The sequence below is a fragment of the Schistocerca americana genome, chromosome 5 (genome assembly GCF_021461395.2).
Source record: "Schistocerca americana isolate TAMUIC-IGC-003095 chromosome 5, iqSchAmer2.1, whole genome shotgun sequence".
NCBI classification, from domain to species: domain Eukaryota; kingdom Metazoa; phylum Arthropoda; class Insecta; order Orthoptera; family Acrididae; genus Schistocerca; species Schistocerca americana.
Window position 1 is genome coordinate 453,756,246 of NC_060123.1, and position 144,179 is coordinate 453,900,424.

Consider the following 144,179-nt stretch of genomic DNA (forward strand, 5'->3'; position numbering starts at 1 on the left):
ATTAATATGTTTGGTCCATATTCTTGTGTGTGGTTTGAGGTTTACGGGCGATAAATAGCGTGGTCATCAGCGCCCAAAAGGTCCATTGACTCCAATATGTTTTACACGTGGATTTCTATAGCTTTTCACTCAAGTCACTGGAATGTGCTGGACGCACTTAGCACAGATGATCTTTCATTTTACGCGCTCATTTTTCGCACGTAGCTTTGTGGCACTTTACACAGTTTCCGCTGGTATGGCACTTCCTCCGCTTTCTACGTGATTTTAGTCCCGTATCATCTTCCTTTGCCTGATGTTCTTGCTCTCTAGCTCGCTTGACTTATTTCACCAACTGGAGTATGAACTACTTCCTTTCCATTTTCTTCTTCGGCACTATGTTGTAGACAACGATGCATTTATTGTCGCCATTTCCGAGATGTTGTAGGAGACATGTATTGGCCATCTACTACATGCAACCTTTGTAGTATATTTGCTGGTCATTTGATCAACCACGTCCACCCTGTACTTTGTTACATTGTGGATTGTTATGGTTTCAGTTTGTTCTTCCCTTCCTTGCTTATTGCTACATCATCATGCAATGTACTCAGAAGAATGACATTTTTATTCTTCCGCCTTTCGTATCGAGTCATGGTGCAGTCTGTGTTGCTACTTTGGTGCAGGATAGCGGTGGAGTGTATTTCAGCATTGGGCTTCGTTAATTCATCGTGGATATTTCGATGGATCTTGTTCATCGTAAGATCTAAGAAGTTTTCTTGTCTTTGAGTTTCTTAGCAAATTACAGATACGTAAAGAAGTTGTCTGTTTTCATATTTATTCCTCTACTTGCGTCCTCTTTGCCGACGTATGGAAAAGCAGCGTTACGTCGACAGCCAAACAGAATTTCAGATAGTATTTGTCTCGTCTGTTGGACATGAACTGAGTGAATCTGTATCTTGTTATGTTTGGTAATAGTTGCTCGTCAGTGGTTATATTTTCTCCAGGACGGTAAGAAGGAATACTTTTTCAATGAACTTTCGCAAAATTTTTGATACAAGAGCGAATTTTTTGGACGCCAGGAGTTCAACTCGGCTTGATTTTTCATCGAAACGGAGAAATCTGAGACGCTCCTGAAACCTATGCCTTGACACAATGGTCTTGATAAATGAGTGTTACGAGTAATCATTTACACAATAACTTTTGTACAAATGATACCACGAGCGTACATGATTGCTATTGGTATCTCTAGTTCCTCAGGTGAGACAGTCTAGTCGTTGTTTTTTTGGTGCTTCCGAGCGTTTAATTCACGAGACTACACTGCTTCGTCAAAAGTAAGACGGAAGGCAGTGGTGACGCAGTCACCTAGTCGATGGCAGGCATAAGCACTGGGACCTGTGCTTCAGAACATTCACGGCAGACCTACTTCCTGAAGATGACAAATTGGCAGTCTCCAACAACCTTTCTAGCCTACCAACCATCTTTGTAGACGCTTCCAACTGTGCCTCTACAGGAGTACATGTTCCAGTTGTTTTACGCACGATCAAAATTTTCTTTTACTGCAGCGTGCCCTCAGTCGGATGCGTAACAGACGTGTATACCGCTGTTGAAAATCGCTGAATCGGTTCACAAACAAAATGTTGTAAAAGGGAGAGATATGGTCAGAGTTTTTCATAATATTCCACAAGCCTAAATCACGTACTATGAGATCTGGCGACCTTTTTATGTAATGGTGGAATGTGAAACCAGTAGGCCTCTTCCAGCTGGCAGTTCATATGTAAGAAACGATCTCGTATGTGGCATTGCGATGTTACTCCGTCATGTTGAAACTTGAAATTGTGGGCATGTTGTCGCATTTCTGTAATGGGCGAGCGAGCTAGCTGCCAGAGAGATTTCCACCAGAAGCCACATTAAGCAGCAACTTAGAATTGGCGCCAAGGTGAGCTTATATATTAGGACCAAACGTTCTTTCATGTGGAAGATGCATGGGGTGGACATAAATATGGAAACACCGAAACTTAACATATTACCATGCTTGATCCAAACCCGTTATCTTTCAGAAGAGCTTATTGTCATCCCGTAAAGGATGAACACAGGTCTTGTGTGGTTTTTAAGTAAATGTTATACCCTTGTCCTCGAAAAATAGAGGCAAGTTCACGTAACGATGATGAAGATGGATGGCGATTACATGCCCTGCCCTTCTTTCCAAAGTGGGTTACAAAGGCTCAATAATAATGAGATCACGTGACTATGGTGGTCAGGGAAGACACATGCTCGTGGTAACGAAGCCACTCCTGAAGTATGCGAGTTTTGTGAATAGATTCCCTGTTGTCTTGAAACACAGCATAACTATTAGGGAACAAACATTCTGCAGTGTTGTGGATTTGATCAGCCAAAATGGTGACATGACCAGTCAAAATGGTCACATAATCCTTGGTAGCGATTCGACCATACACAGTAACCTATGATTTTCAGGGAAGATGTGACACTTCATCCCCGTGCTCACAAAGCCAGTCCTGAACTATGTGAGTCGTCTCAACAGAGGCCCTATTGTCTTGGAACACAGCCTAACGATTAGGGAACAAACATTGTAACATGGTGTGGACATGATCAGCCAAAATAGTCACATAATCCTTGGTAGTTAGTGTGAAATAAGACTAGTCCGACCATATGACTTCCTTCCGTTGCTACAAAGTCCAAGTTTCATTGTTTCAGCACCACGTTTTCATGTTACGGGAATTTCCATCACTGATGAGTAGTTTTCGAATTCCAGCTTGCCCCTGGAATTCCCTACTTATGGGCCTCCCTTCCTATAGTTTTGGTACTGACAGGGTTCGGGAGTGTGACATTCAGTTCTGCTGTGACTTCTGCTGCTGTCGTCCATTTTTCGTCACAGCCCTCTTCAATGACCGTCTGTCAAGATCACACAACACGCTCTTTCGTCCGTTTTGTGACTTATCGGATGGTGGTTTTCCGCTTTCGGTGTATGTGCCATAAATCTTCGATAAGTTGTCAATCGAAACACAAATAGGAGCAGCTATCTGGGGTACAGAAGAACCCACTATACGAACACGAACAAGTTGTCCACTTTCGGATTCACTTAGCTCCGACAGAAGGCAGTCACGGCTGTACAGAACACTGTTCTGACGACAACCGACACTTGCAACTTATTGAGGACTTTGGACAATAGCCGTTCGTGGTCAAATACAATAGGGCATCCTGCGGACAAAGCTACCATCTGCATCTATGTTCAAGCACGCATTTCCCGCACTGTTTCTCGTAATTTCACCCAGCCCCTGTATAGTATTGTGAAACCGGTTGACTACTTTTGAGGTAGCCGGTATGTTGACATAACTTCCACGGAGTACACTTTCAGACGTTAAGCGTCAGGAGGAAATGGAAGTGCCGTGTGGCTAGGGCTCCCGTCGGGTAGACCGTTCGCCTGATGCAAGTCCTTCGAGTTGACACCATTTCGGCGACTTGCGTGTCGATGGGGATGAAATTATAATGACAAGGACAACACAACACTCAGTCCCTGCGCGGATAAAATCTCCGACCCAGCCGGGAATCGAACCCGTACCGTTAGGTGTGGCACTCCGTTGCGCTGACCATTCAGCTACCATGGTCGGACGTCAGAAGGGAAGAGAGCGTAAACAGTTTGGGTGATGACTAAAACTACTGTTTCGACAGAGCAGAATTTTTCTAACTCCACATAATCGCGTATAAAACTTTTTTATTTTATTTTCCGCTGATGTGTATTTTCTGCTCTGAATTATATGTTGTTGCGAGAGAGATCTTTGGCATACGGCTTCATCGAGAGCAGCTATCTTCAATAGGAGCGGCGAGGCTCTACAGACGAACACGAAATTATGCAAATTGTACGTAATTACGGGGAGCGCAATTTGTGGTTTATACGCAACTGAGAGGGAAATAACGTCGGCGTAGCATTAATTGGACCAAGTAAACAGATACCTTTGGCAGAACGTTTTGCAGTGCCCGCTAATTGGTTTCGTCTCGGTGGTTTAACGACGGCGCCGGCATCTATCGGCCGAAGTTGGGTCATAAAAGAGATTCAACTGGTCAGTTCGTCAAAGCATTCGAGCCGGGGCCTTCGAAACATAGATCACTTTCACAGGGAAAAGAAGGGCGGAATCGTGGTACATCGAAGGTTTTTTTCTCCTTTTAAGTAAAATCTAAAACATTCTAAACAACCAAAACCAAAAATTCTTCTCGTTTCAAAATTTCGCCATCCGCGTGTGGTGTGTTCGGTCCCCAAATAATTATTGAAGTAATTGCCATTGTTTCCGCTGGACTGATTCTTCTTTTTCTTAGTTCATTGTTATTCTCGTTAAATACTGATTCAATTTTCGCCTTTCTCACTTTCGTACATTTTTGATAATTTTTCGTTTTGTCTAGTGAATAACTGCACATCGTACGACGTTGGTACCACACTGGCCTTTTTTTCTATCATTTCCTCCTTCACTATAATAAATATCCCTTTTACTAACCAAATAAGTTTTAACATTAGGTCGCGCTATTTCCTGTCACTCCCACTGATTTTTCCTGTGGCAAATGTCTAATTAGCCCCATCTATTTTAGAATTTTTTTTATATTGTCTTATTTTTCAGTGAGAAAAAACTTTGTTCCAGGGCTTCTACAGACTATACTATTTCGAAATTTCGTTCTAGCAATGCCTTAGATTTTCCAAAGCACTACTTTTCCACCAATATTGGATGCCGCTCTGAGCATTCATACAAAGATCGTAAAGCATAGCGAAATATAACAGTCATTTAGGGACAGCAGTTTCAACTTGTCTCCTCTGTAATGCACGCGCAGAGTTCGTAAGAGCTTTTACTGGAAGTGAACATTAAACAGTGTGTTCTTTTTGTGACTTAACTATCATTGCGGACTACATGAATATATGAATGTACCAATACGTAAAAGTTTTTGTATACTCACTACGACAATCTAAGATCCATGGAATTCATCAGAGCCGTCCAAAACCTCCGAGTATTCTTAAGAGAAAGAAGTTTTACGGTAATTGATCATGTATTTACAGTAGCAACAACATGCAGACAACAGTTCGAATACGGAGCATTGGCCAATAAGTAAAGATACTGCTTCAAGCGATACAGAAGAGTAAGTTAACGAAATACAAGAAACTTGTAAAACTAATTAAATTCTAATAACCTCATTTTACGCACACACATGATGCATACTCACGCACACGTCTTCAGATGCGCTCCTTGGTACTGAAAGTTGGCCGTATTTTTAGAAACCTCCGATGTAACCTCACATTTCAGTAACTGCAAAATAATTAAACTTTTTACAGGTAAATGAATAGCAAAATTCACATGGATCTGAGCTCAAAGTCTGTAGAAATTTGATAAGCACTATTTCAAACAAGAAAAAGAAACAATTTATAAGAATACCCTAGTCATCGGCAAACACGTGAAGCCATTCGGTGTAATCTGTGAAAGGCATTGCGCGCGACACGCAAACGGTAAACAGCGAGTGAGGACACCTGGGCCTGTTACAGAAATACTGAGACAATTAACTGTTTTTAGAGTAAAGAGGGCATCAGAGAGGTGTCATTATTGAAGAAAAAAAATTATCTAATGAGTTATATTTTAAGAGAACGTTGAACATACTGAAGTAAGTAGTGGTAAGGCTATATGACAACAATCGCTAGCAAAAACACAAATAGTAAATTATAATTTGTTGCTCAAGTAGAATAATTCAAATGGTTCAATTGGCTCTGAGCACCATGGGACTTAACTGCTGAGGTCATCAGTCCCGTAGAACTTAGAACTATTTAAACCTAACTAACCTAAGGACATCACACACATCCATGACCAAGGCAGGATTCGAACCTGCGACCGTAGCGATCGAGCGGCTCCATACGTAGAATAATTTTAGGTCTATCTTTTCATCTGAACATTTAGCTACGAATCGACTTCAAGCACAAACAGACGCACCCAGACAGAGCTGTAACAAAGCACACTGTACGTATGTGTTGCAGAATACTTCTTCAGAGTACAAGATACGCCGTAACACTATTCAAGATAAGGAATCGAGAATTTGTATAAAGAAGATTCTAATCTGCATGTAGAAGATTCAGTCACTAACATGTCACTGGAATCAGAAGATATATTATGAACAGATGTAAAATCCGTTACGCAAATAAGAATTTAAAAATCAACACTTAAAATTCCAACAATATTAAAAGCACAAGAGAAGTCACATGCTTGTCTGACCACGCCAAGATTGTAACAGACAGGAACAATATGAACAGTTATAAAGAAAGGGCGCGTTTCACAATGTTCTGCGCCTGACCTCGTTATCAACGTGAGTGCAAAGCTGTCCCCTGACCGCAATCGAAATATGAAATTAAAGTCTATAAATGAATTACATAATTTGAGTAAGGAATTGCTGCAGAGACCATGATTTACATGGTGCACTTTGTCTCTCCACTTCCCTAGCTGCTCCAGAATTTGGTACTTTTTCTGCACAGCTTTGTCAGGAAGCAGCGAATATCCACGTGCGTTCTTGAGCAGATTACCTGAGAATATTGGTATATTGAGCAAGCACTGAAGGAAACAAAAGAAAAATTTGGAGTAGGTATTAAAATCCATGGAGAAGAAATAAAAACTTTTAGGATCGCCGATGACATTGTAATTCTGTCAGAGACAGCAAAGGACTTGGAAGAGCAGTTGAACGGAATGGACAGTGTCTTGAAAGGAGGGTATAAGATGAACATCAACAAAAGCAAAACGAGGATAATGGAATGTGAGGGAATGAAGTCGGGTGATGCTGAAGGAATTAGATTAGGAAATGAGACACTCAAAGTAGTAAAGGAGTTTTGCTATTTGGGGAGCAAAATAACTGATGATGGTCGAAGTATACAGTTTAAAAAATGTAGACTGGCAATGGCAAGGAAAGCGTTTCTGGAGAAGAGAAATTTGTTAACATCGAGTATAGATTTAAGTGTCAGGAAGTCGTTTCTGAAAGCATTTGTATGGAGTGTAGCCATGTACAGAAGTGAAACATGGACGATAACTAGTTTGGACAAGAAGAGAATAGAAGCTTTCGAAATGTGGTGCTACAGAAGAATGCTGAAGATTAGATGGGTAGATCATATGACTAATGAGGAGGTATTGAATAGGATTGGGAAGAAGAGAAGTTTGTAGCATAACTTGACTAGAAGATGGGATCGGTTGGCAGGACATGTTCTGAGACATCAAGGGAACACCAATTTATTGTTAGAGGGCAGCGTGGAGCGTAAAAATCGTAGAGGGAGACCGAGAGATAAATACACTAAACAGATACAGAAGGATGTGCGTTGCAGTAGGTACTGGGAGATGAGATAGAGTAGCATGGAGAGCTGCATCAAATCAGTCTCAGGACTGAAGACCACAACAACAACAACATTGGTATGTCGTGCGACAAAAATAACAAGTCGCATTAACGACAGAAGTTCAATTTCCTTCATAATTAGATTATCTGAAACTCCTGTATGAGAAAGAGAAAACTTTCTTCTACTTTTATTCCGCAATAAAGCAGTGCTTTCGCTGTAAAAATTGGCCATTACCTATGACAGTCGTAAAATTCCTACTGACACTAAAGACCCTTAATTTTACAATAAATACAGATTGCAGCTCCAGAATTATGTTTTCAAAGAGAGCGAAGTATTTTTACCGAAAGGCACGGCTCTAAGCCTCTGTGATTCTGTTGCGTGCCCCCAGCACTGGAACGTCACGGCCTGTGCCAGCGGCAGCTTAATCACGTTAGGCAGCGCGATACGCCGCCACGGCACCCGGGAACTCGTTACCGTCAAATTGGGAGCTCCCCGTGACGTGACGAGACGTCACAGTCGGCTGTGCCAGTGCTCCCACGTGCCGCTTTATGCACTGTGCGGTAACCCACTAACGCTGCCTGTGCGTACTATACACAGCGAAAGACGCCGTTCTGCCGACCTCAAACGCTAAGAATCAATTCCTGCCCCTGGGACAGAGCGAAGCGGTGATCTCGTCAAACAATCAGTATCACTATTGCATTCTGTATTTAGACCAAAGATGCTGGCTGTGTTTATTACTATAGGTCGATTTCGGGGTGATTGCTATCTTCGGGTTATCTGTGAAAAGTACATTGTTTGGTATAATATTTCAAACCTTTTAAGTTGATAATTTAATGTATTATTTTTCGTCGTCAACGAAATGAGCCTAGCACCACATGAACACCAAACATTTGAATAATAGCATAAACCTGATCAGAACGAAAATATGATCTAGAGAATAGCAAAGAAGCAAACAGCCTGTAACCATGTAACATAACTGATTCATATGTCACTGCAGCTGTCACGACACGTCGTTTTGAAATTCGACAATTTCCATAATTCGACAACTAAATAAATAACTGCTACAGCAAAAAATTTTACATCTGCTATAGCTCCAATAGCATCAAAGGAGCAGACTTATACAGTTGTGTGACAGCAGCTGAGACATCGATGTCATATGGATATCAAGACCAACCTGAGGTAAGCAGCAAGAAATTTTATATATTGTTCAAAATGGCTCTGAGCACTATGGGACTTAACTGCTAAGGTCATCAGTCCCCTAGAACTTAGAACTACTTAAACCTAACTAACCTAAGAACATCACAAACATCCATGCCCGAGGCAGGAATCGAACCTGCGACCGTAGCGGTCGCGCGGTTCCAGTCGGTAGCGCCTAGAACCGCTCGGCCACTCCGGCCGTCCTTAAATATTGTGCCAAACTATATACTTTTGACAGATAACCTGAATATGGCAACCGCGTGGATATGGGCCTATAGCTATAAATAATATAATTACACACAGCAGAGTCTTGGGCCTCACAAAATAATATAATAATGTCCTTATATTTCCTGCGCATAGATGGACAAACAAAAAAGGACAAATACTTGTCGAAACGTGCCAAAATTGTAATTTTAAAATCATGTGAACAGATTTTAAAAAGAGTCCTTCTAAACAAAAAATTTGGCAGGCATCCAATACATTTATTGGGGAGTTTCAAATCAGTGCTGTAGCAATTTCATACCCTAACTACAAAGAAATTTTAAATGGTCACGTTACGAAAGTGGCTAATATTGATTCTGACCATTATTAAACGCGAATAGAAGTAAAACTTCAACCTCATACACCTACCTACATGGATAATCTGCAAATCACATTTAAGTGCTTGAGCATTGTCCTGCAAAGTGATGGTCAGGTTGAATTGCCCCCTTTGTTTATTGATTGGATAGCCACTGAATTGCTATTTATTTATTTAATGGGATAGTAATAATAACTAAAAGGTGGCAATTTTATTTAAGCGTTGATTTTACTCTTTCGATTGTTGCGAGTCAGCGATAGTGCAATGCTGCTCGCTTTGGAAAATACATATTTTATAAGAATTACATGGTCCAGGAAACACTTTTGCGATCACGGTTGCGATTTAGACGGTATTCGCGTAACTGTACTGATTAAAAGTTATCGTTTCCGAAAGACGCAGGTTCGATTAAAGCTGTGTGCACTTTTGCGCGTATAATGAAAATATTCATAACACGTCGCGTAACAAAAAGAAACATGCGAATCACAACCGTGGGCAGACGACGAAAATATATGATAACATAAATGTTCTTCGTTGTTATTCAGGACAGGCTCAGATTAGACCTTGCAATTTTTAGTTATAGGAAATCACAAAGCGTTACACCTTCGAGATATTTGTTTTCAATAAATTGTATTTACCTTCTCTCTCTCTCCTTTTTACAGCCTTTATACCTTCACATCGATTAAGGAACTTTTCCTTCTCTACCGACCAGTACGAGAACAAAATTCAGACTCAACAAAATGCCTTACATCGAATTATTACATGCTTAACCCTTAACAATCATATATAGTTTCGTAGTACAAACAATGCTAATTTATTCCGTGCACTGGAAATTCTTTGATACACTGAGCACAAAAATGAAAATAATAAAATTATAATTACATTTTTAATATCATGAATACTTCTTTAAATCATGAAAATAAGGTTTGACATCGTCGTAATATTAATTTTTATCGTTGTAGCACTACATTGCCCCCTTTGGATGTGCAGTCACACTTGTTTCGCTGGACATCCAAGCAGGCTTATTTTCCTTGTCTGTTCTGTTTAAAGTTCACTGTGTTCTTTCACTTGGAAGCATGTGCTTTATTTACTTTTAAGTCTCAGGGATTTTGAGTTACGCTCCCCCATTCGGGCAAAAGACAATGGGAAAAACCCCGGAAAAAAACCACGGCGGAGCGAGCACATCTTCCATACCCTCTTTTTTAATTTTCAACATTTGAATATTCACTTCGTATGACATTTAATAATGGCACAATTTCGTGATAGTGCTGCTAGTGACGACGGCTGGCGACTTGGTGTACTGCAACACCGATGTCTCGCCCCATCGGGTAAGTCTGCGATGGACTGCGATGACGTGGCAGGGTGCGGCAAGGGATGACGGATGATGTCGCTGCGGTATGCTGCCCTCACCGACTCGTGTGCTCAGCATCCCAGCATACAGGCACATGAAATTCAAACAGCAGTATCAGTTCCTTAAATTACATCAAATTTCATGCACTCTTTCACTCAACAAGAAGAATGTGGTTTTTTTTGGTGAGGTGTTCGACTGTTTGTGAGTTTCTTTATCATGATGCAAGTCCATTAGTCCTTTCAACGTAACTATCTGCAATTAAAGATTCATGTAATTACGTTCCAACATTGATACAGTTCTCCAACGGGTTTAATGATATAGTCAGTAGCAGTTCCCAACACTGTTACGACTCACCACTGTTGCTGACTGATCGATAAAAACACTTGCTCATGAGTTTTAGTTTGCCTGGAATGTTAAGTCCACGCATGTGGTACCAATAACACTCTGAATACTTGGCATTACTAAACACTCGTAGCACAAACTTTGAAAACGAAATCATGGTAACACAACGCAGTCATTGAGAGTCCACTTTTGTGTTAAATTCCACTCTTTCGCCAGTGAAATAAAGTTCGTACACGTAGAGGATAATGTTCACTGGAAGTCTTTGTTCAGAGGTCATCTGTGACACGTTCACTCCACCACGTAGTCACTTGATCACAGTTATCAAGTCTGACAAGGTAAAGTCCTTGTGCTACCCATTAGAATGTCTTTACACAGTCTAGTTCTATAATGATAAATAACTGAATGATTGTATATATCAATGCAGTACATAATTGTAGTCATTTACAATGTAAAAGCACATCCTAAGTCATATATTTTCTTGAAAAGGTGCTCCTGGACTTACAAAGAATTGTGCAGTGATAAATACAAGTCTGTATATGTTTGTCTGTGCAATGATCTGTTCAGTCATCGACAACATCTTGTTCGACCTGGTTTATAGCTCATGCAAGTCCGAGCACTAACTTACGGTGGAAAATATGTTAAACCTGTATGTAACTCGCGTAAACTTTACATGTTGTAAGTGTATCCTGTACACAGTCTGAAAGAAGAAAAAAGGACATAACCTGCTCACCCTAGTGAGTACAAAATAGTTAACAATCAACAAAATGAAACGTTTATTTTCTAAAGTCACTACATCCTACTGTTGTGTGAAATACGCAGTTCTGTTCACTGTTCGTAGTTTCACACGCATAAGTTCCTGAAAGTTTACTAATTCTCAACAAGTTTGTATTATGTTTGATTAAGTGTCTTAGGTTGGAATCATCTTGAAGCAATTCTTCTCCTCCTTGCTGCAGCTCGGCGTCCTCTTCTCCGTCGAACTGGAGCTGAAATTTTCTTACAACTAATTGGTATTCTGAGATTCTCTTCCTCCAAGCAGTACTGATGTTTCCAGTGTTGTATGTTCCTATTCTCCCACACGCCACATCGCCGTGTGTCCTTGAAATACTTATACACTAGTCCTTTAATTCATAATTGTCACTTAGCCTACTCGCACAGTACTTGAGTCTTTGATGTTTGACTTCACCTCATTACGACACACGTAAAATGTCATCTACTGTACTTAAGATACATATCTTTTCAAGTTTTCTGATTGTATAGTTATTTCTGTCTATTTGAGTTGGGATGGACCAAGAAATAACTATTTTTATGTGGTGTACCTAAGATCACAAATGGTCCTGAATATAACGGAAACCACTTCTTTATTTTTTTCTTTAATAATGACGACTTCGGATAATTCCTTACTAACACCATATCTCCCACATTAAATTGTTGAGTATTCTGTAGCCAACCTTACGCTTCCATCGGATTTCATTACAGGTAAAAGTGGGTTACGATATGGTGATAACGAGGTCTCAATAATCCCCCATTCCAGAATTCGTCTAATTACTTTTGTTACTGCTTCCCTTTCCGCGCTAGGTATTGAGTACATTTGATGACAGTAAATTTCATGGGGAAACACTAGCATGTCGTACACGTAACCTTTAATTAGTCCAGGTTCTTTCAAAAATACTTTACGATAATTGGTAAGGGTGTCTAATAATTGCTTTCGTTGCAGACTCTCAAGACCAGAGGATTGTTGTACTTTTTCTACTATTTCAGAGAGGTGGATATTCTCCTCGTCCTTCACATCTTCCATGACCGGGAAGGTACGGCAATTGAAACTATCTTGAAGCCGCCATAAATGTGCGCAAATCGGTTCTATCTTTAAAATTTGACAATATTTGCCATGCAATTCTTTGGTCTTTACCAAGTCTAACCTGACTCTCGTGTCACCGAAACACATGCTGCATTCACCCTTTGCGAGATCGATTATAGTTTCTGTCTCTCGCAAAATATCTAATCCGAGGAGACAGTTCACGGCTAAATTCTTTACAATAAGGAAGGTGCACTCTTTGGCTCCCATTCCAAAATTAATACAAATCCGTGTGTGTTCCCGAACTAGTTGGGCTTTCTGACTAATGGCTCCTGTAACTCGACAATTAATGACTGTGAAAACCGGAATCTTTCTAATCTTTAAGTGAAGAAAGAACGATTCATTCAGCACAGAAACAGATGCTCCAGTATCTAAAATCACCGTAGTTTGAATACCATAAATATCACAAACTATAGCTGCTTGTACAACTTCCCGTTCAAACAAATTACACTTCTTCCGAAAATCTTGACATAATTCCTCTCGTATATCGACTCCGTCATTATATCTTAACATATGCATAGTTGAACTCCGTTTCTCAGCAACATCAACGGAATTATTCCTACACACTGCATCTTTTGCGTCGTCCGACCCGATCGCTGTTGATTCTATGGGACACACGTTCTCATTGTTACTACAGCTGGTTGTTTGTACGTTTGGTTGCTCGTTATTACTAACATCATTCATGCAAGTGCCCCCTAGACACCCTGCGACTGACACACGGGAGCAGAATGTCGTCGCATCTAGTTTGACTGACTGGTACTGGTTGATGGTTGCGGTTCACTTACCTCAATGATCTTGATATTTTGATTCGGTGGTTGCCGTGGCTGCGCATTCATATGCTGCTGCATGTTATTTGACATATTTGTATCGTATGAGAGTTGTACATGATTGTTGTTATGATATTGCGGTGGCTTAGGCTGCTGCTATTGCTGTTGTGCATAATTCTGTGTTGACCAGTTATGTGGTGGTTGCATGTTTTGCTGATTATTTGAAAAATTACCGTTATTGTAATTGGCGTTAGCTCTAAAATTTCCTTTCCGTTTCTTTGAAAAGTTTCCGTTATTGTTTTGTCCGCTATTGTTCTGTGGATGATAATTGTGATTCGGTGCCTTACTGTACTGTCCATTTGTGTTCATCTTGTGGTTCTGCCATCCTGATTAATTCGGACTATTCCAACGATTTTGATTCCCATAGTATGTATTTCTATTACTATTGTTCTTGTGGTTTCGCTCATTGCCATTACCATTGCCATTATTTGACGAATTATTCCCATAATGATGTCTGTCCTCTTCGATAACCAAATCTAAAGAGTCCAGTACAGATAGAAAATGTTCCACGTTGTCTTCAGAAATGTGAAACAATTTCTCCTTTAGATTACGCGGTAGCTTCTCCTTTAATATCTTTAAAACATCACACTCAGGAATTGGTGTGGATAAATATTTCACTTTGTCCAGATACTTTTCGAAATTTTTCCGCAAAGTACCGCCTTTTCTATTAAATGGCTCAGGACTATAAACAACTTTTCTTAATCGTTCTTGTACCCCACGCGACCAATACTTGTTTAGAAAAATTGTTCAAATTCATCGAAGGAGCTTCATTGTTCAGCTTTCTGTGTGGCGAACAACGCTGGCTGACCTTGAATATGGGTAATGGTAAAGACAATTTTCTCCCTTTCGTTCCAACTTTTTGGCATTATTCCGCGGATCCCTTTGATAAACACAATTGGATGGGGTCCGTTCTTACCATTGGTAAACTTCTGAAACTGTGAATTCTTCACTAAAGCATCCTGAGTCACCAATGATTGTGTATGGTCCTCATAAACGGATGTTACTCCACGTGTTGGATTGAAATTATTGCCCGTCTGCCCCCTACTTTCAGTTAAAGGCGTTTCATAATGATCAGGGTGCGTTTCTGCGATACTAACACACTCCGGTGAACTGTTATGAGATGTTTGCATATGTGTTTCATTAAGCACTTTCTGCATATTTTGTAATTCAGTCTGGAGTTCATGAATCTTTGTATTGTAACATCACAGGTAGTTCCTTCTGTATAACAGTACTAATTTGTTTGTCTTTGTCATTTAACCATGTGTTGAATGTGGTCACAACGCGTTCTTCGTGTTCTTTGCATTTTTGTTCTATTACGTTTTGATTATCAACCGTAAGGATTTCTACACGTGTGCTTATGTTGCGTATTTCTGCTTCCAAAGAGGTGTGTGTTTGTTGTAGTTTGTCCACATCTTGGGTTACTTGCTTTACATTCTGTGGTAAGTCATGGTATGTTTGTTGCATATTTGAAATGTTGTTCTGTATAGCAGACAACTGGGCATCTATTTGCTGTCGCAGCTGGCGATCGTGTTCTCTTAACCGGTTTTCAAGCTTTTGATCTATCTCTTTTGAGAACTGTGAGAAGCTTAACTGTGTACGCTCGTCTAATTGACTGATGCGTTCATCCAAGGTCCTAATCCGTTCATCTACTCTGCTAATATTATTATTAATCTCAGTTGCAAGCTGTTTATCAGTTTCTTGTTCGCGCTGTATCTGTGATCCTGTATTTTACAAATTTGTTCCGTTTTCATCATTAAGAGAGAAAATGGATCCATTACTGTTTGTGTTGGCTCTACCAGTGGTAAATCGACTGTAACTGGTGTTTCTTGTGGTTCTGCTTCAGTATGCACTTGAACTACCGTCTGTATTCTGCCTGAGTGTTCTACAGCAGATGGATCACCGACTTTAATATTAGTGTCCTGTTCTGTATCCTCTGTCTGATCTGAAAAAAATATTATCACTTTCTACATCACTAGTTGTTATTCCTTCCTCCTCTGAATGTTCTACAGTTACTTCCTGCTGTGTAGCTTTTCTTACACGTCGCACTGTTTTCACCATGTTTGCAAATGTTTGGGTGCAAGTCTAATCGGGAATACGTCACATGCAACACATCAATTATTCCGTCACACAAATCAAATAATAATTACTACACTGCACCAGATTGGAATCAGTACTATAAATGTTCACTTTCATTTGATTAAAATTCAGTTCCAATCTCGTTCAGTTAACCTCTACTGAAAACACTTGATGCTGTATTTTACTGATCCTTTTCGCAGTTATTTAAATATAATTGACTTTTATAGCTTCCTAAGAGGACACACTCACAAAATCAATTTTTTTTTTGTTTCGTTAGTAAGATACAGCACCATGTTGAAGAAGATGTATTGCCTACCTTACGCAGTGCTTCGTTCTGCTGCCGCTGGGATGGAATGGTACAGCAAAAATATCGTGCTTAGGGTCGTCATAGATTTCCGCTCATTACAGCATGAAACAAATAGAAAAAAACACACATTAGCACACACATATAAGCTAGTCCTGTCACGGTCGCCACTGAATTGCCCCATCTGTTTATTGATTGAATAGCCACTGAACTGCTATTTATTTATTTAATGGGATAATAATAATTATTGAAAGGTGGCAATTTTATTTAAGCATTGATTTTACTCTTCCGATTGTTGCGAGTCAGCGATAGTGCAATGCTGCTCGCTTTGGAAAATACACATTTTATAAGAATTATTTGGTCCTGGAAACACTTTTGCGATCACGGTTGCGATTTAGACGGTATTCGCGTAATTGTACTGATTAAACGTTATCGTTTCCGAAAGACGCAGGTTCGATTAAAGCTGTGTGCACTTTTGCGCGTATAATGAAAATACTCATAACACGTCGCGTAACAAAAAGAAACATGCGAATCACAATCGTGGTCAAACGAAGAAAATATATGATAACATAAATGTTCTTCGCTGTTATTCAGGACAGGCTCAGATTAGACCTTGCAATTTTTAGTTATAGGAAATCACAAAGCGTTACACCTTCGAGATATTTGTTTTGAATAAATTGTATTTACCTTCTCTCTCTCTCCTTTTCACTGCCTTTATACCTTCACATCGATTAAGGAACTTTTCCTTCTCTACCGACCAGTACGAGAACAAAATTCAGACTCAACAAAATGTCTTACATCTAATTATTACATGCTTAACCCTTAACAATCATATATAGTTTCGTAGTACAAACAATGCTAATTTCTTCCGTGCACTGGAAATTCTTTGATACACTGAGCACAAAAGTGAAAATAATAAAATTATAATTATATTTTTAATATCATGAATACTTCTTTAAATCATGAAAATAAGGTTTGATATCGTTAAATTTCATCGTTGTAGCACTACAAGGTCCTGCAGAAAGTGTTACCACTTCCGTCTCTAAGGTGGTGGTAGGTTGTGATCCAAAAATGAACAACACAGAGACAGAAGTAATGACACTTCCTGCAGGACCTCATTATCAGTTTCAGGACAATGCTCAAGCACTTACAGTGCAAACTGTTACTGTTTTGTTTTACTGGTGGGGCTGCTAAGTGCTATAACACCTACTGCACTCCCCTGTGTTAAGCCCTCGTGAGTTCAACTCGATTTCTAAATTGAAGGAAAGACTTCACGGCATTCGCTTCAGAACTGCTACAAATTCGTCGGGCAATAGACAGCGCCGCTCGAATTGTCAACACAACTGGCACTGCTAAGAGTATCCTACGACTTCCACATCGCTGGCAACGGGTTATACACAATGCTGGTGACTATTTAGAAGCTCTGTAAAAATTGAAACATGTATTTATTTTGTACGAGCTCTAATAAATAGTTACCACTATTAAAGTTCCAACCCTCGTATATACTGAGCAAGCAGTGAAGGAACGAAAAGAAAAATTTTGAACAGGAATTAAAATCCACGTGGAAGAAATAAAAAAAAGAATTAGGTTTGCGGATGGCACTGTAGTTCTGTCAGAGACAGCAAAGGACCTGGAAGAGCAGCTGAATGGAGTGGACAGTGTCTTGAAAGGAGGATATAAGATGAAAATCAACAAAAGCAAAACGAGGATCATACAATGTAGTCGAATTAAATCAGGTGATGCTGAGGGAATTAGGTTAGGAAATTAGACACGTAAAGTAATAAATGAGTTTTGCTATTTGGGGAGGAAAATAACTGATGATGGTCGAAGTAGAGAGGATATAAAATGTGGACTGGCTATGGCAAGGAAATCGTTTTTGCAGAAGAGAAGTTTGTTAATATCAAGTATAGATTTAAGTGTCAGGAAGTCTTTTCTAAAAGTATTTGTATGGAGTGTTGCTATGTGTGGACGTGAAACATGGACGATAAATAGTTTAGACAAGAAGAGAACAGAAGCTTTCGAAATGTGGTGCTACACGAGAATGCTGAAGATTAGATGGGTAGATCATGCAACTAATTAGTAGGTACCGAACTGAACTGGGGAGGAAAGGAATTCGTGGCACAACTTGACGGTTGTTAGGGATCGGTTGTTTGGACATGTTCTGAGTCATCAAGGTATTACCAGTTTAGTATTGGAGGGCAGCGTGGAGGGTTAAAACCGTAGAGGAAGCTCAAGAGATGAATACACTAAGCAATTCAGAAGGATGTAGGTTTCAGTAGGTACTTGGAGATGAAGAAGCTTGCGCAGGATAGGGTAGCATGGAGAGCTGCCTCAAACCAGTCTCTGGACTGAAGACCACATCAATAACAAATATGCACAGGTTGCGTAGTGGAGCTAGCTTGCATCCGCTGCGTCGGCAGCGTCCTACTGGCCAGTCTTAAGCAGCGTGCGCACATACGGCCACTTATTCATGACATGCGTTCGCCGAAGATAAGGATCATAAACTCTTTCACGGTTCCACTACCAATACGGCTCTTCGTTGCTTGTCTAGGACAAGATTTTTGTTTTATCTTTAAATATTGCGGTCTAGGTGCAGCCCCGAAAGTTGTAATAAGTTAAGAGTAATGAGTTACTTACAGCTCCTAAACTTGTCGCCATTCATTTTGTTGTTTTTGTTGCATTTTAAAGAATGTTTTACCACCTTCTGATGCTATGTAGGTGCATACCCCTAATCTGCTTTAATTTCTATTTTTTTACCCCTGTAGAAATTTACAAGTGCCTCAAAAAGCGAAACACATCAACAAAACTTCTGCAGTCATTGAAATTTAGACTGTTCCTTCCCACTGATAATTTTTATTAGGATCTGATAATAGTGAACAATTATGAAAGTGACCAATTCATGAACTTTATTACCTGACGCGAATGATTTTATATCGCTTAACAGGATGCAGTAAATGCTATTATCAACCTGATGAAAATCAGTGGATGGAAACTGGTTGTTAAATAAACAAATTTTATCAGATACTCTTATCGGTAATCAAAAGGTTCAAATGGCTGTGAGCACTATGAGGTCATCAGTCCCCTAAACTTAGGACTAATTAGACCTAACTGACCTAAGGACATCACACACATTCATGGTTCAAAAAATGGTTCAAACGGCTCTGAGCACTATGGGACTTAACTGCTGTGGTCATCAGTCCACACACATTCATGCCCGAGGCAGGATTCGAACTTGCTGTAAGGTGGCATGGTCTCCTAACCTTCATTTCTTACACATTCCGTCCTCACAATCGTATTCTGCATATCGAGACGCTTCATTAGAACCCAAACTCGATAAGGTAGAGTAAATTTTGTATGAATTCATGTAAGCGATATGCAAATCTAATAAGTAAATCGCAAGTGTGCACTGAGGTTGAAAAGTCCAGACTGGCGTACACAACATGATGGCCACAGGAAGTTTCGTTCTAGGGAGGCGGCTGTCACGCTGGGAGGTCTGTCCCTTCAGTGGGGTTGGTGTAGCAGGTGCTCGGTTCTGGACTGAAGTGCCTAGAACCGCGGCGTCTCTTGATGGTAATCATGACGTTCATCGATTTATCCTCTAGTTATGCGTTCCTGTTAGGATAATAGTGAATTAGGAATGTGTCCACCTTTTTCTGCAAGTACACATACCATTGTTTTGACACCCAAACGTGTCTGGCCACAGTGATGGCGTCCTCAGAGTTTTTCTTCTTTTTATTTTCTTTTGTTATACATTGTATAAGTCCTGTGGCTGCCAACCGAATTTACAGTGTATAAACTCACATGCAATCTAGACTTCATGAAGTGGTATAGCGTAAGTTTATATATTATGAAAAACAAGTATGCAGATAAATTATTACCTCAGAAATGAATATAAGTTGCTGAAACCAGCAATTTAAATAGCGTACAAATTAGGCTAACACTGTTTCGTATCCCGCCTGGAAGGCGGCTCGTGGGTCTGCTCCTGTAATTTAGAGGGTAGGCCGAATGTAGGAAGCTAGGAGGAGCAGGTGAGGTAGAACTCTCGGTACTGCAAGTAAAGTAAAAGCGGTTTTACTATATCTCAACACAATAATAAACGTGAATACATAATTTTGGCACTGATGAGCACGTAGGTGCGAAACCGGATGTATCAAAGCTAACAGCAGTTACAAAGGCAAAATCTGGTTTGACTACGATGAGCACGTAGCTGCAAAGCCTTATGTATCAAAGCTAACAGCATATCCACAGGCAAAATCTGTAGTGGCTCGCCCACTATGAAAATGAAACAATGTTGGTTGGTCGTCTGCTCGTGATTAAACGGGTTGAATCTAGAGCGGCGCTCGTAGAGCTGCACAGCGCCGCCTGGAGGGCGCGGTCGTCGTTGTGGATCGTCCGCTCTCGTATTGCCAACCTAAGAACTTGTACCTTGTAGCTATCGATACCACCAACTGCACTTAACGAATTATTTTATAGCCATTTATAAGTTCGCTTATTTGTCTTTAAAAATATATTAATTCCTAAACAACAGCAGAAGATACTGAAGAAACTCCCAGAAGTTTGATCGGAATGTCCATTGTGTGAGAATACGTTGAAGATGAAGATGACGTGGTCTCACAACCCAGACCAGGGTCAGCCACGGCGTGCAAAATTTGATGCGTGGAGCGTGTGCACGCCGTGTGAGGGCCACAGATTCGGCTTTGCTCGGCCCATCTGGAAGTACCCGGGATAGCGGGACATTTCTTTGAGTATTGCGGTGTGACGAATTTCGGTTGGCGCAACTCTCTTCAGATCGGCAGAATCCTTTTGTCAGCGGTGTTTACTCTTTGCTATTTGTTCTGGGTATGAAGGACAGTCACAATTCCAGCGGCAACTGCATAAAAATGGGCACTCTAGCGATCTATGGTGACAAGCCTCTAACAAAAGAGAGGGACGAGAGCTCTCAATATCTGTCATAGAGTCACATCGGTGACGGGTGCTGTAGGATATGGCAAGAAACGAATTTACAATACCATGCAGAAAGAATTTAAAGGTTTAGTTGACAGCGAAAGAACAAAAATCTACAACGATTAACAGGTGCGTTTCATTGTTCTGTACATCAAGAAGCACTTTGCACTAAATTTGCAGGCTTGGAGCTAATGAAGAAATTGGTGGTACGAATAATAATTTATATGAAGTCGCACACATTATTGTACTTTGTGTGGGTGGTCCATTGATAGTGACCGGGCCAAATATCTCACGATATAAGCGTCAAACGAAAGAACTACAATTAACGAAACTCGTCTAGCTTGCAGGAGAAAACAAGATGGCGCTATGATTGGCACGCTAGATGCCGCTGCCATACGTCAAACGGATACCAACTGCGTTTTTTTTAAATAGGAACCCCCATTTTTATTACATAATCGCGCACTACGTAAAGAAATATGAATGTTTTCGTTGGACCACTTTTTTCGCTTTGCGATAGATGGCGCTGTAATAGTCACAACGTAAAAGTACTGGTATCACGTAACATTCCGCCAATGCGGACGGAATTTGCTTCGTGATACATTACCCGTGTTAAAATAGACCATTTACCAATTGCGGAGAAGGTCGATATCGTGTTGATGTATGGCTATTGTGATCAAAATGGCCAACGGCCGTATGCTACGTATGCTGATCGGCATCAGGATCAATCTAGATATAGTAGAAGTCAGTGAAGTGAAGTGGAAGGAAGACAAGGATTTCTGGTCAGATGAGTATCGGGTAATATCAACGGCACCAGAAAATGGTATAACAGGTGTAGGATTCGTTATGAATAGGAAGGTAGTGCAGAGAGTGTGTTACTGTGAGCAGTTCAGTGACCGGGTTCTTCTAATCAGAATCGACAGCAGACCAACACCGACAACGATAGTTCAGGTATACATGCCGACGTCGCAAGCTGAAGATGAACAGACAGAGAAAGTGTGTGAGGATAGTGAAAGGGTAATGCAATATGTAAAGGGGGACGAAAATCCAATAGTCATGGGCAACTGGAATGCAGTTGTAGGAGAAGGAGTAGAAGAAAAGGTTACAGGAGAATACGGGCTTGGGACAAGGAATGAAAGAGGAGAAAGACAAATTGAGTTCTGTAACAAGTTTCAGCTAGTAATAGCGAATACCCTGTTCAATAATCACAAGAGGAGGAGGTATACTTGGAAAAGGCCGGGAGATACGGGAAGATTTCAATTAGATTATATCATGGTCAGACAGAGATTCCGACATCAGATACTGGATTGTAAGGCGTACCCAGGAGCAGATATAGACTCAGATCACAATATAGTAGTGATGAAGAGTCGGCTGAAGTTCAAGACATTAGTCAGGAAGAATCAATACGCAAAGAAGTGGGATACGGAAGTACTAAGAAATGACGAGATACGTTTGAAGTTCTCTAACGCTATAGATACAGCAATAAGGAATAGCGCAGTAGGCAGTACAGTTGCAGAGGAATGGACATCTCTAAATGGACCATCACAGAATTTGGGAAGGAAAACATAGGTACAAAGAAGGTAGCTGCGAAGAAACCATGGGTAACACAAGAAATACTTCAGTTGATTGATGAAAGGAGGAAGTACAAACATGTTCCGGGAAAATCAGGAATACAGAAATACAAGTCGCTGAGGAATGAAATAAATAGGAAGTGTAGGGAAGCTAAGACGAAATGGCTGCAGGAAAAATGTGAAGACATCGAAAAAGATATGATTGTCGCAAGGACAGACTCAGCATACAAGAAAGTCAAAACAACCTTTGGTGACATTAAAAGCAACGGTGGTAACATTAAGAGTGCAACGGGAATTCCACTGTTAAATGCAGAGGAGAGAGGATATAGGTGGAAAGAATACGCTGAAAGCCTCTATGAGGGTGAAGATTTGTCTGATGTGATAGAAGAAGAAACAGGAGTCGATTTAGAAGAGATAGGGTATCCAGTATTAGAATCGGAATTTAAAAGAGCTTTGGATGACTTACGGTCAAATAAGGCAGAAGGGATAGATAACATTCCATCAGAATTTCTAAAATCATTGGAGGAAGTGGCAACAAATCGACTATTCACGTTGGTGTGTAGAATATATGAGTCTGGCGATATACCATCATCCACACGATTCTGAAGACGGCAAGAGCTGATAAGTGCGAGAATTATCGCACAATCAGATTAACAGCTCATGCATCGAAGCTGCTTACCAGATTAATATACAGAAGAATGGAAAAGAAAATTGAGAATGCACTAGGTGACGATCAGTTTGGCTTTAGGAAAAGTAAAGGGGCGAGAGAGGCAATTCTGACGTTATGGCTAGTAATGGAAGCAAGGCTAAAGAAAAATCAAGACACTTTCATAGGATTTGTCGACCTGGAAAAAGCGTTCGACAATATAAAATGGTGCAAGCTGTTCGAGATTCTGAAAAAAGTGGGGGTAAGCTATAGGGAGAGACGGGTCACATACAATATGTACAACAACCAAGAGGGAATAATAAGAGTGGACGATCAAGAACGAAGTGCTTGTATTAAGAAGGGTGTAAGACAAGGCTGTAGCCTTTCGCCCCTACTCTTCAATCTGTACATCGAGGAAGCAATGATGCAAATAAAAGAAAGGTTCAGGAGTCGAATTAAAATACAAGGTGAAAGGATATCAATGCTACGATTCGCTGATGACATTGATGTCCTGAGTGAAAGTGAAGAAGAACTAAATGATCTGCTGAACGGAATGAACAGTCTAATGAGTAGTCAGTAAAATAACCAATGACGGTTGGAGGAAGGAGGACATCAAAAGCAGACTCGATATGCCAAAAAAGGCATTTCTGGCCAAGAGAAGTCTACTAATATCAAATACCGGCCATAATTTGAGGAAGAAATTTCTGAGGATGTACATCTGGAGTACAGCATTGTATGGTAGTGAAACATGGACTGTGGGAAAACCGGAACAGAAGAGAATCGAAGCATTTGAGATGTGGTGCTATAGACGAATATTGAAAATTAGGTGGACTGATAAGGTAAGGAATGAGGAGGTTCTACGCAGAATCGGAGAGGAGAGGAATATGTGGGAAACACTGATAAGGAGAAGGGACAGGATGATAGAACATCTGCTAAGACAAGAGGGAATGACTTCCGTGGTACTAGAGGGAGCTGTAGAGGGCAAAAACTGTAGAGGAAGACAGAGATTGGAATACGTCAAGCAAATAGTTGAGGACGTAGGTTGCAAGTGCTACTCTGAGATGAAGAGGTTAGCACAGGAAAGGAATTCGTGGCGGGCCGCATCAGACCAGTCAGTAGACGACCAAAAAAAAAAAAAAAAAAAAAAAAAAAAAAAAATCCTGGACGACATCATCCAAGTGTCCGGACCGTTCGCCGGATAGTTACATTATTTAAGGGAACAGAAACTGTTCAGCCACATGTGAAACGTCAACCACGACCTGCAACAAATAATGATGCCCAAGTAGATGTTGTACCTACTATCGCGGCTAATCCGCACATCAGTAGCAGAGAAATTGCGCGAGAATCGGGAATCTCAAAAAAGTCGGTGTTGAGAATGCTACATCAACGTCGATTGCACCCGTACCATATTTCTACGCACCAGGAATTGCATGGCGACGACTTTGAACATCGTGTACAGTTCTGTCACTGGGCACAAGAGAAATTACGGGACGATGACAGATTTTTTGCACGTTCTATTTAGCTGCGAAGCGTTAGTCACCAACAGCGGTAACGTAAACCGGCATAATATGCACCATTGACCAACGGAAAATCCACGATGGCTGCGACAAGTGGAACATCAGCGACCTTGGCGGGTTCATGTTTGGTGCAGCATTATGGGAGGAAGGATAATTGGCCCCCATTTTATCGATGGCAATACAAATGGTGCTATGTATGCTGATTTCCTACGTAATGTACTACCGATGTTACTACAAGATGTTTCACTGCATGACAGAATGGCGATGTACTTCAAACATGATGGATGACCTTCACATAATTCGCGTTGGGTTGAAGCGGTATTGAATAGCATATTTCATGACAGGTGGATTGGTCGTCGAAGCAGCATACCATGGCCCGCACGTTCACCGGATCTGACGTCACCGGATTTCTTTCTGTGGGAAAAGTTTAAGGATATTTGCTATCGTGATCCACCGACAACGCCTGACAACATGCATCAGCACATTGTCAAAGCATGTGCGAACATTACGGAAGGCGAACCACTCGCTGTTGAGAGGAATGTCGTTACACGTATTGCCAAATGCATTGAGGTTGACGGACATCATACTGAGCATTTATTGCATTAATGTGATATTTACAGGTAATCACACTGTAACAGCATGCATTCTCAGAAATGATACGTTCACAAAGGTACATGTATCACATTGGAACAACCGAAATATAATTTTCAAACGTACCTCCGTTCTGTATTTTAATTTAAAAATACCTACTTGTTACTAACTGTTTGTCTAAAATTGTCAGCCATATGTTTGTGACTACTACAGCGCCAACTATCACAAAGCGAAAAATGTAGTCCAACTAATACATTCATATTTCTTTACGTACTATACGAATATGTAATAAAAATGGGGGTTCCTATTTAAAAAAAACGCAGTTTATATCCGTTTGACCTATGGCAGCGCCATCTAGCGGGCCAACCAGAGCGCCATCTGGTTTTCCCCTTCAAGCTAGACAGCTTTCGCTCGTTGTAGTTTTATCGTTTGACGCTTATTTCGTGGGATATTTGGCCCAGTCATGATCAGTGGACCACCCTGTATATTACAACAGTTAAATATTACTGCAAATACGTTGGCACAGTCAGGGGGCATGCCTATAACTATTTTTCCTTTTGAAATTCGCTATTGGTGAGTTTATGAAGGCAAAAGGAGTGCAGAAACGAAAATTGGGACATCCGGCATGGATTGCAGACCACGTATTTTAAGTGAACTTGCCTGCGCACTGCCCACAATAAGACGCTGCAAAGCGAGAAACAACTGGTCTCTGATATGTTGGAAATGCATTAAAAACAAAACTGGCGATGTAGAAGCGGCACAATTTGACGAACAGAGTTCATTTCCGTAAGCTCACTGACGTTAAAGGAAACGCGAATTTTGAAGATTTCGTTGTAGCATTGTAACAGTTGCAATGGTAGTTTTCTAAACGTTTAGAAGGCTATGCCTATCCTACATTTGTTTTCGAGCAGTTTTGGAGGCCTCTTGCCATTTCAGTTGAGAACGCCCCGTGCGTGACCAGATGTAACTGATACACCTGCAAGGTAATTGCCTTTCGGGCAAATCCTTTTGTCTTTAAAACTATCGACGGCATCGACGACATCTTCAATGCTTTCCTTAGGTAGAATTCCCACGTCTCTGCCGTGAGGTTCCTTAATATTACAACATTTCGACCAACATACGTGTGTGTGAAAGACTTTTTTCAACTACGAAACTAAGTAAGTCAGTATTATGTGGCAACCAGAATATAAGTCACGATTACTTGGCAACCTGAGTGCCAAAAGTCTGTGAAATTGTCTGTGTCAGATCGTATGTCAAAAGTTTTTACCTAAAATTTTATTACATCTTCAGCGCGCCAAAAATAATTAAATATTACTTAAAATTTCTTGTGGTTTTGATCTTTGTGGTTGATAAATGTGGAATATAAAACCACGTCGTATGCATTGCGACTGTATTGCCATTTATATACTTCGCGTTCGCAGTTGGTCCCCAGTCCGTCCTTTTCTTGTTCCTAACGCTCAGATAGTTTGTTGTGACGGTGGGAGAAAGTGCCAGCCAGGCTTAGCGCTATGGCGCTCGTGCAAGGGTAAGGCTCGTGGACCGAATTTTTGGCTACCCCTGATATAGACCATCTTACGTTCAACGACAACACCCAGGAAAAAATGCAAACTTGGGAAACTTTTTCCTAGCTGGGGGATCAACAAATAATTCTGACAGTTTTCGACTACAGTGTTTTATATTTGTAGGGAACCAAAATAAAGTGTCCCGACAGAGTATAATAAATACACCCACTAACGAAGCAGGAGATATCCTAAAACATGGCACAGTGAAACTGTGCTACTTGCACGGCAGATCGCGCTGCGCCAGTTAGTTCTCGTATGGAGCCAAAACACGTTTGGAGTGTTGTGCTGCACTGCAGAGGAAAATACGCGGTCTGTATCATAGTACCTTGTGCACGGGCAACGGTTTTTCCGTGCCACGTACAGAAGTGGCGAATTCAGTGTGGCAATTCGGAACACGAATTGGCAGCCCTCTGTCGGCAGTAACGCTCAAGTCGTCCCAGCGTACGCGCTGGGTCAGCCCTCGTTATCACCAGCGGCCCTCTGCGTGCCCAGTCGCGACCTAAGGACCAGGCCGCCCTCCTCCATTATGACTTCAGCAGGCGGGACTTCTAGGTGAAGCTTCCCGCTTAGCGGCCGCGGCTTTGGGGCCATTTACATGCAAAGGTGTGGCCACGGTCGCCGTGCGTCTTTATTACCGCCCTCACACACACACACACACACACACACACACACATACACACAGACATACATGTGCCAACCTCTGTAACGTCCTCGGAAATTGCCACCGGGCATCGTAGGGTTTAGTACTTTATCCTCGTACCTGCCTGAATCACGCGAGGATACTGAAAAGCATTTAAGGAATAGCGCAGTGCCTCATGCTATAATAAATGTACATTTCCTTTGATAATGTTTCGTATGAATGGAATAAAAATACTAAAAGATAGAAACCTGCAGCACCAAAATATAATTAATGTAGAGAAATGAAATTTCTGGAATACATTGTTCTAGGTAACATATTTAAGTGATTAAAATTGTAGGATCAGGTTAAAATAAGCGAGAGGTAAGCCATTGCAAATGCGGTGTAATCGCTGGACTGTTGAAAGCAAGCATGCAAACCTTCACGCAGTTTGTTGCACATGTGTCGGATGTCCCTATGTGTGATGATGTTCCACGCCTTTTGCACTTGGTTGGTCAATACAGGGAACGGCTAATGGTGACGACGCTGGAGTTGTCATCCGATGATGTCCGACATGCGTTCGATTGGAGACGGATAAGGCGATCGAGCAGGCTAAGGAAGACGTCGACACTCCTTGGGCTACAATAGAGGTATGCAGGTGAGCGTTATCCAGATACCCCCCGGAATGATGGAAGCACGACAGGTCGAATCTCCAGCTTGAGATACGAATTTTCAGTCAGGATGCGAGCTCCAGCTGTCATACGAAATCGAACACTGGATGTAGATCCAGTGTTGTCTAGCACGCAGACAGTATGGCTGCAGGCCCTCAACTGGACTGCTTCTAACAGACACACGGCCATCCCTGGCACCGAGGCAGAAGAAACTTTCATCCCAAAATTCAACAGACCACCTGCGCTCATTAGAGGGCATCTGAAGTCACAAACGGCCATGGTTTGGAGTTAGTGGAAAGCAAGCAACAGGGTGTCTGACTCCGAGTGGCCAATTGCTGCTCAAATTGCTGCTGCATATACGGTACGCCATAGTCACACGCCGAACACGATGGTCTTCCTTCTCACTGACCGCCCAGACCCCAGTCTTCTTGCACCTGTACATTCACGCCGCCACCACTGCCAGTAATCATTGTAGTATCGCAAAAGGAACTTCCAGCTTCTCGTAGCCCTTTTACACGTTGAGACTCAGTGCGGTGCTGATAACGAGGAAAACTGAATAAACATCATCTTTTAAGTGGGGGAATTGGTAAATAAGTTTCCTCTGTCGACTGTGGTCAGAGTTGTGTGCGAAAGGAAAAAAACAGAGAATGAGACATTAAAGATAAGACATATCTTTATTTTTCTACGTAATTTCCAAGTACAATGAGACATTTGTCATACCGCTTTATACGCTTCAAAAAGCCTTCCGGGAAAAAAATCTGGGCTTTGCATACCGAAGAGGCGTTGAGCGGCTTGTTTGACGTCAGCATGGCTGAAAAAGCGCCTTCCGCCGAGAGTCTTCTTCAAAGCAGGAAACAGATGAAAATCACTTTGTGCGAGATCCGGAGTGTAAGGCGCTCCCAACCAAGAGTTGCAATATGGATTTGTGTTGCCGTCGCCGTGTGTGGTCTCGCATTGTCATCCAACTTCAAAACTCCAGATCTGAGAAGGCCAGGCCGCTTTTTCCGAAGCACCTGTTTCAATTTCGGCAGAGTGGCACAGTACGGCACTGCATTGATGGTTGCATCCTCCAGAAAGTCCAGCAGCAATACTACTTTGATGTCCCACAAAACGGTGAGTAGCACTTTATCTGCAGACGGAGTGCTTTTGAACGTCTTTCGGACAGGCGATGACGGATGTTTCCACTCTATGGATGCGGCCTTCAATTTGGGCTGCCGGCCGTGGTGGCCGTGCGGTTCTACGCGCTTCATTCCGGAACCGCGGGACTGCTACGGTCGCAGGTTCGAATCCTGCCTCGGGTATGGATGTGTGTGATGTCCTTAGGTTAGTTATGTTTAAGTAGTTCTACCTTCTAGTGGACTGATGACCTAAGATGTTAAGTCCCATAGTGCTCAGAGCCATTTTCAATTCGGGCGTGTAATGGTGGACCCACGTTTCATACCCCGTCACAATCAAAAACAGAAGGTCAATGCCAAATTAATGGTAACGCACGAGGTGTTCCAGGCTGAACGCCATGCATTGTTCCATGTGTGTCGGGGTCAGTTGGCGGGGAACCCATCGTGCTAACACCTTACTGTATCGAAGAATGTCGTGGGTGATCTTGTGAGCTCGCTCATGTCCGGTTCCAAGTTTTGCCGCTACTCCATCGATGGTGATACGCTGGTTCGCTTTAGTCATGTCATCCAGCTTCCTGACACTTGCATCTGTAGTAGCCGTGCACGTCCGTCCAGGTCTAGTTATGTCCTGCACTCACTGACGTCCATCACTGAATTGCTGGCACCATATCCTCACCATTCGCCTCGACTTCACACCTGATCCATACACCTCAACAAGGCGGTTATGAATTGCTCTGCCTGATACTCCACGTGCCCATTCATAGCGGGTAACGGCTCTCACTTCCGCCTTTGACCACGACTCCAAAACGCACCTTCTCTCCATAGCTCCGGGAAAAGACTGAGCGGCTGGCCCCGTCTTTACACAGGCCCTGAGACAGCGCCATCGCTTGATCGCGGTCGACCTCTACCCAATGGTGTGTCGGTGTCTTGCACGTGCGCGTTCACCTGCCGTGTCGTCTTTCGCGCATATCACACAACTCTGCCCACAGTCGACAGGGAAAATGTATTTTCCAACTCACCTTCGTAGATGTAGAAACATGCCCATCAACTTTTCTTTATGTCGCACAACTCCTTCTTAGCGTCGTGATTTTCTTTCCCGTCACTGTGGTTTATGACTCTCGTTACGGCTGGAGCAATGAACTGACGTCCGTCGCAAATTGCCGCAAAAGGGACCGAATTCTACGTGTTCACAGCGATCGTACATTATCATCATCATTATTCACGAATGTTTGCACATAACTAAGGAATAAGTGCTTTTCATACTGGAAGCGACACCCACAAATTTACTGAAAACAATTCCTTTTCCTACCTTCGCTGTATTATGATCGCACGATCAGGTGGTTTTGGCACCGCGTCATTTTCAAGTGTTTACGTATATCCTCGAAATTTCACACAAATATGCAGTGTCCCAGGAGGAATAGTCAGTATTCAGGGATATGACAGGAACGATCATTCGAAGCAGAAATGTTTTGTGCGCGAGGAGCGATGTTTCCACATCACGTACAGAAGGGGCGCCAGCAGGGTGGTAGTTAGGAAAACGAGCTGGCAGTCCTGTGTCGGCAGTGGCGCACGAGTAGTCCGGGGCCGGTGATCACATTTTAACCTATCATTAGTTACAGATCCTTCATGGACTCAGATGCTAATATGAACCTGAAGACGGGAAGTATGTGCTGAAAACAGGTAGTGCTTTCCTTTTTAGGCAAAAATAGTTTTTACACTGGAGCGGATTTTATTATTGGCAACGAATGACAGTTTCCGATGTCCCGTCAAGAGAAAAATGTGACAGAGCAAAAATGTCTAGTAAACATGGGGGAATAAAATTGACACCTTGTTCATCTTCGCTACTGTGGAACACATTGCCGCTACTGAACAACTGCTTATGGCTCTTAAGGTCTGTGATTTAGAGCTCATGTTAACTCGGCATTTTTTTTCTTCTTTTAGCCCGTAGTGCCTTCCCACAAAATACGGAAAGCCAAGAGCTTGCAGCAGAATAGATTTGTTTCTTCGCATGAAGATGAAGGCCGACCGTAGTGGCCGTGCGGTTCTAGGCGCTACAGTCTGGAAACGAGCGACCGCTACGGTCGCAGGTTCGAATCCTGCCTCGGGCATGGATGTGTGTGATGTCCTTAGGTTACTTAGGTTTAAGTAGTTCTAAGTTCTAGGCGACTGATGACCTCAGAAGTTAAGTCGCATAGTGCTCAGAGCCATTTGAACCATTTGAAGATGAAGAAGTTTTTCTTAATTTGTTTACAATGACCGTACTTGTCATCTGCCTGAATGCTGACCATTCCTCCCAGAACACTTTGTGTAAATGCTAGCGTATTGGTAGTAGTATTTAAATCTTTCAAAGGTAGGGAACGTTCTTCTCATTACAGACTACTACTCAAGCAGTTGTATTTTTAAGACTACTGCTACAGCAGTTATACATTTAAACGACACACATGTAAAGTATACATCCACACAGGATGACTAAAAATATAATGACGTAGTGAGCATTTCACACAGCCCGCTTCAGATGGTCGATTGTTTGTCATTTTTGTTCGCCTTTGGAAGACAAAGGGTAGTGGTAGTATGTGATAAAAGAGTAAGTGGAAATAAGGCCACATGGCAAAATTCTCAACAGGGGCTAGCGGTTTCCAAGTGAGCTCCGTAAGGGATGTGTCGTTAGCAGAAATAGGTCAGGATCGTTCCGAATGTGTGGAGCGGAGGCACTGAGCGGAACAGACAGCATTAAGACTCGACTCCCGGGATCCCCCCTCTAACAACCCTACCACAACAAAGGTCAAAATTTAATAATGATCGTGGTGTTGCTCACGCTGCTAAATACTGCATTTTCGGGCAACAACAAAGTAATTATGTGGCAGGTGTCATTACAGTACAGTAAATGAAGTCATTTCATGTAATAACGAATAAACTAGGCACTCATCTTCTCGTGTTTCCCACACTGGTCTCGTTGTAAAATCATGGCTCAGTCGTCGAAAATCTAGGTGGTGATGATTCCGAGTTGGGATGCAAAGGGGCCTTGGTTTTATTCTGCGATATTCAAAAGTTTTGTAGATGCGCTTCACAAACCATTCTTGAAGATTACACTTTTGCAAGACAATGGTGATGTAAAAAAGTAATCAGCACTCCGAATTTAAGTTACACTTCTTTTTTTATTACTTTTGCTGCAACATGACGTAGCACACAAAACATCGCTTCACAATACAAAACATACTTGAAAACATCTTTATCACTGTTAAAGTTCACATTTTATAAACTGGCTACAATATGCGTCTTTCCAACACGACGTCCAAGACTTGACATTCTCAAGGTCCGACTCTCTAACAACTCTAATAGTCGCTTACGCGCCCAAAAATCAAGAGTTACAAGTACGTCAAAGATCATAGCGACAAAAGAAGGAATACACATAAGAATAATATCATTTGCAATATAAACATATCGATGTATCAATGTACCTCTACATTAATGAAATTAATTCTGAATGTTGTCTCAGAAATGTTAACTATTCTACAGAAACACAGTAGAATATTGATGGTATCGAGAGGTTCAGGTGAGGTGCCTTAATGGTTACGTAATTTAAGTACCATTACCCATCCCCCCCCCTCCCCCCCGGCCCTCCTCACTGCCGCACGAACCCCGATATCTCTTACCGTAAGCCGGCAGCTGTGGCCGAGTGGTTCTAGACGCTTCAGTCCGGAACCACGCTGCAGCTACGGTCGGAGGTTCGAATCCTGCATGGATGTGTGTGACGTCCTTAGGTTAGTTAGATTTAAGTAGTTCTAACTCTAGGGGAGTAATGACCTCAGATGTTAAGTTCCATAGCGCTTAGAGCCATTTGAACCATTTGATATTACAGTAACCTCGCGACTGCGCACCCATTGAGTCCTCAGTAAAGGGTTCTGCGGTTCGACGGCTGTAAAGGAACACCAGTTGGACACGAATCTCACACTTGGCCTAAAGATGATGAGCAAGAAACTGATTGAAACGTTGGATTCGGATCGTACCCCTACAAGACTTCACTAATGAATATCTCCGAGAAAGCCTGGATTCCCATACTACTAATTTGTACAACACCATTTCCATCATATCAAGAGCAATCTGCCTTAACTAGTAAAGGAGTCTATTAACTCAACATCAAATTACCTAGTTGTGATCACCGTATCAGTGGTCTTATGCCTAGTGAATTTAGTTTTCATCCCAGCTCAGTCGTTGTCTCATGAGCGACTAGTTGTGGACTTTGTCACGTTTCGGTGCTTTCGGTCTGCCCAGAGAGGTGGGAAAGCGTCGGAGTTTGAAGGGAAATGGGGTGGGGCGTGGGGGGAGGGAACACGGCGAAGCAATACACGGCTGGCAGCTGAACAATCAGCCGGGTAACGCGCTTAGCCGCCACGTGCGGGCTTCCCTAACCGCCGCGCTCTAGGCTCTGAGCCACCCGCGCCCCAGCCCCGGCTGTTTGCCTTTGCACCGTTGCCGCTGCTCTCGATCGACTGCTCTCAGTCTACTTCTCTCTCTCTCGCCTCTGTCACACGTTCACTCTTCCCTTAATTTTCCAATCACTTTCACTCTCCCTCTCTTTTTGTTACTCCTGACTCAGTGCAAACTTTTTCCTGACTGGCAAGACAGCGATCTGTCACCATTTTGAGTCTGTGCTCTCTATGGTCTGTGCTACATTCGGAAAATACGGGATCGTAGATTAATGACAAAGAATCAAGATACAACGCCTTCATTATATACAGGGTGTCGTCACGCGCATTTTCTCTAGTGTTTCAGCAGATGTTTGCAATTTAGTTTTTACATTGTGTAGCTAGAATCAGCCAAAGCAGCTGCTGATGGCCACATCATTCAAGCCGTATTGTTTCTCATTGCAGACTAAACTATTTTTAAATTGCAAATTTTTGTTCCAATTCGATTCGTTATATCGGTATGCCGTAACAGATGCAGTAGAACTTGAAGAACACACATCCATCCAATAGCGACACGGTAGCGTTGGATACTTGGCTGTAGCAGTCAGCACGGGCCTCGTCAGTACAGTCGGTACTGGAGTGCTGAAATTTTTTCTAGTCGTATCCTCCCTGTTACTACGAATCGACAAAAAAGTTACCAGCGTAGATTAATGCGGGAGTGCTGTTTCTAATCAGCACGTAAAAATCCGTGTCAAAAATTATTTTGTCTGTAGCGTCAAAGAAACCGTCGCTTCTCGTCGACACTGGGCATCGCGTGAATGACGTAATGAGCAGTATTTGTGTGGGCTAACTCCGGCCACAGAAAGCAAAATCGAAATTACAGATATCTGCTGAAACACCATAGAAAGGGCGCCTGACGACTCTCACAAGAGATACCCTGTAGATTTCGGATTTTCTGCAACAAGAAAAAGTCATGAGAAAGGTCTGAAAATAGCTTTAACAGTTCAGTGCAAGATGTTACATTAAATGTAAAATATGATTCTTTAGTAAAGCACCGTTTCATAGGAAATTCCTGAAAGAATACTAAAATTACGCCAAAATAATAATAGTAACTCAACTGCTTCCAGAAATAGAAGACATATGGTGATGATCCAGCAGAAAATTTAAAACTTCTCTTGTTTCTCTGTCTTCTGCTAAGGTAGGTAGCCCGTTAACGACGAATTTCGCAGCCCTGTTCTAACGAATACGTTCGTTGTACTGTGGCGTCTTGCCACCGTTCGCAGCTCCCCCGTTGGTGGTTGGAGGCCTCCCTCGAGCGTGGGTGTGTGTGTTGTCCTTGGCGTAATTTAGATTAAGTAGTATGCAAGCCTAGGGACCGATGACCTCAGCAGTTTGGTCCCATAGGAACTTACCAAAAATTTCCAAATTTCCACACTGATTTCTTTGGTTATTTACGCGATGTTGCTTCCCTGTTAGCGCTGACAACTATGCCAAAAAAGCGCTCACCTCAGCCGTTAATTACAGGCCGTTGGCCTCTGCGTTATCTGTGGTGAAAGGTCATACCTGAAACTTTGAATTCTCGGCACACTCTTGGCACTGTGGATTTTGTAACATGAATTTCCCAACAATTTGCGAAATGGAATGTCGCACGCGTATAGGTCCAACTACCCTTCCGCGTTCAAAGTCTGTTAATTCCATCCGTATGGTCGTAATCACGTCACAAACCTTTTCACATGAATTACCTAAGTGGAAATGACAGCTCTGCCAATGCATCGCCTTTTTGTTCGTTGTGTACGTGATATTACCGCCTTCTGTATATGTACATATCACTACCCCGTGACTTTTGTCACCTCAGGGTATATAGTATTAAAAGTAGCAAGTCTGCAACCGCTGGTACACATAAAATCCGCAGCGCGTGGTAGCCGCGCGGTCAAAGCCCCCTTGTCACGATCCGTGCGGCTTCCCCCATCGGATGTTCGAGTCCTTCCTCGGGCACGGGTGTGTGTGTGTGTGTGTGTGTGTGTGTGTGTGTGTGTGTGTGTGTTGTCCACAACGTAAGTTACTTTAAGTTAGATTAAGTAGTGTGTAGGCTTAGGGACCGAGGGCCTTAGCAGTTTGGACCCATAATACCTTACCACATATTTCCCACATATTTCCAAAATTTTACATAAAATCCAATGGATTGAATGCGAAGATTTTTTGATAGTTAAGCTGGCACTAACATCAAAACTAGAAAGCACTTACAGCAACACGGCGACAGATAAAAATGCGTAAGATAAAACCACCTTTAATTCATATCTAATGACGAAAAGACAAAATGTTACTAATAAGGAAAATAATCTTGCGATTTAGCAGAAAGTGGAAAAGGATACCTACATGGATATCCTGGAAGAAATAGAAATTTCTACCCATGTGCACTAAAATGAGAAGCAAAACCATAAGGAACAGAAGAAGTTGGACAGTATCGTTCTTGTAAAAGCTCTTCAGATTATGTTCGATGTTTTGCAATTTAAATGGATCTACACTTTTACCTATCGTTACACAGTGTGTGCGTCTCGTATTGTAAACAGCAGAGCTGGCACAGTAGTTGTGGCTTTATGTTGCGTAAACATACTTTTTCCGTACAGAGATACATTTGCTGATTTTCCTGGTTTGCCATCATACGCTTTCCAGCCCTGGCAGTACTTCCATCGAGGTTCTCGGAGGGTCACCTGTCGTCTTTATAAACGCAGTGACGTTATGAAAAAATGTTTATAAAATGACGAGTTTCCATGCCACAATAAATTCTTATCGGTTTACAAGAGGCGTCACTTCGAATGAAAGACTGCTGGGGCAGAAGATACAATGTATCGAGGAGATATCTGATGACGGTGGAACCGAAGCGTACTATGAGTAGTGCAAAATTTAGAGATATTTTTGCCGACTAGGCCAGTTTCAATTATTAGTCAAACACAGTCAGCTACAGCGTGCCATTCTTTCAGTGGTACTTCAAAGACTGGAGGAAAAAATCAAGCGTTCGGTGTATGTATGGTGTGTTAACAGAACTTAATTTCACTCCTGAGTCGGAAATAATTGAGCCACTGGCGGGTGGTTGGCGTCGCGACCCGCAGGTCTGTTATCTGCACCTACCAGCTACTCTTCTCCTCAATGACGCATGAAACGTTTCCTCAACAGCGTGGTCACTGATTAAAGAAGGCATTACGTGTAGCCACTGTGGATATCACGCTGCCCTTCTTTGCTATTACATCCGCCAGTTCACTGACACGAATTGCCACATGGTCCAGCAGAATAAGTCACCCTTCCCTACACACTACAGGCGGAAGGTGGTGTCATAGACATCCTCCAGTGCTTTCTCTCTTGGCCATCTGGTGTGACGTTCCCCGGGAAATAGTGGCCCGGATAAGTGTACCAGACATTCATTTTTTCCGGACCTCGACTCAGAGTCGAATTTCCCTCTTTACGCGAGCGGTCGCTAAATCACTTTGGCTATCTGTGCTCGATGCACAGCCAGTCCCAAACTCTCTTATATCGTCGTTCTTGCGTTACAGCCTGTCCTCGTACACACTTCATGTAACGGCTGTACAGGACAGGGCATTTTAATTGAAAGTTACTGCCTGGTATCGGCATATAAGCACCACATTTCAGTGCCTGTGTTTTTAATAAGAACGATGCAGTGTTCTTTCGGACATAGATGCATGTTCGAAGAAACATGGCATCCTTCTTCCTAACAAGACAGGCACTGAATATCGCAATCGGTAACATTAAACTTAAGAAAAGTTCCATAAAACATAAATACAAATTCCTACTTGTTAGTAAAAAATGTTTAAATGTGAAGTTAATAGCGGGGCGCAATAATTTGGAGTGGTTAGCTCATAGTTACGCCAATCCAATGCCACAATGCAGAAATCGGCCTCTGTAGTATCACGTGTCCCTTCAAGTTTCCCCTTCATTATCACATCGGAAACAGTGGACCTAGGGATGTCTAAGAGTGAGGAAATCTCACGTACAGACGTATGTCACAAGTGACATCCAATCACCTGACCACGTTCGAAGTCCCAGAGTTCAGCGGAGCGCCTCATTCTGCTCTCTCACTAATGACTACTGAGGTCGCTGATATGGAGTACTTGGCAATAGGTGGCAGCACAATGCACCAAATATGAGAAACGTATGTTTTGGGGGATGTGCTTACAGTTTTGATCACATAGTGTATATGTACATCCTGTGGCGAAAATAATTTCAAGAGCCTGTATTGAATTTATAATAACATGGATCAAAACCAGCGACGAGCGACATTGCCGTCTTTACTCAAAAGTAACATTCAATAGTCCGGATGTGGATCTATTCTCGCTACAGTGATTAAGGATTTGCTGCCATTTTCATTCCCCTCCCGTTTTTTCTTTGAGATTGTGCAGGCCATCAGCACAAAATTTTTTTTCGCCGCAGCTGTGGAGTCTCAACATCGACATCACAGAGATTCAGTAGATTAATTCTTCTGCCAGCGAATCTCTATTGCTGGAGGAGATACAACAATAATAATAATAATTATTATTATTATTTTCAGAGAATCTTCGATTTTTGTTAGGAACACTCCTGGTATAAACTCCACAAACATTCATAATATTCTTGGCTTTTCACTTTCTGCTGCACAGTCACCCAGTATAGTACACATTCATTCAAGAGAGAATTAGTACATTATTTCAATTAACTTGGGGAAGGGATATTATACCTCTCACCCTAAAATTAGCGTAACTGCTTGGCAAGATTCATGATGGGTCTTCATTAAAGCGGAAAGGTATGAATCATAATTAAAGATATTAAGACAAACGCTACCGTAATCATATTGTAGTATAATGTTGCCCATTTGTGGAACAAAATCTTTATTGTGTCCTAACAAGAGACTCAAGTGTCATCGTTTCCTTATAACATTAACAACCCCGTGAAACTGTGTAGAATGAAAGTAGCTAGGTAATTTCGTTCCTTGAATGTTGCACGAAAAACCTTGTGTGAGTTTGTGCGCGTTATTGTAGAAAATAAAATAAGAGTTACTGAAATGCCGTTTTGAACTCTTCTACGTTATGAAAAATTGTCCAGTTGTGATCAAACAAAAAGAAGAAAACTTTCTTCCCCTTTGTTCGTCTTTTAGAGATCCTGAGTACGAAATGCTTTGATGATATGGATGCTAGTCATATAAACCTTGAAGAATAATATACATTATTATTACTATTATTATTATTGTTACTGAGTTTGAACTCATAAGTGGTTTCCATCTTAAAAACCGGCAGACAGCTAGAGCGTTCAAAATCAAGTGGGAAGAAACATCACTAGAACACTGTACGTATCCCAAATACCTAGGGGTCACCCTTGACCGTGCATTAACATATAAGAGGCACTGCCTAAATACCAAGCAAAAAGTGGGAGCCAGGAACAATATCATCACAAAGCTATCAGGCACAACGTGGGGAGCACACGCCAACGCTGTGAGAACCTCTCCCCTTGCATTGTGTTACTCTGCCGGAGAATATGCAAGCCCAATGTTGTTCAATTCTTGCCATGCCAAAACAGCAGATGTCGCTCTTAATTATACTTGTCGTATCATCACCGGGCGCCTGAAGCCTACTCCTCTGGATAAACTGTACAGCCTCGCAGGAATTGCTCCCTCCGACATCCGCCAATAGGTAGCATAAAAAAGTGAGAAGAAAAAGTCAGAAACTTCTGAAGCTCACCCCCTATACGGCTATCAACCAGCAAACCCACGACTAAAATTCAGAAAAAGCTTCCGCAAATCTACCGAGGCTCTTGTTGGGGCAGCGCAGCAATGCCGAATCGAACTATGGCGTACAGGGCTTACCAGCACTGTGCGATCACCAAGCGAAAGACCACCAGCCGGCTACACAGAGAATTGGAGTACATTGAGATCCCTTAACAGACTACGCTCGGGTGTCACGAAATGTAAGAGCAATTTGAGTAAATGGGGTTTCCTTGAGGAGCCGCCACTCTGTGAGTGTGGAACAACGCAGATGACCACACCTGCTTCAGTGTATCCAATGTCCAGCAACATCCACAACAGAAGACCTGCTACGTGCAACGCCAGATGCAATAGTGGTCGCTAAATTCTGGGCGGCAAAAGTGTAAATAATTGTCCTGTAAATATATATACACACACGAAATGTAAAATTTGTACATTATTTTACACATCGTAAATGCTTCTGACACGAATAAATAATAAATTACTGAGTTGTGACGACTGATTTTAACTTTCCCACTATCAACAACTTTTAGCTGGCGTCTCACCACGGGGCGCGGGCTACTCCCTTGAGCTGTTATCGCTGCCACGCTAGGCGGCGCTGACAGTTGACGGGTAGTACTCGCACAGTGTGGAGCGACGTACTCGGGGCGAGGATCGGCACGATGTCTTTCCCGGGTCGTCGTTCACTCTTCTTCGCCAGCAATGAGCAGAAGGCAAAGGTGCGGTTCGTTTACGTTGTGAGCTAGGCAAGCTGTTAAAGCAGATGATTGTGTTTGTGTCCATTGAGTCGTCATGTACGCCTTATTATTTGGCTCTGTGATTCTAGGGCTAATGTGTTGCCTGCCGGCTCTGTGTGATTTTGAAATAACTTGTGTTAATTTGCTAACCAGAGTTCTCCCTCAAAAATTATTATTTAACGTCCCCAGTTGTCACGCATAACTATACCAGGGGCCCACGTTTGATCCAGTTAAAGAAAAGTTTGTTTTAAAATTTTTATTCGAGTCAACAGCTGTTTCTAAATTTTAATATCTGTTTTCTCTCTAGTATCACTAGTATCCACCCCTTTAAGCATATTGTGAGCTCCAAAAAAATGGTTCAAATGGCTCTGAGCACTATGGGAGTCAACTGCTGAGGTCATCAGTCCCCTAGAACTTAGAACTAGTTAAACCGAACTAACCTAAGGACATCACATACATCCACCCCCGAGGCAGGATTCGAACCTGCGACCGTAGCGGTCTCGCGGTTCCAGACTGCAGCGCCAGAACCGCGCGGCCACTTCGGCCGGCTGTGAGCTCCAGTAAATGGTAAGACAGTAGCGTGTTAGTATTTATATTCCTTCCTGGAAGAAATTACAGCTCCCTTTCAATAGTTCTCTGTTTGCGAAGCTTATTTCCTAGGGTGTATTGACTTATTGGAAAGACTCCCTGTGTGCATTCATGGTTGAACGATGTAATGTAATCCAGCGTGACACTTATTTTTCTTGTCTGTTAACAGCTAAGTTTCTGTGAGAGTGTTCCGTGTTGTCGGCTTCTAGCCGGGTGGGCCTGGCTTACTTGCAGCCATGTGCGTGGCTCTCGAGCATTTCCTGACTCGGCTTGCTGTTTGTCTGTAGTCGCGTGTCCTGGCTGTCTGTGCTCAAGTTGAGTATCTTGCACTGTAAACTAAGTTTAGCTGTCGGCCAAGAGACCTTTGATTAACTGGCTTCGCAGAAGAAATTTTTAATGTTTAATATATACTGAATCCTTGTTCTAAGTTATATTGTAAATTTTTTGGTGTAAACCTTTTGGTGATCTTTGTTAATATTTACCTTTGTGAAGTCATCCTACTATCTTGGATTTGAATTCGCTTGAAGAACTTTGGCCAGAATTGATTTAATTATTTTATGATTGTAATTCAATGGATGCCTCAATCATCATTCGAACGTCTTCATGTTTGTAATAACAAATTAACTTCAATTTTCCTATCTGTTTTTCAACGGGATTCTGTTATCATAAAAAATATATTAAAATAAATATTGTTCTCCAAGGATAAATGATGTTACTTAAAGGGGCTTAGACCTTCCAGGTAATTTCCTTGATACGGGTAATTCCCGATTTCCGTAATTATTATTAAGATATTTTATGCGAGTGGGAGTAATACCCATCAAGTCGTGCAGCATTCAGCGTTAAACTTGTATGACACCGATGTAAAGAATAATTTCTGGAACGATACTGCTTTCTGAGGCTTACATTATGAAAACTTGTTCGTGAAATTAAAAGCGATCAGTGAAATATTCACCCAAATGAAAAAGTCAACGTTACCAATGATGAAATGCGATACGTATGTAACATTATATTTATGTTTTTCGTAAAGAACAAAAGGTATTGCCGGCATTGTGATTTATGTGGCATGATTGAAATAGACAGACCAAAATTAACAATTTTGTTAGTTATTGGAGGTTGGCGTCACATTCACAATGAGCGTTTTTGAGGGGTATGAATAGAACCTATTAACAAAAAATGAAAGCATATTTATGACAATCCGCATTTTATTCAGTGCTACAGGTTACACATATTGTTCCTGTTAGCGTTCGGCTGGCCAGTTTAAGCAATAAAGAGCTGGCAGTAGCGGTATTGTCCACTTTCTGGGAAATTCAGCTCTGCTCGATGCTATTGTGTTGTCAGTTGCCAATTAGAGACTTCCAGACTGTGCGGATTTCTGTGAAGCGGTGGGTGATCGCTTTGAGGATAAACTGCGGCCGAGAGATGCGTTATCCGGACAGTTCAGTGAGGATCGTTGTCAAGCACTGTTCTAGCGCGTTACTTGTTCCTACTGACAGAAACAAAGAATAACATGTATGGCAATATTCTTACGTCCGTAATGAGTTACTATGGTACGTTGAGATGCAAATGCAGTGTTTTCACTTTCGTTACCAAAAATATTGGCTGCAAATAAAATATTCCTGCATTTCGTACTGCTACTTTCTCATTTATACTGCAAGAGAAACGGTGAAACAATAGGTGCTACTATTACTTTCATGAATGGTTGAGATTGCGTTATCTTCATCTGTGCAACGGAATTTACCACTGACACTCTTCTCCTAGAGCTTCAGATAGCTTCCACACGTATTTCAGATTATTGGTACAATACATTTTGACAACTTGTTTATGTAACAAAATTGTTTCGTATAATTGTAACCTCGAAAGCATGTGTATACTCACTATTCAGGTTGCGGCTGTCTATTCCTCAATCGGCAAAAGTCTGAAGACTCATGATCGTCAGTGACCTTTTATTCTGCTCTTGTTAGGAAACAGACTACAGGGTACTGCAGGAGTGTCCATGAGTGCTGGTGTGTTTCCTCTGTTCCTACCACTGCAGTGAAAATATTTCCGCTAGGAAGATGATTATACAATCCCAGGTACATCGTAGACCCCCACCTGGGAACATCTTGTGGTAACACATTTTGGTGGAGGTACAGATCAACTACCTTCAAACGCTTGGATCTCTGATGTAGCCAGTGCGAGCGTTAGAGAATTCTTCCATACTCGCACAGTTAAGATAGAACCTGGTTTTCCGAATTTTTTTGTAGATTTTAGTTATAATTGTTACCAATTTTCAGAAAACATCCTTGATGTACACCTATGAGGTCTATTTCATAATGACTGACGAGGTAAGTGAACTACACAGACGACATCATGTGTCCGTTAGATCAGCTGTGGCTAATTTCTGTGAATAGGTTCCACGCTGTTACGATGAAACGTGCCCACATAATATATTTGGCTCAGACGTAAATCGTGACATGTTTGCAAAACAATATGAACAGTCGGAAGAGGATATGTTATTTTGTACAAGGTGATTATAGGACGTAATTATTCAAGGATTATGTTTCCATGTGTATAATGCAGGAAGTTCTAAGAGATTTTTTTGCGAATGACGCTGCTACATAGTATAGAGATGTTGCAACGGCAGAAAACTGTACCGAAATTCAGGAAGACATGTAGATGATCGATTCTTCTTCATCTACATGTCCATCCATACTCTGCAAACCATTGTGAAGTGCATGGAAGAAGGTACTTCCCATTGTACCAGTTATTAGTTTCCTGCCGTTCCATTCTCGTATTGAGCGCAGGGAATATTATTGTTCGAACGCCACTCTGCATTCTGTAACTAGCCTAAACTTGCCCTCACCGTAGTACGGAAGCTGTACGTACGGAGTTGTCGTATGTTCTTAGAGTCGTTATTTAAAGCCGGTACTTTAATTGTAAGTAGGCATTGTCGCGGTAGTTCGCGTGTATCTTCAAGCGTCTGCTAGTTCAATTCCTTCAGCATATCCATGACACTCCTCCGCGCATCAATAAAACTTGTGACCATTCGTGCTGCCCATCTCTGTATACGCTCAAAATCCCCCCTTACTCCTATGTGATAAAGGTCTCACACTCCTGAGCAGTGTTCTTGGATGTGTCGCCCGAATGTTTTGTGGATTGATTGCTTTTCCCTATGTTCTATCAATGAATCTAAGTCTGCCACGAGCCTTCTCTACGACTGAGCCTCACATCCCTACAACTTGCTATACCAAGACATTTGAACACGTTGACCGACTGCAGTGATACTCGTTCATATTGTAGTCATAGGATACAATGTTTTTCGTTTTGTGAAGTGAAGTTTTGAAGTTGTCAACTTTTAGGACACTTGCCCATATTTTTACTACTTTGAAATCTTATTAATATCCATATGAATATTTCTGCAGATCTTTTCAAACAGTACTTCACTGTGCAGGTAATTGCATGACCGGAGGAAGACCTCAGTTACCTTCAACATTGAGAGCAAGGTCATTAACGTACAACACGAACGGCGGTGGCGCCAACCAGTTTCTCTCGCGGCAACCTGAAGTTACATCTACAAGTGTCGATGACTTTCCATCCCTGATAACATGCTGCCTCCACCCTACCAATAAATCCTCCACACAGTCCCAAATTTCTTTCAGTATTAATCGTAGGTGTGGTACTGAGTGACAAATTTATGTTAATGCTACACAAGGTTTTACTTTCAGTAATAATCGTAGATGAAGTAATTAGTCAAATTCTCTCCAGAAATCAAGAATTACTGAATCTGTCTCACCGCCCTGATCTGTAGCTTGCAGTATGTCATGTGAAAAAAGGGCGAGTTGTGTTTCACATGAAGCTATTTTCGGAGTCCATGCTGAATGGGATGGAGGTGAATATTCTATTCTATATATCACATTACATTTCAGACCATAATATGCTCTAATATTCTACAAACCATGGATATCAGTGATATCACTCCTGATACCCTTCTTGTAAATGGGTGTGACCCGTGCTGCCTGCCATCTGCGGGGTAGAAATTATTGTTCGAGGAAGTGTGTGGTTAAAAAAGGGCCTGACTCACCTGCAAATTCGATGTAGAATCATGTAGGATTTCCATCGAGGCCAGGACATTTGTTAAATTTCAACGATTTCAGCTGTGTCTCAAGACTACTTTTACTAATATCGCTATCATTTTTCTATGCAGTGGAGTGAGAATTAAATTGTAGAAATATTCCTGGAATTTCATTTGTAAGAAAACATTTGAAAACATAGTTCAACACGCCTGTTTTTATTTTCTACAATCCGTTCCATTTGCTCTCTCGTTCACTACTATCTGGACACTAACGTTGGTGCCACAGGCCGCCTTTACGTATCACCACAATTTCTTTAGATTTTGTGACGCATCTTTCGATAATATTATACTACGGTAGCCGTCAAAGGCTTCAAGCGTTGCGCTGCGTTTCATTCACCACCACTGTATTTATAGCCTACTGATTTGTGTTGCTGATATACTACAGCTCTCTCTGTTTCTTCAGAAGTTTCTTTTCAGCGACCATATACCATGCGCGGTCATTCCCATCATGAGCTGTTCTAGTAAGTAGGCTACATATCTGGCAAGTATACTCACACCTATTCTTTAAGTCACAATCACACTTGCTCACCTGTTGCAGCGATTGACAGTTGACTCTCAGTATAAATAAATCAAATGTATTCCGCATAAATCGGCAGAATGTCCCATTATTGTGTGATTAATAATTAAATAATTTAATAATTAATTCAATAATTTATAATTCAATAATCTTGAACTGTCAAATCTACTAAATATCTGAGGCTATGGGTATGGAGCGGTTTAAAGTGTAAAACCACATGAAACTAATCTCAGGTAAGGCAAATGCTACACTGAGACTCATCGGAAGAATCCTCATGACGTTTAATTCATTCATAGAGGAAATGGCCTACAAAACCCTCTTTCGACCAATACTTTAATACTGCTCGTCAGTGTAAGATCCGTACCAGGTTGGAATGAAAGGTCAAATACGGAAGGTTAAGAGAAGAACAGCACGGGAATGTTCAGCGAATTCTAGAGGCAGAGACTACAAGAAAGGCGTTGTGTGTGCACCACGGTGCGGTTGATTGTTAACATGTCCAGAGCGTATTTTTCCGGAATTGTCAAGCTATATATAGCTCCCTTCTACGTATATCTCGCCGAAAGGCAATGAAGGTAAATTCATAGATATTCTAGGCAACTCTGAGGATTACCCAAATTCATTCTACCTGCGACCATCTGCGATTGAAACACGATGGCCCGGAAACGATAGTAGTAAGCAAACTACCCTCTACCACACACTATAATGTGGCTTTGGGAGGACGATATAGATTTATCGTTTCCTCCTTGCAGGATCGAATGGGAGAATAAGATCTAGTAACGAATGTCGGTGGTGTGTGGCGATGAGAGTTGACACTATATTGTTATGCCTTCCAGAAATGGGAAACGCAGAAATAGGAGATTCTTCATGCAGCGTGCGAAGAAATAGGAAAGGAAATGTCCCTCTTTCCCAATGCAAAATTGTATTATTCATACCGTCTTACGAAACAGAAAATATTTTTAAAAAGGTATCAACGATTATTATGATAACAATTTACCTCTTCGAGCATATTTCAGCCGTGAAAGAGGTAGTGAAAGGTAGTACCAGATGGCTGTGACTACAAGCGAAACTGCGGAGACCAAGTGACAGTTCAAGTTTCACTGGCAAAGAAGAAGTAGCCTATCCGCTCAGCCTCGGCTGCTAAACCTGCCAGTCTCATTTCCTCGTTCATGTAAAATCCGCTTAGAAGCGAAGCGTTAATATTCGAGAGGCCGCTGACGCCAGGATCGAGGGACGCAGCAGATCAGAATTTAGGATGAGTATCAGCTTCCACGCAGGAAGGGTGGTAGAAGTAGATGAAATTGCGAAAGAAAGATTTTGCCGAAGACAGTCTTCTTCGGTACGGTATTCCGTAAGGAGCAAGGCGCTAAGTCCTTGCTGATTAAATCGGACCTACTTCTCCTCTACACGAGGGCTACTTTATGTAATTAAATAGGTTACATTACCTGCGAAGATCTGTTCTTGGAATTTTTTGATAGCGGTAAATCGTCTCTCTCTCCAGAGTAAAATTTTCACTCTGCAGCGGAGTGTACGCTTGTATGAGGATTCCTGGCAGATTAAAACTGTGTGCCGGACCGGAACTCGAACTCGGGACCTTTGCCTTTCGCGGGCAAGTGCTTCACCGACTAAGCTGGCTAAGCACGACTCACGACCCGTCCCACGACCAGCACACACTTCGCTGCAGAAAGAATATTCATTTTGGAAACTGAAGGCTGTGGCTCCGCAATATCCTTTCTTCCAGAAGCGCTAGTTCTGCAAGGTTCGCAGGAGAGCTTGTGTGAAGTTTGGAAGGTAGGGGGCAAGGTACTGTTAGAATTGAAGGTGTGGGGACAGGTCGTGGGTCGTGGTTGGGTAGCTCAGTCGTGGGAACACTTGCCCAAGAAAGGCAAAGGTCCTGAGCTCGAGTCTCGGTCCGGTACACAGTTTTTTCTGCCAGGAACTTTCGTCTCCCTCTCTCTCTTTTAGCAAAACAACTTGGTAAGTAATATGTTGGCGCTTTTTTCCTCGGAGTGATGGTGCTATTTATGCTTTCGTTCAAACATTGGTTCATCTCAGATGCAACGCGTGGTTGCCCTAAACTGTCTGAAAAACGGATGAAGACGAGTACCGTGCAGAAGTGAAACGTCTGTTCGGCCGAGTCGCAACCTGTGTAGAAGTATATGACATCTGTATCCACAAGCAAGGCCATGTTGCAGAATCGATGAATTTTTACTTAATCGTAGGTATACAGTGGTTTCAGTGGTCCCCGAATAAAATTTATATTACAGCAGCAAAGGATGTTCTCTTTAAGAATTAAGAGTCTGCTCTGAAAGCAGTCAGGTCACCTGAATACGTATGTAACAAGAAGATTTTATGGCGGTACAGCTTTTTCGAATAATTTCCCGTAATAACAGGGACTCACATAAAGATATTCAGCCATGGCGCTCAAATCGATTGGACACTTCCATTCTGAGAGAATTCCGAGGGGCTGAGTAGAGAAATTAGCCGCGGGAGGTCGGGGCTGCGGGCTCCTTAGAGCCCACACAGAGGCATACCGACAATCCTTCTTTCCACGAACAATAGGCGACTGGAATAGAAGGGAGAACCGATAGAGGTACTCAAGGTACCCTCCGCCACACACCGTCAGGTGGCTTGTGGAGTATGGATGTAGATGTAGATGTAGACGAGTGCTAACGGAGACAGGGATAGGGTGTCTGCAACAGTGCTGTGAGCCCGGACGGGGCGTGGTGACCGGCCGATAGCGAGTCGCCGGCTGCTGCCTTGGTCGGCTACCATTGTCTTTCGCTCAGTTGGTTCATGGAGCTCTGAAGTGGTGGTCTCCTGTCTATTGATACCACTGTATACACTGCCTGACGGAACCAATTCTGGCCATTGAAAACAGTGAGCCTTGCAGCGCTTCGGACAAACTTGTGTGTAACGAATGTTCGCAAATGGCGAGTTAAATCACAAACTGGTTGTGGATGTCTGTAATGAACCGAGATTAATACTTGGAACTGTGTACGCTGATTAAAATTGCCGCAAGTGTAGTAGGCTCAAGTACGTTTGCATGTGGCTTTGTGGTATAGTTTGGTCAGCTGAATCACATGCGCTAGTCTGTTAAGATTCGCAACTGCGAACGCTCCCTTAGCGTGTCGTGCTTGCTGTAATTACGTGCACTGGACATGTTAGCGCAGACTGATAGTGACTTTGTACATTCAGGTTTCATTCTTGTCACACAACGAAGTTTAAACTTGTGTCAATAATCACACATCGCCCCTCTAGGCAATATAAGCTTTCGGTGTGGCCGAGTATTGCTCCTTAGTAACGTTGTAAGCTTGATCCGTTTTATTGCACTGCCTCACGGTTCCTATGGCAACGGCCTTGCCGCAGTGGATATACTGGTTCCCGTCGGATCACCGAAGTTAAGCGCTGTCGGGCGTGGCTGACACTTGGATGGGTGACCATCCGGGCCGCCATGCACTGTGGCCATTTTTCGGGGTGCACTCAGCCTCGTGATGCCAATTGAGGAGCTACTCGACCGAATAGTAGCGGCTCCGGTCACAGAAAACCATCATAACGACCGGGAGAGCGGTGTGCTGACCACACGCCCCTCCTATCCGCATCCACAGTGAGGATGACACGGCGGTCGGATGGTCCCGATGGGCCACTTGTGGCCTTATGACGGAGTGAGTGCCTCGGGTCCTATAACTGGTTGCCTTTCTCTCCATGTTCTTGCGTGAGTTAAAGTTGTTACGGCTGTACAAATGGTCTCGACCGATCAGTTGATGGAGGATGGAAATTGCCCAATGAAGTATCTGTATTTGTAAAAATAATGTGACAAAAGAGAATGAGTTAGCGCCTTGGCCTTGTATTATGAATAAGCTGCGTACAAAACAGCTGAGTTAAAATTATGTGTTTAAAGATTTCTGTTAAAGTGTCTCGCTTAATTTGTTTTCCATTTGACAACGGAATTGCATTTAAATGTGGGGCTAGCAGTAGTTTCTTACATTCTGTGTAAGTACACAAAATTAATTTAATCACCGTTTAATCTCTGTAAATTATTACTAGCCAGTTATTGAATGTGGGTTTTACGATATTTGCCTGTTGTGTCTCTTCATAAATAATTGTTCCTGAAGTGTAGTGGCTAACGACCTTATTTGTGCTGGTATTCTTGATGTCATAAATTTAATCAGTCATTTTCTTAACGTCAGAATTTGTTAGCCTTAAGTTTTGGAGCGACTTCAGGGAGTTGCTAGTAGTTCAATATGTTGATTGTTTTATTAATTCGCATGTAGAACAAATATCCAACTTAAAATATTATTACTCTGATTGTCTCGGGATTTGATAAAGCTACTTTTTTTTCAGAAAACTTTTATGTTATTTAAGGCGATCCTTATTTTTACCTTTATTTACATCATTATTATAAATATATTTTAGAGTGTTCAAGCTGAGTAAGGTCTTAAAAAAAATCTCCTTAAGAATTCATTATCATAAATACATGTAACTAGTAAAGGTTGCTACATCAAATTAAACTTGCCAATTGTTAAATAAATTTCATGTTAAAACTTTTAACTGTGAGTGGTGTTGCTGTTGTGCACTCTTGCTTTCCCTTCCACGCCACAGCCCTTTGTACAGGTCTTTATCCTTCCCCTGGTAAAATACTTTTCTGATCTCTCGTTTCCTGTAGCCTCAAAATCATTGTACGTGACCCTATTTACAACCGTCAATCAAAAAATCAATTCTTCGTCCTTTAATCGACATTAAACAGGACTAAATACCATTTGAGAATCATAGAAACGGGCAGAGCCCAAGTATGATCTGAAATGCAGTGAGCATTAAGGATTTACATGAATTTAATGAAATATGGTATTTTACATTGAAATCAAAGGCAAAAAGGTAAGCTAGGATTTGACTACTGGTTTCATAGATTAACAAAATAACAATATATTTAATAAAGGGTTGCAAAATGAGTATTTTCGACATTTATAAAGTTAGCAGAGAATTAAGAAAATCTGGATATGAGTTGTATCTGTTACTCACGCTTCCTTCAAATGATACTTTACAATCAATCAATCAGAGTACTGGGCATGCATCCCAAAGTAGCCCTTGCACAATATATCCTCAATTGTTTGTGAGATTTATTTCCATTTCTGACTTCGTCTATTGTTTTTCACCTCTAGAGATGCCTCTCGTGCCAAGGAAGTTATTCCGTGATGCCTTAACCAAGTCGTATCGTACTATCTCTTCTGCTAGTCAATGTTTTCCAGAGCCTACCGAAAACCTCCTCGTTCCTTACCTTATCATTCCACCCGATTTTCAACATGCCTCTGTAGCACGACGTCTCGAGCACATCGATACTCTTTTGTTCCGGATTTCGCACAGTCCATGATTCGCTACTATACAAGTCTGTCCTCTAAAAGTACTTTCCCAAAACTGACTTCTTCAATTTAAGGACTATGTTTGTTATTGGTAGAATTTTTTTGCCATATCTTGTCCTACGTTTTTTGTGTACTGCTTTCTTCGTCCATTTGTTAATTTGCTTACAAAGGAGCACAATTCCTTAACTTCTATTTCGTGATAACCAGTTTCGATGTTAAGCTTCTTTCTGTTCCCGTTTCTGCTACTCATTACTTTTGTCTTTCTAGGTTTACTCTCACTTCTTCACATTATGTACTCATTAGACTATTCATATCATTAAGAGAAGCCTGTAATCCTTCTTCGCTTTCCCCGTAATGTCATCAGGAAATATTATCACTGATATCCATTCGCCCTCTCTTGAACGTTACTCTAATTTCTCTCACTGTCTCTTCTATCTAGAGATTGAACCGTGGGAGGGAAAACTGCATCCATGTGTTACTCCCTGTTTAATCTGATCATTTTGTTTTTGGCCTTCCACTCTTAATGTTCCCTCTTGTTTCAAGCTGTTTCATATTACTTGTCTTTCCCTGTAGACTACTCTTAAGAGTGATAAAGAGTGAAAAAGAAAGATTAACTGTAACTTCTGCAGAAACAAGACTGCAGTTATTAGAGTCGACGGACATGAAAGGGAGGCAGTGCTTGGGAAGTTAGTGAGACAGGTCTAGTCTACTCCGATGTTATTCAATCTGCACACTGAGCAAACATTAACGGAACAAAGTTATATTTCAATGTATTTTAAATTTGTGGGGAAGAAATGGAAATTTTTAAGTTTGCGATGATATTTAATTTCTTTCACGTTCTTCAAAGAACATGGATTATCACCGGTAAGGATAATATCTAGAAGGAGATGACTTGGAAAATCGGTTGGACAGAATACACATCCTATAAGTTGAGTAGCTCGTAAAGGAAAACGTGGCTAACGGAGTGTAGTCGAATTAAATCAAACGATGCTGAGGGAATTGGAGTAGAAAATAAGTCACTAGAAACTGTCGATGAGTTTCGTTATTTGGGCGACAAAGTGCACTAAATCTCCAAAGAAACGGCTTTAGGCACGCGTATTCAAATATAGAGATATGTAAAGAGGCAGAATCGGTGCTGTGGTCGGCAATGCCTATACAAGACAACAAGTATCTGGTGCAGGTGTTAGATCGGTTGCCAGGTTATCAAGATTTAAGTAAGTTTGAACATGGTATTAACGTCTGTTCACCAGCGATGGGACAGAGCATCGCCGAGGTAGCGATGAAGTGGGGATTTTCCCTTACGACTATTTCACGGGTGTATCCTGAATATCAGGAATCCGCTAAAACTTCGTGGTTGCCAGTAAAAGATCCTGCAAGAAAGGGGCAAACGACGACTGAAGAGACTCGTTCGACGTGACAGAAGTGCAACCCTTTCGCAAATTGCTGCAGATTTCAGTGCTGGGTCCTCAATAAGTGTCAGCGTGCGAACGATTTAACCAAACATCTTCGATATGGGCTTTCGGAGCGGAAGGCCTACACGTGTACCCTTGATGACTGCACGACACAAACTTTTACGCCTTGCCTGAGCCCGTCAGCACCGACATTGGACAGTTGATGACTGGAAACATACTGCGTGGTCGGAGTAGTCTCGTTTCAAATTTTATCGAGCGGATGGACGTGTACGGGTATGGAGAAAATCTCTTGAATCCATGGACGCTGGATGTCAGCAGAGGACTGTTTAAGATGGCGGAGGCTCTGTAATAGTGTCGGACGTGTGCAGTTAGAATGGCATGGAACTCCTGATACGTCTAGATCTATGACTTGGACAGGTAGACACGTACGTAAGCATTCTGTCTGATCACCTGCATCCATTCATGTCCATTGTGCATTCCGACGGACTTAGGCAATTCAAGCAAGACAGTGCTGTACCCAACAAGTCCAGAACTGCCACAGAGTGGCTCCGGGAACACTTCCGCTGGCCACCAAACCACCCAGACATGAACATTACTGAGCAAATCTGTGTTGTGTTGCAACTTCTGTTCGGAAGAGATCACCAGACCCTCGTACTCTTACCGATTTACGGACAGACCTGCAGGTTTCATGGCGACAATTCCCTCCAGCACTACTCCAGACATTAGTCGAGTCCATGCCATGTCGTGTTGCGGTGCTTCTGCGTGCTCGCTGGGGCTCTACACGATATTAGCGAGGTGTACCAGTTTCTTTGGCTCTTCAGTTTAACTGGCTATACCCGAAGGGAAGCGGAATAAAATGCTGTCTGGCAAGAGCAGGGAAATAAACCTGAATAATGTGAACATTGCAACATGTAATATGTGTTAGGGATTCTTTTTTTAAACTCTTCGTCTGTTTTTGGCATTGAAATGTCAGAGAGAAACGTCAGCCATATACTGTGCTGGAAAGAAGAGACAAGGTTTGAAATGTGGCTCTGCAGCAGAATACAGAATGTTAGAGGGGTCAGCAGCTATTGGATAGGTACTCAGTTGTATCAGGACGAAAGGTACTTTGTGGCACAATTTGGGTAAAGGGAGTGATCAATTGATAGGACTTTTATCTGTGTTTAGCGCATAATCATTGGTGGAACGAAGAACGATCTGAGATCGCAAACTTGATTCAGTGACAAGTTTAGATCGTTGTGATAATCATCAGATGGATGTATTTCATTAAATTTAAGGCAAGAGATCAATCTAGTGTTGATCATAACCGTCGAAAGAGTTCACCGACTAAAACAAATTTACCATCATAGACTGATTTTGGTATCCCGATATTCATAAACAGCAATAATGCGTCTCAAGGAGGGGTACAGAATAAGTTGCAGTGCAAGTCTGAGATATTTAACAGTGAACTGACACTGGATGTTCCGGGACAGGAACCGGGCAAAAGTCCTGATATTCCTTTCGAGGAACATCCGTTGGGAACTGTTTGCTTGCCGTCAATCGCTATTAGCGAAGGCGGGTGCTGTGACCCGTCTGTAAGGCAGAAAGACAGCTACCACGCCGCGATGACCTTTCGTCCGGGATAGCACGTCACTAGCTTGCGACATACCCACTGGAAGGTCACTTCTCGCCAGCTTTATCGCGACCGCTAAATCCGTAACATCTGTAGGTAGACGCTTACCAATCGGTTCCCACAAGTTGATGCAAGTTAAGTTTATCGACCTCTCTCTGAACAGTTAGAGAGGTAAGTACATTATTCTGATAACAGTATCGGATTAGGCAAAATATCCTCCTACATCTACGGACACTAAACTACACGGTGAGAGACCTAAGACGGGCCACACTAAATTTGTGACTTGAACATGTGTAGGACAAATTGTAACGAGATAACAGCGCAGGAAACCACTGTCCCGTCGTCAGGACAAGAGGTCCCACAGACATGGTACCCAGAGTAGCGGGGAATGCTGAAGAATTCATCGAAAGAAGATCCTAAAACTACTTCTTTCGAGTGCGATTTTCATTTTCTTTGACGGATTTTAATGAACATCTGGTATCTGCACTTTCTACATCATTTCTCTGCGGCCTTCTACTATAGGTCTTTCCAGAAGTATACCGTTTGACATTGTAAGCTAGTTACTCTTTCCAGCGATTAATCGGCAGTAGTTTAATCGAAAATTAAGATAACTTTCCGCCTGCTTATGTGCCACAAGTTCAGTTTACTAGTGTTGAAGTCCAACTGCTAGTGCTTCTTAGATCTTTCTTGTGCACACCATAATCACCAGTGTCGACAAAGAGGGTCCGGCTTTATCCACCAGGTGCATCGTAAAGGCTGAGTAAACCCCATTGTGAACGTCATCAGCTAATCCAGTCTGAAAGCTGATACAATAATCCGTAAGCTCTTATTATGTTCGGTAGGCAGTAGTAAGTGAGTGTATCGAAGGCCTTTCGGCATCAGCCAATGCTCCATTATCTGCAGCCTTGCGTATCGCTAGACGAAAGGAGCAGTCTGAGATTTATGAGGAGATCTAGTTCGTCCTCGCAGAGGACATTTTCGATCCACAGATAAAGTCATAGTATATGTGCCTAAAAATGTTCATCATATTAACAATAGATTGCAGTTATCGATATAGGCCTATACTGCATCTGTCTGTACGACGATACGAGTAGAACGCGGCGTTTTTCCAATCGCTTAAAGCGTTTCATTGCACCAGTGACCTACTATGGACTGCAATGCCATTGGTTCAGTTGTCTCTAAGCTCTATGGGACTTAACATCTAAGGTCATCAGTCCCCTAGACTTAGAACTACTTAAACCTAACTGACCTACGGACATCACACACATCCATGCCCGAGGCAGGATTCGAACCTGCGATCATAGCAGCAGCTTGGTTCCAAACTGAAGCGTCTAGAACCGCTCGTCCACAGCGGCAGGCACTATGGACTTCAATCAGGAGTACAAATTATGATATTCGTCAAATTGCAGCAACCAGAAGGTATTTGGAATAAAATAACAAAATAAAGTTGCTGCCCTGTTTACTTACATATATAGAAATACTGCATTATATAAACACATATTTCGGTACATCTTTGCAACCAAAGACCTCTAATGTGTTTTGCGACGTATTCCTAAATAATAATTTCTTTTGGCAACATTGTTATTTTACGCATTATGTGGACTTGTGGAGTCTACACTTCCAGTTTGCTCGCTTCATTGATTCCAAAGTACATGTGACGTTTTATGTGATGCAACACAACAGAAAAGGGAGCCAGTGACAACTGGAGGTGTCAATTCATTTCCAAATGTATTTTTGCAATAAAAGTGTCCATAAATCTACATTTACTAAAATAGTATTTTGGTTTTATCTTGTGATACTAGACAGAATCGTAGGTTAAGCCAACACTTCATCGGAAGCAAGTCATATTTTTAAAGTAGTCGTAGTACTTTACCACATAAACTCACGGCACGTAGATTTACACATTCTTCTTTCTCATGAAGTGGTGAAATTCCGATAGAAGGCTTCAAAATGTTGTTAGTAGACGGGGAGACGAAGAATGAACGAACACTCGTTTGAGATCTTAAAGAGGAAAGCAACTTTCACTGCTGTGTCAGTTACAAGTAACATACGAAGGTTGTCAAGAAAGTAAGTTCCGATCGGTCGTGGAATGGAAATCACTGGGAAAATCCAGTAGTGCTTTGCACAGATGAGTTGGGCAGTGTCTCTAGTATGCCAGTCGATCGTGTCGCGTCGCTCTTTTCAGTTTTGATAGAACAATGAGCACGTAAAGATGGGTATGGAATAGAGTCTCCCGGCAAATATGAGGGCGTGGTTACGGATTTCGCCTGTGTGATCCAGCCAACATAACAGAACCGTCGAGCAGTTCCTTCTTCATGCTCATTCTCGGCCGCACACTGCAGGGGCAATGAAGACACTCCTGCAGCGTTTCGGATGAGAAGTGTTTGATCACCCACAATACAGTCCGTAATTGGCTCCCCCTGAGTCTCATCTCTGCTCACAAGGACCGCTGGCTATGAAGACAACATTTTTCCAGACGACGAGCTGCAGACCAGTGCAGATAATTGGCCGAAAGCACAGGCGGCTCCTTTCTGTGACGAGGACATTGAAAAGTTGATGCAACACTACCACAAAATTCGAAGTTGGAGTGTCCACTAAGTAGAGAAGTAGATCAAAGGTGTACCTAACCGTTGCAAATAAAACTTCGCTGGTTTTCACTGTAGTTTCCATTCCGCGACCAATCGGAACTTACTTTCTGGACAACCCTCGTAGCTCGACGAAACGTGGACCATACAAGAAAAGAACTGCTCGATTGTAGTACAGAAGATAAATGAAAGAAATTCGCAGTGAGACTAACAGACGTGACACTTTTATAGAAGGACAATAATGGCATTAAACTCCCCCGTGGTCTACAAAACGCAGTACATTGTTTTTAACAGGTTATATGATCACCACAGAACTGAACCACGTGCTCTGGAACGCGTTCTCATGCCGGCTGCAAGGTAGGCAGTTCCAGCGCTCCAAATGCTGAGCCCAGCGGTTCACAACTGCTGGGTGGTCGTAGGTGCATGTGGATGTGCTGCAATACGACTCCTCACCACATTTAACACGTGCTCGACGAGATAAAAGTCGGACGGAATGGGCAGGCCAGTCCGTTTGCCGAATATCCTCTCGTTACAAGACACAGTCCAGCAACACTGTTTGATGCGGTCGCGCATTGCCATCCGTGAAAATGAAGTCAGTTTCGGAAGCACGCCAGAAAAGACGCAGATAGAGCAGCAGTGACAGAATAACATTTACCAGTGAGTGTACCGATTTCAAAGATTTGGAGATAAGTAAGCTACGACGACTTTATGCTTCTCCAACTGGTCCTCCAAAAGGATCACGTTCGATAGTGTTCCTGGGTGCTTTATGTGTTCCCACATCTCAACGTATGAGGATACGTCCAGAATCACAACTGACACTGAATCTGCTCTCATCTTAGAAATGCACACGAACCCACTCCTCGTAGGTCCAGTCTTTATGCACTTGGTGCCACCGGAGTCGTTTACATTGATGTGACGGAACACAATGTTGTCGGCGAAAGGGACTATCCCCATGCAGTCTCAATGCCAGTATGCAAGGTGAGATTACGTGCTTTGCTGTCCTCTTAAGTCTGGTTGTAATTAAACCCGTTTTCGACGTGTGTCCTTCTTGAGTGTCGCACAATAAAGGATGATCTGCTTCTGAAGTTGGCCGTGCACTATCACGTCCTTTCTTTCGAGCAGCAGTGTCTATTGTTCGGAACACTCTTCAAGACCTCGAAACGATGCTGACAGTAATAATAAACTCATGGATTACACTCGTTGAAGCGCCCGCTAAACCCGCTGGGCAGAACAGGTAATTAGGATTGTGGAAAGGGCTAAATAAGTTTGTGGTCAGTTTCACCTTCTAATTGTAATTTATTGTAATTTAATTACACATTTACAACCAAAGCGGCACATAGTCGAACCTCTACCAAATGCAACTCTTTCACGGCTGCAAGCCTCCAAACAAGAAATCTTAACAAATCAACAAGATTAAAATCCAATTAAAATAACCATAAAATAATGAAAAATAGGACATCTATTACAGCTAGGTGGAAAGCCGCAAAGCAGAGCAGACAGAACAAACATATGTAAGGTGCAACGCAAATGGCTGAAGGCCACAATAAGTTTCAAAATTTTAAAATATATTACCATAATCTTTTAAAGGCAGAAGGCCGCAATGTTTAAGCTTGAAAAATAATTTTAAGGATAAGGTTGCAAGACTAAAAGCCGACAGTTAAATTTGCAAAATTAAAAAAAATAACCATAAGTCTGAAAACAGATAATTAAACACCGGCTAAAATCGTTGTTAGTGGAAATAACGCCAAGTACACACACAACCTGACAAACACTTGCACGAAGACCTATACAACAGTAACTAAGCACGCACGAAGACAAATCGGGAGTCGATGCACACACACACAGCCGACTCATGAACAATCAGCGAGCCAAAACGCGTCGTCCAGTAGCACGACCGTCCGACGATCCACCAAGACCGCGGGCCGGCTCAAGTGATGCGTGGCGGCAATGGTCGGGCGAGGCGTGTCAACGCAGACCTCATCCCACTGCACTAGTGCCACATTGCAACTCTCCGACTGACAGGTGTGGTCTGCGCTCCAGACGCGTTCCAACTCACTGCAGACCCGAACTCGCTATCCGATCTTTCCAGCCGACAGACAACGACCGGGAAGTAATAGCAGTCAAGAAAAGATACCACGAGAGGGGATACATCGATACGCGCTGCTACCGCCGCTCACAGTCAGGCAAAGCACCAACTCAGTGACAGTAGAAATTTAAATTAACGTAGTGAGGTAGAAGTACGTTAAAACAGGGTGTAAAATACATGATGACGGGAACACGAGCCACGCACAGCTCACTCGTCAGAGTACGTCCTTCTTCCAGTTTCCCGATGATACTTTCCCATGTGACCCTCCAAATGTTGTCTGTGCGCCAAGTTGTAAAGGAAAATACCACCACAGAGCACCGTCACTTCTCACTGATTGGCACACAGCGTCTTCCCCGTTTATTGAACTGGCCTGTGTTGCTGTGCCAGCCCCTAGTTATGATGTGCAGGTGCTTTCATTAATTTCCAAAGAGTAAGTTGTATGTTATGTCACTTAATTTCTCTCGACTTCAGTTTTATAGAGCAATGTGTAATGCTAAGGGTATATAGTGAGAAATGAAGCACGTATATTAATTCACACAGGATAGTGACGGATCATGGTAGCGTTGAAATGACGAGATGGATTCCACAACACCAGAACATTCATCGCACCGTACAAAACGACCGAATGTCGCCCCCCCCCCCCCCCTGGGGTGGGAATGGGGTGGGGGGAACCGCGTTAATTCGACGTTCCGCCGAACAGAGGCACGTGGCGTTTCGACGATGGTGGAATTCTTCGGAATAACAAAGCCGGAAATGAAACAGCGACAAGAGGGGATGCTGCGTGACGAGCCGGCATCCGGCTGGCGCGTTTAATCAGCCGCGAGCTTATCACGAAATTATAACAGCGGTGGCGCGGATTTGCAGCGGCGGGCGCTGGCAATGTAAGAGATTTAATTAAATTGCCACCGGGGTGTGGGCCGCCATTACGCGGGCAGGTCGCGGCGGCGGTGGCGGCGGCGGCGGTGGCGGCGTCCGCTAATCCTGCCATTAATAACGCGCGCGGAACCAAACGTGCCACCTGCCGCCAACACAAGAGATGCCCCTGCCGCCGCGCCTAAACCTCTCCCGCACCACACGTGTATGACAGCGGAGCTGCAGTCTCGCGAACCCTCATCGCAGAGACCTCCAGCAAAGTTCAACATGTAGCGAGAGAGTAGCACAGAGCATCACTCACTATTCAGAAACTGGTACCTCAGCTTCGTATCAATTTTTACTAGTAACAATTAACAGAAGAAATATTTCTTGAAAATTTGCTGGACGATAACAGAAAACGCAAAAGAATATTCACGAAAACAAGGGAGTTGCTTCCTTTCTCTCTTCCATTGAACATGTTACCTACTTCCATAACTGGAAAGGCATGTTTATTTTTTGAGTCACTAGTCTTCTGACTGGACTGGTGAGGCCCACCAATTCCTCTCCCGTGACTGCCTCTTCGTCTCAGAGTAGCACTTATAACTTATTTCCTAAATTATTTGGTGAATGTATTTCTCTTCCCCTATACAGCTTTGGTCCTCTAGAACTCCCTCTAGTACCATGGAAGACATTCCCTGATGTCTGAACATACATCCTATCATCCTGCCCCTTCTGATTACGAGTGTTTTCCACACATTCTTTTCCTCTCCGATTCTGCGCAGAACCTCCTCATGCCTTATCTTATGCCCACCTAATTTCCAACGTTCGTCTGTAGCAGCACATCTCAAACGCTTCGATTCTCTTCTGTTCTGGTTTTCCCACATAACATACAATTCTGTGCTCCAAGCGTACATCTTCATAAATTTCTTCCTCAAACTAAGGCCTATGGCTGATACTAGTAGAGTACTCTTGGCGAGGAATATCGTTTTTGCCAGTGCTATTCTGCTGTTGATGTCCTCCTTGCTCCGTCAGTTACTGGTTATTTCGCTGCCTAGATAGAAGCACTACTTTAACTTCATCTACTTTGTGACCATCAATCCTGATTGTAAGTTTATCGCTGTTCTCATTCCTGTAACTTCTCATTTCTTTCGTTCTTCTTCGATTTGCACTCAATACATATACTGTACTAATTACAATGTTCATTCCACTCAGCAGATCTTGTAACGTTTCTTCACTTGGTAGCATGGAACATAAAAAGGAAAAAAATGGTCTACTAAACGTGGGCTCCAAATACTTTAAGAGCTAATGGGACTCGTTGAATTGTAGAGATGTTTTCCACAGTATCGAAGATAAACAACTATTCATAACTCTTAAGCTAAGTATTTTAGAGTCCATGTTTACTAAACTTTTTTTCTTAGTACTATCGTTCGTATCACATGCGAAAGTATACCTCTTGTGCTGCCACAAATAGGAAAATCAACTGACACGAAATGGCTTTATTGGCCAGTTAACCTCTTGTGAGGTTGTTCGACATGATGGTGCATTTAGTTCTATTTGACGCCACTTTAGCGATTTGTGCGTCGGTGAAGACGAGGTAGAAAGATGACAAAAACACTCAGTTTCCGAGCGAAGAAAATCTGTGACCCGGCCAGGTATCGAACTAGTTATCCCCATGTTCTAGTAGCAGCGACGCTTACCACTAGCCGTGTACAAACGACGCAGGGCGTAACAGCCTGGTGCAAGTCTTTCAAAGGGATGCCCCTTCGGTGACGAGGATGGCCCTGAGCCTACGGCACGCAGCATATCCAGATGGTCACCCACCCACCTCCTAACCGCGCCTAACGTCAACTTTAGTGATAGGGCGGGAACCGGGACATCCAATATGGCAAGGATTTTTGTAAACTGATGTAAGCGACTTTGAAATTGGGCATATTGCAGTGACCCATCACAAGTCAGCTTCACGAAAATGGCAGAGCTGGTAGTCTCTTTGTCTTGTGAACGTCTGTGAAATCCACAGACTGGACGGTGAAACCGTGAGTGGCTGTCCACAACAGAACGTGGCAGTTGCTGGCTTGCCTTCTCTGTACATCAATACATACAGACTGCTGTCTGCGGCAGATCTGACAACAAACTATAACTCTGGTGCAAGCACAAGCGTCAAGGGTGTGTCGTGCACGGTATGTCTTCAGGATATGTCATTCACAATACATGGTTAATACGGGGCTCCCAAGTCATACATGTTCCCATGAAATTCCAACGACAATGCCTCTTACAAATGCGCTAGGTGTGGGATCATTGAGAGAGCTGCGTGGATCGACGGAAACGTGGCGCCTGGTCACATCAATCGTTCCTTGTTAAACGAAGCCAATGATCCTGTCCGGATATTCCGTTATTGATGCTCACGGCTGCTCGAAATATGGACCGCGCCAAAGACGTTTGCCTACAGGGTTAGTTTATGTTATAGAGGATATTACCCTAAGCTACCAAGGCATTGTTTTAATAACTAAAGACATAGTGGCAGGTGTGCTCTACCAAAAATTATCGCGGAGCACCTGCATCTCTTCACGCCTGATGTTATTCCCAACTCTGATAGCCTGTTCCTGCTGGATACTTGTCCATCTTACTAGACTAGAATCACGACACAGTGGCTTGAAAAACTTGCTAGTGAATTCATGTTGATGTCTTGGCCACTAAATTGGACTGGGCTGAACCCGACTGAACAAATAAGGAAAGATATAGCGAGCTAGCTGCGCACCCACAACCCAAGCCTCGCAGTTTACCGGAATTACACTATCTCTGTCTGGAATGTCATCAACAAAGAGAAAGGGGGGGGATGCAAAGCGATAAACATGAAGAAATTGAAAACGGTCGGAAAGACTGATTTGTCAGACCCAAATGTCAAATCATATTAGGATGAAATTAAAAGCAAGGGCGTCAGAATTCAAATTGGAATGGAAGATGCACTTTAAAACTCGGAGAAAGGATCGTGTAAGCGACAAGTCTAAATGGTTCAAATGGCTCTGAGCACTATGGGACTTAACATCTGTGGTCATCAGTCCCCTAGAACTTAGAACTACTTAAGCCTGACTAACCTAAGTACATCACACACATCCATGCCCGAGGCAGGATTCGAACCTGCGACCGGAGCGGTCACGCGGTTCCAGACTGAAGCGCTTAGAACCGCACGGCCACACCGGCCGGCTGACAAGTCTACATCGAGGGCATCTACAAGACGAAGTAACCCTATGGTGACTGAACTGGTACCGATTTGGAAGACAATGGTTATCCACTGAAAGTATTTGGAATACATCGGTGGAAACGAGACAGAACGGAAGCATAACATTCCATTGTAATCTCCAAAATCATTTGTGGGACAGGTAAACAAAAGGATTATTCAGGTGTACAATCTAAGAAATAATATTGGCCTTTCGGAAGAGTGTCACGCATACAATACCGAAGATAACTGAGGCAGAAAAATCGAAAAATTTCGAACAGTCAGCTTAAAAGCTCACACGTTTAAGTCGTCAACATTAATATGCAATGGAATGGAAAAGATAATTGAGGACCTATTAGATGACCGTAAGTCTGGCTTTAGGTCCAGTGAAGAGGCTTCTGTCACCATTCCTTTCTTTATATAAGCTTATAATAAAACATTACAATAGCTCCTGTATGATAGTACGAGCATGACGACTCGTGAAGTATACGATACCCGTTCACTTCTAAGGATGTTCGAGAAAATTTAGACCTCGTGTACGGCAACCACAGTAAGCAGTGACCTGTAGACAAGTATCTTAAACTGCTGATAACACACGTAACTGCTTTAACAGTGATACATAACTGATCAGAAAGATTCATTTTTTTTTCATGTCTCTGCCATTAGTCTTCAACTTCTTCCGTGCTTTATTTAGAGTAAACCTAGATCCATTCTCAGTTACGTGTTGCACATATTCATATTTATGTCTTTCCCCCGAATATTTGCTCTAGAGTCTAGACGGTTGCCTCTAGGGCCATGGCAGTTGTTCCTCTCACTTCTTCTAGACGGTATTTTCCATCTTAATTTCCAGCAAGGCTTTACAAGATCTAATCACAGTCTTTTGGATTCTCTAAAATGGAAGTAAATTAAGGTATGACGGCTGAAGCAAAGAGGACATAATACGCAGGAAAATATTCGAGGAAAAACTGCACTTCTCACCAAAGGAAGTGTCCTATGGCGAAACGTACATTTCACTTAAAAAGAAACGTTTGAAAGTATCTGTTTCTCGCATTAAGACTTTGAAGCTTGTCGACTTCTTTTGACTAGGAATTCTCTCTTTCCCTTTAATAGACTGTTTCTGATAGACTGTTTCTAGTATCCTCCTTACTTCGCTGGTCGTGTTCATTCTCTTCCAATGTAAGAGAATTCCTTGACTTTGTGGTTACGTGATCCCCAATTTTTATGCTCTTTTCAGCGCACGTCGCGTTTCTGCTGCTCCTCAGTTCTTTGTTATCGTTCGCTTTCATCAACAACTTACACTCTCTGGTAGAAAGTTTCCGGACATTCTTCTGATGGCCGGGGTGGCCGAGCGGTTCTAGGCGCTACAGCCTGGAACCGCGTGACCGCTACGGTCGCAGGTTCGAATCCTTCCTCGGGCATGGATGTGTGTGATGTCCTTAGGTTAGTTAGGTTTAAGTAGTTCTAAGTTCTAGGGGACTGATGACCTCAGAAGTTAAGTCCGATAGTGCTCAGAATATTTGAACCATTTTTTCCGGACATCACTATATTAGGCATAATTGACCAATATATGTCACGAGAGGTGGACCCACTGATCTCAAAGTAGGTGCGGAGGATTGTCTTTTCAGTAGCGAAATGTAACAGTAGAATGAGCACGTCAGCAGCTCAATGACTAGCAAGTGGTGTGGCCACTGGATGCCAGCTGAGTAAACAAATCCGCCATGGACATCCCAACATTTGTAAGACTGGTCGGCCGCTGTGGCCGAGCGGAACCGCGCTGCTACTACGGTCGCAGGCTCGAATCCTGCTGCGGGCATGGATGTGTGTAATGTCCTTAGGTTAGTTAGGTTTAAGTAGTCCTAAGTCTAGGGGACTCATGATCTCAGATGTTAAGTCCCATAGTGCTTAGAGTCACTTGTAAAGCTGTCCAAGTCGACTATTGATGAAGCGGCTGTAAAGTAGGAGCACGAAGCCACAACTACAGTACTCATGCACTGACGGATGGGAACCGTTGAGCATTGCAGAGGGTGGTTGTAAGGAATCGCTTAAAATCAGTGGAATGGTGATTCTTCAGTTCAAAAGTGCTACCAGAGGACCATATAGCGCAGTGTGCGTCGGAATGAAGTACGAAGTCGAGCATCTCCTTATAAGCGGCACATTTCTGTACGTAATGCTAAGCTAGGTCGGTGGGCAGTGGGTGACAGGAAATGAGTGATTCTGGACGATGAATAATGTAATACCTTGAGGCCTTTCGATAAGAGTGCTTGGGTTTGGCGAATACAAGGAGAAAGTTACATGACATGATATGAAGAGCTTATTTCAATAGTGGTACAAGTACATTACCTCCACTTTTCTGCCTATAATGCTTCTGAAATTAATGGTCGGAACAAAGAGAAACAAAGGTTCATCTCTAGCAACAAGCCGTATGCTTGAATATTTCTGGTAACTGAACTGCAGATTTTTCAGCGCTCATTCAACTTTAGGACTCTTATCTCACATAGCCATTTGAAGCCATACGTAGTGACAACAGTAAAGTATAGAGGAGGTGGTTTTACATATGGGGACGTGTTTCGTGGTTTCAGTGTGGTCCCTTTAGTGCGCTTAAGAAAACGTTAAGCGGCTGGCCCACAGTAGGAAAAGAGTTCGGAGACGATGATTGCTTCAGTATGACTATACACCCTGTCATTAAGCAGCATCTGTAATGTAATGGTTTGAGGACAGTCACATTCCTGAAATGGAGTGGCTTGGCGAGAGCCCCGACCGGAAACCAATGGAACTCTTTTGCGGTGAGTTAGAACGTAAACTTCACTGCAGACCACAGTGTCAAAAAACTGGCTCTGAGCACTATGGGACCTAACTTCTGAGGTCATCAGTCCTCTAGAACATAGACCTACTGAAACCTAACTAACCTAAGGACATCAGACATCTATGCCTGATGCAGGATTCGAACCTGCGACCGTAGCGGTCGCGCGGTTCCAGACTGTAGCGCCTAGAACCGCACAGTGTCCAGTATCACTACCGTCTCTGGTTTTGGGCCTTAAGGAATAATGGGCTGCTACTCGTCCACGGAAATTCACATCTCACTGAAAGTATCCACAGTATCAAGTGGTGATAACAGATGCCTATATACCTTTGTTCAGGTTGTGTACAGTATTCACTCAGTAGACTATTCATTCCGTTGAGAATGTTATGAAGCCTACTGGCATAGCTACCAATAGTATTTCGTGTGGGGAAGACTGCTCCTCGTCGAGGCAGACTGCAAATGTTTCATGTGTCGCATGAACGCGACAGGCGCCAGTGTACGCTAATTGCCTTGAAATCCTCGCGGAAGAGGAGCTCACATGTACAACGAGCATTTCCTGAGATGAACTGTTGCCAGTGAGTTGAGTTACACTCGTCCTGGCGGTCTTGAGAGAGGGCACATTTTTCCCAGAGAGGCGCTAAACACGCCTACGTTTCCGCTGAGCCGCACTCGAGCGTCGCTCTCTGGAGAAAGTGAACCCTAAAGAGTGGAAAGGCTCTCTCCTGCTGTTTAGTGACCACCGTGGCCTCCTTCTCCCCCTTTCTCCTCCCCGCCTCTTTGTTCGCGGGAAGATTGTTTTCTCAGCACGAGCGCCGTCTCTCGTCCCCTTCTGGCCCCGGGTTATCTCTCTTGTTTACTCTGTCCTGGCCTTGCCACTTTGTTCGAGACCTCTCGCGTTTCCATGTTTTCACTGCGAACGTTACCTCCTCCAAATCTCTGAGTTCCAAATTGCATTATCTTCTCCACGCAGTAGTGTATTTTCCCGATGATTTTTATTCCTGGAAATCAGTCGCTAAAAATTGTTGAATGATGGCAACCCACTTCTGTAAATTTCGCTGTTTCCACTACAATCAGTTTCACATTTGACCTCACATAACTGAGTGCGTCTCGTTGCAAAATCACGAACCAAACCCGAGGCCTCTGCCTCAGCAGAATAAAACGCTAAACATAAGATGATTCAGAAAGCCAGTCAGTCGTTCCTACTTGAAAGAAGCTGTTGTGTTCTCTGTTGTAAGTATTCAACAAATGGCACTGTGACTTTTCCAGAATTCATTCGGTTGGAGTAGAAATAAAACACACTGCTAGTGACATACTCACTACAATCGGTAACTCTAAATAAAAAGCGAGGCTTTAATGATAGTCTATTCAGATTTTTAAACTCAGTAGTCCTTTGATTTTGTGTGGCTCCCATTGTTCCTAAATTACGCATTGCTATCCGCATGCGCCGAGCATAACTTAATAAATAGTAAACGTTTACTCTCCATTGGTGAAACGTCTCCGATATATTTACATCAGCATGGGGTGTAGCAAGCAGTTCGTTACCTGTTACAGTTGCTGAAATCATTTAGGAACACTAGTGAGATGACGACCAAGTAGTGTACAACCTATCATGATAATGGATTATGTTTCAGTCGCAATATAAGGGGCGATCAAACAGCTTCGGCATGATAATGGATTATGTTTCAGTCGCAATATAAGGGGCGATCAAACAGCTTCGGTTTGAGGGTGTTACTGCAACGTACGAGGATAATCCCAAAAGTAAGGTCACCTATTTTTTTAATAAGAACATAGACCTGTTTATTTCTACAATGGTTTACATCAGTTTACAGCTTGAACATTTAGCTATTTTTCGACATAATCAACATTTGTGTCGATGCATTTTTGTAGATGCTATGGCAGATTTTGTATGAAAATGTCATACGAGCTCGCCATGCTGTTCAGGAAGTTATGAATCTCTTCTTTCACCTCGTCGTCGGAGCTTAATCACTTTCCAGCCAAATGTTCTTTTAACCTAGGGAACAAGTGATAGTCAGTGGACGCCAAGGCAGGACTATAGGGTGGGTAGGTGATTATGTTCCACTGAAACTGTTGCAGGAGAGCAATGGTTTGCCGAGCGATGTGTGGGCGAGCGTTGTCGTGGAGAATGTGTACGCCCTTGCTCAACATTCCTCTTCTCCGGTTCTTAATTGCCCGTTTGAGTTTTTTCTGAGTTTCACAGTACCTCTCGGCGTTAATTATGGTCCTAGTGGGTTGACCAATAATACCCCTTTCCGATCCCAAAAAACGGTTTTCTTGACTTTACCGGCAGCCTTTGTTTTGTTTGAATTTCCGCGGCTATGGAAAAGCATGCCGCCACTGGCGTGATGTTGCTTGGTCTCAGGTGTAAAGCGGTATGCTCAGGTTTCGTCACCCGTGACAATTGAGTCCAGAAAGTTGTCCTGTTCGGCACCAAGGCGGTGAAGAAACGGGCGGGAAGCATCAGCTCGTTGCCGCATGTGGTCCTCAGTCAGCATGCGTGGCACCCATCTCGCGCTCTCCTTCCGGTAGTTCAATGTTTCCGGTAAAATTTTGTGAGCGGTGCTTCGGGAAACTTCAGGAACCAACGTGCAGAGATAATCCAGGGTGATCCGCCAACCACGATTGCTTTGCTCAACACTGTCTCCTCAGAAATTGACTGTCTCCCGCTCCTTTGTTCGCCGTGGATTTCGGTCCGACCAGCTGCAAACTCTCTACACCACTTACGAACATTTTTGACATCCATGCACGACTCACCATGCACTTCCGTAAATTGGCGATGGATTTCAATCAGCGCAGTGCCTTTTGCGTTCATAAACCGAACAACTGCGTGCAGTTCGCACTTGGCGGTAACATCCAACGGGAGCTCCATTCTCAACGGTTGCCAAGCCAAGACTGAGCACTTCAGCACGGCGTGCGCATGTTTACACACAGCTCGTGAAGCACTCTTCATAACAGTGTAACCAACTGCCACACAGAGTTCTGTACTTATAAAAAGTAGGAGACCTTACTTTTGGGGTTATCCTGGTATATGAAATATATCGCGGCTCCGATGTGGGTATACAAACATCGATATGCAAGCAAGGGTTTTGTGTGGCATTCGTGCATATCCGACTTGTGCCTTTTATGCGGTAAATACGTCCAAACATAGCCAGAGTGCTGAAATTCGTTTGTTGGCTGGCAGAAGACAAATACCGGTAGACATATACTGGCGAATGAGGGAAGTATGGGGCAGCAAGTCTGTCAAGAACTACCGTTGTGGAAATGTGCTCCAAGTTCCGTGCTAGTCGCGGTTCGTCACAAGACGCTGGTCGACATGGGAGGGTAGCCTCATGTATTACCGACAAGTGGGAAACACTCGATCTCCCTCCCTATAGTCCTGGCCTCTCCCCATGTAATTGTCATATCTTTGGCCTTTAAAAAAAAGGGCCTTAATGCTTTGACGATTCCCAGCGTGCGACGATGTGCAGCAGTCGGTTACGAGCTCCTTGACACTGCAGGGTACAGCATTTTACCGAACGGGTATCTACAGCTCGTGCATCAGTGGGATGATTTCCTCGGTGCCACGCCGCTTTTGTCTGACTGGCGTACCGACTCTGGACTGTACGGCCTTCCCAGAGAACTTTTTGATCGCCCCTTCTACTTCATAGTCAAGGAGAAAAGTGGACTGTCTGCGTTTATTGACCAAAGTTTTCGCTATTAATTGGCTAAAACCTGAACATCCTCCCAAGTGCCTTTTGGAGCACGGCTGAAGGAAGCCATTGATACTGATCAGGATATCGAAAACCGACATTTTGACCTTTCTAATTGATGTATCTGATATTATTCGGTAAATGTGCTTTGACAATTTGGACTCGTTGAAAGTATCAAGTTTAAAGGACATGACCGTTGAATGCTAAACGAAAACCATCTATGATTCAATTACATAAAGAAAATTCATATAATTAAATACACAAATATATTATTAATTTGTATTTTCAATGAATCCCAACTCTAACTAATGTGCGGTACGTCTCAGATTAAGTGCGGATTACTAATATAATAACGGCCTCTAAATGCAATTTCATGTGGTTCTAACCACAGTGTGACGCCAGAAACTATTGACCACTTGGCTGGGATCATGAATGTGTTAGGCCGATTTCCACCACTTCCTCGTGGAATCAATGTTCGCGTAAGGGCAATCAGTTGTCAGAGATGAATACAGATTTATTGAACGATTAGGAGATAAAAGAATGACTCTGAACAACATGAGAAAAATCATAATCCCCTTAGCGGGATGTGAACCCTCTTTAACTATCAGTTACCCTCCTTCTGCACCTTCTGTGGCACACGTTTTTATGTATTTTTGCAATGTTGGTTGGAGATAACAGAAATGCAACCAGTGATGCAAGCTGTTACTCAGCATTTGACTTTCCTACTTCTACCAGCCTATTATTTGTTCTCTTCCACGCGGCGCAGTGTGTTGGATATAAACTGGGCGTTTAAAAAACCACTCTGCAACGTTTGCAACACACCCCATCACTTGTACACCGTCTTGCAAAGTGATTACGTGCTGTGTTAAGGAACCTTTGAGGAACACGACATCACAGCAGTTACATGCTCGACGATCGGTCAAGCTACGCTTTAATTAAATCTCAATGAACATGGTATTCCAACATATTGTTGCACTAAAAGCAGTTATAAGGGAATTTGGAATATGATACATGTGTCCTTGGCTGGAACCTGTCACAGCAAATACACCTATAGATGGAAACTCACTTTATGGCACGCTTGCTGAAGCAAGTCGCCGGCCGGAGTGGCCGTGCGGTTCTGGGAGCTACAGTCTGGAGCCGAGCGACCGCTACGGTCGCAGGTTCGAATCCTGCCTCGGGTGTGTGGTGTCCTTAGGTTAGTTAGGTTTAATTAGTTCTAAGTTCTAGGCGACTGATGACCTCAGAAGTTAAGTCGCATAGTGCTCAGAGCCATTTGAACCATTTTTTGAAACAAGTCGGGACAGTGCACCACAGTGTGCCAGCTGTAGGATGCGCTTCTTCATTCCACGTCAGTTTCTAATTTCAGTAAAGCTCTTTCTTTATGAAAGCTTCATCTGACTACGGCAATCTCCCATCATGGCTCCCGTTTACATCCACCATGAAGATTTCTTTCACTTCATTAGTACACAAAAGCGACACAAAGATACAGCTCCGCATTAAAACATTATATATACTAATTATAAGGTAAAATGTTATTTTCTTCATTCCTTTCCTTTACTTTCCATGTCGCGTATGTACTTAGTCATCATTGTCCGAATCTCAAAGGCTTATTTTGCCTCGCATTGTGAATGGTTTTCTCTACGACCGTAAATGCTATGCAGCCGTGGAATTACTTCTCTGGTCATTTTTCACTGTCTGCAAGAAGTACACCTTCTCTTTTTTATTCTTTTCTGTTCCAAATATTACAAATTACTTTCGTCAGTAGCTTACGAAAGTGGCATGTCGAACCGAGAGATCAATATTTTCTAAAGTTTTTGAGTGTCAGTCATGAACTGGAAGACGTACTTCGTGCAACGGTTTCTTTTTTTAGTGTACAAACCTGTATGAGAGTGACAGTCCAAGGAAATCTCTAATTAAGAGGAGGGGAATCGAGGTCTTGTTACCTTTAACTGAACCGAAAGTAGTCTCTCCTACTTATTCCAAAATTACTTACGCTGGCTTCTGTACAGGAAACAGAACGAACTGCTAGACGCGACATGTGCATACTTTACCAAAGTGAATCCAACTATCACACAATTTTGGCTCTAACTGTAGAAACGTTTCCTGAACCCGTATGTTTACATCGCTCAAGTCATCGATGAATTATAGAAATATCTCGATTGGGGAGCCCAGATGTTTGTATTACATCGTCTGTAGAAGGATATTAAAAGTGTGACGGTATTGATGGCTCACGCAAAGAATACATATTAAAACAGGAGTGACGTGGACCTTATGGTTCGACAGATTCGCATGAAAGCTCTTGGTCCAAGTAGAAACATGTAATTAGAAATGAGTAAGTGATATAAATGGAAACGAAATGAAAATTCAGAATGAATGACGGCGAAATATTGATAAAGTTTGTTACAATTAACGAAAAATGTGTAGATGATTATGAGCTTCAGGCCTATTTTTAGTTTTGAAATGCCTCTTTCCACATAGTTCTGTACATCGCCTTACAAGATAAAAAAGCAAAAGTCCGAAAAATCGTTGCGAAGCTTATGGAAGGGTTAGTAAGGGGATACAAAAGACATTGGCAATTAACTTGTAAAACAATTTCCAGGTAATAAGGCCGTATGTGTTGCACTAGGACGTATGAGCGTGGTTTTTGAAATACATTCTCAAGTGAAGAGTACGTTTATGTAAAGAACAGTGAATATATTAAAAGTACGAGGCGGTAACACGAAAGTTCTCGCCCCATTAAATCGGACTTCTCTCTTGTTCTAACATTCTTTAAGTCCCCTCCTATCCATTTTTTCCTTATAGCGAACACCTATTTTTCATTCTTCAGTTTACGTTCTCGAACGGTTCTTTGAAACGACAAATCTATTAAAATTTCTGAAAAACTTGTTTCCTTTGTTATTCGCAACTTCAAAACTGCCTCTCTTGTGTTTATATCTATCGTAAAACCAAAATGATTGTCATAAAAAACATCGACTTTTTTTCGTTCTTCTCTATGCTGTTTGTAAATGAGGAAATAAAAAAACAGTGTTTTGAGAGGATGCGTGAAAAGGCACTGTTAGTACGGCCAACCTAACAATTATAATTCGCAGCGAGCAGGCTCTGTTCCTGTACCACTTCCCATTATACTTTAACTGCTGCGCCTTCCGGCAGATGCCCCACAACTTTAACAGCGGCGTAACGCGCTCTGTCTGTCTGGGCGTAAAAAAGTTCCGACCATGCAAGTTAACGAGCTTTTTCTGACTGTTACGACAGACGGAGAGAATTCAACTTCACCGGTGCAGCTGTGACCCGTTGCAGACTACGGGCATTCGGCGCTTGTCGTAACGGTTAAACTAGTGGCAGACGAGACAGAATATACGCACTCTACGGTTTGTTGCTCTTAATCAGATTTTGTTAAACGATTCCGCCGAAATGCAGTGGTACTCTGCTAGCCATCCTAGTTAAGATGAGCAAGTGCTTTATCGGACAACGATCAGGATAACGATATTTTAAAATTGTGAAATATCTCCACATCGCAGCTTCACGTGAAGTTCATGAGAACACTATCGAGCAATTTCAATATCCTGATTACCGCCATAACGTTGAGTAGTTCCCATCTGTTTTATTATATTCATAACGGCATCTTTTAGCAATAAATTTTCAGAACTGTTAAATATAATCTTTACTAAAACATACATCAGAACAACTCTTTATGCAAATGTACGACTTAAACATTCAGACGAAATTACAGTGTAATAGGGCTCGTTTTATGAAACTAAGTATCTCCTTCGATCCTCATATTTCCTTGATAACTGATTCAACTAGAGCATGACGTACCTTTAGTTCGTTTTATTCAGCTATTCTTTTCAGTCATTATAGGCTGTATTTTTATTTATTTTAAAACCTCTGTAAAATAGTTGCAGTACTGTTTTGATTCATTTTCACACTCCTGTAACAATAGCAGTAGTATCTGTATTCCCGTATTAGTTCACTGTACACTTGTTGAACACGTATAGGCTTTGTATTGTATTGTATTGTATTGTTTGTGAACCGGGGACCTAGAAACGACGGAGAGGCTCCGTCCCCGCCGCAGCCGCAGTGGTCCACAGCCCCACGGCCACTACCGCAGTCCACTTCACCCCCCCCCCCCCCCCCCCCCCACGCCGCCCCACACCGGACCCAGGGTTATTGTGCGGTTAGGTCCCTGGTGGACCCCCAGGGAACGTCTCACACCAGACGAGTGTAACCCCTATGTTTGCGTGGTAGAGTAATGGTGGTGTACGCGTACGTGGAGAACTTGTTTGCGCAGCAATCGCCGACATAGTGTAACTGAGGCGGAATAAGGGGAAGCAGCCCGCATTCGCCGAGGCAGATGGAAAACCGCCTATAAACCATCCACAGACTGGCTGGGTCACCGGACCTCGACACAAATCCCCTGGGCGGATTCGTGCCGAGGACCAGGCGCTCTTTCCCGCCCGGCCACCTATAGGCTTAGATGCTCGTTGTATCTGATATGCTTCATTCTGGTGGCAAGTCTGTCTACGTAAGAGTTTAAATTACATATGGTACAGCACAGAACATTTAGTGAAATCACTTTAGCTGTACACTTCTACGACATTGTTTCAATTCAGTACATGCTTCTGCTATTATGTAAACCTGTAAGCAGTCAGACTCAGCTGCCGCTTTAGGTAGTTATGTGACATGTTGGTTGAAGAATATGTCAATGAAATTGCACGTGTTACATCTATTGTATTGTTATATATTCTGACAAATCCATTAGGCATGTATTTTATGTGTAACTACGGTCTGTCCCTTGGATGTTACTAAACGACACAAGCAGTGCTCTTATGGAATGTGGCCGTGATTTGTTGCACTCTAACGTCCATATAAGTCGTTATTTTCATGCATTTATTTCTGTCGTTGCAATTATGATTGTGATACCTCATAACATGCAACATACAAACTGTATGTTATACCTATGACGTGTACTTTTCGTAGCACACCCTACACAGCTTGTATTATCCTACAATACTATTCACTGTGGATGTATGACCGCCTCTCGATCTACCAGTAAGCAGCGATCAGATGCATATTAGGCTGTATGTGATATGCATCGCTTCACAGCGCTAATGTCGACTGCTGATGTAACATGAAAGAGCACACTGCCCTGGGCAATGTGTACAATGACGGGAAAACGTCGCAACACCAAAAAATAATTAATATAGAATAATTAAACTTTGGGACAATATTTGTCTAGCTAACATGTAAGTGATTAACATTGCAAGGTGAAGGGTGAATGTAAGTGCTAGGTACGACACTAAACATTTGTGAAGTGCTGGTACGTTAGTAACAGTGCAACTGCCAGAATGTTGAATGCAAGCATGCAAAAGTGGATGCATGGTATTTTACAGGTGCCGGATGTCAATTTGTTGGATGGCGTTCCATGCTTGTTGCACTTGGTCGGTCAATACAAGGACGTTTAATGCTGTTTGTGGATAATGCTGGAGTTCTATGATGTCCCATATGTGCTCGAATGGAGACAGATCTGACGAGTGCGAAGGCCAGGCAACATGTCCATACTCTGCAGGGCATGTTGAGTTACAACAGCAGACTGACCTACATATTTCCAGTGCTCCTGCTGTCATTCGAAATCGCACCCCGGAACATAGTTCCAGGTGTAGGTCCAGAGGGTGTAGTATGCAGACATAAGAGTAGCAAGCCCCCATCCGTCCTCCTTCTGACCAAGAGACGGCCATCACTGGCGGTGATGCAGATCCAGCCTTCATCAGGAAACACAACGGATCTCCACCCTGCCCTCGAGTCAACTCTCGCTTGATGCTAATGAAGCTGCTAATAGCGGTAGCTTGGGGGCCGTAGAATTCAAGCTACAGCGCGTCTGGCTCGGAGCAGTCTTTGAAGTAATCGATTTGTAACAATTCGTTGTATCACTGTGGTGCCAGATTCTGCTCAGACTGCTGCTGGAGATGCAGTGCAACGCGCCAGATCCACACGCCGCGTACGATGGTCCTCCCATTCGCTAGTGCTACGTAACCGTCCAGAGCCTAGTGTTTTTGGGACCGTATGTTCAAGTTATCACCACTGCCAGCAATCATGTACAGTGGCTACATTCCTGCGAAGTCTTTCAGCAATACCGCAGAAGGAACATCCAGCTTCTCGTAGTCCTATTGCAAGAACGAGTTCAAACCCAGTGAGGTGTTGATACCGTCGTCTTTGTTGCCATGAAGGCATTCTTGACTAACATTAACTCACTACGTCCTGTCTAAATTTAACGCTCACGATTGTTACAGCTCGTATTTAAAGCAGACCTGATTTGCATCCACATGGTGGCGCTACTGGCACCACTCTGGTGCGACTGAATAGAAATTTGAATAGACATTATCTTTCACGTATAGAAACACGCCTACCAACTTTCGTTCATGTCACACAACAGCTTCTTGGCGTTGCGATTGTTTTTCCCGTGTACTCACGGTGTAGTTTTTATAGGATTTGAAAGCAGGCAGCTCTGTATAAACATGAAGATCTTATGGTTTAATGGTAAGGCTTGTTCATAATGAATTGCATCACTGGGTACGACATACTTTAATTTTCAGTGACAAAATCATGGTTTTCTTATCTAATTTTATACTCGCCTAATATTATGTTATAAATTGTTTTAAGTGAGCGTGTGACATTTTATTTTATGATGAATTTCGTGTACAGGAATCTAATAATGGCCAGTCAACCGAAAGTGATTGCTTAAAAAAATATTTTATCAGCTGCTCGAGGCGGTAATCATGACACTTCACAAATAATGTCAGCTGGTTCTAGAGTAGATGAATATTAGTGGAGAATTCAGACTCCAATGTGAAGCATTTCCAGTCACCGTTATATTTGAGATTTGTTGTACTTTTAGTGCTCTAAGCGACTGTATACACTACGCTAGGCCATCTTTTCCGGTGTACTGCAGCACAATATGGGATCTTTACGAGATAGCATTAAGAGAGGACGCTGAGAAAATCCATAGAACAACAGTCAATTTGTATTGTAGAGAGGCTGTCACGTATATGATAAGCGAGATGGGGTTGTAATCATTAAAACAAAGGATGCGAAATTCTTGTATCCACTTTCTCCTTCGAGCGCCAAAATATTTTATTGACTCCAACATGCTTAGTGAGAGATGACCATCGTAATAAAATAAAAGATATCATAGCTCGCACAGAAAGGTTTAAGTGCTCATTTTCCTATTTGCTGCTCGAGAACGTTTAACGAGACACCCTCCTCTAGCATTACTTTTCCTGAACAGTAGTTGTCGATACCAGTACCATTTTTCGAATTTTGGACAGGTCAATATTATCTCACTTGCTCTTTTGAAAACTTCATGTAATTTTGTACACCGTATGCTATATTACAAGCTAAAATTTATGAAAAGGAATTACTTTATAAAAAATTTATTCTCGATGTTACAATGGATAAGTACTAATACTAAATGTGCAGTTAGAGTTATTCTTTTTAGAAACTTTTGAAATTACGAAACATTTGCTCACTTAAATTTTCTATTATTAATTCCGCAATCCTACACTCTATGTTTATTTATGGATGCATTTATCAAATAATATTCGAAATAGTAACGTAACGAACACTAACTTGTAGAAATTCAATTGTTAAGAAAATCGTAAACCATTTAGAATATTGTTATTTCCAAAGAATGAGAGAGTCGTAAGCATGATCCTGATGTGATCAGATGTATTTTTGTATTTTTATGCGGACAATGTAATTTCGGATTTGTTAATGTGAAAAGTCGAAATTATGTATGATATAATAAAATGTGAGAAAATGGTGCAACAATAATCTTCAGATATATTTAGTTCAAACCGATTGTGAGTACCTATTGTGACATTTTTCAGCTTCAAGAATCAGACCCCTGGACAAGAAGAACCGGAGCCAACTAAGTATGACAAACTAAGTAAACTTTAAAGTTAATTGTAATCTTCCCTCCTCTGAAGTTGTGTAATGTGGACTATAGATGGAAGTGGGAAGGAGGTGGTAGACTGCCAACTGAACGTCGTAAAATAGCCCGAAAATGTCTCTGAGAATCATCTGCCGGACACTTGGATGTGAAGTGCATGTAGGTGTTGACGTAAATGTAGATCCAAATCTGTAGTACGCTTCACGACACTTCGACGTTTATTGCACTTCAGCTTTATGGTATGCAGTTTTAAAGTGGAGCAGTAAAAGTATCTTACATGAGTGTGCGGTATCCAATGGTTCCAAGGTTTCAACCTAACGGCCTTGCAAATCCGACCTCCAGGTCGACCCGGGTATCGACCTATCGCTCTGCGCTCCTCCCCTATCACCATCTCCTCTTCCCCTCCCCCTCCCCCAACACCCTCCCCGCTATAGCCCCCCCACAAACAAAGGCTGGCACTCACTTAGGCAGGGAATCGGATTTGCCGGCGGTAAGACGCGGCCCGCGCATAACGTCAACACGGCCGCCAGCTGCCAGCCGGGGCAGGCTAATCCCCCCGCTGCGGCCCTCACTGGGGCTGCTGCAGCCTGCTGGCTTAGCGCCGCCCCAGATAGGCCCCACTGTGAGAGGCGCGGCCACGCCACGGGCCTACTTACCACGGCTAATTTGGCCGGGACTTGATTAAATGGAAACTGTGCACTCCCCCTCTCTCTCTCTCTTACTTCAGCTTCATTATGTCGAGTATACAGCGTGTTCCAAGAGAGATGAAGAGCTTATCTCCAAAGTGACGTATTTCTAGAGGTCCGACAAGTGATGCCAGTTTTCCGCATTGGCTGTTATTGTTATTGTATTAATCGATCCTTTCATTCTACATTGCTCACTACTGCGTACGCCGAGTAGCTGTTCTCCAATGTAGAGTGTAACCCATTAAACGTTCGTACTTGGGATGCAGATAATGTTGGACAGAGTTTTGCAAACTGTACCAAATTTTTAATTGTACCATAAACATATCCAGTAAACTATTCACCTTATGCTGCCGCCTGTTAGCTAGAAAGTGTATTAGGTTCTAAAATGGTTCAAATGGCTCTGAACACTATGGGACTTAACTGCTACGGTCATCAGTCCCCTCGAACTTAGAACTACTTAAACCTAACTAACCTAAGGACAGCACACAACACCCAGCCATCACGAGGCAGAGAAAATCCCTGACCCCGCCGGGAATCGAACCCGGGATATTAGGTTCTACCTTGGCGTTGTACGTCAGCAATTCGGCAGAACGTTGAGAATTCTGGAGTGGGCCGGTGCAAGTTCATTTTGTGGTCTGATACAGTAAATATTAAATTGTGAAATTAAGCACCTTTACTCATACAGGTATGTGAAGTTTATTTATAATTTACGTAGCTTGTAACTACACTCGAGGGATACTCTAATACAGAAACATTTAAAATCGCCCTAGCCTCTGTGCAGTAGCAAAAAGTTTAGGAAGAGTGGCCTCGTGTTATAAAATGTATCACCACCTTTCTTATGATTTTTACACGCTAACTGGATAGTAACGTTGATTATAAATGCTGTAACAGCAGATTTTTTTCTAATAATTATACTGTTATATGTGTTGCCAATATAAATATTGAAGGTGTATTTACGGTTTCTTTCAACATCGAATTTCCCATATTTCATTCTTTCTTTTTACTTAAACACGGAACGAAAAAGGTTATATTATTCTGACAATCACAGTTTTCCAATATTGTCTAATATACACTTAATAAACTGCACCATGCTACTGAAACACGTAATCGTAGCACAAGTAATTATTAAAAGACTGAAAACGACATTTATTTTGTTTTTAGCCGAATTGAAAACCTACTCCTTTACTTGCTTCACACTCAATGACGACCTGGTAGGTCACATTCTTGTAGTTTAGTCGCACATGGTTGGATGCTTTCGATCTGACTTCCAAAGGCGAGCCTTTTATTTGGCAGAAGCAAATGGGATTTGAAAATGGGAATGTAAGTGAAAAAAATGATACTACAACTTCGTATGTCGAAATACTGAATTATCACTGCACCACCAGAAGCTATTTCGGCAACCAGATGGTTCAAATGACTCTGAGCACTATGGGACTTAACTTCTAAGGTTATCAGTCCCCTAGAACTTAGAACTACTTAAACCTAACTAACCTAAGGACATCACACACATCCATGCCCGAGGCAGGATTCGAACCTGTGACCGTAGTGGTAGCGCGCTTCCAGACTGTAGCGCCTAGAACCGCTCGGCCACCCCGGCTGGCTTCGGCAACCAGAGCATGTGGCTTCAACAACTAAGGTGTCGTGAAACTTTTTATTCCCGATTTAGTGGACAAACGTGGTTTTAAGGCTACGCGGATATCCTACATCTACGAGACAGAAACCTCAAAAGATCACTGAAGATAGTAAGCACCAAGTGAGGACTTAACTAGTGCAGATAAGGGGACAAACAGAAAACGTAATTTTTGTTCCAGTGCTCTTGGCATGTACGTGACTCTAATTATAGCTTTTAACAGAAAATATTTTAAATTCTCCATGTACCTAGTCTACTAATTCACAAAGTGACCAGGTATCCGTTTGTTTAATAGACAGCGCACTTAATCGAAACTGTAAAATCTTATTCTAACAAAAAATATTTTACCATACTTAGACAGACATAGAACACCTACCAAAAAATCACTAAGTTGTAACTGTAGTAAGAGATAATTGTGTAACCATGCTTTGCCGGCTTCCACACAAATCACACAAGCGACACACACTAACCGTTGCATTTTAAAGCCACTTGCACCTTATTATAACCAAGTAGCTGACAACTTGCTTTGCACAAACACTGACGACAATATTAGACAGACAAAGACTATGTATTAAGAGTTCAATTTCGTGTTCTAAGGTTTTAAGTATTAAAATAAATATGGGTCATAATCATCAATTTCCTCTATCCTACCTATATCTGAAACAATCGTTGGACGCGCAATTCATAATGTTAGTGGTGAAAGTTAGAGCACTTGTTTATAAACTGTACCACTTCGCACCTCTCCACACGTTGAGTTATATCTTTTAAACTAAGGTAAATTACTTTCGAAATTTTAGCAACATTTGTCTGAGAGAACGGGCTACAAATTATTAATCTTAGACTTACATAATGTTATTTAGATATCAGTAAAATCAGAAAAATTCTTATCGTCCTACATTTTCTGAGACCCTACCTTACCTGTTGCGACACAAAATTTTGCAAGCGGAGCGTGTTTGCACCGATTTTAGAGCTATAAACATAACACATAGAAGAATAGAAAAGAAAAATGATGGTCTGTTACATGACGATCAGCTTGGCTTACGAAAGCCAAAGACGACAGAGTGAATTTGTGACGTTAAGGTTGATAATACAAGATAAATACACATTAACATGTTTATTGACCTATGAAAAGCATGCGAAAACGTAAAATAATGTGAGATGTTCAAAATTTTCGAGAAAATAGATGTAAGACAGTTAACACACAATTTTAACAAGTCCGAAAAAGTAAAAGTCAGAATACAATATGAAGAACGAAGTATCGAAGTAGATAGAGTATTACTGTTGAGTCTACATATTGAAGAGGGAATAACGAAAATAAAAGGAAGATACCGGCGAGGAAGACAGAAAATGGAGTATATACAACTAATAAATTAGGACGTTGAGTGCAACAGTTAGACACCAGAAAGACACATTCACCCTGGCAACAGTAGGCTATGAATAAACCATGTCTTCGCCATGCGTGCTCTCCTGAGTGATGTACTCTAGCAAGAAGTACAGGAGGACATGTTGTTGGAACGTGTCTTCTGCTCAAAAGAATTTGTTAATTGGATCGCGAGGTGTTCCTGTATAGCTCAGCAGGAGCATTTTCATGAAATGCGTTCTACGATCAAGTGACAGTGCTGCATTGAACTTAAATCTGCCAGTCCGTTTTGCCGTCGCCCTTCCATTAACGACTCCTACTTACACCCCCAAATCGCCTTTACAAGGAATTCCTTGGGTTCAACGACCCTATAGCACCACTCTTAATAACTTCTGATTCAGAGTACGAGAACTCAGGAATTTTACAAATAACAGTGCAGTCAGCGTTATCGCCCCGTGGCATACAGGTCTCGCTTCAGCACCTCGAAGCACGCCGGTCCCGGCAACCTTCAGGTTTCCAGCAGGCACGTGATATCTTAGAGAGCGTGCCCTTAAAATTCCTGACGCGTCGCTCCATCCGTCTCGAGGATCAACTCTCTTTCCCGTTCTAGGTCTCTCTCTTCCTCTCTCTCTCTCTCTCTCTCTCTCTCTCTCTCTCTCTCTCTCTCTCCCTCTCTGTCTTTCTCTCTCTTCCATTTCGCTCGGAGAGGGACAAAGTGCACCGGTATCGGGCTACGCGGTGGCCTCCGACAAAATAGGGCCGGGACGCATGCCGGTCACGCCCCAGATGAGGGCAGCGATCGAGAGTGCGACGGCTACAGCCAACCCGAGACGCGGCGCGACCCCTAGTGTCGGTGGAAGCGAGCGGGCCCTGAGCTGCTTAATTAGCTTTGCGGGTTGCCTGCCACAGGGCGCTTCGCCACTTGCCGTTCGCGTCTTCAAACTGTAGCAAGGTGTGAGGGCTAGCCAGCAGAACGTGCTTTCTTCCGGCGTGGTGAATGTATGGCAACCTTTCAAAAGCAGAGAGGTCCTTTTCTTTTAGTTTTCCATTTTCAGCCACAAGGGGCGGTCTGTGATAACAGAGAATATAAACGTCTTTGCCATGATCGCTAATAATATTTATTCTCGATAACCGGTTTCGGTAGTCAATGTTGCCCTCTTCATATATGAAAAGCATTTATACAGCCTAACTGTGTGCAAAGCATACCTGGACAGACAGGTTACTGCGTATTTCTTGAAACAGCAAGAGTTCTCTCTCTCATGAATTGTCAGATACGTAACATACTACAAGATTGATGCACCAACATGTACGAAATAAAGCCATTTTTTTCTGAGCCATCAGCTGGCCGCGGTGGCGGAGCGGTTCTAGGCGCTTCAGTCCGGAACCTCGCAACTGCTACGGTCGCAGTTTCGAATCCTGCCTCGGGCATGGCTGTGTGTAATGCCATTATGTTAGTTAGGTCTAAGTAGTTCAAAGTTCTAGGGGACTGATGACCTCAGATGTTAAGTTCCAAAGTCCTCAGAGCCATTTGAACCATTTTCTGAGCCATCAGTCTTCTGATTGGTATGATACGGCCCACCACAAATCTTCTCCTGTGCTCGGAGTAGCACTTGTAATCTACGATTCAAGTATTTGCTGGATATATTCCAATCGCTGTCTTCCTCTGCAGTTTTCCCCTCTACAACTCCCTCGAGTGCCATGAAAGTCATTCCCTGATGTCTTAACAGACGTCCTACCACCCTCTCCCTTCTTCTTATCAATGTTTTACACACATTACTTTCCTCTTCGATCCTGTGCAAAACCTCCTCATTCCTTATTAGTCCACCAATTTCCAACATTCGTCTGTAGCAACACATCTCAAATGCTACGATTCTCTTCTGTTCCGGTTTCCCCATAGTCCATGTTTCACTGCACTACAGCGTTCTTCGGTTAAATCTCAATCTAAATTCTATACTCATTAGGCTCTTCATTCAGTTCAGCAGTTGTAATTCTTCTACACTTGCACTCAGGAGAGCAATGTCATCAGCGATATTCTTTCACCTTGGATTTTAATTCTAATCTAGAACCTTTCTTTTAATTCCATCATTGATTCTTCGAAGGACAAATTGAACAGAAGGAGCTAGAGACTACATCCCTGTCCCACATCTTTTTCAATCTCAGCACTTCGTTCTTGGTGGTCCACTCTTGTGCAAATTTTATATTACCCGTCTCTTCCTATAGATTTCCCTATTTTCCCCACGATTTCGAAAACCTTACACCATTTTACATTGTCGAACGCTTTTTCCTGGTCTACATATAATTTGAATGTGACTTAATTTTTCTTTGATCTTATTTCCATTATCAATCACAACGTCATAATTCCCTCTCTGGCGCCTTTACCTTTCCTAAGGCCAAACTAATCATATAACACATCCTCGATTCTCTTTTCCTTCTCAACAACCTGTATGCGTGAGCTGTTAAGCTAATTGTGCGATATTTCTCGCAATTGTCAGCTCCTGAAGTCTTCGGAATTGTGTCATGATGTTTTACTGAAAGCCAGATGGTATGCCGACAGACTCGTTCGTTCTACACACCGACGTAAATAGTCGTTTTGTTGCCACTTGATTTTAGAGATTCTGATGGATGTTGCATATCCTTTCTGACGTATTTCATCTTAAGCCCCCCAAAGGCCTCTTCAGTTCTGATTCTAATGCTACATCCCGTATCTCTTGTAAATCGACTTCTGTTTGTTCTTCAGTTAAATCATCCCTCTCATAGAGACCTTCAGTGTACTATTTCCAGCTATCAGGTCTCTGCAGTGAATTTAACAGTGGAATTCCCCTTGCACTCTTAATGCTACCACCCTTGTTTTTAATGCTGCCGAAGGTTATTTTGATTTTTCTATATGCTGAGTCAGTCCTTCAGATGATCATTTCATTTTCGACTTCTTTCCATTTTTCGTGCAGCCATTTCGTCCTAGCTTTCCTGGAGGTCCTATTTATTTTATTCCCCAGCGACTTAAGTTCCTGTATTCCAGAATATCGCTGCAAATTTTTGTACTTCCTTATTTCATTGATCAACTGAAGTTATTTCTTGTGTTACCAATGGTTTCCTCGTAGTTACCTTTTTTGTAGCTATGTTCTCCTTTTCAATTTCTGTGATTGCCCTTTGTAGAGATGTTCATTCCTCTTGAATTGTACTGCCAACTTAGCTATTCCTTATGGGCGTGTCTGTAGCCTTAGAGAACTTCAAGGGTATTTCGTTATTGCTTAGTACTTCTGTACCCCACTTCTTGGCATCTGCATCGTTCCTCTTGAAGTTCAGCTTCCTCTTCATCACTACTAAATTGTGATCTGAGTCTATAAATGCTCCTGGGTATGCCTCTCCTGGGTGTGCCTTACAATCCAGTATCTGATTTCGGAATTACCGTCTGACCATGATGTAATGTAACTGAAATCTTTCCGTATCACCTGGCTTTGGCCAAGCATACCTCCCCCTCTTCAGATACTTGAACGGAGTATTCACTATTACTAGCTGAAATTTATTATAAAACTGAATTAGTCTCTCTCCTGTCTCGTTTCTTGTCCCAAGCCCATATTCCATTGTAAACTTTTCCTCTATTTCTTCCCCTACAATTGCATTTCAGTCGCCCATGAGTATTACACTTTGATCGCCCTTAACATACTGTATTATCGTTTCAGTATCCTCATATACTTTCTGTATCTCTTCATCTTCAGTATGTATACCTGAACTATCGTTTTCGGTGTTGGTTTGCTGTCGATTCTGATAAGAACAATCCTATCACTGAACTGTTGACAGTAACACAACTTCTGCCCTACCTTCCTATTCATAACGAACCCTACTCCCGTTATACTATTTTCTGCTGCTGTTGATATTACCCTACCCTTTACTCATCTGACCAGAAATCCTGTGGATACACTTTATGTGTCTTTAATGCAGTGGTTTTCATTAGCTTATACATCCTCATGCCGTTGATCCTTTCTGATTCTTCAGCCTTTAGGAGCAGTTTCCAAACCGAAGAACAGGAGACTGCCCTGAAACTCTCTCCGCTCCTCCGCCCTCTTTGATTAGGTCGTTGACAGAATGAGGGTGGTTTTTTATTAACGGAAATTTTCGGCCTCTAGCGCTGATTATTAATCAAAATCTAAGCGGTGGTGGGTTTAGAACCCGGACCGAAGACGTTTTTGTTATTAATCAAAGACTCTACCCCCTACATACAATGTTATTCCCCATAAATATCTCTCTTCTGCCACTCACAACACAGCACTTAATTACAGCCAGGGTGCCCCTAGATTGGCAGGCGTGTCTAGTTAAGGATAGGCGTTGACAGCTGGACCGACAGGGGCCGCTAGTTTGACATGTATATTCCATGTTAATGCAATTTATGTGATTACATTAGAATGTGCTAATCAAAACGTAGATAAAATTAAATGTAAACACGTGTTTACAAAATTATTGGCAATAATTAAGGTACTCAGAACCTAAAAAATTATTCTTATGTAAAAATTGAATGCATATTTGGTAAAATTGCCGCAGACATATAAGCAACACAATACTTATCACAGACCTTCACAATGTACAAAAACCATAAATACATATACATAGATGTTAAAATTTTTAATACAAAAAATTTTGCAAATCTTAAAAACCAATTTGTACGATTTATAAGCTGAGCTTCTAAAATGTCAGTAATGTAAGAGTGTGAGCTGTGATTACATCTAATGTAACGATAATGTACTGAAGTGATAACAGAGCCAGAAATTTTATTATAAAATGAAGAAATATAATTGGCTGGGTTGGTTCAAATGGCTCTGAGCACTATGGAACTTAACTTCTGAGGTCATCAGTCCCCTAGAACTTAGAACTATTTAAACCTAACTAACCTAAGGACATCACACACATCCATGCCCGAGGCAGGATTCGAACCTGCGACCGCAGCGGTCTCGCGGTTCCAGACTGCAGCGCCTAGAACCGTACGGCCACTGCGGCCGGCAAGAAATATAATTGTTAGCAGGGCTTAAAGAAGTCTTTTAGGTACACAACCATGTTGCAGATATATCTGAGTGAAAATCGTGTGAGCCTAAAAGGAATGTTTACAGCAGTAATGGTAACACAATTAGTTTTATGTTTTAGCACTAGAACGTCAATGTGATCACCTAATTCAGAGACAGTATTTCCTTGCAAATAGCAGTTCCACAGCTACATCTATCACCTACTCTATATTTACAGTAATCTATCAATTATATGGATCAGTAGGAATACGAGACTGCACGAATCTTACTTTTCCGAGAGCAGTTGGGAGGGCTCCTGACTGGTCTGATGCGGCCACCCACGAATTCCTCTACTGTGCCAACCTCATCACAGAGTCGCAGTTGCATCCTAAGTCGTTAGTAATCTTTTACATGTATTCCAAACTCAGTCTTCTCCTACAGTTTCCTCTAGCACCATTGAACTAATTATCCAGTGCTCTAAACATGTTACATCTTCCTCTTCTTCCCTATACTCATTGAAATCCGTATATTACTTTCTTTGGCGATTCTTTGGAGAACAACCTCACTCTTTACGTCACCTAATTTTCAACAACCTTCTGCAGCATCAAGTCTAAGACGCTTCGATTCTCTTCCTGTTTTGCCGCAATCCGTGGGTAATTTCTTAACAATTCTGTTCTCTAATCGTACATTCTGATAAATTTATTCCTCTAATTGTGGCTTATTTCCAGAACCATACTCTTTGGCTGTGTTATTCAGCTTGCCATGTCCTCCTTACTGCGTCCTAGACCCTTAATTATCTTTCCTGTGTAAGAAACTTCCTTCATTTTGTCTACTTCGTGGTCCTCATTTTTGATCTGAAGTTCATGCCTAATCACATTTCTGCTGTTCTTCATTACTTTCGTATTTATTCGATTTATTCTCAGTACACCATGCGTGATGAATTACAGCGTTCCATTCATCAATGAGTTTCTTCATTTAGGACAGCATGAGCGCGACGTATCATTGACACCTTTTCGTCCTGAAATTCCACTCCTAAGCCTTTATTTTATGTCCGTTATGGCCTCTTCTATGTGTAGTCTGAGCAGTAGGGATAAAAGAATTCTCCCTGTTTTATCCCTTTCTAATCTGAGGCTTTTGTTCTTTGGCTTCCACTCTTACAGTTCCTTTATTTGTCTGCTTTTGCTACCTTCGTGATTTCATGTGTGCTAATGTTCCGGAAGTAAGAAGGTATGTTTCTAGCCTCATAGATTCTACAAACTCACTTCAATAGCGCGGTTGCCGCCTCACCCAGTGAGCGGATAGTAATATAAAATCAGGAATAGTAGAAAATACATTGAATTTTCCTGGAAACTGCTACATACTGAGAGACTGATTTTATTCACGACGACAGTCTTGTGTAACACATTACGGTTTAATACGTGACGACACTGAGGTATAATGCAGAGACAGATTATATACTTCTCGATGTTTACAGTGACGAATTTGTTAGTGGATTAACGACTTCTGAAGATGCCAATTAATTGCTGACACCACTAATATGAAGCGATCTTGACGGAATAAATTATTATACAATCCCTCTACATATTTTTGCAGAAATTTGCTCTCTTACTGTTGTATCATTTGATACACTGGATCTCAGAGCTTGAGAATACCGTACATGACAGATCTGAAAGAATATAGTAAGGAGTAATCCATGGTCAACAAAAAAAAAAAAAATGTTTCGTATGGCTCTGAGCACTATGGGACTCAACATCTGAGCTCATCAGTCCCCTAGAACTACTTAAACCTAACTAACCTAAGGACATCACACACATCGATGCCCGAGGTAGGATTCGAACTGTGGTGTCAGCGCCAGACACCACACTTGCTAGGTCGTAGCCTTTAAATCTTCCGCGGTCCGCTAGTATACGTCGGACCCACGTGTCGCCACTGTCAGTGATTCCAGACCGAGCGCCGCCACACGGCAGGTCTAGAGAGACGTCCTAGCACTCGCCCCAGTTGTACAGCCGACTTTGCTAGCGACGGTTAACTGACAAATACGCTCTCATTTGCCGAGACGATAGTTAGCATAGCCTTCAGCTACGTCATTTGCTACGACCTAGCAAGGCGCCATTACCAGTTTATATTGAGATTGTTATTAATGTATCAACAAGAGCGATGTACACCAATTATGGATTCAAGTTAAGTATTCCAGCAGCAACGTACCTTATTGGCTATATTAATTACATTGTCGTGTTCCAGACCTCACGCCAGTTTGCGTGAGCTTAAATGCGTGCATTTCGGCCTCCTCTAGCAACACGGTGTTGGCTCTTCTGCCAACACATCACGACTCTGCGACCGTAGCGGTCATACGGTTCCAGGCTGAAGTTCCTAGAACCGCTCAGCTACACCGGCCGGCACTTGGTCAACATATTAGATATCATAGATACGAATCTGTAATCATTTGGAATTAAATTTCAGAGTAATTTAGAGCAAAATTTTAGATTATGTTTGGGTAGTGAAAAGATAGGTTTAACAACTATGTTATTTTTGTAATTTTTAAATGTATACAATTCTGATCACTGCAGACAGTGTTTCCTGAATTTGTATTCCAATCGCTAAAAAACGTCTGCTGAAAATTTTGCGATTTTTCATGCTTATGGTTACAGCTAGTGGTTACTTATATTTTAGGAGAATTGCGGCGCAATAGTGTTGGACATTTGTTGAAGGTTATTAAGCCTACAAAAAGCATTGTGTAACGCACACACATTTATTTCTGCTCTCAGTGACATAGTTGAGAGAATTTCCTTCAGTCTTAAGAACGATAAAAGACCATCTATGTAGTTCATAAACTCAAAACATCTGACGAATTTAGAGCTCTATTATCAATGGAAGAGGATCTCCGGAGACATTTGAGGTCTTTACCGGAATTTTACGACCTCGTGATCTATAAATTGACCAAAAAGAAGAGGAGGTCCGGCTTCAATATATGTAAGGTAGATGCACAAATGGAATTACATATTCTTCTTTTGTAATTGCTTTTCTTGAAGTCATCAGTCTTCTGACTCGTTTGATGCGGTCCGCCACGATTTCCTCTCCTGTATGAACCTCTTCGTCTCAGAGTAGCACTTGCAACCTATGTCCTCAATTAACTGCTGGATGCATCCCATTCTCTGTTTTCCTCTACAGTTTCTGCCCTCTACAGCTCCCTCTAGTACCATGGAAGTCATATTCTGATGTCGTAACAAACCTATCATCTTGTCCCTTTTTATTTTCAGTGTTTTCCATGCATTCCTTTCCTCACTTATTTTGGGAAGAATCTCCTCTTTCCTTACTTTAGCAGTTCACCCAATTTTCAGCATTCGTCTGTAGCACCACAACGTAAATGCTTCGATTCTCTTGTGTTCCGGTTTCCCCCAGTCTATTTCTCACTACCGCACTACCATACAGAGCTGTGCTTCAAACGTACATTCTCAGAAATTTTTTCCTCAAATTTAGGCCTAGGTTTGATACTTATAGACTCCTCTTGACCAGAAATGTCACTTTTCCCAGTGTTACTCTGGTTTATATGTCCTCCTTTCTCCGTTCATTATGGGTTATTTTTCTGTCTAAGTAGCAGATTTCCTTCAGTTTTTCTACTTCGCGATCACCAATTCTGATGTTAAGTTTCTCACTGTTCTCATTTCTGATATTCTCATTACTTTTGTCATTCTTCGATTTACTCTCAGTCTGTATTCTGTCCTCGTCAGACTGTTCAAACTATTCAGAAGGTCATATAATTTTTATTCACGTTTACTCAGAATAGCAATATCATCAGCCAGTCGTATCATTGATACCATTTCACCTTGAATTTTATTTCCACTCCTGAAACTTACTTCTATTTCCCCCATTGGTTCTTCGATGTACAGATTGAACAGTAGGGGCGATAGAATACCTCCCTGTCTTACGGCTTTTCAATGCGAGCACTTCGTTCTTGGTCTTCCACTTTTATTGTTCCATCTTGGCTCATGTTCATATTCAGTCTCTCCTTGTAGCGTAGGCCTATATTTCTCAGACTTTCGAGCACCTTGCACCATTTTACATTGTCGAACGCTTGTTCCAGGTAGACAAGTCCTATGAACGTGTGTTGATTTTTCTTTAATCTTTCATGCGTTATCAACTGCAACGTTGGAATTGCCTCTGTGGTGCCTTTACCTTTCCTAAAGCCAAACAGATCGTCGTCATAGATATCCTCAATTTTCCTTCCCATTCTTCTTTACATTATTCTTGTCAGAACCTTGGATTAACTAGGTTGGTTGGTTGATTAATTTGGGGGAGGGCACCAAACAGTGAGGTCATCGGTCCCGTTGGATGAGGGAAGGATGGGGAAGGAAATGGGCCGTGTCTTTCAAATGAACCATCCCAGCATTGCCTGTAGCGGTTTAGGGAAGTCACGGTAAACATAAATTATACCGTGGCCGGATGCGGGTTTGAACCGTCGTCCTGCAGACTACGAGTCCAGTGTGCTAACCACTGTGCCACCTCGCTCGGTAGATGCATTAGATGTTAAACTGAGTATGCGATAACAGCTTAACTTAACGAAATGTTCAGTACGTTCCCCTGTTGCTGTGGCTACCCTTTATAGCCCATAGACGTCTTATGATTGATCTGTGTACGTCTTCATTACGTCATCGTGACATAGATTTTGTAAACAACAACTTTGGTGCGCCACCGCTTCTTTACGAGCGTAAACAATCCGCCGAATATCGTTGTATCTTTTCAGCGCTGAGAGACCGCTTCCACGCAACAATAATGTTATTGGCGCTTTCTCGGTTCAAACTGTCACATTAATAACGGAATCCCGGTACACAGATGCATGGCAGGATTTTAGTTTCATCAAACAGTACTGCGTTTATTTGGCGGCGCGAGAGAGTCACAGCAATTCAGGAGCAACACCAATGGGAGACGCGAGAACGAAGACACTGCGCATCTCGGAAAATATAATTCTCCAAAACTTGTTGGCTCAGGCAACTGCAGTTCCACGGCCAAGGTCAAATTGGATTGGATGGAATGAGGAGTAAGTCTCGTAATAACTATCCCGTCACACCACCGCAAAAAGAGAAGGAAGGAAGAAAATGGTTCAGGCACACCACGGAACTTCTATCACATACCGTATCGTGGCTTGCTCAATTCGTATAGCACAGATATATCTATTAACAAATATCTGCCTCAAATCATTGACCGAAGCAAAGATCTCCACACTGAAAAATGCAGCTGTTTGAATGTTGGAGTAAGAGATAAATACTTGATGCAGCATGAATGGTAGATGAGAAAATCCACTCGATTTACCAAATGAGTAAAAGTATGGTCATAGTCGTGATTTTCAGGGAAAAGCACTTGAAACTGACGAGTAGGAAATGTGTGAAAAAGTTTTATTGAGACGACCGTTTAACATGACAGGTTACCGCAGTGACCAGGTATAGTCACCTACAAAAGTTACTCTCCCAGGAAAGTTACAGAAATTTTAAAAACAATTATACAAACTAATTAAGAGGTACAAGAGAAAAACCAATTCAGTCTATTAGCGTACGATAAATTAAACCAAAAGCAGATTTGTTTAACAAAAAGTTTGTCTGAGATTTCCACCTTTGCTATCGATGTACTATAAGGAAATAGGACTATTTATGGTTTCTTTCTATGACTGACCGAAACTATACATAATCTTACAACAGTAAGAATTTTACACTTCTTCGTGACATGATTTTTCTGTTGTAATCAGAGTAAGAATTTGTTACGGAGTATGAAGCTAACTAAAAGTTTTTACTGAGTATCGTGGTTGCCCAAACTTGAAGTAACTACCGTATCATTAGTACTTAAATGCTTTTTCATACAACACCAAAGGGTTCGCTGACTCTTGCCAGAATTACGCTTGTCCTTAAATTTCATCAAATTACAAATTAATGAGTGTAATTTAACGGTAATTAGGGATTGCAATTAATGCAGCATAATCCAGCGCTTCCTTCGCGCCGCCGTCAATTAGAGATGAAAGGATGAAAAATAGTCAGGCTGTAGGAACTCGGAGGCCAGAGAAGAACACAGTACATGGAGATAACACAAAACTTTTGTATTCCAGGCGAATCCTGAGTGATGTTATTCCGCGAGGGGGGTTCAGTAAGCAACGAAACAATATTTTTTCTCGGCCAGTTTCACTTAAAATATGTAGAAACTGTTGTGGTCCGTCGTGGAATATTCCCGCTCCAGCCCCTATAGTTTGGTGAAGTTTCGATAGGTGGCGGTGCTACACATAACCTTCAAAATGGCGACTGTAACTGGGTTGCGCTCGAAGCAGGGAGCTCTCATTGAGTTTCTTTTGGTGAAAGGTAAGAGCACCGAAGATATTCATAGGCGCTTGCAGAATGGCTGCAGAATGTCTACGGAGACCTGGCATTGCAGTGAATAAATGCAAATTGAGTCGTCGGGAGAGGCGTCCGTCATTGCAACAAGGTCGCGCCAACCGCCCTGCCGCACACAGCTGTGGCTGTTGCAGTATTGAAACGTGTGAACACTGTCTTTCGAGGTGATCGACTGATCACAATCAGACACCTCCCTGGTCAACTGGACGCTTGTTGATAGTGCTGACATACTCGTTCACCAGGTGCAGTTCTCAAGGCTGTGCTCCCACTGGGTTTCTCGCCGGGATCTCGCACCTTCTGACTTCCATCTGTTTGACCTAATGAGGAATCCACTCCGCGGGAGGCAGTAAGGGGATGGTGAGTTCATTGATGAAGCAACACGTTGGCTGCGACGTCAACCAGTAGAGAGCTACGATGGGGCATAGAGGCACTGAGTGGAGATTACGCTGGAAAATAAGGAGTTTTGAGCCAAAAGAGTGGGGAGTTGTTTGCCGTATTGGAATAGTGATTGAAACGAATGTGCTTTCAGAAATTATTGAAAGCTCCTCATAGCTTCAATAATCAGACCATAAGGTTATTTCGATTCATTCCACCATTCGTGTTGCTTGGCAATCCCCTTCATTTCAGCATAACTGCTACATACTGCTAATACGTGATTCCTTAATAGTACCACACTTACACACCATATCTTAAATACCATTAAAGATGAAGTGGGATGGAATCATGGTTGGTAGTCACAATTTACAATTAAGACAGTTTATTGACATTACCCCTTTCAAAAAATTTACAGTTACAAATTGTGGACGAACCACTAGGTAAAACTGCAGATACAGTTAGAAACCCAACGTAGTCAGTAATCTAACAAACAATTCCAAATTAAGAAAACAGGGTTACTAACAAACTAGAGAAATTCAAACTCCCAAATAGAACTTTCCTCAAAATAGATATCATGAAACAATTACAGGTAAAGGGTGACTTAATAACACTTGAACACTAGTGCGAAGCTAAGACGCCATTACATATCATAATAGAAACACTTAAATAAATAAAAAATTACAACAGAGACACCGATCTTTAAAAAAATAAATGTTTACTTACTCAGACGTGTTAATAAAAAAAATTACTACAAAAACCTGCAGAAGGAACTCAGCAGATGCTATGCAGTTTAAGGTTTAGCAAATTGCGAGAAAACAAGTTCATATGCAAACAGGTTACGCCGGCAGGCGTGGCAGTGTTTAAGAACCTCTTCTTAAACACTGCCACGCCTGCCGGCCGCGGTGGTCTCGCGGTTCTAGGCGCGCAGTCCGGAACCGTGCGACAGCTAAGGTCGCAGGTTCGAATCCTGCCTCGGGCATGGATGTGTGTGATGTCTTTAGGTTAGTTAGGTTTAAGTAGTTCTAAGTTATAGGGGACTAATGACCACAGCAGTTGAGTCCCATAGTGCTCAGAGCCATTTTTGAACTGTCACGCCTAGACCGCGGATGACGCAGCCAAGGCGCTTACACAATTAAAAGCCTCTCCCCGAATCATAAAAGACATTCCAGTAACTCTGAAACATAGAAACACTCAGCAGAACCTTTGACTCTTGCACAGGGACAACTGTATTAATAGAGTGAATTCTTTAAAAACGGCAACATACAATCATTTGATTGCAAGAGAGACAAAGCACTAGTAATACTATTGAGAAAATTTTTAAATAACAGCCACTATTTAACTAGACCAACTGTACTCTTCCAGACCGTCTTAAGATTCGACTGTGAAAGTCTCACCATAATAATAAAGTTTTAAATCTCTGAGTACGTTGACGAACAAACAATTACGACGATTTACTTCATATCAGGCACACAATACGAGGGAGCGGGTTCCACAGCTTCACCGCTTCCATTCAAATTTTGTTCGCAGTGAACTCACTGAACTTGTACCTCCAAGCTGCCCATGTCAGCAAAACGCCCAACCAGTTTCACACCACAACGTGTATCGGTCATCACGCTCGTTCAGCAGCCGTTGACACTCGTCTCCCCGCGAATATCACGAGATTTCCAGGGTTACTCGTCGAAGGCTCACAACCAACTCGCTTCGCTTGAGAAACCGCAAAATAAGACACGCGTAACGCAAAGATAGCTTACCTCAACCACAATTGATCCGAACGATACATGAACAAAATAAGACTGGCGCCAGCTCGCCACAACTCACCTGCACTCTTGAATATCGGACTTGTACCTATTCATAAAATCAGATCTTTACTTCGACTTCTAGATTTTAGACAACAGAGATTTTCAATGTGTAGATCCACAGTCAAGTGGATTTTGAGCTGTATTTGTGCTCTTCGATGATAAGTCTTGCTTCCGTTTCTGGCCATCAACGCCATAGTAGCAGCAAACGACTAGGTAGACTACCACAGGAAGCAATGATTCTTGGAACTGAAATCATGGTAATTTCACTTCAACCGTTCTTATCATGAGGGACGATAGGACGACATCTGGCATGGATGTAACCAACAATAAATAAACCAATGGCTGTATTTTCATCTCCGATTTATTCCAGAAGCAATCAGTTTCGGCAGTCCACCATCAGGCCCTCTATGGTAACACATGGCTGAGTTTGTATCGCAGACAAAATACCATGTTGAAGCACACGAGAAACACAAATATACTATTGTAACATCTCGCTCGCCTTTACTAATCATCACAAGTTCAGGGCATGCCCACTGAATATTAGGCGGCTGTATCCAGGGGTAGCGTCTTTGACTATTAATCGAAACGTCATGAGTCTCCGGTTTGAACTAGGCTGCTCCTTAAATTTGGAAAACAGCCCATCAGCAATGGCGGCTGAAGACATTCCACCGTCAACCTCGTTCTGCCAGAGGCTTTGTCAAAGAGGGCAGAGGAGGAGACAGAGGTTCACGAGAGTCTCTCGCTATTGGGGTGGGAAACTTAGCCTAAAAGTTGAAAGCATCGACAATGATAAATGGCATACGGATGCAGAAAGCAATGGAAACCACTGCATTAAAGATCCATAATATGAATGTACAGGACATGTGGCCTGTAATAGAAAAAGTGCAATGATGACGTTTCGAATAGCTAAGATTCCGAACTATTCCCCCATTTGGATGTCCCGTAGGGATTTAGAAATTGTGAGGTGACCATGAGAAAAAGGTCCAGTAACCAACCAAAGGATATTATTCTGAGTTGGGACCTGGAATGTCAGAGGTTTGGACGCGGTAGGGAAGCTATACGGTCGGAAAAGGTCAACGCTCAGGTTCAGTCTGGGAATTGTGGAGTCAATGAAATGAAATGAAAGGACGACAAGGGTTTCCGGTCAGATTAGTGTAGTGTGATATCCACCGCAGCAGAAAATGTTGTAATAGGAGTGAGATTATTTATGAATAGGTTGATAGAGCATAGCATGAGATACTGTGAATAGTTCAGTGATATGGGTGTTTATCATTCGAACCGACAGTAAACCAAGAAAACAACAACGCCTCACGTAAGTTTGGCTTCAGGAAAGGTAAAGGAACAAGAGGGGCAGTCCTGAGATTGTGGTTGATAATGGAAGCAAGACTGAAGGAAAATCAGGATACGTTTATAGGATTTGTCGACCTGGAAAGTAGTTCAAGACAGGGTGTAAGACATGGCTGTAATAATTCGCTACAACCGTTAAATCTGTACATCAAACAGCCAATGATGGTAAAAAAGGAAGGCTCAAGTGTAGGATTAAAATGCAGGATGAAAGGATATCAATCATAAAATTGACTGATGACATATCTATCCTCAGTAAAAGTGAAAAATAATTACAGGATCTTTTGACTGGAATGAACAGTCCAGTGAGTGCAGAACATGTATTGAGAGTAAAGCGAAGAAAGATGAATGTATTTGGAAGTAGGAGCAAAGAGAAAAGTGAGAAACGTGGTTGGAGATACAGATTTAACCCTACTGCTTACGGAGCGAAATAACTCAGATGGACGGAGCAAATAGGACATAAAAAACGTACTGGCACTGGCAAAAAGGGCATTCCCGACCAAGAGAAATTTATTGGTATAAAACATACTTAATCTGAGGAAAAAATTTCTGAGAATGTACGTCTGGAGCACAGCATTGTATTTCAGTGAAACATGGACATGGGAAACCGGAAAAAATAAAGTTGAGGCATTGGTAATGTGAAGAATGTTGAAAATTAGTGGAATTAATTAGGTGAGAAATGAGGAGGCTCTCCTCAAAATCGGTGAGGAAAGGATTATATGGGCACCACTTACAAGAAGAAGGTGCAGGATGATAGGAGATCTGTTAAGTGGCGCTGGATCGGATTTCTTGGCATGCCGCACAGAGCCAGTCAGAAGACTAATGGCTGAAAAAATAAGTCTAGAAAACAAATATTTCATACGCATGGAGCTCTGCGACTCACTCGGCCACTTGTCAATAGCATTAGATGTTATATGTACTAAACTACGTTTCGCACAACCTGCTGTTAGTGTAGGTACATTGAGTAATAACTGCGGATTCGTCTGCTGAATCACGCTGGATTTTTTGTAGGTTTGTATCAGCTGGGCACAAATTTAAATAACGATGAGAAATATCTCTCTCGTATTAACACTGAGAAAATAATATCCATGAGGAGCTATTGTTTGGGATAAACAAAATTCATTCCTCTTCAGCACTAGCTGATAAACAGCTTCTGACATCTCTTATTAATGGCAGTCAGTCTCGAAACGACGTTCATCTCTAAAGAAAAGAAAATGGTAATGGTACTACAACACACCCTTGGTGTACGCCAGAAGATTCTTTTACGTCCGAAGACTGAGTATATCACTTCGTGCTCCATTAACTCGTAACTGTCCAATGCAATAACAATTCTGATCAGTACATAGTGCAAAGATTTTAAGAGGTCACTGCAATATGTTGCAGTGTTTGTGAAAATATTAAATCATAGTCATTTTTATGTCTTGCGTCTTTCATAAGTTGCTTCTAATTCTTGGAACGTAGTTCGCAAAGTGCAACTAAATGAGGGGCTGTTTTTATCGTACCTACACTTTTCCTTTTTTTTATTTACATCTTCAGCGGCACGTAATGCAGTTTGCTTTTGTATATAAAACCTGCATTCTACAATAATTACACATATGTTTCTGTATTACAATAGATTGTTATTTTTTGTTGCTCGTTGAGAAACAACATCTTGTTGCACAAGGATCGTCTTAGTGTCATTATCCTACAGCACACGATCAAATTATGAATATTACACATTTACTCTTGCTTGGGCAATTGGAGCAAATCGGCTGATTTATTTCACATTTGATGCGGTCGACTGTGGACTTGATGGAACTTATGAAAGCACGATTATTTCATGGATGGTTCCTCGGAAAATCCCAAAAACGAAATTTTACTGTATTTTCGCCATAACCAGGGGACCAATGCCCAGTGAAGGATTCCATACGGCTAAGCACAACAAACGACTGAAATTTTTCTGATGTGTTTCTAATATCCCGATCTCGAAAAGCCTTGAAAATTTTCTTCATATTTTTATCCGTTTCCAAGATACGGAGGCTCAACGTTACCCTATTTGTACACTACACGTAAAATATCCACAAAAAATTCGGTCTGAGGCGAAAACGTAGTTTACAAACTGGCGTTCCACGCAAAAATATGCTGCAAAGTGTCTCCTTTATCATCTGGGAAACGCAATTTGTGGTACTGAAGCACATGCAAAATTATTTTACCTGTAAAATCCGGTCTGAAGTGTAAAGTAATTTTTGAATTATTTCAGTTTTACATATGTATATTATCTAAACCTTACTGATCAATAAATTGCTGTTCATATAAGTTACATGCACTGCTACAGCAGGGAGAAGAAGGGAACCAGCGGAAAAAGGCTTTTATCGGAGCACTAGAAAATGCGAATATTTTTCTGTTTATTTGAAGGACACTGAAAAGTCGGGTACCAGCTGACTTATTCTATTTTCTGCACCACCTGAAAATTTTCTCAAAAATATTGGCGTGCGAACATATTCGCGCTTTTTCTGCTCAGACAGAAGAAGTCAATGTCAGTGGCAAAGAGAAGGAAAAGCAATAAATACTAAAGACAGCAGGCAATGGTTGTGTTATAGAAAGAGCGAAGTAGGTAATGGTAGTCTGAGAGGAAGAGAGGGACGCAGTGGCAATGGAACATAGTTGACAGTGACAGAATTTTGCTAGGAAAAGCTTCAAAGACACATTGCCATGGGGGAGCAATAAAGAGGTAATGTAAGTGGGTGAGAGCCAGTGAAAATGAGAGACAGAGTATATGATAGTGTCCACGAAGAAGAGAGAGATGGTGGCAATGAGAAGCGACGGCGGCAGTAGGCAGGTAGGAATGAATTATTGCCTTTAAGAGAGTGCAGGAGAGAGACACTAGGACGACAGAATGAAGTGGTTTGTGGCTCTGGCACAGGAGACAACAGGGAAAACAGAGATAATGACAATGAGTTGGGCTGAATGAGTGGGTGAGAAAAGGCAACTGGGAGTGGATGGGTATGAGCGATTTACAGCGATCGACTAGTGGATGTGAGTGAGTTATACTTAACGGAGTTTCTGGGAGGCTGAGTTGAGTTGCATGTTAAAGAAAAGCGCGAATGTGTTCTCATGTTTAAAAGTTTGTGAAAATTTTTAAAGGTACTGAGGGAAGTAGAGTGAGGCAGCTGGTGTCCTACTTTTGTCAGAATCTGTTAGCAAACAGTAACATATTCGCAATTTTTATGCTGCGATGGAGCATTTTTCCACGGATTGTCGTAAAACGCAAACATTGTTTATTTATTCCAATAATAACACATTTGAACGGTACGATAAATCTACGTTGGTTTTGCTTTTTTCTGTTTAGTTTTCGTTGCTCCCAGACTTCCTTCATCCTCCGAGGGTGTCGTTCCTTTTCCTCCTGGACCCACTTTCTCCCTTTTGCAGGCCTCTCTCTTTCCTGGAGTCCTTCCTTTTGAGTTGCTTCTCTAACACGTGTTCTGTAAGGTGTCCATTCTAATTCTTGTGTTTTTCATATCTTTATCGATTTCGTGAATCACACTGTTCTGGATTTGTAGCTGTGTAGTAAGTTGAAGATCTGTTTAGGTTGTTACTATCTGTTCTATATATTTCGCCATAAAACTGTAGTCTTTTTTTCCTCGTTACATTAGTTAGCTTTTCCATTTCCAAATAGAGTTCTCAGTCCGACCACAATTTGTATTCAACATTACTATTGCTTATAGGTTCACATGGCTCTGAGCACTATGGGACTTAACTACTGAGGTCAACAGTCCCCTAGAACTTAGAACTACTTAAACCTAACTAACGTAAGGACTTCACACACATCCATGCCCGAGGCAGGATTCGAACCTGCGACCATAGCGGTCGCGCGGTTCCAGACTGTAGCGCCTAGAACCGCTCGGCCACTCCGGCCGGTCCTTATAGGTCCTAGTATTTCCCATAGAATATTTCTTTCAACTTTATCCAGTTTTTCAAGATCGTCAAATCTTGTTCGTTTAAGTGCTTCTGCCGTATAGAGTGTTTCAGGCCTTAGCATTCTTTTATAGCGTCTTAATTTTGTGTCACCGGACAAGTTTCTTTGTTATGTATTTTATGTGTCATTTGGAATGCTCTTTCCATTTTATGTACCCTATTTTCTTTGTCTGTATTCTCTCTTGTGTTGTGTATTATCCATTATCCTAAGTATTTAAGACTGTTCGTTTTAGATGCTGTGTTGTTATGAATTTTAAGATTCTGATGGGCATCATTGCTTCTTGTCCTGAAATTTGGTTTTCCAAATGATATTTTTAGTCCTGTTTTGTTTCTGTAGTCTGTGATTAAGTTCTATGGCGCTGTCACGTAAGTCAGCAATTAAAGCCACGTCATCAGCAAAAGCCCGACAATTTATGGCGGTTCGTATTGACGTATTTTCTCCTTTCTCTCACTACGTTCTTTAAACTGTAGTTAAAAAAATAGGGGTGATAAACCATCTCACTGCCTTACTCCTGATTTTATATCAAAAGGATTTGACAGTTTTAACATACATTTTACTTTTGTTGTTGCATTTGTTCAAGCTGCTTATTTTGTTCTCGAGTCCGAATTCCTTTAAAATGTTGATTATCGTATACGGAAACAAGCTCTTGTAGATGAACTGTATCTCAAGAATACTGTGACGCGGAATGAGTTTTCCCTGGTTTTTGGCGGGGCCTTTTGGCCGAGATCAAAGTGTAGCGTGATGGTATGGCGGCTGACTGCCGTTTGTCGGGTGAGCGGGGCGACCGTCGCAGCCAACCCCGCCCGGGCTAGCACTCCCCGAGGCGGCACCCCGCCGCCCCGGCGCCGCTGCCCGCCGCGCCGTCAGGCAGTCGGTCACGTGACGGCCGGCCGGGGCAGCCGGGCCAGTCGTAAAAACAAAGTGGCAGCCAGCGACCGCCGTATTAACGCCGGCGCGCCGGTCCCCGGCCGTAACTCGCGCTGCCTCCAGCCTGATAACAGCCGCGGGTCAGCTCGCTTTTCTCTCGGGCGCCAGACGCACGCGCCGCGTCTGTCCCCGATAGCGAACTGCCATACGTTGGGGTGGGCGGGAGCAGGGGCCTCTCCACGAGGCCAGCCGGGGCAGCCTTTCTTCCCCACAAGTACGTCGGCCCCACTTCCACCAGAAAGCCATTGTTCTCGCTAACCGTTGTCAGAAGCATTCTTTACTTGTTTATTGATCAATTTCCAGAAAAAAAATCTCAGACTGATAGAAGACAGCAGCATCGGGCGCAGAGCTCCATACTGCTCTGTCTTGGTTCCGTTGTCTCTACTGTACATCGAAGATAATTCACTGGGATCTTTACATCTGAAACTCTTTATGTAATTGCTTGTGTACTTACGTTGCCTTAATTTTCAATCTTTGTACCCTTCGAAACATAAAGTGTGGCCACGCATCGTTCATCTCCTGTAGGTTTAATAACCTTGTACTAGCTCAGCTGACAGGACGAATTAAGCTCTAGAAGTCAGTTTCCTGTGTACCTCTACTGGAGTAGTCCGCTTATATAAAACCGGAAACAGCAGAAAGAGAAGGGAGGATTAATCGAATGTTGAGTCATAATTACGAAGCAGGAACATTTACGAATTTTATATTTCTACACAATGTTAATGGCTGAGTGATTCTTTGGATCATAAGAATGTATTATTTCTTTATATTCTACTAATTATCCCTGCACAATGCTATGAGTGAATTATGTTTCCTACTTGACCATCTATATACTCGCAGAATCGAGGCGCAAAGTACGAGGTACATTCAAGTTCTAAGGCCTCCGATTTTTTTTCTAATTAACTACTCACCCGAAATCGATGAAACTGGCGTTACTTCTCGACGTAATCGCCCTGCAGACGTACACATTTTTCACAACGCTGACGCCATGATTCCATGGCAGTGGCGGAGGCTTTTTTAGGAGTCTGTTTTGACCACTGGAAAATCGCTTAGGCAATAGCAGCACGGCTGGTGAATGTGCGGCTACAGAGAATGTCTTTCATTGTTGAAAAAAAGCCAAAAATCACTAGGAGCCAGGTCAGGTGAGTAGGGAGCATGAGGAATCACTTCAAACTTGTTATCACGAAGAAACTGTTGCGTAACGTTAGCTCGATGTGCGGGTGCATTGTCTTGGTGAAACAGCACACGCGCAGCCCTTCCCGTACTTTTTTGTTGCAGTGCAGGAAGGAATTTGTTCTTCAAAACATTTTCGTGGGATGCACCTGTTACTGTAGTGCCCTTTGGAACGCAATGGGTAAGGATTACGCCCTCGCTGTCCCAGAACATGGACACCATCATTTTTTCAGCACTGGCGGTTACCCGAAATTTTTTTGGTGGTGGTGAATCTGTGCGCTTCCATTGAGCTGACTGGCACTTTGTTTCTGGATTGAAAAATGGCATCCACGTCTCATCCATTGCCACAACCGACGAAAAGAAAGTCCCATTCATGCTGTCGTTGCACGTCAACATTGATTGGCAACATGCCACACGGGCAGCCATGTGTTGTCCGTCAGCATTCGTGGCACCCACCTGGATGACACTTTTCGCATTTTCAGGTCGTCATGCAGGATTGTGTGCACAGGACCCACAGAAATGCCAACTCTGGAGGCGATCTGTTCAACAGTCATTCGGCGATCCCCCAAAACCTCTCCACTTTCTCAATCATGTCGTCAGACCGGCTTGTGTGAGCACGAGGTTGTTTCGGTTTGTTGTCACACGATGTTCTGCCTTCATTAAACTGTCGCACCCACGAACGCACTTTCGACACATCCATAACTCCATCACCACATGTCTCCTTCAACTCTCGATGAATTTCAATTGGTTTCACACCACGCAAATTCAGAAAACGAATGATTGCACGCTGTTCAAGTAAGGAAAACGTCGCCATTTTAAGTATTTAAAACAGTTCTCATTCTCGCCGCTGGCTGTAAAATTCCATCTGCCGTACGGTGCTGCCATCTCTGGGACGTATTGACAATGAACGCCGCCTCATTTTAAAACAACGCGCATGTTTCTATCTCTTTCCAGTCCGGAGAAAAAAAATCGGAGGCCTTAGAACTTGAATGCACCTCGTAGTACAGTACTACTACTATTCCATGAGCGCACAATTAATCTTTGTTACATTCTCTCTATGTGTTGAGAGAACCTCTAGGATTTTCTCAGTGCCGAATAGCCGCATTGAATAATTGTAATTTTGCTATGGAGATTATTGGAAGAAAGAGACTGGAAATATATTGTATGCTAATCAAGAGAATATATACTGAGCATTTACATCACAGGTCTGTAATGAATTTCATTGTATATGTATTCTCTAACTGGAAATTTGCACAGAGGTGTCGTTTCGTTGGTAATCAGATGGGAACTTCCGATGAATTTGAAACGAACCTGCAATTATTAGATCCAAGATCTCCATTATTTCAATGGATATTTAAACTTTATCAAAGCAAACTTTCCGTTTGATCTGAGGTTTCCCGACTGACTATGCAACGCAAGAAAACCAAGACATTTTATTTACACAGTATTGCAGATCGCTTCGAATCATCGAGACTGCGGACAAGGAGAGTCATCGTCCGATTCTGATTAACAAGTAAAGCTTAATTATAACTTTCTTGAGTGACTGTGATGACTGTGCTATGGCTGCTTATGAATGAGATCATTAATAAAATACTAATAACTAACTTTCCTCCTCACCAGCAACCAGTATAAACACAAAATGGTTCAAATGGCTCTGAGTACTGTGGGACTCAACTGCTGTGGTCATCAGTCCCCTAGAACTTAGAACTACCTAAACCTAACTAACATACACCCATGCCCGAGGCAGGATTCGAACCTGCGACTGTAGCAACAGCGAGGCTCCGGACTGGAGCTCCTAGAACCGCACGGCCACCGCGGCCGACGTATAAACACAATATTAATTACAATTATAATAAATTTACGTCGTGAGTTTGATGCGTCAATTTAACCACATTCTCAATATGGCGGTAAGAACTTTCTGACATCAACGAGTTACAGTACTTCTTGTGGCAACCTATGTTAACTCGACTGCCGCTCTGTTCATGGTCAGCATCCCGAGAGGAGTCAGTATATCGTTTGTCCTCGTGGAAAGTGAACTGTTTGATTTGTAATATAAATTCTTCTTCTTTTCAATTTGTTTAGGGAAATATAAGTAAATCATCCCTAAAATGTGTTTAGTATTGAATTGCATGAACCGAAATGACAGGAGCTAACGTAGAGATGGGCACCAAATTCTTTCGAATTACAACGAGCTACAACTACTGAAATAACTTCAGAGGGAAATACACACTGATGAGCCACAACATTATGACCTCCTGTTTAATAGCATGTTTGCCCGCCTTTGGAACGAAATAAATCAGTGATTCTGTATATCTGCGATCCGACAGTTTGTTTATAGGTTTGTGGCGGTATTTGGCATTCGATGTCTAGGCACAGGTCATGTAATTCGCGTAAATAACGGGCAGTTTATTTGCGTGCGCGTTGCTGACGAGTTCACAAAACGCTTTTCAAACCACTGTAGCACGGTTCTGCTTCCGAGACACGGACAATAATATTACTGAAAGAGGACGTCTCCGTCTGGGAAGACACGAAGCGTGAAGGGATTCTGGTGGTTCGCAGCTGTACTGGTGTGCGTCTATTATTAACACAGGTAATATTCAATCGCAGGAGAATGTTTTCCATTGCATGCTATTGCTTCCACCATCCTGTGTCGGCGGCGCACTGCACGGTTAGAGCCGCCGTTCAACTCATTGACGGCGTTTGAGGAGACGACCTTCCACTTAGCATAGCAAAAATGTGATTCACCCTAAGCGCTGACATGTTTCCACTGATCGAAGATCAACTCTCGATGGTCTCGTGCCCACTGAAATCGTTATTGACATGTCTTAGGATCAACATGTGAACACGTAGGGGGGATCTGCTGCAGAACTCCATGTTCAACAATGTACGACGAACGGTGTGCTCCGAAACATTTGTGTGTGCACCAACATTGAGCTCACCATCCATCCTACTTTACAGAGCAGAAAAGCCTCTAAACCCCACGTTCTGGGTAGAGTCGTGTACGTCCGACCATTTAGCGCCTAGTGATAGTTTCACTGTCCTTCTACTTCATTCCGTAGCTGCTCACAACAGCAGTATGCAAACATTCGACCAGCTTCGCCGTTTTGGAGATACTCGTTCACAGACTCTGCGTAATAATAGTGTGCCCTTTGTCAAAGTCGCTTATCTGAATGGTATTCCACATTTGCAGTCCATATCATGGTTAGGTCAGTGTCTGCTCCGCTTACATGCTTTGTAACCACGTCACGTGCCCATAAGGCGGTGGACAGTGGTCATAACGTTTTGGCTTATCATTGTATGTGCAACACAGATGATCAGAGGCTGCTTTTTCCCAACTGTCTTAATTTTTCCACAAAATTATAAAACCGAAAAGGGTTGAAATCGCTTAACGAGCGACCTGGAAGCAAATTTCCTACATTATGTTCAATAATACTATTAATTAGTCATCAGTAGCACATAATATGTCTGCAATTTAATAATTACACTGCCTTTACATTTTTCCATGCAAACAAAACTACCCTTTCTATTAGGTAATCACAACGTATTTCGAAGTTGCCTCTAACATCTTCAGGAGGCATCCGCTCGTTTTGCACATCTTGCATTGATTAATTTTCAGTCTGCGAGCCACAAGAAGCCGGACAAAATGTTTGGAGTCATCTTGCAGTTTTATCTACATCGAAAAATTTAACCATATTTCTTTTAAATCTTTTCTAGTTGCTGCCAGTGTACACAGAAAATACCACTGTTTACTGGTTTTTGAGAAAAATTGATCCATTTTAAATTATACAAAAGAAATGCAACAACTTCAGAGACTTCACTGGTGCCATCAGATATGATTTTATGTATGTGGACTGAGGCGGCGAATGAAAATTTGTACCAAGATCTGGTACCGAAAGCGGTCTCCTTCTTACTAGGCAGGTGCGTAAGTTAGCCACTAAGCCACTGCACGGATTACCCTTGCACCCCTCCCTCCTCGCTCAAAATTCTCACTGCCACCCGAGTCTACTTTAAATTTCTCCTTGCACTTGAACAGAATTGCTGAGACTCTCCATGTTCTGGAAGAGCACCTCAGCATGGAACGTAAATGCGAGATCCAGACTGAAATCCAGGTGAAGGTGCTTATACGAACGAAATGACAAAATTTCAGAGACCTAACTCCCATACAAATGTGATTTTATGTATATATACTTCGTGTGATAGGCAAGGTGGCTTCGTGGCTAACGCATCTGCCTTGCAAGCAGATGACCCGTGTTCGATTAACGGTTTTAGTACAGTTTTCCTTCTGCTGCTTCATTCTATAAACGTAAAATAATAATTTACGTTTGTCAATTACAAGAGTGTGACACAGAAGACGATGCCTTTGACTACAGGCAAAATGGCGGATGGGTATTCACTTTGCTTCAAACATGGCGTGCATATAGTGACTCTAAGATATTTAAAATCATTGTCTCATGCTAACTTTCTTTGCACAAACGTCTAGGTGTGGTCGATCACTCCTTAGGGAAAACGTTTCTTAGTGAAAAATTGTTCGCGACGTTTTCCATTTCCGAATGGACCCGTACCATTGCTCAGCGTGTTCAGACAGAGGACTGGCCGAGCTTCTAACACACACACACACAAAAGTGAAAAAGTCATGCAACATCCGCATATCCACGTAGTGCCACTGGCAAGATAACAACGAGCAAACAAACCGAAAAAAAGTGATTAGCAACGGTGCGTTCAGTGCAGGAAAACCCAAGTTCGATTCCCGGTACCTCCTCAGATATTTTTGTGTAGTAGGGGCGTCTGGTATGTCTTCCACTCAGCCCTTGTCAGGCCAAATGAGGAGTTGTATGCGTAAAGAGAGGCAGTATTTTCAGTATTCATCTACTAGCAATAAAGGCTGCAGGGATTATCAGCTTCTGATCACATGTCCCATGAACACAGATCGCTCCTTGTACTGCCTCACAGACAGCATTCGACAAGCTGTGACAGTGTAAGATCTAATTCGTGGGTGGTCTTTAAATTTTTTTTAAAGGTTCACTGGCTTTTACCGGCCAAGCAAGGCGTCCAAAAAAAAAAAAAAGTTCAAATGTGTGTGACATCTTATGGGACTTAACTGCTAAGGTCATCAGTCCCTAGGCTTACACACTACTTGGTTCAAATGGTTCAAATGGCTCTGAGCACTATGGGATTCAACTGCTGAGGTCATTAGTCCCCTAGAACTTAGAACTAGTTAAACCTAACTAACCTAAGGACATCACACACATCCATGCCAGAGGCAGGATTCGAACCTGCGACCGTAGCGGTCTCGCGGTTCCAGACTGCAGCGCCAGAACCGCGCGGCCACTTCGGCCGGCCTACACACTACTTAACCTTAATTATCCTATGGACAAACCCACACACTCATGTCCGTGGGAGGACTCGACCTTCCGCCGGGTCCAGCCACACAGTCCATGACTGCAGCCCCTAGACCGCTCGGCTAATGCCGCGCGGCGCTAGGCGTCCGTTCGTATGGCGGAAGGACGTAGGGACTCTGTGTTGTGCGTATAGTTTGTGTGTTGGCAATAACCCATACATCTGCTTCGTCTGAAAGGGGTTAGCCAATTCACCTCAAAGATTCTGATTCGCTTCAAATATATCTTCCTCTATTTTGAGACACATACCCAAGGTTTTGTTGTTGAATACCGCTTTCAGATTACTGCAGTAGGTAGTACACAGCGCATCGGGTTCATAGGCACTGTTGGTACGGTGAGATCTCTTCGCCCTAGGGACGGCGGATACTAAAGGACGCCAAGCGTCACCGGAAGCGCCAACGACCATTTTTTTCTCTAAGAAAACTTGTTCCTCACGACGTGATCTATCACCCGCAGAAGTTTGATGCAAAGACTTTGAAACACTGTGCATGCTGATATAAGTGAACGTAGACGTTGATACCGTAAGGTTAATGTGAGTGTGGGAAACAGCTGTTCTCAGTTAGCAATCCAGTTTCTGCGCAGTAATGCTATATAAACAGAAACTTGCCGAAGGAAGTATCTAACGTGAGCGAACCATAAAAAATTTAATAGAGCTCAGTTTAGGTTGAAGCATCTGCTGCGGTATTTCGAGGGTGGTGGCTGGGGAGGCGAGTTAAAGAGTTGGGATCCTGAGTACTTAATTAAAAATTTAAACGTACTTAGCTACCGTAATGCTAGCCTCACCATCAGCCGGATTTACTTTGCAGTACACGCAGACTTGTGATGACTTATCGCCTTGCTGCTGCAGACCGCTAAGCGTAATTACGAATCTCAGATACCTATCTTAGCTAATTTGGAGTTCAGTAATAGAGGAGGCATTAGGGATGGAAAGTAATATAATTTTCACTGAGCCATCGGAAAGACCGGCAGTACATGGTAGGCAATATTTTGACTCCAGTGGTTTTGAGAGTCTATGGAAATCATACTGGAAAAATTTCTTCCCATTTCCTCTGGATTATGAATTCAGTGCCTTTCACTGCCATGCATTGTTACTTACCGATAGTGGAGGAACAATAACGATTACAATTGTTTATAGTAGAAGGTAAAATATCTGGAAACATATTCTTGTGAATTTTGTTGGTAAGTCAGCGACAGAATAGTCAACTGTTTTTTTATAATGATGGAATACCGTGCTATAATTTGTCTCTGCATCTTAATGTTTGTGGAAGCTTTCAGTGATGGGTTGTCGAATTTTATTTTTACTACTTCAAATTTGTTTGATTTTTGGGTACACCTAATAAAATTTCTTGAAAAGAGGCGCAAATTCTAAAATCCTTTTATTCCAAAACGAGGTAGAAAATGCCATTTCAAATGCTGGCTTGCAACTCCAAATCAAAACACTTATTATAATCAAATTTGGTATTATAAAAAATACAAATTTCTTTTGATAATTAAGGCCCTAAGAGTAAGTCGCAGAAGAATCACCCCTGTTTAATTTTTCACACTACTGACGTCAAAGTTTTAATTTTAATTGTACATGATCCTAGCGACATATATACAACTTATAACAGTTCCAGATACGTCGCATCTTGCAGCTCTTAGATACTGAGGAAAGCCTTTTTTGTATTTAACACTATAGCTACTGATTACTTTCGTGCTTTTCTCATTTTCACAAGCCGTGTATTTTGTATTTAGGATAAGTGTAGACAGTTCTGTTCATGTCACCACACTCAAATATAACTCAGACATGCGCGTAAGGGATGTCATAGCTGAAGTTACACATTACTCCAATACATTGCATTTTTTTTTTCCTTTATTGAATTTCGATTCCCCCGCAAGGGGGCAGGTTGGCAGCAGCTTAGTATGCTGCTCTTCAACCTCCAGGATTTTTAAAACGTAAGAGGAAAATAAGAAACAATAAAAGCAGGCGATAAAATGGTGGCTTAAATCGTAAAACGGCGGAAAATTGTGGAAAGTTAAAACATAAAACAAAGGGTTGGCGATGCTAATAAAATACACATGAAGCAGACAGGTAAGATAGTGGACAGACAATTAAAACACACTGTGACATTCTGGTTTCTGTTCGAAAGAGATTGAAAAATCACACCCAGCGACAGTATGCTTTCCTTCGCAAACGGTTTGGAAAAGGCGCACAACACTTAACACTCACTGGAAAAACGAGTCGGCACGAAGATGACACACCACAGCCATGGGCAGATGGGGAGGGGGGGGGGAGACCTGGACAGATGAGGGGAAAAAAAGGGGGAGGAGAGGAAAAACGAGGGGGGGGGGGAGAACCGACAGAGGGAGAAGACTCGTAAGTGAGGGCAGGGTATAGAGGGAATGGGGAAAGGCAGAGGAAGGAAATGCAAAAGGACTTGGGGGAGAGAAGAGGGGCAGAGAGGGGATAGGCGGGAAAAAAGCAGGATGGAAGGGGGAGGAAAGGGAGCCCAAGAAAAGGGAAGAGGAAGGGAGGGGGAGGTGAATATCAAAATTGATAGGATAAATGGAGGGAGAGAGGGCATCATCCGGTAGGGGGAGTCAATGGAAGCCACCTTGGGAAAGGAGATGGTGTAGAGATGGAGTGTAGGGGGACATAACGGAGAAGGTGTGGAAGAGGGCAGGGGTCGGAGAGGAGAGGAGCAACCACGGGTTGAGGGGGATCAAGGCGGCGGGAGGTGTAGAGTATGTGGATATGTTCGAGGAATAGAATCAGATGGGGGAATGGAATCAGGTTGTAGAGGATGCATGTTGGTGGCAGGAGGCGTATACAGAAGGTGAGGTGGAGTCCATGGCACTCGAGGATCTGGAGGGACTTATAGAATTTGGGGAGGCAGGGGATATCCAGCTGGGACTGGCATAACAAAGGATTGGACAGATTAAGGTTTTGTAGATGTGTAGGATGGTAGTAGGGTTCAACCCCCATGTCTTGTCAGAGAGGAGTTTGAGGAGTAGAAGGCGGTTGTGGGCTTTCGATTGGATAGAGCGGAGATGACAGATCCACTTTAGGTGACGGTCAATGGTGAGGCCAAGGTAGGTGAGGGTGGGGTAAAGGTGGATAGGATGGGTGCAGAGGGTAAAGAAGAAGTCAAGGTGCCGGACGGAGAGAGTGGTACGACCTATGATGATTGCCTGGGTCTTGGGAGGATTGATTTTCAGGAGCCACTGGTTACACGAAGCGGCGAAAAGGTCAAGGTGATTCTGAGAAGGTGTTGGGACCATTGGAGGGTAGGAGCGAGGACAAGGAATGCCGTGTCATCGGCATACTGCAGGATGTGTACTGGCTGGGGAGGGGGGGAGGGGTTGGGATGTATCTGCTGTGTATGGGAGGTAGAGGAGAGGGGAGAGGACATAGCCCTGGGGCACACCTGCAGAGGGGTGGAAGGTGTGGGAAATGACGTTATGGATGGGAACATAGCAGGGGCTGTGGGAGAGGAGGGAGGCAATCAGACGGACGCAGTTGACAGGAAGGGCGTAGGTCTGGAGTTTAAACAGGAGACCGGGATTCCAGACACGGTCGTAGGCCTTTTCGAGGTGGCGGGAGTTAAGCTGGAGGGAGAGGAGATGAGTGAGGCATTGGAGTTGGTCATCGGCAGAGAAGGAAGGAACCAGATAAAGCTGCAGATAGGTGGCAGTGACATGAGGCAGGACGCTCAAGTTGGGTGAACGGAAATGTCAGTGTTACATCAATCTAACAAGTAATCAATCGTTAATGAACACGGAAATTGGAGGTTTCATTGTAACTTGCATTCGCCAATCAATGCTGTGTCAGAATATTAATGGAACGAGGTTCGATGGCAGTTGTACGTGTTACGCCTTTGTTATGCCGTCACATTTGGGCTGCTACACGGTTTGCTACTACAGCGTGTGGCTTGTTATGTCGATATGAAGATTACACGTTGCGACGAGCGGTGTTGAGCCATGCGTTGCGACCGCAGCATGGCAAAACAGCACGTACACAGCAGAAGCGGCGCAACTCCGTACGCGTCGCTGACTCCGTGCCGGACCACTAAACGCACAGGTCTGGCTGCGTCAGCGTTTCGACGCCGTCTGCTGCTGTCTGGCTTGCCAGGACGATTTCTGTACACGCGGTTTCCACTGACTACAAACCATGAATGACTCACTTTACAATACGAATGTTTACTTCATCGTTGCCCTACTGACAAGTAAAAGATAATTTCCCCTTCATGAGTGAAACAGTTCCTTATGATCCGTTTCATTAAAGTACCTTATCATTTATGACGTTTACGCACGATCGTAGGCCCTACTGCCCTTTGAACGATGGTAACAATCCTCTGTAAGAGAAACAAACTGTTGTGTACGTGCTATGCACTTACGTTTCATTATGTGTAAATTTTTTTCCCTTCTCGTTCCCTTCTCTGCGAATGAGAGTTAGAATGAATGATTGTCTGGGTGATTTGAATTCGCTGCTCTCGCGCTTGGGGCAACAATTTCTTGTAGCGAGTAGTTCATGGATGTGGTCTGTGTCCGATGTGCATATGCTCGCAGAGACATTGGTTGCGTTAGCTTTCGCGGATGCTCCCTCTGATCACCTCCGTCCTCCTTCGTCATCTGACACCGAGGTTCAGAGTACCCTTGCCAGAACTTGGTAGGGTATTGGTAAGAGCAGACATGTCTTTAAGACACTCTGTACTCAGCTGGATTCAGGTACTGATATTGTGCTTAAGCTTGCCATAATGGTGATCTAACATTATTGTTCCAGCTTTGTGTTCTTCGGAATACGTATTTTGCTGTAATATTTGCAGTAATTAATCCCGCTTAGAAACAGCCGCGTTGCGCACAAGAGATGCTTTGTTTCGAAACGATCTGCTACCCCATAGTCCTGTAACGTAAATGGGCTCTGTCTTTCCGAGTCAGTATTCAATGGAACTCAATGTGAGCCTTAATTTTCAATTAGAAGTTTAACATTCGGAGTCTACGTGGAGTCATTCGTGTTCATTTTATATTAGTCAATTGTGATTCTTGTTGAACTCGTCGGTTTGTTCGGTGCATTCCCTTTCAAAATCAAGATTCTGTTCTACTGTCGTTTATATTTATTCTGCAACTGTTTACTTTTGTTCCGTGACCGAATATCACAAGAGCTTTAGTTTCATCCACGCGGTCTAGCTTTAGTCCATCAGACCAATCACGTGCTGCTATTGTGAATGTAATGTTCGAACAAGTCATTTGTTTATGCAGTATGCAATCTTATCATTCTGCTGAGTGACTAGATGTGCCAATGACGTCTCTTTATCTGGGGAGTATTGAACTTAACGTGTTTTCTGCGACTAGGCCATCAAACTAGGCACGTGCTTCTGCTTCTATGCTGAATGTAATGCATGGACCAATGTCTTTCTCCAGTAGCTCACAACCTGAATATTTTAATGAATAGCTAAATATTCAGCCAATGTCTTTCTAATATACAGGGTGTTACAAAAAGGTACAGCCAAACTTTCAGGAAACATTCCTCACACACAAATAAAGAAAACATGTTATGTCGACATGTGTCCGGAAACGCTTAATTTCCATGTTAGAGCTCATTTTAGTTTCGTCAGTATGCTCTTCAACCTACGCTCAATGGAAAACGTTATCATGATTTCATACGGGATACTCTACCTGTGCTGCTAGAACATGTGCCTTTACAAGTACGACACAACATGTGGTTCATGCTCGATGGAGATCCTGCACATTTCAGTCGAAGTGTTCGAACGCTTCTCAACAACAGATTCGGTGACCGATGGATTGGTAGAGGCGGACTAATTCCATGGCCTCCACGCTCTCCTGATCTCAACCCTGTTGACTTTCATTTATGGGGGCCATTTGAAAGCTCTTGTCTACGCAACCCCGGTACGAAATGTAGAGACTCATCGTGCTCGTATTGTGGACGGCTGTGATCCAATACGCCATTCACCAGGGCTGCATCAGCGTATTAGGGATTCCATGCGACGGAGGGTGGATGCATGTATCCTCGCTAACGGAGGACATTTTGAACATTTCCTGTAACAAAGTGTTTGAAGTTACGCTAGTCGTTCTGTTGATGTGTGTTTCCATTCCATGATTAATGTGAATTGAAAAGAAGTAATAAAATGAGCTCTAACATGGAAAGTAAGCGTTTCCGGACACATGTCCACATAACATATTTTCTTTCTTTGTGTATGAAGAATGTTTCCTGAACGTTTGGCCGTACATTTTTGTAACACCCTGTATTTACAGGGTGAGTCACTTAACGTTACCGCTGGATATATTTAGTAAACCACATCAAATACTGACGAACCGATTCCACACACCTAACGTGAGGAGAGGGGTTAGTGTAACTGTTTAATACAAACCATACAAAAATACACGGAAGTATGTTTTTTGACACAAACCTACGTTTTTTTAAATGGAGCCCCGTTAGTTTTGTTAGCACATCTGAACATATAAACAAATACGTAATCAGTACCGTTTGCTGCATTGTAAAATGTTAATTACATCCTGAGATATTGTAACCTAAAGGTGACGCTTGAGTACCACTCCTCCGCTGTTTGATCGTGTGTATCGAAGAGCACCGAATTACGTAGTGATCCAAAGGGAACGTTGAAGGACCTTAGATACAGAAGAGTCTGGAAAAGCACATTACGACCACATGCTAACACCTTTTTATTGGTCTTTTTCACTGACGCACATGTACATTACCATGAGGGGTGAGGTACACTTACACATGTGGTTTCCGTTTTCAATTACGGAGTGGAATAGAGTGTGTCCCGACATGTCAGGCCAATAGATGTTCAATGTGGTGGCCATCATTTGCTGCACACAATTGCAATCTCTGGCGTAATGAATGTCGTACACGCCGCAGTACATCTGGTGTAATGTCGCCGCAGGCTGCCACAATACGTTGTTTCATATCCTCTGAGGTTGTAGGCACATCACGGTACACATTCTCCTTTAACGTACCTCACAGAAAGAAGTCCAGAGTTGTAAAATCAGGAGAACGGGCTGGCCAATTTATGCGACCTCTACGTCCTATGAAACGCCCGTCGAACATCCTGTCAAGGGTCAGCCTAGTGTTAATTGCGGAATGTGCAGGTGCACCATCATGCTGATACCATATACGTCGACGCGTTTCCAGTGGGACATTTCCGAGCAACGTTGGCAGATCATTCTGTAGAAACGCGATGTATGTTTCAGTGCTGTCCGATACACACGATCGAACAGCGGAGGAGTGGTACTCAAGCGTCAACTTTAGGTTACAATATCTCAGGATGTAATTAACATTTTACAATGCAACAAACGGCACTGATTACGTATTTGTTTATATTTTCAGATGTGCTAACAAAACTAACGGGGTTCCATTTAAAAAAACGTAGGTTTGTGTTAAAAAACATACTTCCGTGCATTTTTGTATGGTTTGTATTAAACAATTACGCTAGCCCCTCTCCTCACGTTCGGTCGGTGGAATCGGTTCGTGTGTGTGCGTGTGTTTGCGTGCATGTCTCTGGATTAGAAAATCCTCTCTCCTCTGTCCTCTTTCCCTGTATTGGGTGATAGTTTGTGTAGGTATTTCTCGTAGGACGTCCATTTATGATTCTGCATACAGAAGGATTTACGTGTGTTTCCTGTGGTTAAGTTCCATTCCCACTGTGTGCTTCCCATGACCATTTTTTGCATCATTTGCTATCACAACCGCTATCTACTTGTCAGCCGCTGTTACAATACATAAGTGAAAGGTTCTGCAAGGCAGACTTCGGGCTACAGTTGTCCCCATCCCATTGCCTAAATTCTCTGTTACTGTATTAGTGTTTTCTGTGGGATGTATGAAATCGTGTTTAATATGATAAATTAAGGAGATAAATAGGCAAGAAGTATGCTCTTCCTGCCCCCACCGAATTGTTTAACTGAGTTTCAAAGTCTAGAAAAGCAGATAACTTTAATGTTCGCCTACCCTTTCCAGGTTTAATTAATGTGTCAATTAGACTGCTAATCTTTCAGAAGAAAGTTGTTTATCCTACACTCACGGCCATATGTTATTTGGGCAAAATACCCTTGGTAAATGACGCAGCACGTTAAGTGGGACCATTTTACCCAGTTATGTTAAGGCGAAAGACTTGCAAAACAACACAAATTTTTAGACGTCACAGCGGAGGTTCAAAATGGCTCTGAGAACTATGCGACTTAACTTCTAAGGTCATCAGTCGCCTAGAACTTAGAACTAATTAAACCTAACTAACCTAAGGACCTCACACACATCCATGCCCGAGGCAGGATTCGAACCTGCGACCGTAACGGTCGCTCGGCTCCAGACTGTAGCGCCTAGAACCGCACGGCCACTCCTGCCGGCCACAGTGGAGGGCACGGTGTGCCAAGTCGTTAGAAAGATCATCTGGATTGGCATGACACAGGTGCAACATTTCCGTTGATATGGAAAGAGAATGGGGTGTGCTATTCTGTTTTGGCCCCTATGGCTCCCGGTTCTGTGACGGAGATTTCAGTGTGTTCTAGAACTTCAAATGAGAGCCTACAAAACTCTAATAATTAGTTACTTCACACTACCCATCATATTTTCCACACTGCTGCAGAAGACACGACTTGACATATTAGTTGTGAAAAATTTCTGGAAATTAAGGCAATGCCCTTAGTTCAGCTTTTCAGGAATGAACGTAAGACACAGTGTTTCCGTTTTGAATCTGTACCCTAATGCAACGAAAAAGTTATTAGAAGTTTTAGCAACGATGGTTGATCTCATTACAAAATACTCAATGAGTGTGGGTTGAGATAGAAAATGTCCGAAAGAGGTTTCCAATTAAAGCAAACATTCTCAGTCGACAGACCAGTAAATGAAAATGTTGTAAATTGGAACACATAAGTTTAATGTATCTTTTTGTTCCATTTTGAAATAATAGCATTCACTTTATGCCCGTTGCTGTCTTTTTCTGATATTACACAAATTACTTTGAAAAAATAAAACTTTTCCATATGTGAATAACGATCCATTTATAACATGGTCATCTACGTCGGAACAAATATTCTATTAAAATTTAAAAGTGTGTCAATGCAGCATTTAACAGTCGAAATACCAGGTTTTTTTCGTTTTGTTTTTCTGACCTCCTTTGACATTCCTAAGGTAATTTACAGGTGATAGATAGTCACGATTTCTTTTATTTTAATGAACTCACATGCGAACACACATTACTAGGAGGAAAATAGGAGAACTGTTTGTTTAAGCTTATTCTGATACTCACTTTCTCATTCATCTTAAGTATTCTTAGTCTTTAAACAAAGTAAGTCTGAACAATGTTTAGAGACAAAAGAAACACTAGTGGCGTGTGGTGTGGCCTGCTAGACGGTACGCGTGTGCGTGCAGTGTGCAAGAGTTGCCACACTTGGTCAGTATGGTAGTTTCTCGCTGTCGTCCCTTGGGCATGGGTGTGTGTGTCCTTAGTGTAAGTTAGTTTAAGTTAGATTAAATAGTGTGTAAGCCTAGGGACCGATGTCCTCAGCAGTTCGATCCCGCAGAACTTAACACAAATTTCCAAATTTTTTCTCGCTGTCGTCGTCGGACATCGGCTGTATTGTAGATTCTGACCAATTTGTTCATTGTGTCTACACCTTAGTTGCACTATAGTCTATGATAATAATAGGTTTTTCTGGTTCACCTTCACCTATTTTCTCCTAGGGATACATAGTGCTCTTCAGTGTCACCATCTTAACCTTTTCTGGTCAGTAAGAAACTATTGTAGCTGATTCCCTGAATCCGAAGAGACTTAAACCTGCAATTCTTCCCCTCGCTAAGACAAATTCTGCTGGTATCTTAGGACGACTTTTTATCATTCCGAGCAAGTCATCTGTTTTAGCTGAAATTCCCCTAGTAAAATTTTGTTATCCGTTGTTGTATTACTACCACTCCTGGACAGATTTTCTGTCAGTTCCAACGTCACTCTTTTCCCTAATTTATTTTTCTAGGCCGGTCTTCGCTTTTAAGTGCTGCAATTCCGTTAGCGCTGCTGTGCATTATCGAATCGAATACAGCGCGACATATCTGTAATGCAGTTCCTAATCATAGAACTATTAAAACAGATTGGCTATCTTGTTTGTTCCATATATTCACTATGCCCTAATTGCGACCTTTGTACACTCAAGAAAGTATAAGCAGGCCAAGAAAGCTCTCAAATTCTTCTCTGTCAAGATGTATTCATTTGTTTCGGAAAGTAACTTTATTCTTTCGAAAATGCTAGGCTTCACAAATAATTCAGTCTCAGTTTTCCCTGTATTCATATTCTGTATACTATGCAGTATTATGCCTGGCGCCATCTTCAACATGTTTAGTTCTGGTTGCCTCGTAAACCACCTAACAAAATTTCTTCCACATGTTTCTTCTTCGTTTCTGGCCGTGAAAGCAACAGGGTTGCTATTTTACATATTTACTTACATAGGGTTATTTTTACTTCTCTTGTGTACAAATGGTTGGTTAAAATACTTATTCGAAAACATTCAAATATGAGGTGTCCTCAGCTTCAGGAACAAGAGTTTCCAGATCTCTACCATAATCAAAACCTTCAACTGCCTTCAGAAATAATAAAATAGCATCAATTACATGTACGTAATTCCTATTCTTCATTCGAAATTGCTGGGATTTGAGGACTACTCTAATGTTTTCTGCTAATAATGTAATTCTACCAAACGCTTAGGCAATCCTCAAACAACAGCGGAAGCAACACACAAAGAACAGGTAAGACAATGAATCCTAACGTTGGGTAATAAAAAGGTGGGAAGTTCTATTTAAATTTTTTCTGGTATTTCATATAACAGCTGATCAAAATAAGAGTAATCACTGTTTTCATAATGTTATCTTCAAGAAAAAATAATAAAAAATTCATATTGGTACACAGTGTAGAAACTATGAATTAATTTTAATGTGTTGTGATCAATATAAAACCGAACAAAACATATTGGATACAACTGACTTGGAGCAAAAATGTGACACATTTTGAAAAGAATAGTTTCAAAAATTAGGCATATTTATCTTTAAGATATTCTAATGGAGTCGATTTCGCCCCAGTGGTACTAGAAATATTACGAACCTACTTGTAACTTTATTGCTCTGCTACACCATATCAATCAGTATGAGAAGTCAAATTAAGAAGAAATAATATCATAAACCATCAACAAGTTAATAACGTCTTGCAATAGAAGATATTGGCAACTCACGCAAATCTCTCATTTTCAAATCAGGGGACACCACATGTTCCACAATAGAAGACATCCTTCTGTTTGAGGCACAAGATGGAGCACGACGAACGAAATATGGCTTAACTGTACATACGCTACGTAACTAGTTTTGAAAATATACAGAATTTTAAGAAATATAAAACTGTGTAACTGGATATTTAACAATACCACAAAACAAAACCTCATGCCTCATAAGAATAAAAACAGTGAAAAATACAGGAAACTGCTTATCACGGTGTCTACTACGTATTCCATCATGTTATTCTAAAATCAGTCACTAGACTGAAACACTAACCAGGAGCCATCACATGTTCCTAGGTTCACTGTCCTCCAGATATAACACTCCCCCTACATAATCATAAATTATGTGTTTATCAAAAAAACAAGCAAGACAATGGGTATTGAAGGAGGCCATTTCCCATACAACTATGTTCTCAGCAAAGAATCTTTGAACTAATTTATGGCGAGAAAGAATATGAAGCATACTCATCGGACGATGGCTTATAGCAAGAGTGCAGTTTCCGTTTTTCTTTTGGAAATGGTCCCATGGACTAATTTTCCATAATGTGTTTTATGCTTGACGTATAAAATCTGCATACAAATGAGCTGACCAAAGGTTGTGGCTATCGTGATTAATGGCGGAGAATATTTTCTAAATGAGACACACAATTTTTATAAATCACTAAAGTTTCATTTGAAGAAATGTATTACTATTTAATAGAGGAGAACAAATTGGATAACGTATAAACATTAAACCCTATCGTGTTGGAGTACTATTGGAGTACTATTTAATTAATATTTGAATTAATTTCAGAATAAATATTGAACTAAGTGGCGACACGGCTAGAATGGCGTAACATGTTGGAAAAACAGAGAGTAAAATTGTATTTTACACCAGGCGGATACAGTCGCCAAACATAATAACCGTGTTAATATTAGTCAGCAAATAATTTACAACGAACTTGCTACACATTGACAACATTATCTATTCAGCTCGCCGTCACAAGTTTTCTATTGTTCGGAAGTCTCCGCTCCCTGTTTTTGTCTGTCAACAAGAACCGTCGCACTGTCGCCAAAAGTCTGAGAACTACTTAAGTCAGCAGTTCCGTGTCTCCAAAGTTCGGAGATAGGTCCACGTTGAAAAAGTGTCTCCAGTGCGATGTAAACATCTTCGTGTCACGAGTTCATGTTTACCGATTTATGAACAATAGTTAACGCGATTTTCAAATTCTGTCCTTAGCGGAGAGGAGATGGAAGATAAAGTATGTCTGTTTCGAAGCAAGAAATTGAAAGCGATGTAATTGATGTGATGCAAGAGCAGAGCGTGTAGCAAACGGATTGACATGAGCTGCTAGCAAGTCACATTCTTGACGCAGTTCGAATTAACCCAAAAATTTGGGTTTCACACTCTAAAGATGAACGTTGTGTATGAAATAGGATAAAGTTCTGCATCCAAACAGTTTCAATGCTTCATTTGAAATAAAAGCTGGTTAATCAAATTTAATTTTGATAATTTTAAATGAACCATACAGGTAAATCACTGAAACACAATGGATAATAAAATTATTCACTTTACGAAATACTTATTAAATTTTTATTTTTTTTACAGAGCTGTTGTTTATGATTTAGTGATCTAAACTTGTAAACATCTGTGACAGACTGCTCATGATAGGATTCAATTTTTTTTTCAAATATACACTTTCAGCATCTCTCATAATAGTATATCATGCATTTCAACTATATACAATTGTAATTACATTGTGCTTACATTTACCTAAAAAAATTGATAATTCTTTCATTTTCTGCCACCTGACCAAATTCTTGTCTTTTGCTAGCGTTTCTTATCTGGCCTTTCCGTATGTATTCAGCAATATTTCATTAAGAGACATTCTAACATTCGTATCAACGATCCATTCAATTTTGGTGTTATGAATGTCTCACACCGATGCAAGAGAGTTGGCATCGACATTGCTTTATCGTATACGTGCTTGGGTCTTGCGCGCTAAAACTGTATTTACGTAATAATTTAGCATTAGTTGCATCACATTTATTGTGAGAATTACCATTTTTAGTGTCACAGCTACATATTTTTAGCCAGTTTTTTCAAGTGATACGGAGATGTTATTATTTTCAATGTGTCGAAAGCTAATCTCCGAGATGGAGTGAACGCTTTTACGAAATGTATATTCAAAAAGTATGAATGGTTTCTATTTCAACTCGGCGTTATGTACTTCCTTTCCGTTGGTATTATAGCTACTCTTTCACTTCCCGATGAAGAAAAAAAAGATTTTACCAAAGTAGCCGCAGAGCTAATATATATTTTGTTCTTGAAGTTGCGTCACCAGTCCAGTACACAGCATCTTTCAGAAGCTGTTCCACAAACTAAAGTAAATGGTTAAAGTTTCTGGGTTATTGAACGTAATTTATCCTAATAGGATTTCTTGGCTGGGAACATCAAACTATATACGTATGACCTTTAGGTTAATGTTAGTAGAATGCGAAAGGAATGATAAAATGATGATATTAAAACAGGAATTACATATTTTAAGCAAACTGTCCACAGGCAGAGAGAAACTTCCAATACAAAAGAAATGTTTTTGCTCCAGGAGAAGAGATACAACAAGCATTTCATTCTATGTATGTCTGTATCTGTGCTAGTAAAGGCGAATATTGCATACATGGACGGGTAGGGAAAGTAAAACTTTCTATATAATTAAAACTATGTATCAGTCCGAAACTCGAATCTCGAACGTTTCCTTTAGCAAAGAATATTCTCACCTTCTGAACAGTACGATACACTCTCACAATATCTCGAAACCAGGCCTATGCTTTGAGAAAGACATTGCTCGGCGATTTACTGTTTCCCAGGAGTACTAATCAAGCAAAGGAAGTCTTTGTGAAGTTTTGAAAACTGGAGGAAAGAGTTGGCAGAACTGTCATGAAATGGTCATGAGTCAACACATGGACAGCTCAGTAAGTATCATTTCGGACTGGAGTCAAGTCACACAGCTTTAATCTGCCAAGAAGTTTCAAAATAGGGCGCAGTCCTCAAGAAGATTTGAAGATTTATTTTGGAAGTACAGAGTGTCTTCACTTAATATTCCTCTAATGACGCCCAAGAGGAACAGAAACGCTGGTGGACAAAGCAGATATTTAGTCGAAGGTAGTATCTGGCGCGGTCTGTTGCTCGATGGATAAAGACGTACACACTCAACGTGATTTCGGCCTCCGCTGCTCTGGCGCCTGTCGGAATGCAAGAGGCGCTACGGCGGAGGGCGTTGGGTTGCCGATGTGTCAGGCGCCTCCCAGGGCGCGCACGTCGCGCCGTCCTTAAACAAATGACTGGCGTCAGTCTCAGCGGAGGCGCCACAGGTGGCCACTTCACTAACAAGCTGCGCTCCGTCGGACCGTACTACCGAGCAGCCGGCGTCTTTAGATGCACGGACCCACCGCGCCTAGGAGGACTCGCATTCGATACTAAGTAGCTCCAGGGCAGGGCGCGCGCAGCCCATTCAGCGGTCTGCGACTCCTTGGCCAAAGTCACAGTCTGAGCGCGTGTTATGAAATTTCCTGTGGAAGTAGGAAGGCAACTAACCTCCACCACTTTTTGCATCTCGAGGATTTAACAACTATATACTTGTGGTACAATTTGCTAATACCAGGGCAGGTTAAAATTGTGTCCCAGACTCGGACACGTACTCGGAACCTATTACCATTCAGCAGCAAATCCTATCCAGGTAAGACTATGTACCATCCCTCAACAGCTTTTCTCCCACCAGCACTTCTCAGCCACATTCCAAAAGTCGCAGAAGCTGTATAAATGTTTCTCTGTATTCAGGTACCTTGAAATGCGAGTTATAACTTGAACTATCGAGTATTACCGTCTTATTCCTCAAGAGATAGCTGTCCGCTGGGAGAAAATTCTATCTCGTTTACTAAGACGTTCAAGCTTGTCACTTCCAGGTGACAGCACTGTAATCCGTTGGGAGAGTTACGTCGTCCGGAGGGCGGATTTCACATGAACAAATAAGGGAAACTGGCAATGACGCAGTAAGCCAACCTTCTCCAGATGATCGCCGATGAGGAGCGGAAGGGCAAATGAGATTACCCATCAGTATCATTTGTGTCCTGAAACAAATAAGTCATCTTTCGCGAAAGATGATTATTATCTTTGAAAGGTCAATGTAGAACTCGGACCTGACGCATTCTGAACATGGAGAATAACTTCCATGTAATTTCACAGACTTTCTACTGCATTTTAATCTGTCACAAAGGTTTCTGGTCACCAGGCTTATTTCGAAGCGGGCCTCATCACTGAAGACACCACCGTGGAACGTCGACGATATTATACAACCCCGTTCTTTGGCCCTTTTTGGCTAGCCGTCCTCGGCTTACATTTCGGCAAGATAATGCACTGTCTCACACGGTGCGAGCTTGTGTCACTTCTGTTCGTGCTTACAAAATCCTACTTTTGCCAGGCAGGTTGCCGGATCTCTCCCCAGTTGAACATGTTTGGACTGTTATGGACTGGTCCCGTCAACGATCTCGGTATTTTGTGATTTAAGGCGCCAATTGGACAGAATGTGAGCACGACATTCCTGAGGAGGACATCCAACAACATTGTAAATTAATACCAAACCACATAGCTTCTCGCATGAGCACTGTAAGTCGACCTACGGGTGAATGACTTGCTCAATCTAAGAAGCTGTTTTTCTTGAATAAGCCATTCAGTTTTTCTGAAATCATAGTAATTTGTTCGACTGTACTCAGATCTACCGATTTCCGCCCCATTCGCATAATTATTTCGTGTTAAACTGTTTTTTTTTTTCTTAGACTGCATGCTCCATGTGGTTTGTGGCAAACTGTGGTTGAATCAATTATATAATTAATGGAAGCTTCATATCAGTCATGGCAGTTAATTAATTAATACCATCTGATCGTTTCTTTAACTCTTCAAAGGGAACCAAAGTAGTACGATTCCGGCACAAAAAAAAGAAAAATGAATTATTTTCATTTTATTATTGTGACTGAAATCAGAACACCGAAATGGTACTCTAAGCCAAAATATAAATCATAGACATATTATATTAAATAGATAAGAATTAATACACGCAGTCTGAGGCTATTAACAATAATTTTATGGAATACTAATATATCGAAGGCAGGCCTTTACTTTAATAATATTTGACATGACGCAATATGGAAGTTGCCGACTTAACTCTTTCTCTATCTCTGACTACCACTTTGCGTTTCAAATTTGTTCTGAGACAAGACCATGAAAAATAAAGTCGACAACGTTTCCTACAATACATAATTTTATCCATTCCGTCACATATAACGACATCGTCACACGTGGAATGATACCTTCCGTTCTGTTTATATTAGGAAATAACTAAATCACTGTAATCAACGTATGCGAACCTTCATGCAAATCTTTTCCATAGTGTTCTCGAAAATTTTCTGCGCACCTCAATCACTGCAGCACCGTGGGCGCTCAGAAATCGTCTGATATTATGTTCATGTGTTATTCAAGTCGTCCGTTTGAGTAATGTGCTGTGTAGGGACGTAACAGGGGCGGTAAACAGCGTCGCAACTATCGATGTTGATGGATTGAGGACAATTCGACCAAACAGCTAGCGTGACTGCCTCAGGACTGTGAAGTCACGTAAGATACACATCTGGCCGCCGTTTGTTCAAAGGAGTGTGCGGCAGGTACTCCGGTATTGTCTCCTCCATTTTTAATGTTTCTCCCCCACTGAGGCTTCCTGACGGGGTGTCTGCTATTCTACCCTACAGGATTTTATTTTTGAAATGAGTATAGAACTGCTGGAAACATGACAAACGTAAGTGATAATTTTACATATGTAGGTATACAGTGCGATTCAGCTGCCCCTACGCATGGATTTTATGCCATCCCTAACACCTTCAAAAATCGCATATGAGATAATCATATCATTTTGCTCATTATATGCAAACTATTAGTCTTACTGGAAAAATGTAAGAAATTTTATGTGGTCGAAATTTATGCTGGGGTACGTTTTTGCTAGCGGCCACGATTTTTGAGTTATTCAAGAAAAATGCATTTCAAAGTCACTTCTGTACGTTTTTCTTGAAATATTCGAAAATTACAGCTTCTAGGGAAAATGTATACCATCACAAAATTCAAAAACAAAAAATTTACAGCATTTAACTACATTAAATTTCCCACTAAAAAGTCATGTTCAATTTTTTCTGTAGCGATAAATCTGCTTTCACACTGGCGACTTAATCCTAACGGTTGGATCACTTCAATGAGCGATTATCGCCCTTCTGAGCTGCACAGTTGAATAGCTCAGCCCGCGACTGAACTGGCGCAGCTGAAGCTCTGTAACAAGAGCTGTCTGTGTGCTTGTAGGAGCCAATAACGATATGCGTTCTGGTGAGAAAGTGTTGCGTTTCGCTTTAATATTGAAAAAAAAAATTACAGACGTCACAAACGTCAACGAAAGTGTTATGGTAAATACTCTAGAGACAAACGACATTTTTTACAATTTAATAGGAACTGTGAGGACATTCTGCAAAATTCCCTAACTTCTTGAGAATTTAGTGAATTAGTTGCTGTGCTGTTACAGTTTTATAGTGAACTGCAAGACCTGCTGCACTTCCTGTAAACATATTATTTTAAATTTGGCGTCCATCTTCAAAAGGTGTGGCACACATTTCTAATAATGTAAAAACGACATTAGAAAATGCTTGCCAGGATTATCTGCTACAGGCTTTTAGGAATTTTTTTCTTCATGTTTACTTCTAGTGCCTGAAACAATTTCTCCTCTTCTGCCCTCCTTTGTCTCTTACGAAAATTAGAGGCAACTGCTTCCTGAATATGAGATTCATTCGTGTCATCAAAAAGAACAACATCTTCCAGCATCTCCTCCAGAAATCACGATTTTCGATCATATTGCTGTAATCCTTATTTCCTGAGTCCCAAATTACAGGACGATGTTCTACTTCAATCGTTCCACATTGGACGTATTGTTTTCAGCATAAAAGGACACAAAATTATTGAAATCTGTAAATAAAATCTGCGTGATTCGACAACATCTAACAAACGGCAAATGCATCACAACGACGCGAAGTGGCAACAGTATACCCCCTTCCTCTCCTACTGTTCTGCCAAGTTGCCACATCTGTTCGGGTCAAACGCCATTGAATCGCTGCGACCAGTCGTGGGGACCGGTGTGTGTAAGTGAGTAGCGTGGTCAAACCGCAAGTGTGCGAGGCTTTATCGGGACTGTGTTTTAAATGAAGAACGCAACACTACCGCACGGGCAAGTTCCGCGACCAGATCTCCGTGTGTGAGGCTCCTAACAGTTTGCACATAGCGAGCGGGAGACTGTGAAAATCTTGTGCGTGGTATTTGAAGCCGTTGCGGGTTGCATAAAACCCCTAAGTATGGCAAGATTAATCTCCCTGTATATATATGGTATGCCGCCCACCCCCCACCCACCCCCCAAAAAAAAAAAAGAAAAGAAAAGCACGGAAAGACCTTAGGGGCAGGATTCATACACCAAAACAAGAAAATAAAATCTAGTAAACAATGGATCTAAAACAAATATGTTAACAGGTATGAGCACTTTTTCATCTTCGATACTATAAAACACATTTCTTCCATTGAAAGCTCTTTGCCTTGCATGTTTTGGGAAGAGATGGCGCCGTGCTCAGTGGGTGCGTGGTTTAAGGTGCCATGTCACGGATTGGGCGGCTACTCAAGCCGGAGATTTGAGTCCTCCCTCGGGCATGGGTGTGTGTGTTGTTCTTAGCATAAGTTAGTTTAACTTAGTTTAATTAGCGTATAAGTCGAGGGACCGATGACCACAGCAGTTTGGTCCGTTAGGAATTCATACACATTTGAACATTTGAAGAGGTAGCATGGACCGTGGCAAGAAAAATAATTTAGTAAACATGACCTATAAAAAGTATGCCTTAAGAGCTGAGAGCACTTGTTCAGCAGAAGAGATGTGTTCCACACTAGCGAAGATGCAAGCGCTCATAGCTCTTAAAGTAGGCGTTTTAGAGGCCATTATTACCAGAAATTTTTAGTTATTTCTGTGTAACGAAACTGACCTTGTACATTAAAAACCTAGTAATCTCCCACGCTGTGGCCAAGTACGCTTTACAGTGCGGTGTTCCTACAATTTCTCAGTTATTAAACCGTCCCAGTTCATAAATTTGTGCCCATTTCAACAAAAAATTCTAATTAAAGGGTTTTGTCACATTAAAGGCAATATACAGAGCTACATCACACATGAAATTCAGAATTCTTACGTGAATTTTGTAGCAGAGACTTCAGAGAGGTTTTCTGTTGTGGCATTGACTCCCTGCATACAGCACTTGTCAGAACAACGACGAAGTTTTAGACTTCAAGCGTCATATAACAGCTAATTGGAAATCCACTCTTAAACGTAGAGGACTGAGAGGAAAGGTGGAGAGACTACAGTGAAGGCCTCCGTGAGAGGTAGGAATCATTTGGTACCACGATAGAAGAAGGAATTGGAATCGGTATGGATGACTTAGGGGCTCCATTAAAAGAATTTGAAAATCTCTAAAAGACTTGAGATCATATAGGGCAGAAAGGGATAATTAACATTCCATCGAAATTTCTGAAGTCATTGGTGCAACTATCAACCAAACGACTATTACAGTTGGTTTCCAGATTCTATGACATATCATCAGACTTGCGGTGAAATAACATCCACAAAGTCCCAAAGACAACAACGTCAGACCAGTGCGGGAAACATCGGACGGTCATCATAACAGTCCTCATACTAAATGTGTTGAGAAGAATAATGTACCTAAGAATAGAAAGAAAACTGAGTATCTGTTACTTGACGATCAGTTTGTCTTTAGGAAATGAAAGGATACCAAACAGGCATTCTGACGCTGGGCTTGATAATAGAAGCAAGAGTGAAGATAATTCTAGATATATTCTTAGGATTTGACGACCTAGTAAAAGTATTCGTGTAATACGATGCAAGGTGTTGGAAAGTCTGTTAACAACAAGAGAAATCTATAGGGAAGCAGCGATACAAGAACCAAGACGGACAAAATAATAAAACTGGAAGACCAATTAAGAAGTGCTCGGATTGAAAGGATGTAACGCAGGGATGCAGTCTTTACTTCTCAATCTACTCGCCGAGGATTTAATGACGGAAATTAAAGAAAGGTTTCTAGAGTGAGATTATTATTCGGGTGAAATGATATCAATGATAGGATTCGCTGATGACATTGCTATCCTCAATGGAAATTATTACAGGATTTTGAATTGAATGAACACTCTAGTATGGTCTAATGGCTAAAGGACATGGATTGAGGTTAAACTGGAAAGAGCTAATAGTAATGAGAAGTAGCGAAAATGAGAATAGCAAGGAACGTAACATTAAAATTGGTGATCACCAAGTACATTCAACTTTCCGAGGCATAATGAATAGTCCATTATATTACGTTCATGCAGCCGCGCTAATAAAATTTCTTCCACTGATATTTCGGCGCGCATCTCCGGCAACCTTCAGAATACGTCGCAAGACTGATTACGAAGTAAACTAAGTTACAGAATTATGCTGCTTTCGAACCAAAGTAACTCATGACTGGAGAAGCAAAAAGGAGAGAAAAAGTAAACCAGCACAGGCCAAAGGATATTCTTGTCCAAGAGAAGTACACTGATGTCAAACGTAGACATTTATATGAGGAAGAAATTTCGGAGAATATTCGTTTGGGTCACAGAATTGTACGGTAGTGATTCATGAACTGTAGGGAAACAGGAATAGAAGATAATGAAAGTATCTGAGATGTCCTGCTACAGAAGAATGTTAATAATTGAGGATATAGGGTCAGAGCTGTACTCTGAGACAAGAGCGCAGGAGAGGAATTCGTGCGAGCCACATCAAACCAATTAGAAGACTGATGACTGAGAAGTAATTTGAAATAGATTGTAGCTGTTATAGTACGTAACTGCTACCACGGTGCAATTCACTTCTGGATTTTTCTGTTCGCTCTTAGTGCCTCAAGCGAAGCCTACTACCTTATGAACTTGTAATTTACAACCTATGAAAGAAATAAACTCCTGACATTTCGAGCAGTGTAATGTAGGTGGAGACGGCCCGCCGCAAACAAACTGCGGCGCCGCTGGAGGCTGGGCAGAACTGCCGCCACTGCTCTTTCTGCATTCTCTTTTTTACCCCCTCCCCCCCCCCCCCCAGCGAGACTCACAACCCACGCAGGAATGATCCATCACTTCCGCCGCGCATCCCCGAGGCCTGCAATTCTCAGAAAACACCGCCGTTCTGTCTTATATCTGCCTCTCGCTAGTACGAGCGCCGACAGCACTGCTCTCCACACAGAATACCGGATGCTGTGTTCTCTTCCTCCGGCTTTAGCAATCCATTTATGCAAAACTTCTCTTCATAGGAGTCAAATACGCGCTTCTGAACCACGAGTTAAATGGCAAATAACCCCAACAACGAATCCTAGTTTGCTGTTGTGTTTTAGTTAATGTTTTCCCATCTACTACTGTACACTTATTTATCTAGTTTTTTGTACGCTTTTGTTTTAAGAATTGACCTTTGAGCTGATAAAGTCATGCGCTCTTATAAGAAGTTACAAAATAATTTTTCACTTCAAGATCGCATTGTTACTACAATTTCACATTACCAACTTCAGTATTTTATTGCCATCTTCTGATATTTTAATCGAATCACAAATAGCTTCAACAAGCTACAGAAAAATTAAAATTAAATGCTTTCTGAAAGTCATTAAATTGTATAAAATATGTCACTGAGACGCTTCTCTAATACGTGACGGAAATGTGTATCATTGAAGATATTTAGAAAATGTATAACATTTAATAACTTATATATATATATATATATATATATATATATATATATATATAAAAATTAAATGTTATACATTTTCTAAATATCTCGAATATATATATATATATATATATATATATATATATATATATATATATTGCAAACTTATCATTTCTGAGAACGCATGCTGTTACAGCGTGATAACCTGTAAATACCACATCAGTGCAGTAAACGCTTAAAATAATGTCCGTCACCCTCAATGCAATTGGTAATACGTGTAACGACATTCCTCTCAACAGCGAGTAGTTTGCCTCCCGTAATATTCGCACATGCATTGACAAATGCGCTGACGCTTGTTGTCAGGCTTTGTCGATGGATCACGATAGCAAATATCCTTCAACTTTCCCCACAGAAAGAAATCCGTGGACGTCAGATCCGGTGACTGTGCGGGCCACGGTACCGTGCTTCGACGACCAATCCACCTGTCATGAAATATGCTATTCAGTACCGCTTCAACTGCACGCAAGCTATGTGCCGGGCATCCATCATGTTGGAAGTACATCGCCATTCTGTCATGCAGTTCGGTCGTGGTAAAAAATTGCTGTTTTGAAGAGCGCGCCGCAGCACGTAGTGTGAAGCAGTCGCCCTCCGTTTTTGGCGCTGGCGCCGCTGTGGCAATCGCAGCTTTGGTGTCTCCTTCTGGTGGAAAAGGGGAAAGGTTGCCTGTTCACGTGCATTTAACGGGTGCTATGAGCTCGCCGGTCTGGGTTGCTTAAGGTCAATCCTTCCAAAACCCAGGCGATCATTGTAGGCAAAACCACCCCTTCCTTCCGCCTACTCGATTTCCATATCACCATCTATCGCCGTCCTATCGCCCTCACCCCCACCCTTAAGTACCTTGGCGTCACCCTCGAGCGTCGCCTCTCCTGAACCCCCCACATCCGGACAATCCAAGCCAAGGCACAATCCTGACTCCGTCTCCTCAAGATCCTTTCTGGCTGTACGTGGGGTCTGGACCCCTCCACCATCCTCCATACCTATAAATCCCTCATTCGCCCTATCCTTTGCTACGCCCACCCTGTCTGGATCTCCTTTCCCCCTACCTTTTCAGAGCCTAGAATGCCATGCTCTTCGCCTCGTCTATTGCATCTGTCTCCCCTCCCCCATGCGGATCCTGTACGACCTTATTCCGTTTCCCCACCTCCTCCTTTTCCTGGAATGGATACGGATCCTCTACACCTCCCATATACTTGATCCTCCTCACCCGATGGTCTCTCCCATACTCTCCCGCCCCCATCCGCTGCCGCGCCTGTATTTCCATGTCTCCATCTCTCCACTCTCCATACCCTCTCTCAAGGTGGCTTCCGCCAGCTCCCCATCCCTGATGATGCCTTCCTCCCCTCCATTTACCTCTCCTACCAACATTGATCCTCCCTCTATCTTCCTGTCTTTGTTCCTATGGGCATCCTCTTCCCCTCCCCTCCCTCCTCCCTTTCTCCCCACTCCTCCCCCGGGCTTCCCCTACACCCATACCTCCATTCCTCCTACCATCTCGTCTGCCATTGGCATCCTTGCTCTCCCCTCTTCCTCCCCCACCCCATTCTCCCCCTCTTGGCAGGTCCCCAGACTCGCACGTTACATGGACATTCGCGCGCTGGAGATCATCGCCTAGTGTTTGCGGGTGGCGTCGTGGTCGTGCTCAAGTGTTAGATTGTTTATTCGTTTGTGCTCCAACGTTCGCGTGTGTCATCTATCATCTCTGTGCGTGTCCACGGGACTGAACATTCTTATCTTGGACTCTGTGCCCGTGAACGACTCCGTGTGTTTTAATTTTGTATGTCTAAGTCTGTATATCCACCCTTTCTGTTCTACGACTTTTTGTATCTTTAGTTTTATTTGTGGCCGCTGCTGAAATTAACAATAAAGAAAAAAAGGAAAAAAACTTGCCAGTCGGTCAGTTGGTCAGTCAGAGTGAGTCTGGGTCAGTCTCTCGTCCCCAGCTTGCGAGTCTGTCTCTGGTCTGCAATTGTGAGGCAGTTAGTGTCTGTCTGTCGTCTGGAGAGCCAGTATGTGTGTCGTTCAGATCAACCTTTAAGGCCGGTTGGATCGATCGGTTGGTCGGTCACGCACTGAGACACAAGATGCCTTGTCCATCTAGAGCGTCGGCTCATGTGAGGTCGCCAGGTGAGTCTAGTGGCCCGCGCAGTGTAGCGAGGGATAGTGGCTTCGCGGTCGACACGAGAGCAACAGGAGTCAACCCACGACATCAGTCGGGCCGGTGCGAGCTGCGACGCCGTGGTGTAACTGGTTCTCCGAGAGCTTCTGGACCCCTTCAGTTACCATATTGTGCAGTTGGCTCGGTCCTTTCCTGGTACAGGGATGTCATTTTGCCAGAGGGCGTGTTTCCTCAGCATGGTTGGGTCCGAGCCAGTATATCCGCCGTCGTGTGTCTGCAAGTGAGTGGGAGACGCACCAGCAGTGCAGTCGCGAAGGAGCAGCAGTCACGGACTGAGCAGCGGGCAGTCGGTCGGTTGGTGCGCACCAGGAAATACGGGAGATCGGCGCGCCTTCCTGCGTTCGTTGAAGCGGCTGGCAGCGAACGGCTCGGGAGAGCGATTTGGGAGTGTTGCGCCAGGTCTTCTCCAGAAATCGCTGTTCATTAGAAGTTAAGTGAGTGGTGATATGTTCTGTGATTTACTCTTGTTAAATTCTACTTGTTTTCTTGGACAGTTTCTCGTCCCCAGCTTGCTCGTCTGTCTCTCGTCCGCATTTGTTAGGCAGTTAGTGTCTGTCTGTCGTTTGCAGTTGCCTCTGTCATGTTTGTCGGATTCGGAGTGTTAACGAATTTATTGCTCGGAGTGTAACGGCCTCAAACCTGAAATATGTTTTGATCTTGCCTATCATCTTGAGAGGCGGTATCTGTGTTCTGTAGAGCATCTTTGTTTGGCCAACCTTGTAGAATTTTATATAAGATTCCATTATATAGGCTTTTATTTAAATGATCATTTTAGTATATAAAGTTGCCACCCTTCCACTGTAAGACTTTTCTTAGAAGTTAAAATCAAGTTGCACCTTCGGTGGCAAGTTAATCTTTTAATTTTTGTGTTTTGTACAATTTCCGTCCCTCCTACGGGGTGCATGGTTTGTATGCTTGTGTGAATTGTTAGAACTTTTACTTTAAGGTAATCTGGTGTTTTGCAGATTTGCACCTAGTCTTTCAGAGGTTGTTGTGAGCGGTCGTGACTACGGCCGTGACAAAAGGGAGCGGCAAGGTTCTCAGCCCGAAAGCTCATACACTCAAAAATATGTTTCTTTCTGCCTCTGAATAAATTGTAACTTGATATTTAGAGGGTGCTTTCTGCTTATAATTTTAAATCTGTTCATAAAGAAAGGCTTTTAGCAATAAAATTCCCATTTGTTAAAAGCAATTTCATTTTGATTTCATCACTTACTCCCTGGCAACTACTTCCACGCTCACATAATGTGATTAAATGTGTTAATGTTCTGGATGAATCGCTAGTAAATAAAGTAAATTCTTAAGAATAAAGTTTTGAAAGTAAATTCTCGGATCAGCAGTGAAACATCTTGTAGTAACATCGGTAGATGATTACGTAGGAATTCAGCATACATTGGACCATTTAGATTGCCATCGATAAAATGGGGGCCAATTATCCTTCCTCCCATAATGCCGCATCATACATTAACCCACCAAGGTCGCTGATGTTCCAGTTGTGGCAGCCATCGTGGATTTTCCGTTGCCCAATAGTGCATATTATGTCGGTTTACTTTACCGCTGTTGGTGAGTGACGCTTCGTCGCTAAATAGAACGCGTGCATAAAATCTGTCATCGTCTCGTAAATTCTCTTGTGCCCTGTGGCAGAACTATACACGACATTCAAAGTCGTCGCCATGCAGTGCGTGGTGCCATAGAAATATGGTACGGGTGCAATCGATGTTGATGTAGTAGCACTCTCAACACCGACGTTTTTGAGATTCCCAATTCTTGTGCAATTTGTCTGCTACTGACGTGCGGATTAGCCGCGACAGCAGCTAAAACACTTACTTGGGCATCATCATTTGTTGCAGATCGTGGTTGACGTTTCACATGTGGCTGAACGCTTCCTGTTTCTTTAAATAACGTAACTATCCGGCGAACGGTCCGGAAACTTGGATGATGTCGTCCAGGATACCGAGCAGCATACATAGCACACGCCCGTTGGGCATTTTGATCGCAATAGCCATACATCCACACGATATTGACCTTTTCCGCAGTTGGTAAACGTTCCATTTTAAGACAAGTAATGTAGCACGAAGCAAATACCGTCCGCACTGGCGAAATGTTACGTGATACCAAGTACTTATACGTTTGTGATTATTACAGCGCCATCTATCACAAAGCGAAAAAGTGGTCCAACTAAAACATTCATGTTTCTTTACGTACTACACGAATATGTAATAAAAATGGGGGTTCCTATTTTAAAAAACGCAGTTGATATCCGTTTGACTTACGGCAGCGCCATCTACCGGGCCAACCATAGCGCCATCTGGTTTCTCCCTTCAAGTTAGACGAGTTTCGTTCTTTGTAGTTTTTTCGTTTGATGCTTATTTCGTGAGATATTTGGCCCGGTCACTATCAATGGACCACCCTGTATATACAGTTTACTAAATTTTATTCTTAATTTTTATTCTTAATTTAGATTACGATAAAAAATACAGTTATATGAATGGTAACATGTAGAGATGTAGCTGGGAATACTGTAATAATTCGGCGATCATATTGTAGCAAAATTTTGTATAAAATTCTATTCGCCCAGTTAATATCGTTTAGTAGGCGCAGTTCAGAGTGTAGTAGTGTATTTGTAGTTCTTCTGGGTACTCTGTGGATCATACCCACAACTTATAGACATATAGACATGATGTGATAGGCTTACAAATAAGATGCATTTGTTAAGAAACTTTTTTGCGGTACATCGCTAGATGTTGCCATCTATATAGCTGCATTTTTTATCTTAATCTAAATTAACAATAAAATTTAATAAACAGAGCGCATCCACATATTATTAACTACATTTCTATTAATCTACGGATTAAGTGGTCATAAATAGGAAATGGGAAGTAAGAGACCAATTGACAAGAACCTGGTAATAATACAAGCAAATATTTCATTTCTACCTCCAATCCTATTGAGAAGAATGGTTTTCAGTGATGAATCCCGTTTCCAATCGAGCCCCAATGACCAGCGAAGACGTTTCTGGAGGCGTCCAGACAGCAGTAGCGTACGAGGATCACTGTCGTCCACTAAATGACCTGACAACCAGGAGTGGTTGTGGTGCCTGCAGTTTATTTCGTAGTAGGACGCCTCTGGTTGTCACCCGCTGCATCCTTACAGCACAATGGGAAGTAGAAGCTGTTCTACGCACCGTTCTGTTGCTCTTCATGGCAAGCGATGCTGCCAAGAAACTGCATCCCCACCCCTTCCCCAGCACACAGCGGGAGTTTCTATTGCTTGTCTTTATAATTTCCAAACCATAACTTGGTCACAAGATCACCGGATCTCCCTACAAATGAGCACATTTGCAACATTATGCCGTATCTTTTCATAACAGGACGCCTGTTCTTGTCACCCCCGGTACCCTTACAGCACAATGGTACGTCGACGATGTTCTACGGCCCGTGTTGATAAGCCATCTGGGACTTACATTTCAGAAAGAAACTGTTCTCCCTACACCCCACCCCGCCCATCCCACACACACTACGAGTTCCTACTGTTTGTCTTTGTAAATGACAAACCCTAACTTGCCCGCAAGGTCGCTGTATCTGCTCTCAATTTCAGAACGTTTGGAGCATTATGCCATTTCTTTTCACAGCATGATACCTGCGGTTTTCACGCGTGGCACTCTCACAGCACTGTGGTACGCCGACAATGTCTTATGCCCAGTTTTTTTGCCCTTCGTGGCAAACGGTCCTTGCCTTACATTTCAACAACAAACTGCCCCCCCCTCCCCTCCACCGCCCTCTCACCGCTTGCCAAATGCTAACACTTGGCAAGCAAGATCGCCCGATTTCTCCCCAGTTGAGAACGCTTCGACCTTTATGTGCAGGTCTCTCCAACCTACTCTGGATTTTACAGAATTTAGCTCGTTAGATCTTAGGTGGATATCAGACAGCCCTATCAACCAATTCCAAGCCGAATAGCCACTTGCATAAGAGCCAGATACGGCGAAAAGCGTTACTGACTTGCCCAATTTGTGAAGCTCTTTCTCTTGAATGAATCACCCAGATTTTCTGAAATTGTAATCGTTTGTTGGCCTGAACATGGACATCTCGTCCACTGATTTCTATCCCATTCGGATAATTCCTTCGTCATGCATAGTTCATTTTTTATATTATAATGGTTTGTATACAGGGGTGGGGCAGCCAATATGTGCCACTCTGAATACACCCATAATGAATAAATACATCGGGATGCGGTTTTAGACAATTTATAGCGGACAACATGGCAAATTTCCTGACGTTCGCACATAACTCTTGTCTTTTGTACACTGTCAGTCACATTAATGTGACCTTCACCGATCTTCGACGTCACTGTGCAATAACCACTCACAAACGACAGGTGGAAGTCCTAGCTGTTGACAGTACAAAAAGTGCGTCTATGATGGGTGGAGGGTGACAAGACAGTCGTTTCCGCAATGTGAAAACCGCATGATTTATCTGACTGGTGGGAGGAAATGATCATTGGCTTACAGGTCAAAGGTGGAAGCATTTCAGGAACCGTCAGGTTTGTAAACGGTTCGCGTGCCACCGAAGTTAAAATTCACCGTGCTTGGCAATATGGCGCTATCCAAAATTGGAGCCCACGCATCTGTGGTACACCATGTGCCATATATGACAGGGGTGAAAGACGACTGCAGAGATGTGCACGGGTGAACAGACAGGCAACTGTTAAGCAGACAAGGGGTTGCCAACGGGGTCGCCGCAACGACCGTTCAGCAAACGTTGCTGCGTATTGGCTTCCGTAACAGGCGTCTGATTACGCACCAATAATGCCAGCCTTTCATCATGAAAAAAGTTTGCACACCATTACCGTAACTAGATATCCACTGAGTGGCCACAGCTGGCCTTTGCATATGAATCACTTTTTATGCTCAACAGGACACAAGGCTGTTATGGTGCACGGCATGTAACATTTGAAAGCAAACACCCTGCCACAACCTTCGGAAGGTACCAGGCCAGAAGAGGGAGCGCTGCGGTCTAACGAATGTTATCGTGGCGTTCCCCGCGTGCTCTCGTCATTCTGGAAGGGACATGGAACAACACACGCATGGATCTATTCATAGGGACCCAGTATACCGCTACTCGAAATTTGTGTTTCCTCGGCAGAATGGCCTCTACCAGTAGGACAATGCAAAGTATTACACAGCTCCTAGGGTACGTGCGAGGTTCCATGAGCACCATGATGAGTATACTGTAATCTCCTGACCACCAAACTCCCCAGATTTAAACTCCGTCAGGAATATATGCGTCCACTCGATCAGGTTGCAAGGTTAATCTAGAAATCTAGCGCTGCTGGCCAATCACTGAGGTAGGAATGCTTCTATATCCCTGTCGGTACCTTCCAGAACCTCATTCACTCTTCTCTTGCACGTCTTGGAACGGCCCGCGCTGCAAAACATGGTTATTCACATATCTGACAGGTGGTTATATTAATGTGGCTGGACAGTGCAGCTGCCGACTTACGACAACGAGTTAGATATTCGCTTGTGATACTATGTACTCTTTTCTGTGACATTTGAAAGAATCTTCTCATAAATCTTCAACAACGTAAGATGTATTGATGAAATGGTATCTAGATAACTCCTCTGCAAACTACTGTCCGCCGTCAAGGTAAGAGGTTCCCCAAAAGTCTGCCCTAGTATACCAAATGTAGGAAGACGCGTCAGTCAGGTATAGTTCCGTGCGGCTGAAGCCCATCAGGGCGTGTTCTGCTGTTGTAGAAGTCAGATAAAGCTACTGAGACAGTCGGAAAAGTGAAAACCGGTTGTGACGAACGTCGTCAATCTACGCTGCAGCGCCAAAGAAACTAGTACAGGCGTGCGTACTCAAATACAGAGATAAGTAAACACCCAGAATACGGCGTTGTGGTCGGCAACGCCTATATAAGATAACTGTCTGGCGCAGTTGTTAGACATGTTACTGTTACTACAATGGCAGATTATCAAGATTTCAGTGAATTTGAACGTGGCGTTACAGTCGGCGGACGAACGATGGGACACAGCATATTCTAGGTAGCAATAAAGTGGGGATTTGCCCGAATGACCGTTTCACGAGTGTACCGTGAATATCAGAAATCCTATAAAACATCAAATCTCCGACATCTTTGCGGCCGGAAAGAGATCCTGCAAGAACGGGCCCAGAGAAGAGTGAAGAGAATCGTTCAACGCGACAGAAGTGTAACCCTTCCGCAGACTGTTGAAGATTTCAATGCTGGACCATCACTAGTATCAGCGTGTGAATTATTCAAAGAAACATTATGGATATGGGCTTTCGGAGCCGCACGACACGAACCTTTACACCTTGCTAGCTGCAATTTCACAATTTGATTTTGTGAGTTAACTGTCGAAGAACAGAAATTAACTAGATATTTCTCTTTTACGCGATGAACTCTCATATTCATGCCCAGTCATTCTGAAGATTACTCTCAACTTTATCCACAGCTCGATGGAAGCTCATTCACACAAGATGTGTGGGTTGGATGAAGATCTCTATATACACAAAGTAAACGTAAAGAACTGGAACTTTCGCATGTCGTAATTGTAGCGCAAAGCACGAAATATATGGACATTCAAAAAGAGCAGATTATAGCGATAGTGTTAATAGATTTCCTTCTCCTTGGGAGGTAGCTACTTTGGAGCTTTATGTAAACATGAGAGGCATCAGCTGAAAGGGATCAGTAGAACTTCAGGTGTTAGCATGAGGTATACGTATTACGGCATGTACCAGATGAGCTGGACAGGATGATGGAGGCAGTGATGACAAGTGATACTGAACCAGGACATGGTACAGTTTAGCATTCTAGCAGATGATACGTCACAAAGTTGATAACTGTTAAGGTGATATTTTGCAGTTAAAGTAAATGTAGGCAAATAAGTCCGAAAACTTATACTTTTTTAAGTGGGCGCTGATACTCTTGTGTTGACACCCGTACGTTGCAAATGCATAATTTTTAATGTGAGATCAAACTGTGATGTTATTCGCCAAAATTTCGAGATCTTGAGATGGAGTGTGAAGACGGAAGCTTTTGCTTCCAAAATGCCTCGGTCTTGGTAGCAATGTTAAGGTGATTAATATTATAGATAAGGTTGAAGAGAATTTTTACCTTAATTTATTAGTCCCTATTCATTTGGAGCATTTCTAGAATTTAATTGTAATATCATGTTCATATTTCCGTAAGCACAGTAGCACACCACTAAGTTTCCGGCAGATCCAAAGGCTGTGTGCAGGACGGCGCGTACGTCAGCAGACTAGGGTGTTCTGCCGGCGAAGCTCGGCATCGACGCCGTGTTTACTTTCAATTTAGGCAACGTAGTACAACTACCTTTGAGCCCTACGAGCGTTGGACTGACCAAATTACAACATCCGACGTCCTAAGTCCATGGCGATCACACCAAACGCAATCACGTCACAGCTCATATTACTCGTTTAAGGACTACTGGCTGCTCATTTACCCGTTTCTCTGCTGAAGCTTGCATATAAAACCGCTAATTACGTTTAAAACACGCGTTTCATTTTATATTTTCATTTCCTCAACACAGAAATACATCACCTTTCTCCTACGACGATTAGAATTATCTAATTAATGAAAATCCATTCCAGTTGCTCCTTTTTTAAAACTTTATTAAGCTCACGTAACCGGTTACTGAGTTTACACAAGGCCAATATTTAGTGCATGCGAAACAGCCGAGTTTTAATACATAACAAAATGGGTGTATATATATTTTTGTTTTACGTAATAGGAGACGAGAGACAATGCTTATATGTGTACTGTTTCTGGTGCAGTTGAGAATGATCCAATATGAAAACCAAAACTGTTCATGTGAACTTAGTTAAATCCTTAAAAAAGGCAGCTGGAGCTGCTTTTCACTAATTGAACATTAGTTATGGAATCTGCAATATTATCCAGACATGGAGAAACTGATAATTATGCTAAAAGAACTAAACTCGAGTTGTGAGAAATGTAAAAGGAAGCAATATGTGAAAATAAGTAAGTCAACGGTTTCTGAAGGCACTGCTGGAGAGATGCAGGGTATTGGAATGATGGAATTTCCAGTCCTAGGATTTGCCTTATAACCAAGCAAAACCTAGACTTAGTCGGAACCCATGGATGGATACTGTTTTTAATTTAAATTGGGAAAAATACGGCCCAGACAAAAAGCGAAAGCTCTTTGTAGTACCTGAAACTGCGTTTAGTTAATTAGTTCGTTTGCTGCATATTCCATAGAACATATACATGATAAACTGTATGATGTAGAACGTTTCATATGAAATAATAGACAACCCATGAATAAAGAAGATAGCCATGTACAGTTTTTTTCTGTATGTATAAATGGCAAATTTATTCAACTTTCTTCACGGCAAGGAAGAAATTGTGAAGAGCAAACATCTTTAAATTTAAAGACACTTCTGCTTTCTGTCAGACATTTTATTTCAAAAAATGGTTCAAATGGCTCTGAGCACTATGGGACTTAACATCTGAGGTCATCAGTCCCCTAGAACTTAGAACCACGTAAACCTAACTAACCTAAGGAAATCACAAACATCCATGTCCGAGGCAGGATTCGAACGTGCGACCGCAGCGGTCGCGCGGTTACAGACTGAATCGCCTATAACCGCTCGGCCACACCGGCCGGCCATTTTATTTCCATGACTATATCGTCAAAAAGTATAGCTGTATGTTCATTTCTTCTTCTTCTGGTTTTATACTACTAATTATCTCTATTACTCTCGAAACGAGGTGTTTACAACAAGTTTCATAAAGGAATAAATGTACTATGGGGCTGTGCTTAATATCCGCCGGTATAACAAACCGCTTGTAATATGGACGTGTATGAAAATATAATTCTAGTTACTTTGTTTTGTACGATGTTTTCTCGCTAGGTGAGGAGCTACTCCAGAATGTTATTCCGTAAGATGTAAGTGAATGAAAGTATCCAAAATATGGTAACTTCCCAATATGTATATTCCCAAAGTTGGCAATTATTCTTATGACAAAAGTAGCCGAACGCGTACGTTGTAGCACCTATATTACGAAGTTTAAGCTTTTTTATCAATATACACAGCAAAGAACTTAGAATTTGTTGCCCTCTTTATTCCTCCGTGTTAGTATCCCATTTTAGTAGGAGATGAGATGTTTCTGACAGTACGAAACTGGGTGAGCAGTGTGGTTTTCTTTCCAGTAACTTTCACAAAAATATCGTCTGGCATTTTTTCTCTTGTTCCTTCTTTGGTGGATTTCGAAGCAATACTGGTATCACATGCAGACAGGACTAAATCCTCCTCGTAATTAAAATAAAATGGAATATTAACGTCAGGCAGGAACAGTAATTAGCCAACGAGCGAATCCTGTGGTGCATTCACTGCATTTTTTTTTTCCATCACGCTGATAATGTGGCGTCCCCGTTGTATTACTGGAGTAGCTTTTGCTTCTGACCGTTCGGAACAAAATCGAACACTTGTTCTACATGTAGTGAGTAGGTGGGTCGCTATCGATCGTACAGGGAGCGGTCGCGAGGTAAACTTAGGGGAAGCAGTAAGCTGTTGATCGGGTGTGGCCGGTGAGAAGAGCGCGTTGCGGCTGTCCGCGATATATACGGGCGTCTCGTCGGCGGCAGGTGATGGAGGCGCTGACCTCTGCGGCTGGCGCCCGCGCGCCCCTGCCAGGCCTGTGAATTCTGGCGAGCTGAGCGCGCCGCGGCTAATGCGATTAGCGACCGCACCGCCCCGGCGCGGCCAAACACAGCGCCTGTCCCCTCTGCACACCGGGGTCAGCCGGCCTGCTGGGCACAAATGCCGCCATTGGAGCCGAGCCGCTGAGTAGGCTTGCGTCCCGAGCCTGAGCCCCTCGAAGTTCACGACCTTACCACCTCAGATGCCCTTCTGTCACTACGTATGGCATCTTAATCTCTAAACTCTCTGCCCAAAATTATCTGGATGCCCGTATGTAAGGCGGAACTGAGCGGGAGAGGCGGACCTATTCAGTATAAAAGTCGCTAAAGCCATCACTACGCCACTCTTATCCACATCCTCTCTCTCACTCTCTCTCTCTCTCTCTCTCTCTCTCTCTCTCACGCACACACACACACACACACACACACACACACACATATATATATATATATATATATATATATATATATATATATATATATATATATATATACCGGGTGATCAAAAAGTCAGTATAAATATGAAAACTGAGTAAATCACGGAATAATGTAGTTAGAGAGGTACAAATTGACACACATGCTTGGAATGACATGGGGTTTTATTAGAACCAAAAAAATACAAACGTAAAAAAAATAGCCGACAGATGGCGCTTCATCTGATCAGACAGCAATAATTAGCACAACAAAGTAAGACAAAGCAAAGATTAGGTTCTTTACAGGAAATGCTCAATATGACCACCATCATTCCTCAACAATAGCTGCAGTCGAGGAATAAAGTTGTGAACAGTACTGTAAAGCATGTCCGGAGTTATGGTGAGGCATTGGCATCGGATGTTGTCTTTCAGCAAAAAATGTGTGTGAAATCTTATGGGACATAACTGCTATGGTCATCAGTCCCTAATCTTACACAGTACTTAACCTAAATTATCATAAGGACAAAAACGCACACCCATGCCCGAGGGAGGACTCGAACCTCCGCCGGGACCTGTCTTTCAGCATCCGTAGAGATATCGGTCGATCACGATACACTTGCGACTTCAGGTAACCCCAAAGCCAATATCGCGCGGACGGAGGTCCGGGGACCTGGGAGGCCAAGCATGACGAAAGTGGTGGCCGAGCACACGATCATCACCAAACGAAGCGCGCATGAGATCTTTCACGCAGCTACCAATACTTTGTTTTTATTTTGGTTCTAATAAAACCCCTTGTCATTCCAAGCATGAGTGTCAATTTTTACCTCTCTATCTACATTATTCCGTGGTTTATTAAGTTTTCAAATTTATACTGACTTTTTGATCAACTGCTTCTTCAATGTTTGCAGGAGAACACCTTTAGCGCTTGCTGCACCCGTGCTCTCGGGGTACCGTCTTTGCTCCTTAAATTCTGAATAGAAATCGTCAGCGACGGTAGCCGAATATTTCCGGCACAAGAAGCCACCGTGGTTCTGTCAAAGGCCATGGCAAAGAGGGCGGAGGAGCGGGCAGGGGTACAGAACACTCTCTTGCCCTTGGGGCAGAAAACAGTTCCTAAAGTATCCGCAGTAATCAATTGCATGAGGACGCAGAGGCCGTTGGGTAACACTTCATTAAAGACCCATAATGTGTAACTAAAAAGTGTCATGTTGATTTCTCGTTTGGCAAAAGATACCGGAATAGCCCCCATTAGGATATCCGGAAGGGGACTGCCAAGGGTGAGGTGACCATGTGAAAAAGACTGAACAACCAACGAGAGGATAACGTTCAACGAGTCGGGGCGTGGAATGTCAAATATCAGATCGTGATAATGAAGCTAGAAATCATAAAATGGAAATGATAAGGCCCAATCAAGATGCAGTGGGGTTAGTGAAGTGAAATGGAAAGCAGGCTAGGATTTCTGGTGGCTTGATTATAGTGAAAATGTTATAACGGGAGTAGAATTCGTTATGAATAGGAAGTTAGGGCAGAGAATGGGTTAGTGTAAAGAGCTCAGTGATAGGGCTATCAGCAAAACAGCACCAACAACGATAGTTGAAGTATATTTCCCAACGTCGGAAGAGGAAGACGAAGTGGTAGAGAAAGTGTGCTAAGATATTGATAAGGGAATACCGTGCGTAAAGGGAGATGGAAATCTAATACTCATTGGGGACTGGAATGCAGCTGTAGGGGAAGGAGTAGAAGGAAAGGTTACAGAATAATATGGGCTTGGGACAAGCTATAAGAGGAGAGAAACATTGAGTTCTGCGGTAAATTTCACCGAGTAATGGCAAATACTTGTTCAAAAATCACAAGAGTAGGAGGTTTACTTGGAAAAGGCCGGAAGATACGCTAAGCTTTCAGTTAGATAACGGTATGGGCAGGCAAAGATTTCGAAATCAGATACTGGGCTGAAGCTTCCTGGCAGATTAAAACTGTGTGCCGGACCGAGACTCGGACTCAGTTTGCTGGAGGGCTTCTGTGAAGTTTGGAAAGTAGGAGACGAGGTACTGGCGGAAGCAGAGCTGTGAGGACGAGCAGTGAGTCGTGTTTGGGTAGCTCAGTTGATAGAGCACTTGCCAGCGAAAGGCAAAGGTCCCGAGTTCCAGTCTCGGTCCGGCACACAGTTTTAATCTGCCAGGAAGTTTTATAACAGCGCACACTCCACTGCAGAGTGAAAATCTCATTGTAGATACTGGGCTGTAAGGCATGCCTAGGGCGCCGATGAAATCCGATCACTATTTGATAATGATGAAGAGTGAGCTGAAGTTTACGAGACTAGTCAGCAAAAATCAGGGCAATAAGAAGTGGGATGCGGAAGTACTAAGGAATCAAGAGATACGCTTGAAGTTCTCCAAGGCTATAGGCACTGTCATAAGAAATGGCTGGATAGGCATTTCAGTTGAAGAGGAATGGACATCTCTAAAAAGGGTAATCACAGAAGCTGGAAAGAAAGACATAGGTATAAAGTAGGTAAATGCGAAGAAACCGTTGGTATCAGATGAAATACTCCAACTGATCGATGAAAGAAGAAAGTACAAATATGTTCATCGAAATTCAGGAGTACAGAAATACACTTCCTAGTGCAGGGAGGCTAAAGTGAAATGGCTGCAAGAAAAATGTGAAGAAATCGAAAAAGAAATGACTGTCGGAAGGACTGACTCAGCGTGCAGAAAAGTCAAAGCAACCTTTGGTGAAATTAAAAGGAAGGGTGGTAACATTAAGAGTGCTCTAGGTGCTTCACTGTTAAATGCAGAGGAGAGATCGGATAAGTAGAATGAGTACATTAAAGGACTTGGCTGGTGAGGGGGTGGAAGAAGAACCCGGCGTCGACTGGGAAGAGATAGGGGATCGAGTATTGGAATCGGGATTTAAAAGAGATTTGGGCGACTTAAAGTCACATACGATCGAAGGGGTAAATAACATTCCA